Here is a 144,179-nt window from a genome sequence, read left to right as displayed (position 1 = left end):
TTTTCTGATGTAGTCAAGGAGTTAAGTGCTTATGGATAAAAGGACACTCTAGTACAAAGTATTTAAGTATGTTTAAGCCCCACTAAAGTTCATTTGACAGGAATATTTGTTTGAATTCATTGTTTTCAGGGGCTTAATTTGAAAGCTGACTTTGTGCTTAGTCAAACTCTGAATAATCCCAGCACTTCAGTACAGCAGCTTCTAACAGCTACCATAAAAAAATTTAAAAACCTATCAATCAATTAATAATATTTACCATCCTTTTTCACGTCCTTCTCCCTACCTGGAGCAACAATTTAAATTTCACAGTGGTCTAAGACTAGGATTTATTATATTTAGTTTAGAACAAATGATAATTTGATTAGATATCCCTCCAAAAGAATACTTTTACTTCTGAGAACAAATGATTCATCTATTTCTATCCATATCTGGTGGCTCTGAACTAATCTAAAAATGTGATCTTCCTTACAAAATTCCTCTTTCCACCAAAGAAATTTAACTTTTGCCAGGAAAATCATCTCCTAGTATTATGCACAGCATTTACATTCCTTCAACTTTACTCACCTTGGTGAAGGGATTTAAATTCTTTTATTCATTTATTTATTGTAAATTTATGGTTTCTCTGAGAGAAACCCCAAGTCTGTTAAAGAACTTCTGTAACATAATTCTTAACAGCTGAGAAAGAGAAAAAAGTATTACATGGAGCAGTTGCTTTGCTGTAAGTTTTGCTCTAAAGTTGCCAGATGAAAAACATACTTGGCAAGCTGTTCAAGAGATGTAGGTATTCAGATGAGGTAGAACCACAGAATGGTCAGGGTTGGAAGGGACCTGAAGGACCATCTAGTTCCAGCCCTCCTGCCAAAGGCAGGGACACCTCACAGTAGATGAGGTGAGGTGTTTGCATTACTGACAGGTGGCATAACTGTACATGAGGCAGACTGCCAGGCAAAGAGCAGTAGTAACTGCTGGACTGTGTGGTGTATACAATAGATCACCAGGATGGATGTCAGTTTAAGAGAGAGAATCCATTGCACTTCATTTCCATTCCAAAACACCTGACCTGAGGTTTGGCATGCCATGCTCCAAGTCAAGAGAAGGCTGCTTTAATAACCTGACAAATGCTTTATAACAGGAGCTAACAATGAAAGCAGAATTCACTGTGAGCTACTACACAACTCTGCAAACGCTCTGGACACAGAGTTGTTACTAGCTGAAGTAATTCCTCTGTTTATATTGCCCTTTGCACTGCTCTCCAGCAGGTTTGAGCATTCCCCATCTATGGCTTAACTGCAGCACTTCTGCACAGACAGAGCTTCCCTCAGCCAGTAAAGGCACAACACTGACAACAGCAGAAGAGTATTCTTCCATCACAGCTCTGTTGTGCAAATGCTTCTTCATCTTTCCTGGGATGATAGCTTGGTTTGTGTGGGGACATTATTAAGATAGAAAACTTTTTTTTTTTTTTTTTTTTTAGGGACTTCAGGGAATAAATCATTTGCAGTCTCCTTCATCCTCTTAAAACATCTGAAAATAATTAATTTGAATAATGAAATGTGTTCCCAGGAATTCTCTGAAACCAGTCCCTAGCATCTAGAATGGAATATTTTAGAGTTGCAAAATCAAAAGGACACAATGCCACTTTTTCAGGAAATTCCAATGTAGCAGACAAAATTAGAGCAAGGATTCAGGTCGAAGACATTTCCCATTACATTTTCTCTTCTGCCATATATGTTCTACATATAACATTGGTGTGCTACTTACAGTGAATTCTGAGGGCAGGGGTTTGAAAGAACTCAAACTATTTAAAAATACTGAATAAACTCTTCTCTACTTAAAGCTTTAGTATATTGATAGATATACTTTGCTTATTGATAGATATACTTTGCTTATTGATAGATATACTTTGCTTATTGATAGATATACTTTGCTTATTGATAGATATACTTTGCTTATTGATAGATAACATTATTTCCCAAAGTATATCTATGTCATACTGAATTCAGTGCATAAGTATTTTTAAGTCTTCCATCACAAAAACATTTCAGAAGATTTCAGTGACTCAAGGCCTCCCTTTTGCCACAGCTGCAAATGTTTAGCAATGCAAAGCTGCTAATCTTTGAGACTCAGAACTGAGGACAAGAATGGTTCCCTCACTTTCCTTTTCAAAACAGAAGTTCTGCTTTTGGCTCCTGAGCAAACAAGCCACACAAATGCCTTTTCAAAACCAGAAGCCTTCACCACTGAAATAAATACTTACAAGTGGCATGAAAATCCAAAGACTTCTCAGATACACACAGAAAGGAGCAACCACGCTTCCCACACGGCACATCATGCTTCCACTTCCAACAGCAAGGGATCTACACATGAAACAAGGACTTTGGTAAGAATTCTGGCAGCTAAAGGAAACAATTAGGGATGCACAGACACTTCAACATCAGCAGGTTATGTGTCTTTAACCAATTATACTAGGAAGCTATTGTGACACCAGTGTGAATTTATACTGTGGTGAAATTCAGTCGCTTCTGTTATTAAGATTAAAAGTATAATCCTCATTCAGCACAGGATCAGCAACCAGGACTTTTAAGAAAGGCATAAATAATGTTTAAGAAAATATTCTAGTCCCTCAATGAAACCAATCAATAAGCATGGAATGAAAAAGAAATAATTTATGACACAGCCAAACATCAGACAAACCCTGAAGCAGCTGAGGAACTCATTTCATCCCAAGCCTTTCAGACCACCAAAAGCGATGCCAAAAGCTGCTGGGTCTGGCACAGGAGGATAACAAAGGAAAAGAAACACCAGCAAAGCAACAACAACAAAAGAAAACCATCACTGGTGTAAGTTCTTACCTTACAATTGTTGGGTACAGCTCTGCTGTGTAGAGATATATAAGGCCAAATGCCACACCTATTGAAAATTTTCCGGCCATATTTGCTAAGATAATTAATATATTGAAGTCCTATTGAAAGAGAGCATAAATAAATGAATCACCAGACAGTAACACCCTTGCAAAGCTGATTTAGATCTGCAAAAGTTATGCTGCTTCTTAAAAAAAATCACTCTCAGTAAGTAACTGGTGTCCATAGCACTTTTTCTACCAGCCCTGATTCACTGAAGCCCTGGGAACATTTTACATCTGATTCCAGCAAGGACAATGAAACCTGTCCTGAAAATACAGAAATCTCCTTTAGACTGGCAGTTGCACTTTTAAAACAGCTGTATGATTTAGCTAGAGCAGCTGCATCTACTGACTTCAGAGCCTTTAAAATTGTTTGTTTGTTTGTTTTTTAACTATAGGAATGCTTCCAACAATATGTGACTAACCTGAGGTATGAACATAATTAAAACACAGATCAGTGCACTTAAAATAAGGAACGGAATGAGTGTGTTTCTCCTTCCCAGTTTGTCCATTGCAATGCAAGCAATGATGTAGCAAGGCAACTCCACAGCACCTGTCAGAATGAAATTATTTAAGTCATGATGACACATAGATTCATAGAATGGGGCTTAGGTTGGAAGGGACCTTAAAGATCATCCTAGTTCCAACCCCCCCTGCCATAGGCATACTCAGGTTATGACTCCCTCTTTATGTGGGTTAAGTTAATTCTAGGGGGTAGTGAATAAGTGAAAACTAGAGACAGAGTGTTGGGCTAGTTCACTTGCTAACAGAAATGATGACAGCAGGCAGAAAACATGACCTAAAACGTGGTAATGGAGGATGTAAAAGGACAAGAGTTTCACAGAGCAGCTCCAGTTCTCTGTGGGGGTGGAAAATTACAGAGGACAGCAAGGCCATGGTTCTGCTTTTATGACACTGGCACTGGCGAGTGGAAGCTCCCTGTTTGCTGCTCTTCTGCTTCAAGCTTTTCCACATCAGCAGCTTAAGCGTGCCCACAAGGAATATTGCCAAGTGTTGCCCTGACATGCCTCTGAGGATTTGCCAATTTCCACCTGGACACGGAACTGAAGCCACAGGCACCTTCCCCCAGCTGCAGCCCCAAATCACCCCTGTGTAAAAGGCAAGCAGGCTCTCTCCAGGTCCAGTTTTCTGAGTCAGCTCCACAAACACAGAGAGTGAGGGGCCAGTTTTCTCTCCTCTCCATTAAAAAGAGCTGTTCCCAATATCCCACTCTCAGACCATCTCTTCCTAATGTCTCTTCCCAGAGGAAAACTTCTGCAGCCCTAAAGGAACTGGCATTTGGCTAGGACTAGTTCACAAACCTTGCATAAACATGATCTGCCCCTAGACAAATTACACTGAGCCTAAGCCAGTTCAGACATGTTTTAAACCAACTTGCTTATGAAGAATGCTACTATGTCCAACATGAAATAACAGAAGATACAGCCCTGAACAAACATGCTGCATTCCTTTACTAAGCATTTATAAGTCCATCACTCTCTCTATATCATCAGGAAACAGTCTTTTGGGATTGGGCTGTTAAAAGCAGGTTGCAATTGCTGTGTTTGCTAAACATTATTTTTTTTTTTTGCAGAGGTGGCTGAGTTGATTCATGCACTCTAACTCCATCTGTGCAATGCTAGCAACCACTCTTCAACACCACTATGCTGGAGGTGACAACACAAAGAGTTGTGAGTGTCCTGCTCCTTCCATGTGCTTATGTACATGAACAGTCACATTCACTTTACTGAGAGTACTCAGCTGCATAAAGCAGAGAGCATGATTTAATTCTTTGCTGGCTCAGAGCTGCATGCCTGATCTAGAGTCTTCTGAAGGCAATGGAATATTCCCACTGATCTTAATAAGCTTTGGATCAAGCCTTGAATGCACTGAGCTGCCCTCACAAACAACTTACATACCAGAGGAAGATTACAGGCAGATCAACAGCATTAAAAGAACACAACTCAATTAAAGCTATACTTTTGAGACATCTAAAATTACTCTTGCTTCTGAGAATTCTGAATCTATTTCCTACACAGACCAAACATATCATGACTCTAAGTGATTAAAGTAACATTTTTTTTTCCTCTCATTTTCCTAGTTTGTGCCTGTAACAGAGCTGTGTGAATTTTGTGTTGCTGGTCTGCTTCCTTTGGTGTTTGTATGGATCTGCTGTTTGTTTGCAAGGCAAAGGAGGAGAGAAGCAGAATATGGTTTTACAATCACAGAGACAACCTTTACACACCCATAAGCTTTAAATTATTATGATTATTATTTTTTTCTTTAGCAGCTTGAGATTTGGACTTGTATTAGTCAACTTTATGAACAGTTAGCAAGAAACTTTCAAGCAGGGTTCCAAGCTGAACAGACAAAGTTTAAAAATTGGCTGTCAAACCTATAGACATTTCTAAATGTTATGTTCTACTTCTGTTACAAACAGAATAAGGTACTAAAATATTTACCTATGAGAAAGAGATTTAAATATTCATTGCCTCCTAGACTGACAGAACTGAGGGAGAAGACGTAGTACCCCAAGCTCCCAGTGAACCAGATCAGCCAGACTGTGATGGTCCTTCTTGCAATGTGCCAGTTACAGAAGAGGTCTAAGATGTTGTGCTTCTTTGCTGAGGATGTGTCATTGTCACCCCTTCCACCACTGGCTAGATCTTCTTGTTGGACTGAGCACAGTTCAGAGACTTTGCAGGGAGTACTTGCTTTATTCCATCTTGCCATTACATTAATCACTTTTTGTGCATCTTCATATCTTTCCTCTGACAGGAGCCAAAAAGGTGTTTCTGGGAGCATCCAGCAGCACAAGACAAAGGGAAGAGTTGCTAGAGAGAGAAATATCTGATAGACCCACCAGGTCCGAACCAAAAATCCCACGAGTGCCACAACCATAATTCCCACAGCAAAAAAAGCATGGACATGCATAGAAGCCCAGGTTCGTGCCTTAATGCCAACAAATTCAGTCACATAAACAAAAGCCACAACCAGATAGCCACTGGAAACCTGGGGGAGGGGGGGTAGGGTGGGAGAGAGAAAAAGAAAAAGAGTGAGGTTTGTATCAGCCATCCTGGCACAACAGCAGTAAAAACAAACAGCTTTGTTCCACACTTGTGTAAGGTTAATTGCCACAGCACTGGCATGGCCCACACTGACAGGGGAAAAAGGAGGCAACCTTGAAAACAAACTAGCTAGAGACAAAGTTCACTCAAAGCTTCAGACTGCCTGGACACTGTCTTTAAAAATGTAAAGTGATTTTTGGATGCTTCTCTGTAATGGGAGCAAGGCAGCAAGAGACATCTGAAAAGAGCCTCATTTGCTGATGTCACTAAGCCCTGCAGCTCCAAAAATCAGGTCCCTTAACGACATTACAAAGTGGACACCCATTAAAATTAGGTCCTCTGAAGTAACTGCCACTTCTGAAGATCTTAACCTTGGCTTTTAAGGAGGCTATTAATAATCTGCATGTCAGGGAATTGCAAATGTATTGAGAATTACCTTCCACAGCCTTCTAAATTATCTCATTAAATCAAATTTTAAGACTGTTGGAAGAAAATTGCATAGCTGTGGTTATAGATCCTCAGACATTATCTAGCAAATGTAATTCCTGGTATGTTCTGCATTACAGTATTTCTTCACTGAGTGTAGATATTCAATAATACACATATTTCAATTTCTCCAGCAACAATTAAACTCTTGGTATCTCAAAACATTTCAAAACACAGCTAAAAAAAAAGAAAATCCAGATCAGAAAATATTCCAGAATATTGTTTCAATTAATCAATTTTCTGATCGAAACATTCCAGCTAACAGTCTCTGATTTGGAAGCCACTGACCTCAATGGCATGGGGCTAGAGCTAGATGAAGGAGTCTTCATCTCACAAATGAGTTCTGGTGGGCAGTGAAAACCTGCAGCATTGGTCTGGTCAGAGCTCTTTGCTTTTCTCAACTACCACAGCCCTGAGCATTGACAACCAAGGGAGTCAGCAGAGGGGCTCCTGTTGATCTCACTGTCCAAGGCTGAAATGCCCATGCAGTTTTTCCTGCTAGGAAACCCTTCTGAGCTCTGATCAGGCAAAAGGAGCCCTAGGAGCAAAAGCCTGTCTGGATTAATGCACTTTCAGCAAGAATAAAATAAATAATCTCATCATTTTCAAATTTCTAACCTAATGTTTCTCATGATAGGATTCTAATTCCTTTACTACTTCTTATTATATAGTGAAATACTACAAATATTACACTTTTGAATGTAAAATAGTCATTTAAAATTGGTTTCTATGTAGAAATATTGAATGTATGGCAGATATGGGATATATATCATACATACATAAATCATACAGATAAACAAATGTGTCTAGAGATGCATAAACACATATGCTGGAATACCCTTAAATACAGTACAAACACCTAGATGTGCAACAGGTCTGCTTAGGTATTCCAGACATAGCTTAAAAGACCAAAGGGATGCATGGAAGAGAAAATGTGCATCTCTCCTTCATCACTCAAAATGGAAGAGCTAAAAATCATACATGTTATAGATTTGTTATCTGAAGAAAACTATACTCCATTTCTAACAGTGAGGAGAAATGCAATGGTGGCTGCAGTGCAGGATCCAAGTTTGCTGTTCACACTTGGTATTTAATTACCAGTCCAGCAGAGGTTGGGATGGAGGAAGTACCAAACATTGCTTCACACAGATGGCTTTCTATTAATTCAAAGAGGAAAAGTGCTGTGGTCCAAGAACATTCAGACTCTCCCTGCTCTGCTGAAATAAGTGCAACAGAGGGGGCTTTAGAATAATGAATTGGGGGAGGAAATAATAACAAAAAAGGGAGATTTTCCTGAGTAGGGGTAGGAAATGACAGAAAAAGAGCCAAGGTGAAGATCCTTTCTTACCATAGCGAGGAGGAAGCGCACAATCACAAAACTGTAGTAGTCAAAAGTGAAGGCCACTGCGATGCCAAACACAAACTGCCCGGTGCTCGTGAACCAAATGACACGCTGCCTTCCCAGCCTGCAAGGCACAGCAGTGTAAGGTGATCAATAACCACAAACATTCTCTCTGTAACTCCAGAGAGTCTCTCTGGAAGGGAGTCTGAAAGTCCTCTGCTGTGATACCCTAATGGTTTGATCACCTGTGTTAATTTTTCAGCAATTTCAACTTCCAAGAAAAAGAAGGCTCCTGTAGACAAAAAGCTTTCACACTTCACAGTTGTTGGCTGCAAGCAACCCGTAGCATCACCTAAGCTCCTCTCCAGTTTTGAGTTTACCACCTACATAAATAATCTGCAAAATTTACTCTGGCCTATTTATGAGGACAGGAGGCAAGGCTCTCTCCCCCAGATCTGTCCTCCCCCAGATCTGTCCTCTGAAGTGGTGTCTAGTTCATTTCTACCAAAAGTTAGCTGTGATAAGACATGCCATCTCTTGCCAAAGTACCAACCAGTTTGGATAGCAATGACAGGCTTCTCTAACATATCCTTGTCCTGGTCTCCTTTTTCTGCTTCTACTGCTAGCTGTGGGGCAAAGCATCACCCTCCACCCAACAGAGCTGTAAGTCAAGAAGCTCCTTTATAGAAAAAGGTAAACAGCACTAAACCAGCCTTCAGAGCAAAACACAGGGACACAGACTACCTGGTATAAACCCAAGGACAATGTAGCTTGGGCATTTGATTCCAAACCTGTCAATGGAAGGGCATGGCTGGGTGTTCTTCACATGTGTTTGTCTTGAGAGAGAAAACCAAAGAGGCAGGAGGATACAGATCCTGGATGTCCTTCTTGCTTCTGAGTCCAGCTCTGGTTCTCAGTGTGTGGATTCTGTATCTCAGTGTGAGGTCACATCCAGAGAGCAGAGGGGAGCAGGCTGAAGGACAGCCTTGGCACCATGAGCAAGGAGCTGCTCGAGTTGAGTCTCTCCACAGAGCATCTCTCCTCATACTCAAACATAACTTTGTACATGCTGGCAAACAGGTGAAGCCACAGCACAGCTAACTGACAACTCTTTTTTCCTCCTGTTAGGACTAACCTTCAAAAGACTGAAGTTTAAACTAACCATTCAGGGGAAAACTGCAATTGGACAGCAAGGAAAAATAACATGTAAGAGAGCATGAGGCCTGATCAAACACTCAAAGCTTCTGCATCAGTTCCCACCTCATTGCCTCCCAAATTTTCCACCTTTTATTTTTTTTTTTCTGACAAAGGTTATGAAATTTGTGGTTTTAAACCACCTGATTTTTAGTAGCCCTTCAACTGTTTATCATATATGAGATTAGAAATCTGTGTTTCCATGAGGATCTCTCCTCATGGAAAATGAGATGAAAACCTGCTCCCAATTTACTGTTGCTATTAACTATTATTGTTCCTGTGGAAAAAAAAATAAATTGAAATCTAAGGGTAAACTATCTGCACAGGGCAATCTGTTTAAGGCCCTAGAGAAAAATGGATGATCTAAAACAGGAGGGGAGAAATTTTAGAAGCAAATGATTTGTCAATACATTTTAAAATTAGTACTTGATCTGTGAATAAAACAACATTCAAAGTGAACACACCCTTAGGAACACACACTGAATGGAAACAACAAAACAGGCAGAGACACAGGGAGTTACTGCAGTCTGAAAGCTACATTTTTCCACTTTACCTGTCAGCAATGTCACCAAAAATCACAGCTCCAACCAAGACTCCAAGCATGAAGGTTGGCTGGATTAATTTTGCAAGCCACTCTCGCTCACAGACCAGATCCCACTGCGTAACAACAGTGCTCTTCCACTTTGTATCATCGTAGAGAAACCCATCAGAACAGGAAAAGATGGACTTGTTGCCTTTGTATTCATATGTCAGATCCAAACTGATTTCTCGTTTGGCCCTGCTGCATTGGTTGAGTTCCCAAATGTCTCCATTTTCCAGCTGCACTACAATGTAATTTTCTGCTGATGACCATAGTGTCCAGATGTCCTCTATGCTTGATTCAGAGGAGTTGGAGAAAAGAGCACTGCTCACATTTCCAGGGATACCACACACAAAGTTAGGAGTAACAGCCATGAACACAGATGATAAGTAATGGATACCACAGGACATAGCTTGAAAGACAGAGGCAAAATAAACACATGCTTGAAATCTGTAAAGGGAAAGAAAAAACATCTAGTGAAGAAAAGTCTTCTGTACACAAACAAAACCCAACATAAGTATTATGCTAGGATCAGTAAATCATGGAATCAGAATCACAGAATGGTCTGGTTTGGAAGGAACCTCCAAAGGTCATCCAGTCCAACCCCCTCTGCAGTAAGCAAGGGCATCCTCAACTAGATCAGGCTGCCCTGTTGAGCCCCACTTGGAATATCTCCAGGGATGGGGTTGCAACCACCTCCCTGGGCAACCTGTTCCAGTGTTCCACCACCCTCACACAGGAAGGCTGGAGAGGTCCTTTTCACAAAATCACAGAATCAATAAGGTTAGAAAAGACCTCAAGGATCATCAAAGTCCAACCTGTCACCCAAGACCTCATGACAATTAAACCATGTCACTAAGTGCCATGCCCAATTCCCTCTTGAACACCTCCAGGGATGGTGACTCCACCACCTCCCTGAGCAGCATATTCCAACGTCTTACAACTCCATGAAGAACTTCCTCCTCACCTCCAGCCTAAACCTCCCCTGGCGCAGCTTGAGACTGTGTCCTCTTGTTCTGGTGCTGTTGCCTGGGAGAAGAGACCAACCCCCTCCTGGCTACAACCTCCCTTCAGGTAGTTGTAGACAGCAATGAGGTCTGCCCTGAGCCTCCTCTTCTCCAGGCTAAACACCCCCAGCTCCCTCAGCCTCTCCTTGTAGGGCTTTTCATACGGGTGTCTAGAGACAGGGCAAGGGGGAATGGTTTGAAGCTGAGGGAGAGCAGGGTTAGACTGGATCCTGGGAAGTTCTTCAGTAGTTAGGGTGGTGAGACTCTGGAATAAGTTGCCCAGGGAGGCTGTGGATGCCTCATCCCTGGGGGTGTTGAAGGCCATGTTGAATGAGTCCTTGAGTAGCCAAGTCTAGTGGGGAGGTTGCAGTAGATGACCTCTGAGGTCCCTTCCAACCTGAGCCATTCTAGGATTCTATGAAAAACCAAAATGCTGCAGCCTCAGGTTCTCAGGGATAAATATGCACATCAAATAAAACAACCCAAACACACTAGGCCCTTCATTTGACCTAATTGTACCTATAAAAGTGAATTCCATCTATCTCCCATTTCTCCTTCTTGCTTCCAAAAGACAAACAGAATACATGTGGACACTTGCAGAGAAAGATAGAATCTAAAGAGTATGAAGTGTTTTGTACCAAAAAATAGCTGTAAACAGGGTTGGGTTTTGGCTTAGGGTGTGCAGTTATCCATTAAAGATTGTATCATGAAGTAAACATTAAAAGAATGTTTTATGCATAGCCTGAATTTTGGCATTTTAATAGCTTTTTAAAACATGCTTGAGATGGAACTAAATCTTAGTGTGTAAATTCCACTCTTATTCTGGAATGTTGAAAGACTTGCTGCGAATTTGAAAGACTGGCTGCAAATTCTAGGCAGTTTCTGATAACTTGAGCATAAGAAGTCTTTTCCTCAATTAAAGGTCAAAATTATGCATGTGATTGGTACAACATCTGCTCAGAAAACAAATAGCATAGGGTTGGTTTCTCCTCTGCTTTTTATTTCCTAAAGGAAAATCGATTGCACCAATTTGAAGCAGCATTCAATGATCTTCTCTATACACATCCTTACTGCAGTATGCAGCAGGCCTTGACAGTATGAAACAAAAAGCATTTTTTCAAGCGAGCAGAGGCTATCGCTGCTGGAGCTGCAGGAAATGATGCTTAAAAACCATTGCCTTGAAATAACTTGTGGGAAAAGTCAGAACAATTCCAATCCTTGTAACAAATGCAACCTCTAGATCACTCCTCTCCAAAATGCATCTAATTTAACCTTGAATTCCTGTAGTAAAGATTGCAACAGTACCTAGCCTAGGACTTCTAAATCATCATGACAACTTTTAATGAATTTCTAAACAAGCTATAACCAAAGTATACTGCATACTTTGTCTTTACATCCAATTAACCTTCTCAGCTGAACAGCTCTCTGATACAACCTAACTCCATTCACCATCCTCAATCTCCTCTACCTTTTACCTTGTGATTCTTATTTCTCTCCTTGTTAAATGTAAACTCAGTTGCCCATCCTGTCTTCTCCAGTGGCATTGCTGCTGTTCAGAAGCAGCACTTTTGATCCCCCTTTCTCTTGACAACAGCTCTGTTGACTTGTCCATAGACATCTGAGGAGAGTGCTGAATTGGTAAACCCACTATGGCAGCTCAGAGGTTGGCTCCACTTCCCTCTTGGAGATGCTTCAAGGTAACCTTCACATAGGTGCTGTGCTCCTCCTTCTCAACAAATCTTATGGTTGAGAGAAACTAGACACAACCACAGCATCCCTTAAGCACATCAGTTCCCTCTGCAGACAAGAGTTTCCTGAGGACTAAGCCATGAAGTGAAGCAAGGCTAAGCTGGCTCTGAAAAGCTTTTGGGCTACCTTGGACAAAAAAAAAAAGAGGCAAAGATTATCCTGAAATGTAACCTTTGCCCTCCCATGAATGCTGATCAACAATATTTTTCAGTTCCTGTCCTCTACTTTCATTTTAACTGTTCCCATCACAAGACACGATTCATTTTTAAAAGAGCAGAGCAAGACCAAATTCAACACCCTGAGCTGTGTGGAATGACTGAGATCAGTTCCAGAAGACCTCTAGCAAATTGAGAAATGGAATCCCTAGAAGCTGTGCACTTACATCTTCTACTAGCTAAAAGCAAGTGGCATACCTGGAAGCAGGAGCCTCAGTGTTTGCAGCATTCCTGTCATTATGCAGGAACCTGCAGGGTCAGATGGCCCAGTTGGTGTTTCCCAGGCAAAGGAAGAACAAAACCATTTCAAACTCCCATAGATCCTTCTTGAGTTTCCTAATTAGCTCTCCCAGTAATAAAAATATCCTGTTCATCATTTATCTTCCACCCAGTAGGGGGAACAGGAAAAATGTATTTATACTCTTAATTGTTGGAGGGGTTTGAAAGAGGATAACAGCTTGGGAGAATGCAGCCTCAGAAGATGGCATGAACCAACACACTACATTATTCCTTAAAATCCCCAGTCCCAAGAGCATCACCAGGGCTATGATTTAGCTCAGATCAAGAAAAATCTCTCTACTAACTGCTCCCTTGAGAGTTTTCCCTTCTCTCTTCCTGAAGACTTTTTGTGATCATACTCCAATAACCATTGTGACAGACTCTTCTGCTGTCAAATCTTGCTGTTGGAAAGTTTCTCATTAAATCTGATCTCCTTGTCCCCTTTTCCAGGGTAAGACTATTAGCAGCCTATAAAACATCCTTGGGCAACCTTGAATAAATCTTCCTTGTCTTTTATCACTTTGCTGGGCAGAATTATCAGTTATCCTCCTCCAATTACTTCGTAAAACTATATAAATTACACTCCCTTACCCTTTCCCCATTTTTCCTGTGTCCTACAGAGCAGTTTCCACCTCTATAAAAAGCAATAAAAGATACATTTTAAAGAATTATCTGTCTCATGCCATATTTCACCCCTCTTTCAAGGGTTTCACTTAGAACTAGGTAGAACTGATTCTTGTAAAAGTGTTCCCCTGTTGTCATTATTATGAAAATCTTGTTCAGTTCCAGCAAAGAAATCCACTCTCTAGCATCATTATTTTTCCTGCCTAATTTGAAGCACCTATGCTAAGCAAACACAAAAAGTCAACCCAGAATGCCAGGCATGTTAACAGCCATCATTTATGCTGTTCGTAACTCCATTGAAGAACAGGAAAAAAAATGTGGTTTTCACACCAACATGGCCATGTTGTTGCAGAACCCTGCAGGATGGATTGCACTGCAGTTTTTAACCTCTAACTGCTCAATGGAAGGCCAAGGAACAGGCAGGGATTAAGGCTTGATGTGGAGTTTGAAAAGTGTTGAACAGCAACCAGCTGCTGAAGGCAACCCATTCCACAGTCATGGGCTGTAAAAAATATCTACTGCTCTGTCCAGTAAAATTCCACAATCAGCTGGCTCAGCCTCTCTCTCCATATAGATACATACTATGGGATATTAAATATATATGTAATTTTTTTTAAGCTTTAACTACTAATTTAATTTACAAAATAGATATCCATATGTATATTAAGCCCTTTTCCCCCTCCCCTCTCTCTAGCTGTATACATACAAAACCCACAAATATCCTGAAAACCTTCTTTTGCTGTGAAGGCAAAATTCATTGCCAGCTACAGTAGTAACAGCATCCCCACTGAGGGTAAATTGAGATGCCCAAGCTCAGGAGCTGCTGAGAATCTCCTACAAGTAGGAAGAGCTTTTCTTCTAGAAAGACCAGTTGCATAGGGGTCAGGAAATGTGTTAACTTCCAAGGTCACCAAAAAGGAATTCATTAGGCCAGTAGTGACAACATATAGAAAGCATGAGAAATATGCAGGGAGGATGAGACGTGGGATGGGAGAATACTATGGATGCATTGAACTTTGCTTCCCAGAACAGCTGGAGATTGAAAAGGGGCAAAGACACAAGCCTAGCCTCATGGTAGACAGATTTGCTGGAATAGAGGTTGGGGCAGCAGACAGCTCTGAGTGAGGAGGAATATGAAGCTCTTGCCTGCTCTCTCACTAGCCTGGGATCCCCCTCCTTGGGACTTTTGGATATATGAGTGTAATCTCAGCCCTCTTGCTGTGGCTCTTCCCGACTCATGGAATGCTGAGACCCATGGTCAAACACAGCTGAGCAGCTTCTCTCCTGCAGGAGGCCCTGGTGCTGGAGAAGCACAACAGCTCCTGCCTGGGGAACCTGGAGCTGCCCCTGGGGCAGGTGGCGACAGCAGAATGTGTGCAGCTCATACTTCCCTGACCCTGAGGCACAGGTTAAAGTCTGTGCTGTCCTTGCTACCTGCTATCAATTATTAACTTTTTCCCCCCAAATTCTTCATTTATGCACACAGTACTGATAAGAAACTCCTTTATTACCCAGCTTTAATCTCTCTATTGCAGGCAAACATGTAACATAACCATGTCAGTAATCTCCCCAAACTCCATTTTAAAAGTGACATTTCACAGAACCAACCAGGTTGGAGAAGTCCTCAGAAATCATCAGGTCTAACCTATTACCTAATACCTAACACCACCTGACAACTAAACCATGGCTCCAAGTGCCACATCCAAGCTTTTTTTGAACACCTCTAGGGATGGTGACTCCACCACCTCCTTGGGCAGCACATTCCAATGGCCAATTACTGCATAAAGAAGCCACTGCTGCTGATGCCTGGAAGTAGTAAGAAAATATCACTGTAGTAGCAATAAAGACTCTTGAAATTCACCAAAAGAAAGCCAATTCTGTGATCCATTTTCCTGGGGTGATCTCCAAAAGGGCAGTTTTTGGCAAGGGGATTTTCTGTGCCAGTTACCCTCACATTTACACATCAGATCACATAAAATATTATTGCAAATAGCAGTTTTCAAAAACCTACTTCACAGATTTTTTTTTTTCCTTTTTAAAACCCACTCTTTTTGCATTTTTTTTTAAGAGGTATGAAGATGACTGTCCTAAAAGGTATGATAATCTCTCCCAGTGTTTTTCCATCTCTTCAGTGACTTGCCATGGAAGATAATGATTTGGCAAGCACGTTTTGTCACTCTTGCCAGGAGTGTCAAATATAGAAATCAAGAAGACTTTATAGGTTACTGCTCCAGTGTGGAGACACCTAAAGAATGCCAGAAGTCAAATGAGCATAAAACTCTCTTCACAAAAGCTTAGCAAGACACAACATGAAAATGTTCCAGTCTTTCTTAAAATATTTCTGTGAAATTTCTCCCCAGTTAATTTTTTTCTTTTATTCAGTTTTTTCTTTTTTTTCCAATTTTTTCTTTTCCAGTTTTTTCTTTTTTCCCATTTTTTTCTTTTTCAGTTTTTTTGTATTCAGTTTTTTCTTTTGATTTTTTCTTTTTTCCAGTTTTTTCTTTTATTCAGTTTTTCTTTTTTCAGGTTTTTTTCAGTTTTTTTCTTTTTTCATTTTTTTGTCTTTTTTTTTCTTTTTTTTTTTTCAATTTTTTTTCTTTTTCAGTTTACAACTTATAGTAAGAAAGACCTCAAAAATTTCTACCTCTTCTGTACAGGTTTTAAGATCTCACCAGTAAGAACAGCAACTGGTAATATCAGTGTCAGTAGCTGAATTGAAGAAATATTCTTCCATAGAGACAGTGAATTAGATCTCAGACCACTGCAGTCTCATGATACATCTCTAAGGCACTGTCCCTATAAGATATTTCCTCCCTTCTCCTTTTCCACTGTTCATTCATCCCCTGAGACACAGTGCACTCTGCTCTCCTTCGTGGTGGTACTTTTTATGTGGACCAGCTCTGAATTTTACCTGCAAAATTGACCTAACTTGAAATAAAATTAAAAAAATAGAATGATGAAAAATAATAAACCATGCTGGATGAGTTGCTTGACTCAGTGTACATTGCATTCATGCACATAATCTGCAGCACCCTGCTTGAAAGGTGCTACATCTAGCATGCAAAAACACCTGAAGTGGACATGGCCACATCTATGTTAGAGAATAAAACCCCAAGCTCAGAATACTTTGACTGTTGTCAGTTGTTGCAGTGAAGAGCAGGGACAAAATTTGTTCTTAGACACTAAATTTCTGTTAAATAAAATGTTTCTCCTGACATTTGCTTCCTTGCCTGTCCACCAAAGAGAGGAGAGGGAGAATTATTAGACATGCATCAAAAGCTTACATTAAAATGTTAAAATATTTTCAAGTGTAGGATAGAGTCACAAGGCAGAAGATTAGCAAATGCAGCCCTCAATCTGGAAAGGACATGGACCAGATGGAGCAGGTCCAGAGGAGGGCCACAAAAATGATTGGGGTTTGGAAGACCTCTGCTATGAGGACAAGCTGAGAGGGTTGGGATTGCTCAGCCCGGAGAAGAGGAGGCTCTAGGGAGATGATCTAATAGAGACCTTCCAATACCAGAAGAGAGCTACAAGAAGGATGGAGAGCGACTGTTTGCAAAGGCCTGCAGTGACAGGACAAGGGGCAATGGCTTCAAACTAGAGAAGAGCAGATTTAGATTGGATGTTAGGCACAGGTTCTTTGCTATGAGGGTGGTGGAACACTGCAACAGGTTGCCCGGGGAGGTGGTTGTTGCCTCATCCCCAGACATATTCAAGGTGAGGCTTGACAGGGCTCTGGGCAACCTGATCTAGTGGAGGATGTCCCTGCTGACTGCAGAGGGGGTCAGACTGGGACCTTCGGAGGTCCCTCCCAGTCCAGACCATTCCATGATTCCAACACTATTTATAGTGTTTGTCTTTTCAACCACCTTGTTAGCACATTGCTTAGTCAGAAAACACAGCATGGTTGTGTTGTGCAGTGTACACTCAAGGGGATGCCTTCAGTGGGAAGACATTTCCAGTTATTTACTGTTTCTGAAAGAATTTGTGTCAGTAACCATTTTCACCTCTGTGTTCCACCCCGAATGTGAGAAAAGCCATTCAGCATTCTTTCCACTCTAAACCAAAAAGCTGTGTACCCTTACACACTTATTTTTTGAGAGGAAAGGAGCTGAATGAGGCTTGGGAGTACTATTTTTGCTGTGGTGCAGAGGTGCAGATTTAGAAGCAGCAGACACAGCTTTATTTGACTTGCAGTGTCAAGAGTAAACTTCCTTCCCTCCTAAGGGCAGTTTAAACCATGCTAAGATTTGGTTCTCAACCAACATCAGCAAGAAAGTTTTCTAGGATTTGTTTCCAGAGGCAGAGGATGCTGGGCTGGGTATCTGTTTTCAATGTACCAACAACACAGATGCAACAGGAATAAAAAAGCCTATAGGGATCAGGAAGGCCCCTGGAATGATGTATCATCACTGGTGACCACGTGTGCCACCAGACAGCAGACACTTACACTTGGTCAAAACTGATTCTCTAAAGAATTCATACAATCACAGAATGTTAGGGGCTGGAAGGGACCTCCAGAGATCCTGGAGTCCAACCCCCCTGCCAAAGCAGGGTCACCCAGGGCAAGCCACACAGGAACACATCCAGGTTGGCTTTGAAAGTCTCAAGAGAAGAGACTCCACAACCTCTCTGGGCAACCTGTTCCAATGATCCAGTATCCTTTCAGTAAAGGAGGTGGAACTCCCTGTGTTCTAGCTTATAGCCATCATTCCTTGTCCTGTTATCACATGCCACTTGAAAGAGTCTGTCCCCTTCCTCGTGAAACCCACCCCCCAGATATTTATAGACATTAATAAGATCCTCTCTCAGCCTTCTCTTCTCCAGACTAAACAGTCCCAATTCTCACAGTCTTTCTTCAGAGGGGAGATGTTCAAGTCCCTTGATCATCCTTGTAGCTCTTCATTGGACCCTCTCCAGCAGCCCCCTTTGACTTGTAGCACCTCTCTCCCATTGCACTTCTGCACACACAAGCCAGCATTTGTTCACCAGAGCCAAGAAGGCAAAGACAGCAGCTGCTTACTACTACATCTAAGCTGGTATGACAGCTTCGATGAAGAAAGTCATATCAGTGTTAAAAAAACCCCAAAACCCAAGCATTAGTGCCACAGAATTAAAGGCCACACTTCTACATTTCATTTTATACAGGTACCAGTCAAGCAGTCCCAGCTCCAAACAGGGCAGCAGTCACCATGAGAACTAAGCTGGCAAGCAAGAAGAGACTGCAATGGCAACAGAGGCTGACTATGAGAAAATGGTGTCACCAAAGAGACTGGGAGGGACTTTTCCCTGTGAGGAGCACTGTAGGTAATATATCTTGCAGACAGGGTCCAGGCTCTTTTTTTGAGCTGGGAGGTGTTTACAAAAATGTCATTTCTGGAATGGAAACATCCAAGCATAGAGCCTGAAGTGTTACTACTGCTCGAGTGCAACCACTCTGCTGTGTTTAGCACCACTCCAAATAGTTCCAAAACAAACCTAAATAACTTCCAAACTGCAGGGAGGTGTTCTTGGTAAATTCAATAAGCTGCTACATACTCTTGACCCAGCTAAAGCAGGAGGGACAAGTGGATATCTAGAATGAAAGAGCCTGACCCCAGCATTGCCGTTGAAGGTGTTGGAGTTGCTGTTGCAATTGCACCTGGATGGAATTCTGTGCTTGCAGTTCTACAACCCGAAGAAAGGGATTTGATTTAAGGCACAGTCGGGTATGGGCAGGTCACTATGACCAACAGGCTGTCTTCTCCAAGGCAAGACAGGTTCTCTCTAAACCCACATAAAGGTAGGTGACACAAGAGGGCCTTCAGCTTGTTTTGCAGGTTCATAGCTCACCTTCCCTCCAAACTGTTCCTCTTCACTGCAAATGCATAACCCATTCTTTGCCTACAAGTCCTCAGCTCCCTCTTCCCCAGTGATCATGGGACTCTGCCCCATAACAAGCCCTTATTAAATGATTCATTCCCACTGGTGAGCTTCTCAGCCTGGTCATGAACTTCTGTCTAATTTTTGTTTATTTATATCCCTTTCCAGTTTCAGCCCTAGATACCAGCTTGGCTAGCCTGTGTCTTCACTACACATGAAAAAAACTTTTCTGTAAATCTCTGAGAGATTTACACACTGTAGAGTACTTCAAATAGTATGAAATGCCAAAAGTAGATTGAACAGTTCCTGGGTATTTGACATTCTGCCTTTCATTTTAACCAAAGAGCTTTTCTGCAACCTCTCCAAAGAGGACAAGTCAAAACCTGAATAGCAGTATTGATCTTTCCAAAGAAAAGATATTTTCATTGATTTTATTGGTCATTTATCTCTTCCATGACTAACACACTGAGTTGTTCTATACTTTTCTTGTTTAATGCAATCTCCTGTCACTCAAGGCAGATGACTCTGCTGCCTTTCTCTTTAAGCTGTTAAAATTGGAAGCAGTTTAAATTAAAAACAAAAAAATGTAAATTAGAGATTTGACTGTTCCCAAGGCTGGAATTCACTTTGACCTCTTATTAAATGTATTCTCTAATGCTCTCTTACCTGCTTATATTTCCATAATACTGTCAGGTTCTTCCCTTCTGCCTTTCTTTCACAGTAGCTCATGCAAGGCAATGATCTGGAATAATGCTGTTTTCTAGCCATACATCAATATTTATAAGCAATATCTGAGTCTCATTCTCCACTAGAATTCAATAGAAGATGGATGCTGCTCAGACCTACCAAGATTCTTCTACATATATTTTTTTTAATGTGCCAACTGTCCGCTCTATTCTCAATGGATAAGTGAGACAGAACTGAGCTCAGCTCAGCACTGATTCACAAAGGATGAGAGTTCTCCAAAGAGCCTAAAATAAAGGTGTAAATGAGCTGAGGTCCCAGTTGCTCTGACCCTGGGACTGACACAAATTATGTCTCTGAAGGGTGGAGTTGTAGCAATTCATGGTATTTCCCAGCTCTGCTGACCTGCATCTGTTCCAAAGATGCAGGGAAAATAAAATCAAACCAATTATTTGTTCTGGATCATGAGGTATGAATATAAAGTATTTAAATGAAACGTGGTCTTATCACTATCATTTCACCATACATCCATGGCTGTGTGTCAGAGAACCTTTGGGTATTGCTTATCCATTATTGCTCAGGTTCACCTTTTGCATTTCCTTCCCAGCACTAGGGACAGACACCTACCAAATGAAATATTGCATCATCCATATGATAACATTTATCTGCAGAACAAGGCCTATATGATGATTCATAACATTTTCTGTTAATTTTTATCAAGCAGACAGAGATCAAAGCCTGCAATTTAAAGGGCAAAAGAAAAAATAAATGTACTTTTGCTCATAAGTTCTCAATGATTGTACCTAATCTTCCTTTTTTTCCATCTCAGAAAGCCAGTTGCAGGCTTTTTTCCCTTCACTTTCCATACCTTTGGGATTTCCATGCTTTCAGAACAGGCTTGATCTCTCGTTTCTCTGCTCTTAATGTTCTGTGTTCAACAGGTCACGCAACCCAATCTTTCCTGGCTTTACCCATATTCAAGGAACTGAGGGGTAAGGATGCCTGATGGAAAGCCAAAGGCATAGCAAGCACTGTGACAGTAACATTTTTGCACACCTGAGTGTCTTTCTGATGTTCCTGCCTCAGCACTACTGCTGAGACTGCAGATCTGATGCTGCTCACATAGCAATGCTTTCAAGCAATAGGGAGAGGAAACCCAACTTCAGCTCTTAGTGGAAATATTCTCTTCAGGAAAGAGCTCAGTCTATGATCCCATGGACAGTGCTTCTAGAACCCTCAGACCACATTCTCCTTGCATGTGATTTTCACAGAACACTTGCTCTGAATGAGTTGAGGGTTAGAGTTTGGCTGTCAGTGTATGACATTAAGATACACATTAGCTCCCTGGGTAATGACATCAAGGTACATTTGATCTCCCTGGATGATTTCAGTATTTTTCAAGAACAGCTGAGATTTCTTTCCAAGTATAAGGACAATCTGACAGATTTATTAGCACTTGTAAATCTCTGTCTTGTTTTTATCATCACACTTTTCCCAGTCCTTGCAACCAAGGCATCATAGCTACCTCAACTGATATTTTCTGTCTTCTTATTTATCCCTATTTCTGAGAAGTTGAGAATCTCCTTTTCCTGCTCAGCTGCTATAGCTTCACACCTCAGGCTACCTTGAGTAAAATGTTAGCTGAATCCCAGCAGCTAGTTTACAACCATAACTGATTTACTAGCTTTGAGTGCTGCTTTATTGCAGATTTTAGCCTTAGAGTAGCAAAGGACAGTACAAGTGCAGTTTCATCTTACTCGTATTTTGGTTTTCTTTTTTTCTGTTATTTTAATCTACTTTTAAATCTAATTCTATTATAATCTACTTTTTCAATCCAGAAACAGGCAGGATGAGGTTGCCAGCACATTCTGGTGCAGCACAGTTAAGTCTATGCAGATCCTATGCTAGACTGCTTCTGGATCCCAGCAAATGTGATTAGTGCAGACCACCCTGCCAGTGTACTGCCACCATTATCCAGGAGCATTTGGCAGTACCCAGCTTTGATTCTGAGTTCTGAAAGTATTTCTACTTTTACCTAGTGAGGCACAGATCACAAGATCTGTCTTTAAGCTGCTAGAGTCTGCTCTGTGAGAAATCAGGGTTTGTCTTGCTTCTCCAAGGCTATGATGATGCCATGCAAACACCTGGATTAAAAACTCTTAGGTCCCTCCCCTAAAATAAGGAGGGGGTGAGGGAGAAATGAAATCCAGCCAAGTCCACTTATTTTATCCCATGAACATCTGAGAAGAGCACAGACAGCTTCAGATGTTATAATATAACACAGATATAAAGCTGAAGAACACTAACCAGGCATTGCTGTCAAACACCACCCCTGATTAGGGGTCAAGGGAGGATTTAGATTTGAGATTCTTCTGCCTGGCATATTCTGGTAAACACAAACAGCTGTTCACTGATACATTTTGAAAACTGACTGACAGATAAGTTGTGATAAACTTTCCCACTTTATAAAGGTAGCCACTATGTGAACCTGATTGCCTCTTTCTCCACACTGACTTGGAACAGGAAAACCAATTTCTTTGCAAGTCCACTTCTCCACTTGAAAAATGTTGGAGAAGAACTTTTCAAGACACCCATAAAGAGTCTTGAAAAAAATATTTTCTTGAAAGCATTCTTTTTTAAGAAAAGAAATGGTGAGCATGATCTTTGAGATACTTTGAGGCTCTTTGTTACCTGATACAAACCCAAGAATCCCTGGAAGCAACATGTACACACCCCCCCCCCCAATTTGCAGAAGATGTAATCTGATCACAGGAGCTGTGAAACAAGAGAGAGGATAAGGGCATGAGCAGGAAAATAGAAGCCTGGGAAAAAAGGTGTGAAAAGAACATAGACCATTTGGTGAAGGACTTCAGAAGTGAACCAAGAGCTCTACAAAGCAGAGAGAAATGTGTTAGCACTGAGTGTTCAAATATTGCTACTATGGCACAGCCCAGCAGGGTCTGCATTTTAGAAGCCTATTGTGAGAATCTCTAGAAAATTCAGGCCTTTGTTTTTAAGAGCTAAGCAAAGTTTCTGGTCTGTTTATAAACACCAGAAAAGTTCCAGAGAAATTAACAGAAAATGCTGGGGGCCTACAAGAAAGCTGGTGAGAGACTTTTTAGGATGTCAGGGAGTGATAGGACTGGGGGGAATGGAGCAAAACTGGAAATAGGGAGATTCAGATTAGATGTTCAGAAAAAGTTCTTCACCATGAGGGTGAACACTGGCACAGGTTGCCCAGGGAGGTGGTGGAAGCCTCATCCCTGGAGGTTTTTAAGGTCAGGCTGGATGTGACTCTGAGCAATCTGCTCTAGTGTGAGGTGTCCCTGCCCATAGCAGGGGGGTTGGAACTGGATGATCCTTGAGGTCCCTTCCAACCCTAACAATTCTATGATTCTAAGTGTGTTAATTTCTACTAAATGCCATGTTTGACTGCAACAGGTGAGCATCCCATCCAAACTGGCAGCCTGCCCTGCTTCTTTCCACCTCTCAGCAGCCATTGCTAAGCCTTGTATTTGTTGCTTATAAATTCCAGGCAACAAGTTTGTGTAAGACAGCAATATAAAGACATTAGAAACTGTCTCAACACACCAACATTTCAGTAAAGAGCAATCACTGTTAATTTATTAGCTAGTCTAACTGCTAGCAAAAGAAATTATTTGTGAAATCACTGTTTGAAAATCTGGATGACTTACTCAACCTTGTAGAGGACAAAATACTTCAAAAGAAAATGCTACATTTTAAGAGACTCTGGAAACACTTTGAAAACAGTGTCAGTGACACCCAATCTTCCCTGCTCTCCATGACAATTTTCAGCCACCTGCTTTTAGCTCAGCTATAAGCCAGGGCTTGAAAACTGTAAATCACAGGGAAAACTCTGCATCCCATGTGAGCTGCATCTCATAGCTACCAGACATGCCAGCCGGGAAATCAAATCCTTACTCTCATCCGCAGTTACTGTAGTAAGTACCTTGCCAGATTTCTCTCTAGACAGCTATTCCTGATTAGCTCATGCCTCTGTTCAGCACTCTGCCATGGCATAGATCAGAGCTGAAAAGGATGCAGCCTGTTCTCAGCAGCAGCCAGGTAAGCAAGTCCTGTGTCCTGCTGGCCCATTAAACTTACTGAAGGTATTAGAAGTCCTTACCTGGGAAGTGGCTACCAGCCAGGTCCTGAGGTACCCCTCCCCACGCTGTGCTACCAACTCTATGCCCATCAGTTGTGTCTCCCCTCTCCCAGTGACACCAAGTGGCTGACTACTCTTCACCTGCTGAGCCCCTGAGTGGGGTTGTGCAGTTGGAGTGGGTGGGCAGAAAGGGGCTGAGGGTGAAAGTCCATAGACAGTCTGTCAGAAACTGCTGCATGGGAGAAGGCTGCAGCTCAGTGCAGGTAAATTGGGAGCTTCAAGACCTGGTAGCTCATTAGAGATAAAGCCAGCATTTTCAGTGATCTCATGTTCCAGAACCAGTCTCAAGAACAATGTTTCAAGGAACCTTCTGGGATTTATAGGCCACAGATGCTATCCATGCTCAAATCCAGCCAGTTATAAAGCCTTGCCTTAATGGCAAAGCATACAGGAGCTGTTACATTTTGATGGTTTATCACACATCTCAAGACCCCAGTAAGAACTACAGCATCACTGAGACTTCTGAAGGAGAGTCCAAATGGAAAGCAAATGATTGTCAGCATCCACGTGAAATGTCAATTCTGAAAATTCATGATCTTAACCAAAGTGAAAAGTCTATTTATTATCTGTACAATTGTTATATAGCTCTATATATGTTATAAATAATGAATACATAATCTGCCCATATATATTTTTATACACATAAACAGCTGCTTCATTCTTTACTGCATCTGTCAGATTTCAGGAAAATCCAAAGACTCTCAAAATACTAACAGTCATGCTTGGATTGCTCAGAATCTGACTGTGGCAAACCTACAGAATCTCTATCTAGTGCATAGGCTGCATGTGCCTCAAGCAAGAATTGCTTGAACTGAATAAATCATTGATTCTCTGTCAGTGTCACCATGATGCATAAATCTAATCAGAATTAACTCCATTGTTACAGTTAAGAATAACTTTTCATGCAAAGTATGATAACTTATCTTGGAATATCAAGGGATTAAAAAGGTTTTCACAACAGTTTTTAAACAGATGCATCAACCCTAGGCTACAATTACCCTTACTTTTAGTGTGTGGTCTTAGGAACCAAGAGTCTAGCATGCCTGTGCAAATTTGGGTAGTCTGCAGTCCATGGCAAAGGTCCTAAACCTGATGCAACCCCAACTGAACTGCATCTCAAATAATCTGCCCCCTGGATAGTGAGGTTACCACTGTAAAATTGCTCTCCCTTGAACTGAAAGCAGTAGTTGTGAAAACTTTAAAGTATTGGAAAATGTTTTCAAGTAGGAAAACTACTTCAGTAATTCAGAATAAGAACTTCTAGGTTATTTTAGTATTCAAGTGCCTGCTTTCCACATAGAGCATGCAAGGCAGAAGAGCAACAGCAGAATAAACTATGGTTTCTCTCTTAGTTTGCACAGAAGGAGGTATTTAGGTTACTGACCCAGAAGTGAACATGAATGAGATACTGTTCAGATAGATATGCCTGTAAGTCACAACTCAGCCAAACATGTTATTTAAGCATAGGTCCTTGTTAAGCCAAGAAAAGGTCTTTCCATCCTAGCCACCTGCAGAGGTTATTGATACCCACCACTACTTGCACATGATATTCAAAGCCTGTTCTGCTGAAGTGTGCACTTCTACCATTGAAAGGAGCTCCCAGGCTTTGTTCAAAACACCTCTCCTGCCTGCTCCTGATAGAGAGGTGGGTTAGGCTAGCCCACTGGTGACCAAGCCACAAGGTACAACAGGGAAATTCAACAGCTTGATTTTGTAGCCACACTGTGACACATGGGTCTGCTCCAGACATCTGCTCAGAGCAGTACTTGCCTGCAAAATCCACGCTGATCAGCACCTTGGGAAAGCCCTGGACAGAACCCAGCCTCAAGGCTGTGCACCTCTTAGTCACATCCTCTAAACTTTCATTGCCATGCCAAATGTTTCTTCTCCATCACCTGCCATAAGCAGTCTCACATACCAGCCCTGCATCCACAGCTACACACACTCCCCACATTTTGTAACCCACAGAACAAACCCAGGCTTGTATACACACAACACAGCCACAAACCACACCAAAGACAACTCACCATGGCACGTCACCCCATTTTCCAGATAACTCCTTGCCAGTAAATATATTAATATATACACCTCCATATCACATACATACACCTCCATATCTACCCATCACATGCAACAAGCCTGACCTCAAATAAAAACACATAATCTACCCCACACAAGCCTGTGGCTGTGTGCCACACAACTACTCCTATACGTACTGCCCTGTACCCATGTATCACCCCTCAAGTGCCCAGGCTGTTCTGGGGGCTGGGGCTCAGCATGTGTGGGGTGCATGTATGTGTGCGTGTGTTGGGGGGTGTACATCCAGCTGTACAGGAAACGTGTGGACTTTGAGTGTCTACACATCGGTGTGACTGCATGCATGGTGTGTCTGAACACAGGCGGAGCTGGCAGGGGCGTGAATGGGCAGCGTGAGGGTGCGTGGATGAAGGTGGCACATTACAGCTGCGTTGAGCACAAGGGTCACGGCATGGGTAGCTAGAGGGGGGTGGAGAGTGTCTGTAACGTGTGAGTTGATACACTAGGCTGCAGCATGTGTGTAACTGCGCGTCCGTCTGCCAGTGGCTGCGTGTCCGTCAGTGTGTGCCTGCCCCCACCCCCACCCCGCAGCACAGCCAAGCCGCCAGCCCCCGCGATACGCGGCGATGCCACCCGGTGCCACCGCCGGGTGAGTCCCCGCGGGCGCAGCTCTGCCACCCGCCCCAGGCGGCCGTCTGCCAGTCCCTTCGAGGGGATGTGCGAGTGTGACAGTGCCGCCTCTCGGGAGGGGACGGGGCTGTTCCAGTACCTGCCGAAGTGTCCCAGGGAGTCGAAGAGCCGCTCGGAGTTGAGAGCCATGGCGGGGCGGCAGCAAGCCGGCAGCCTGGCTGTCGCTGTCCCGGCGGGGCGAGGAAGAGGCACCGTCCCGTCCCATCCCGTACCCCCTCCGCCCCCCAGCGGGCGGGCCAGAGGCGGGGCGCAGCCTAACGGTCACCGCCCCAACAGCAGCGGCGCTGCCCTGTGCGGAGCCGCTGCCCGGCGGGAGCGGGTGGCACGGTCTCTGCCGTCCTGCCGCGGCTCCGAGGGACGATTTAGCCTCTCACGCCTCCAGCTCTCCCTCTGACAGATGACCCTCTGCCTGCCCCGTCAGGCAGCATCTGCAGCGCGATCTTTTTCCCCCCACCATTAAAATTAAATTAAGCGAGGCAATTATGTGCTTAAACCCTACTGTGGCAGTCACTAATCTGATATTCCAGGCTCTGGTGTATTTCATGTGGACGTTTTCAATTAAAGGAGGGTATAAACAATTCCTCCCCCCCCCCCCCCCCGAACATTATCTGAATGCTAATAAAAGTCTATTTCAGTCTCCTTAGAATCTGCTCTGTTATTTGGGCACATTGCTTGGCAGTTTTGTGGGGTTTTCTTCCCCCCAAAGTTTTGGCACACAGTGTAAAATAGTATTATCATTTAAGGTAAAATAGGCAGTGTTTCCCCTGTCTGCATGACAGTCACAAGTACTCCAATTTATATTGAAGCCTCAATTATTTGACTTATTTTTCCATCCTATGCAGAATAGGCCAAGATAATCCCTTTGCTAATCCTCAGTTTCAAAGCGATTTCACAGAATCACAGAATTATTGAGGCTAGAAAAGACCCTTGGGATCAAGTCCAGCCTTTGTAATTAACTAAAGAGTAGATTTTGTTGGAACAGATAGATTCTAGCAGCTCAGGTCTGAGAATCCCAGAAGGTAATCTCTCATATTGAAGTTTTTCCTCCACAACACACTTCATTTCCATTCTTGGATAGATTGGCAAAATTGCCCTTGCTCTGAGTGAGAAGATGGACCAGATGCCCTCCAAAGACTCCTTCCAACCTCAATTATATTATGTGCTGAAAGACATTTTCAGCAGACTGTGTGAGCCCTTTTCTGGGCTGCTGTGCTGAAAAACACCAGGGAGAAAAAATAAAATTAAAAAAAAAGAAAAAAACAACACACATATCAATTCAATCTTACTATGTACACAAATGCTTAGGAAGAAGCTGAGAAGTAAAGCTCTGAAGTCATTGGAAGTTAACCTTCCCTTCCCAAAACCAGACCCAAAGAACCCTGCTGCAATGCAGGCTGTCAGACTCCACTGCTTTGCAGGGAAATGTGCCTTTAAGAGGTTCTGGCACCAAGCAGGCACCACAACTGTTCCTCTGTGCAGAGCAGATGTTGAGGCTTTGGGGTGACAATCTGTTCCAGCATAGACCTGGAAATAGCAGATGTTTGTCAGGCTCCTTGGCTCTGAGTGACTCCAGGTCGGACCAGCAAAATGAGCAAATACCACATTACACAACTGGGAATCTGAACAGCACATTCAGCAGAGGATTGCTCCTCATGGCTAGTGTGCTGCCAGGCACTTCACCTCACCTGAAGGCACTGCTACTTTTGACAAAGCTCCCCCTGTGTCTCTGTGCATCTGCAAAGGACGTTTTTAACCCTGAGTTTAGGGCTTGCTGCAGCTGCTTTCTTAGGACAGCTCAGCTAGTAAGTCTTGTTTGCTTTCAGCAAGCATTTTTCAACTGCCTGCATTTTACCTTGTAAATATCAGCACTACATTTAACCCTCCTGGGCATTCTCTGGAGAATATTTCTCAGGTTTGAAGTGGTACATGCTGAAATGCAGCACTGGTGCTTTAAAAAAGCATTTCTTCCTCCAAAGGGCCACACTAGTTAAATAGCTGTTTGCAAAAACAAACACCAGTGAATAGTAAACATTCCAGCTAAATATTACCTCACTGCTCATGTGCCTGTTTGCAGTGTCTTGCCTCCTACAAGGAGTAAATTCACGTTTTCAACAGCATTAGGGTACAGAGAATACCTATTTTTGGTGTAAAAGTCAAGCAGGAAAGAAATGTAGTCTCTTTCAGCACCACTTTTAAAACCTAAGAAAATCCATAAATAATTTTCTCTCATAGGCATTCTTGCACACATTCCTTTCTATATTTGCCTCTCTGATAAGCAGGACTTTGTGGCCCACACCAGAGTGAGGAAAGGAAAAGTTGCACTCATTCTTGTTGAAGTTAATGAACTCCTGTGTCTTCACTTCCAAAGTTTATCAATGCAATGCCTGCTCTCTTAATCATGTGGTGGTCACACATTTGCCTTGTTCCTTTCAAGCCTGAGAAGATGCACAACATGCTTTAAGTTTGCCTTCCTCCTGTCCTGTTACACCAGGGCTGCTGTGCTTTTAGTCACTGTTGGTAGAGTTGTTTTTCACCAGAGTCACCTAGAAACAGTTGTGGTGCTGTTCACATACAGTGCATGGCTGCTTTCCAGAGGGTTGTACCATGTGCACCTTCTGCTCCAGAAGGTGCAGGGGGTATTTCAAGAAGAAATGAAAGATACCTATGAAAGTGTCAATATGACACCATCCACATGCAAGCTCCACACACTTCAGAATTTTAGGGGGTTTAGTCACAGAAGGAACTGAAGAAGGATTATAATCCCTTTCCTATAATGTCCTTGGAAATCTCTGGAGTGGGAAGACTGAAGGCATTCACAACAGGTTTGAGGTCTAAAAAGCTGGAGAATATACAACATCTCATCACAAAAAGGTTCAGTTATGCTTTCAGTTAAGCTCACTTCTGGCACTTACAAGCAGGCTGCTGTTCAGAGACATTCAATATTGCACAATCCTTGAGGAAGAAGTCATCTTAGCAACTTGTAATGGGAGAAGAGATGGCTTACAAAACAATCTCCTTCAGTTTGCCATTCCCACGAGGAAAAAAAATGGTTTCCACTAGCAAGAGCTGTTCCTGGTCCCCTCTTCTGTAGGTCAAATGACAGCGTCACCAAAATATGAGGGGTGTGTGAGGAACATGCTTGTGATGCAAATTTCTGTGTTCTCATCATTTATCCAAGCACACTGAGGTTCAGATCACAGCTGAACCCTAAATGCTGAAGTGGTGAGGACAGCAGATAACTGGTAGCAGTGCCAACACCTTTCCATGAACACAGGTAATGACTTCTTAAGCAGACCAAATTTCTCACCCATGTGTTTCCCCACTCCTTTTGACAAGGCTTGTAACCCACAGATGAGGAGCAATGCCACAGGGAGCGCAGGGACTGCAACTGTGTCAAGCAAGAAATAAATTCAACTGCTGCTACCAGCACTCAAGTCAAGCCTGTGGATCAAGTCCCTCTGTGAATGGTACCTGATGAATGCTTTCGGCACACTAGGGAAGAAACCTCCCTTTAAATGAGCCACAACACTGCTCAAACTTAACCTCCTGCCACCTCTTGTTTTGAGCTTGTCAGTTTCTGTTCCCCTTCAGGACCATTGCCAATGTGTTTATCAATGAAAACACAATGGAATCTTCTAGAGAACAAGCCAAAAATGGGTCTCATTTGCATGAATGTCTGTTAGCTATTGATTTGCTGGCCTTGGAAAAAAAAAAAAAAAAGGCTTGCAGGAAACTCATCTTTACAGATGCTGCTTTTGTCTGCTGGAAAGTAAAATGAGGCATTGTATGTTTCACTTGGGTGGTTTGGGGCTGGTGGAGGTTTGCGATAGGTTCTGCATCATTATACATTTAACAGACATGGTCAGTAGTGTAGCAAGCAAGTGGATCTGCATGGGCACCCAACTGTGCAGATACTTCTGGGGATTCTTCTGAACTAGGAAGGAACTCTGCAATTCCCCAGGTTTTTTTTACAACAGTCCAAGCATTTTTCTCATCAACCTTAAAAAACCAGAGCCACAGCAAGGAAGATGAGAGAGTGGTTTATCAGCCTGAAGTCATTAGCTATGGCTTTGGTTATACTTTTTCTTCCACTTCCTCCTGGATGAGACTCTGGAATAATGACAAAAGTCCTGTAGAGAACCCACTCAGGATTTATACTCAGTGCAATAAAGGCCCAGACAGGATTTTGGAAGCCTAGCAAGTGTCTCCTAGTTGTACTGTGGACATCTGCAAGGACACATCTAATGATACTTCAATGTAGACTACTAGAGTTTCACTTCCAAGAGCTCTTCCTCCATGGCATCCTTCTGTCTGGAGTTCTTCCAACCATACAGATGATGAATGCATATGAACAGAGTACTTCATCATGGAAACTTCCTTGACATTTTCTAAACATCATCAAATTAGTTGGTTTTCTCATTTATGCCTAACAGATAGAGGGGTGTTCCCTTTATATAAGACACAGTCATCAAATCAGTTGGATAATAAAAGAAGCTGAAAGCCTCCATCATGGCAAGTGGTCAGGTATGGAAGTGGTGACTTCTAGCTTAGAGAGAAAATTTATGAGACTAATTTTTTTTGCTGCAGTTGATTAGTGAAATCATGCTGGCAATTACTGAATTCCTTCCACTGCTGCCATGCTGATATTTGAAGCTCCCTCTGAAAAAATGAAATTTCTTTGGAACCTCACACACAGCATTGTGGCTTCTTAACAGTGCAGAAAAAAGCCCTGCAGCATATCATATTAGCTTAAGCTATTTAGCATGAATAACCAAGGACACAGTCAAGAGACATCTGTCAGACTTTGATGAAGTGACTGAAGATGATACCAATACCAGCTGTCTGCTCCATGGCTCTCTGCTTGATGCCTCAGCAAATATATGATCTGTGAAACAGGCTGGCAGAGGTACAGGTTTCATATGTTGGCAGAAAGGTGGGTTGGACCTGAGTGCCAGCAGCATCTTAAACCTCTGCATTTTGGACTCCTAGAGCCTGCCTGTTGGTGGTCTCAGCAGTGCAGAAGTGGCAGCACAGATTGCAGAGCAGGAAGGAGGCCAAGCACCAGCACCTTGGGGCTCTGGCATACGCACTGCCTGCTCTGTATGCTGCAGAGCAGCACCCTGGCTCATCAAGCAGAAATTATGGTCCATACAGTAGTAGGAGCTACTTATTTCCTATTGTAGGATGACTTTAACACAGGGTGAAGAGTAACTGAAATTCTGTATGTGCTTGGTAAAAATTGGTCAGAGACTATGCACTGATAGGCAGCTAGGTAAGTCAGATATTCCCATCAAAAAGTCTCATTTGAAGGCAAAAATTTCAGACAGCTTTGCCAACAGATTCCAAAGCTATTACTACACACAGTTATAGAACCACTCCTGTTCTGCATACAGTTAGGGATACAAAACACCACATCTGAGTTTGCATTCATTAGACCAATTGCATTTAGGCTATGAAGCACCAAGGAGAAAAATGAGACTGATTTATCTGAACCTCCAAAGAAACATGCAAGCGTCCCTCACTCAAAGTCCAACCTCAGGTTAATATTTGCTCCATGAACACTTTAATTTTTTAAGGATTACTGCAAAGATGAGCCAGGTGAAATCTACAAATGACTAGAAAGCAAATCCAAATTTGAATTCTACAACCTTGCCCAAGCACAACCCCAAAGAAAATCGTAATTCAACTCTTGTTGACATATCCATCACTTCTTAAGAGATATGAAGCATTCACTCTCATCAAGCAATACTCCAGAGGGGTTTTCTCCACACAGAAGAAGTGCAAGGGAAGCAGGAATAGATGAAGACAATGACAAAGTCAAGCAGATAGCAAACACTACAGTAAGGACCTTCCAGAAGGCTTACCAAGCAACTCTGTTTGCAGCCTCTGCCTAGGGCTAAACTCTAGCAATTGCTCTATCACCACATGACCCCTCCCCAGCAGAAAAGGTGAATCAGGAGAAGGGGAGAAGACCCACAGGTTGAAATGAAAAGGAGTTTAACAAAACAGCCACATTAACCCCAAAGTTAATACAAGATACATAAAGTTATACTCAGCCCAGCCACAGTGCAGCAGTCACACCAAACAGGAAGGCAGTTTCCTGAGCAGGAAGAGGAGAATGTGGAGGAACCCAAGGAGGAAGCCCACCCAAGCTTCCTCCTTTGTACTGTGTGATGCTGATGGTCTGGGACACACCTGTAGCCACCTCCAGTCAGCTGTCCTGGCTGACTCAGAGCTGCTGATGGCCTGCAGCCCATGGCTAGCCTGGGATTCTGTCCCAGCAAAACCAGGGTTGTTCTTTGGATAAATGTTGCTGTGCAAGTATCACATGAACTTTGGTGACATGACAGCAAAGCCAATGTGCTCACAGCATTTCTGCTTCTTTCCTTTTCCCTTTGACACACTTGGCTCTCAAATCTTGCAGGGAAAATGGCCTGGATTACACCAACACTCATTTGCAGTTGCTTTTCTCCCAGCTGACCCAGTTTATCTTTCACTGGGGGTGCTGAAGCCTGCTGCATGCTAGGAGACCAGAGTGAGGCAGGTATTCTCAGGCAGTTCTTGCCAAGGGCTTGGGATTAGCAGTTTATTTAGTATTCCTCCCCCAGCCTGTCACACTGGCCCATGTGAGATCTCCAGCAGAAAGCAGTGGTTACTCAGAATGCTGCTCCTGTTACTTTGCATTTGCTTGGCTGCCTCCAGAGGGACTGAACTAAATCTGCACATGCTGAAGGACTTCCAGTCCTCTCAAGACCATTATTTTAAGGTACCGAATGTTGTTCCTGTTCAGAACAAATAACACATGATACACTGAATTTTCCAAAGGCCATCATTAAAACCTGCAGGGCTTAACATAAGCACTCCATTGCAAAACCAAACCAAACCAATCAGTATTTTGAAAACTATAACACCAGCAGCTCAGGAAACTGAAGGAGTGGGGTTGTACACTTTAGCACTCATGCTTCTCTGGGATTCCCCAACATACAAACACAAATCATCCCAGAAAAGTTACTCCACACAAATCATCCCAGAAAAGTTACTCCTGACATAAACTTGGTGACAGGGAATAACTGGGTCCCTCATCTGCTGATTCAGTCCAGATGGAGAACACGAGCAAAGTGTTGTGAAATGGAAGAAGCAAAATAATGAGGAGCTGGACTTTCTTCCTTTTATTTGGGAGAGAGAAACTCTGATTGATTTCAAGCACACATGAAAAAGACAGAGGGGGCAAAAAGAGCCAATTTGTGGCTTTGGGTGTGCTCCCAAAGTGGCTGTTCCAGCAAGCTGTGTCCTTTCCCTGGCGAAGTACCCTCTTCTTTCCTTCTCTGTGTCCACATAATTTCCTGGTTATGCAAATGCACAGCAAACCCAGCTCCACTCAAGATGGAAATGAAGACAAAACCAGGCTTAACTGGTGCAGGAGGGGTTTGAGCCACTCCACAAGGGAGAGTTTGCTCTTCTGAGTGGAGGAGGCCAATGCTTGAGCATGAGGGTGAGCAAAAGCTTGGACAGTGGATGAAGGGGAAGTTCAAGCTTTCTCCTGCAACCTTTCCCAGCCAGCCATGCTCTTGCTGCACAGCTGATGTTCCTGTGGGATTCACCAGGGGTTCCCCACGTTGTACCAGGGGTTTGTTATTCTAAAATTCTGGCTTAAGCTATAAACCATGTCAGATTTTTTTTTCCCAGAAAGAGTTAGACTTCCCTATAAATCATTGGGAAAGATGGCAACTGGCTGGCTAAGGGAAAGCTTCCAGATGGCAGCACCACTTTCAGAGAGATGCTCCTCCTTCCCCATATGCTTCTGAGTGGCATCCTCCATACAGAGCTGTGCTGAGCCAAAGTGCCTGATCAGAGACTTTGTGATTGGTTTGGAACAAACCAAATAAAAAGTCTTCCTATTCCTGTGCCAGTCCACCAGGCACACCTGTGCTGCACATGCACAGTTTTTGCCCTCCTCTCCCAAAACAGACATGCTAGAACTAGAGGGAAAGTGAAAACCAAGAGGGAGAAAGTCATTTCCATGCAATGGGAAACCACATCAACTCCTGTGTCCTGGGCTTTTACCCCACTGAAGAGCTGCCAAAAGCCAGGCTTTCCCTGGAGTCTCTTTCATGCATTGGGTGAGGTGGCTCCAGGGCTCCAAAACACCCTAAATGTTCTTGAGGATTAAAAGCTCTCCCAGGTCTTGCAAGTGTCCTTGTGTTGGGGACATTGCTTCACAGTCAAAAGGATACTTTGGCTAAACATACTAAGTCACAGCAACACCAGCCATAGCTCAGGGGATGAAGCCCTTGTCAGGAGGACACTCATGAAGCTGACAAGCTCAGTGTCAGGATCTCAGGTGAGACAGTCCCAGCACTGCTCTCCAGAGCATTCTTTTGAATATCGAAATATAAAATTTTGGGGAAACACAAATTTTCAAATCAGATCAAATTAGTAAACACAGCAAGGAAAGCTTTCTCCCCAGTGAGAGAGAGGACTTGGGTCCAACAGGTGTCAGAGACAAAATTACAGAGTCAAAAATGTCAAGGGGAGACCCAGGACTGCTGGCACCCTGATTCCAGCAAGCAGCTCTCTGAAAACAATGCCCTCAACAAGCAGAATTGTCTGTGTGGCAGTGACAATGAACTAACCAAACAACTGGCTTTTGGTTGTGGCTGGAGAGTGTGGAATATCTTTTTGAGTGTCTCTGCCCATAAATAGGTCTGGTGTTTTGCTTTTGCAAACAAGCAGAAGGAAGTTTTATTAGTAAGGTGTTTTGAATGTAGATCTGCTTGGCACAATCAAATGGGCAATCAAGATCCAAAACAGTCACTGCAAAATATATTTTGAAACATATTTTCCCTCTGATCCAACAGCAGTGGTTGCCAACAAAACAGTGGGGAAAAAAAAAAAGGGCTGAGGCACAAGTTTTTATATTAAAACCACATTTAATTTATTTTATTATTTTATTCTATTATTTTTTTTAATTTATTTTATTTTATTTTTCAGTTTCAGGGTATTTTCACAATGCCCTTTTTAAGAAGTGTACTGATTTTTGTAGGACTCCTAAGAGCAGCAGAGGATAACCAGAGTGCACAAAATAATGCCTGAGGTGCTGATATGCTTTAAAGATTCCTTTTCTTTGGTTGGTTTTGTTTGATTGATTGCTTTGTGTTTTGTTTGGTTGTTTTGTGTTTTGTTTGGTTGTTTTGTGTTTTGTTTGGTTGTTTTGATGTTTGGTTGTTTTGATATTTGGTTGTTTGTTTGCTTTGTGGTTTGTTTGTTTTGATGTTTGGTTGTTTTGTGGTTTGGTTGTTTGTTTTGAGGGTTGTTTGGTTGTTTTGTGGTTTGTTTGGTTGTTTTGATGTTAGTTTTGATGTTTGGTGGTTTTGTGGTTTGTTGGTTTTGTGGTTTGGTTGTTTTGTGGTTTGGTTGTTTTGTGGTTTGGTTGTTTTGTGGTTTGGTTGTTTTGTGGTTTGGTTGTTTTGTGGTTTGGTTGTTTTGTGGTTTGGTTGTTTTGTGGTTTGGTTGTTTTGTGGTTTGGTTGTTTTGTGGTTTGGTTGTTTTGTGGTTTGGTTGTTTTGTGGTTTGGTTGTTTTGTGGTTTGGTTGTTTTGTGGTTTGGTTGTTTTGTGGTTTGGTTGTTTTGTGGTTTGGTTGTTTTGTGGTTTGGTTGTTTTGAGGGTTGGTTGTTTTGAGGGTTGTTTGTTTTGGGGTTTGTTTGTTGTTGTTTCTTTAAAGAGATAGCCAAAATAAATTGCAAAACCAGTAGTAGTGGGGAAAAAAAATAACAAAGGAAATGATCCCTGGACTTATCTCAGAAGTCACACAACTATTCCCTGTGCAGCCATTGGCATATTGAAGACATTTTCAATAAATAAGGACCACAAAGCTGAACCTAATTCTTTCTTCTGTCTCACAGTGGTACAGGGAGGGGGGGAAATAGTAGAGACATTTAGCTCAGACATTAGTCATGTGCAGTTCTCAGTGTCTTCATTTGGCTCCAACGAAAATAAGTCGAAGGAAAATAATCTGGGAGCAACCAGAATCTTAATGGTTATAGCAGCAGTGACCTAGGAAAACGAGCCTCTGTCCTCCTCTCCTTTCTGGCTGAGGCAGGCAGCTGCTGCAGCTGCATTTGCCATGGGGCAAAAAAATGTTGTGTTTTCCATCCTGGGGCACAACCCTGTTGCCTGACAGTTTCTTCCCTGCTGTTTCATACAGATGATTGCTTCTCATGCTGGACTCTCGTCCTCTTGCACTGGCTCCAGGCCACACTGCTTATGTGTTGCTGCATACACTGGCATGAAAAGACATGGGAGTTTTTCTTCCTTTTGAAAAAGTGAGAGTCAGAAAATGATAAGAAACTGGATTTACAGCAGCCTCTGCACCCTCAATCCTAATCCTTTATATGTTTGCCCTGCAAAGTGATTGCATAGCTAAATGCTGTGTCACAATGCACAGCCTGTGCTTGCAAGGGTTGCCTCTTGAAAATGAAAAATACATTTCTCTCTCAATCCAAACCCCCTCTTCTCTTTGTTTCATATGTCACCCATAAGAAAAAGTCAGACAAAACCCAGCTGAAATATTTCTTTCATTAAGAACCTGCCAATGGGGTGATGTTGAAACGTTTTGTGGAAAGGTTGTGACTGGCAAAGTTCCAGCAGAGCCCACACATGGCCCACACTGTTCCCTGGTTGCTTGAGAAGGAATCATGCACCCAGCCATGTAAGTTTCAGCTCCTCAGGAGCCCACAGTCCCTTGATTTCCATGGTCTGAGCCTTGCTGCAGCTGCTCCCATAGAAAATCTGATGATTTGGAGTTTCGCAGCTAGGTGGGACAAATCCAAATTGTTAAACAGCAGTGATGGGTGGGCAGAGAGGCTCACCATCAACAGTGTTTTCTTGACATCCAGAAGTGTTTCTCTTTGATTTCTGCTGGCCTTCTGCAAACAGGAGGAAGATGATGTTTCTTAGAGAGAAGTAATAATGTCCTCAGAGTAAGGAACAGCATAAACCACCTAAAGATGGGGTGACTGAGTCCCTCTTCCCTGGGATTGCCTTGTCACTTTGATTGCCAACCCTTAATAGAGCCTGGTGATATCTAACCTAGAAGTCCACATGACTCATCTGCTGAGTGCCCTCCCTGGCACCAGGAGATGAATCCACCTCCTCTCTGTCCTCCAGGTGACCACAGCTTGTCATGTACCTGCCTGATGTCAACAATCCTTCATCACCTGTGATTCAGAGCAGCAAATGACATCTTCCTATCTCCACACACCCCTGCCCTGGGTTCATTGGCCACTTCCCTGCCAAAGGCATAGCAGAAACAGGATCTTTTCTGCATTTGACCCCGGGCTGTGCCAGCCTGGAAGCTGCCCAGCTGGTCAGAGCCCTGAGCCCAGCTCCTGCAAGGAAGGACAGGTTGCTTCCTGGGGTAGGGTGGTTCATGGGCACAGCTTTTGCTTCCCATTTCCAGGAAACCAAGGCACAAATTCTCCAGCCCATCAGGGCACCATCCAGTTTGTCACACAGACCCTGGGCAGTGCCAGGAGTGCCACCCTTTCCTGCACATGAGACCAAAGGGCAGGTGCAACCCCAGTGAGGGTGAATCAGAAATATCCTACCAGGCTTCAGCTGCTCTCAGGCAGGGAAGGAGGTTTTGGGGAGGGGACCCGCAGGATAAGGCAGTGCAAAGTGTCACGGTGAGCCACCTTGCCCTTCCTTCCTTGGAGCAGGGCACTCTGCAGCATCTCCCATGGCTACCTGGCAAAAGCACAGCCAACGCTTTTGTTTCCTCACCTTCTGAAACGTTCTGCCGTTATCCTCCCAGCCGCCAGTAGATGGTGATGCTTTATCTCCATCCAGGTTGCGTGTGTGCGCTGGAGAGCCAAGGCACGCAGCACCGCAGGCTGCTTGAGAAGAAACTGAGAAATGAACCACCTTTGGAGTCCCCAACCCTGGATGTGTTTAAAGGTGGTTTGGATGTGGTGCTTGGGGATATAGTTTAGGGGTGACCCTTGCAGAGTAGAGTTATTGGTTGGACTTGGTGACCCTGAGGGTCTTTTCCAACCTGAATGTTTCTGTGATTCTGTGATTTGTCCAGCTCATGGCCAACAGCAGATGCCAAACCTGCAGACATGAGGTGGTAGTGAGAGCAAGGTGCAACTCCAAACACAAGAAGCTGAGCTCAATTCAATAGTTTGCACAGGGCACTGAGATGCTACCAGTAGAGTCTGTAAGACACCTGTGAAAACAGGGATTTAAACTCAGTTCACCCTCTTACAAGACAGCAAAAGAGGCACTTGAGAGGACCAGTTAAACCTCCCCCAGCAAGAGGACACAGCTGTTGCTTGGGGTTTAGCCTTACCTACAGCACAGTTAGCAGTGGTTTGCAGTAGTTTTTTTTTCCTTCAAAGTACAATTTCCAGACAACTAATTTGGGCTCAAAATATCTCTCTCCTCAGAAGACAACACAAACCCTAATTAGAGAGGACACATTGGACTTCAGCAAGAGGCTGTAACCATTGCACTCAATGAAGAGAATAAGCATCAGCTGTGATAATTTTAGAATCCCAGAGAAGAGGCAAAAGCCACCCAGGCAGAGCTCAGAGAAAGGCCTCCAAAATACACACACAGAAATAGGAGATGAGCAGTGAAGTGCAATCAGTCCTCAGAAACCCCTGTCCAGGCTGGTGAGGCTGAGATTATCCTGGCCTAAGACAGAGAGAAAATGTAGTCAGGGCTCTGAAAACACCAGGGTGAAGGAGTGGTGCCAGGCAGCAGCCCCAGCCTGGGAGTTTCTCACCTTCTGTGAAATGAAATCCTGCTCTGAGCCTCTCTTGCATGTGCAGGGAATAGCTGATGGCAGCAGCTGGCAAATGGCTCTGGTGAGAGCAGTAAAAGGCATCATTAAAACATGAAAAAAAAAAAGTAAAAGCAAGTAGAGCAACAGATACATCTGACAGCAAAATGACATCAGAGCCGGGTTATGGGGAAATGCCTGTGGTGAAATTGCAGCCTGGGGCTAAAGAGGCACCTGCTGTGCCCACTGTTAATTAATTGCCACAGCCACAGATGCTGCCAGGAACGCGTCACCATGGCTATGTGACATGCTGGGATGGTACAAGATGTGCCTTGCCTGGGAAAAACTTTCATTTGGTGCATCCCTCCAGGTGATGCTGGGGAATAAAACCCCTCAAGCTGTCTGGCAGGATAAAGACTCCCAGTTAGCCCAGATCCCGCAGCCTGGGACAGGGCTGGGGCAGGTGGAAGTTCAATAGCTTATGCCAGGAAGGCTTCAGATCTTCATCATCTCAAACTGGTGGTCTCCACTTGGGCACAAGAGGTGGGAGAGGTTCCCCATGCAAACTGCACCACACTGTGTTGATGACTTCTGCAGCCCTTCTTCACAAGAAGCTGTGCCGGGTGGCAGAGGTGGGGCAGCTGGGAACTGCAGCAGCATCTCCTCCCCGCTCTGTGCAAGGCTGTGGAAGAGAAACGTGAGCCCCCAGACCAGGAGCTCAGACCCACACCAGCAGCCTCCTCTTCCCTGCAAGCACATGGGGGATCGCCCCTGCCAACTACTCTCCTGCTTCTCATTCATGCTGCTTCCCAGCCTGTCCTTCTGCTGGGAGGAGCCTCAGAGCTGTCCCCTGGGGAAGGCTCTATTCCCCCCTGCCTTCCCCCAGTGCCACTGAGTCACTCACCGCCTGTGAGCTGCCCAACGCCCCCTGCCTCCACCCTTGCTCATCCTGCTCCCCACGCCAGAGCCCTGCAGTCTCTGCCCAGAGGGACCAGCTGGTTGCAAGGGGTGACAAACCTGGGCCGGTGCACAGCACATCAGGAGCATCATCAGGTCTGCAACACCTTCATCCTCACTTGTCTCAGCACCAAAGTTTTTTCATGACTCCCACCCCACTCAGCTCTCTTACCTCTTATCCCTTCATTTCAGCCACTGCTCTCCTACCTCTGTTCCTGAAACACTCGGGGAGGTACCTGCCGTGCCAGCAGCCCTCACCCCAAGCCCCCACCTGCCGCCAGGCAGCTCTGACTGCGTGGCGTTTCAGCGTCAGATTTATTATTCATTATCGGTGTCATGATTACAAAGCACCTCGGAGCCCTGGCCGCCCAGCAAAGCCCCGTGCAGAATATTAAAATGCTAATTTCCCTCCGAGCTGAGGGCTCGCCGGTGTCTCTCCGCTCATTTGTTTGCGAATGCTGTTTTCCTGCCGAGGCTCTGTTCCCAGCAGGCAGGGCAAGGAAACGCTTGCAGGAGCAGCTCCTGTTTCAGAAGTCCTGCGTCTCACACACTGCTGCACCACAGCCCAAAGGGGGGCGGTGGGGACACCACAAGGAAGTGCTTGCATTTTGTCCGATGGCGTTTTGAGGACCTTCTTCTGCCTTCAGGATACCTCGATGCATCGACAGCTTTCAGACAGACGGTGGAGGATGTCATCTTCTGCAAAGCCTGGCTTAGCTGGCTGCAATAAGTTATATTAAGGCACAGCTCAGTTTTGTGCCCCTGTGTAGGTCTCCAAATGGCACACTGGGGTGTGACTGCTGCAGCTGTCCTGGGTTGTGCCCTGGGATCAGGTTCTCGCTTGCAGAGCAGGCAGCAGCCCAGCTCTTGGAGCAATGCCTGTCCTGGGCCAGGAGCCAGGAGCCACCAGAGACAATGGCAGCCCTCACATCACCACCAAAGAGCTCAGGGGTCGTGCTCTTGGGCAGAGACACCCTCTGTTGGCACAGGACAGAAAGCCCTCTCTTTTTAATGACACAGATGAATAGGGTACGCTGGGTAGGTAGAGAGGTGGCTCAGGGAAAGTAGGGTAAAAGGCTGCAGCTCTGCAAGTGAAGCAGAGCAGTGCTGTTCCTCCTTTCCCCCTTCCCTTGGAGAGCTGCAGGTGAGGTGCCAACCCCCTGAGCATCACTTGCACTTTACACTGCCAAAGTACCTCCTGAAAACACCTGAATTCTCTTCTCAGCTGCATGACTGACACCAGTTGATGAAGCATGGGGATTATTTCAGGCAGAAGGAGCAAAAGAATTTGGCACAACAAATGCAAACAGAGCAATTCAGCTTAAAACAAACAAACAAATGAAAACAGGATCTCTCCTTGCAGGTATTTTTTTTTCCCCTAAGATCCTGCCAATATTATCCCTCTGCCAATATTATCCCTCTGCCATTGACCAAGCCTGGCAGTGTTATCTCAAGTTTTGCAACACCCCTATGGCTTAGAACGATTTCAACAGCTCCAAATTGGAGGGGTGGGGGCAGGGGGTGGGGGGATAGAGAAACACAGCCAGAAAGCTGTGGCTTGGAGAGGAAGACAGAGAGTTTTCACAGCTTTACAGCAAATGGTGCACACATATGTAGCACAAAGCCACCTCAGGCAGCAGGGTCTTCTTTCTTTTTACAGTCGCAGTACCCATCCCACTTTACATTAAGCCCAAGTGTCTGCCTCCAGGTGCTGCTATGAACCCATTGCAGAGGAGTTGCCTGCTCCAGAGGAGAACTCTAGCAATGAGGAATAATCTCCTCCCCAGGTAAGGGATGCAGGCCTGTTTGCAAGAAATTGAAAGCTGGTTGCAAAAGAGGCATACTGAGCACACCTGAGTGAGACAAGAGAGTTAATTAGAGTGGGACAGGCTGTGGATGAAAAAAAAAAAATCAAAGTTAAGGTGCAGCAAAAGCCTCACAGGTACTGGCTCTGGTGACCCTCATGACATAAGTGTGGCTGCAGGCAGGGTTGGTACCCCAGGATGTCTGTCTCCCTGCACCAGAACTACCCCCAGCTTCATTTCTGAACAGCTTTAATTCAGATATGGTTCAAAATGTACAGAAGGGGCAGAGCAGACAGACTGTCTGGGTTTGCACAGACAGATATGCTGGCATGCCACAGAATTCCAGAAAAGCTCACCAAAATCTCTGTCCCACACAACTGCCAGTGCTCACAACCAGGGGCTGGCACTGCTCCAGACTGCCCTGCCACAAAACTCAGGGAAAAAAAAAAAAAAAAAAGGAAAGGAGCAGAGAAAGAAAAACCAGACCATGGCCATGGTAGGCAGTGCTGAGCAGTTTCTTCCAGCCTGGCTTTTCACAGAGAGGGAAGAAATCCTGAGCAGAGAGAAACAGATGGAGCCAGCAGTGAGACCACAAGTGCCTGGTGGGGCAGATGCTGGTTCTTAGTCCTTTGCTGAAGCCTCCCTGTGCTGGATGGGGCTGCCCAGCGTCCCCACTGCTGGCAGCCTCCACCACAGAGGAGAAGAGTACTGCAGTTGAGGTGGGAAGGAGCATGGAGCATCCCAGCTCAGCTACAGCAGCCCTGCAGCATGTGGGCAAAACTGCTGTGCCTGCTGATGGTGCTTGACCTGGCAGGCTGGGCTCTTGGGGTGCCTCTGCTCTGTGCATTAACTGAAGTTTCCAGCAACAACTCAGATGTGAAGAAGCCAGAACATGTGCTCAGCAATCTGGAAAACAGGCTCCTTGTGCAAGCAGCAAGGCTCAGGCCAAACACAGCTTATCTCCACGGCAGAGAGACGAGGGAGGGAGGCACTTGCTGCAAATCACAGCCTTGTTCTTCCTGCTCTGGGAGCACATACAGATCCTCTTTGCCTGGTTGCTCAGGCTCCAGACCAGGAGAGCACTCTGATATGTAAATAGACTCAGGCACTGCTGCCCAGAGGCACAGACTCCAGCTGTCCAGTCTGAACTCACTGACATTTGCCCACTGCACCACCAGAGTGCCCAGCTGCCTGCAACCCCCTCCCCCAGACAGACATAGCTGCTCAGCCTGCCCAGGAGATCAGCCTCAGCTTCAGCATGACCTCCAGCACAGGCAGGTGAAGGGCTCCTGCCCTTTGTGGCCTTGCCCCATTGGCCCTGCAACCAACACTGCTGTGGGATCATCCTCCTCCAGCCCCAGAGAGGCACTGGTGATGGCTGCCCTGACAAGAAGGTGCCCTAGCCTTGGATCCAACAGGGTTCCAAGCCATGGAACGTGACAGAGAACAGTCCTGCTCTGTGGGCACTGCAGGCCCTGTCAGAGGTGGGCAAACGTTGGACACTGGGGCGAGATGTCAGCACCAGGAGGCATGTGGATTCAGGGCAATGGCAGATCAGGCATTTCAGGGCTTTGCTTTGCAGGGCTGCATGCCTCTGCAGCCCGGCCAGAGCAATGGGATTGCAGAAACAGGCTGGGTGGTAAGGCAGCCTTCAGCCTCACCAGCTGGAAGCATCTCTCTCTGAGGGTTCCCTGGTCCTGCCAGCAAAACATGTTATTGTATCTGGCCAGAGTGCTACGACCAAACCACAACAGCTTTTCCTATTCCAGCTCCCTCCTGGGCTCCAACCATCCCACGAGATTTGCCAGCAGATGGCAGGCAACGCCTGGCAGAGGTCCTCGCCAACCACAGAGGTCCTGGCCAGCTGCACTTGGCTGCTGAGCTCTTTAGTCCCCTACGAACAGCATAAAGGTCTCCTCCCTGCTCTCCTGCCCCTTGCTTCGCCGTCTCCAGCCCTGTGCCTGCAGCAGGCGCAGCACCGAGCCAGCCCCCCCGGGTTGTGTGGGTGCAGTGAAGCTCTGGGGGGGTTGCTGCACCGTGAGGAGGTGGATGAATAGGAGCCAGTGTTCAGCAAAGAGTGCATGGAGGTGTTTGGTTCCAGCACCAGCAGTGCAGAGAGCTGCACTCAGCTGCCTGCTGGCCATTTAGCCCAGAGAAACACTTCTGCATTGCAATGCAGGAGACAGAGCAGGCCTCTGACTCCTTGCAGGGCTGTCTGTGCAGATCAGCCTCTGATACTAACCCTTTTTTCTGCATGCAAGAAAAAGAGGCTTGTTATCAAAGACACAGGAGACACCAAGGAGGAAACAGACACTGCACTGCAGGCTCCAGATATGGGGCCCCTGTACCTTCTCCCCCTGCCTGGGCATTGCCCGGGACACAAGCAAACAAACCCTGCATTGACAAACCCTCCTGTAGCACCTCGGAGGCTGCTGGCAGAGACTTGCCAAGCAGCAAATGGCAAGAGCTAGGGACAGACATTTCATTTTCAAGCCTCAAGAAGCTCTTTGCAAAAGAAAGACAGCAACAGCTTTGCTATGAAGCCTCCCAGTGAAACCAGTGACAAGGCTCTAGAAGAGCAACTGGCTCAGACCTGTGCTCAAACTTCTCACAGTTTATGTGATGGAGCATTTAGCCAAACTCCCATGCAGAAATGGGAATTTCAGCATTTCTGTGTAGCTGTCTATCAAAAGAGGAACCCCCACAAAGCAAACCCCTAGCTCCTACATATTTGGGCCAGCTCAGAGTGATTTCAGGCCCTTTGCTCTCAGACTCAGGTTGCTTCTGGAGCTTTCAACAGCCTTCTCAAGAGAGGGGCTTGCACTTTGTGACAAGCAGCTTCACAGAGAAGCTTCTAGTGAACACTGTCACATGGCTGCTGTGAGCCACACCTTGAACACCTCTCCTGACTTGTGTTGCCCCAACTGAAGTTGCTGCCTTGGAGCTGAGCTGCCCTAAATGCAGTGGCAGTAGGTGATAATCCCATCCTCTGACACTAGGTCCTCCTCCTGAGATGCTGCTGCCTGGCACAGCCCTGCTCACATGTAGCTAGATTTAAACTCTTTAAACAAGTCAGAACTGACTTATCCTTTTACACTTTGTCATACAACAGGCAAGAAAATTTTATTCTCCAAGGCTCTGGACAGGGTGTGGGAACTGCAGGTCTGTGATGACTCTACCACCACTGAGGTCCAACAGCAGTGACTGCTGCAGGCCCACACTACCCAGCTACATAGCAAGCAGAACAAGCAGACTGGTGTCCAAGAACCTAGTGGAGCAGTCAAAAGGGGGCTCCTGACTACTCATTGGAGAACCTCGTGCTTGCTTCACAGTTCTATCATAGCATCATGGAACCCTACAGGTTGCAAAAGAGCTTTAGGATCATTGAGTCCAACCATAAAGCTAACACTGCTGAGACAGTCAGTCTAGCCTGTTCCCAGACACAGAGGCATAGCTGGCTGTTAAAGCTTGTTCTGGTGACAGAGCAATGGGAGGTGATTCAAAAGAAAATAATGGAGCCGCTCCCACCTGCCCGTGTGAACGTGAATCATGTGGGCTCAAACCCCAGCCAGATGCAAATCAGCAGATCATAAATGAAATATAAAAGAGCATCCCCTGAGGCCTGGCAGCCTCCCCCAAGCTCTCCCCTCCTCCCAGGACGTCAGTCACTCTAATGGGCTCTGGCAGGGGTTCTTCGCATCCTCCCTAAATAACTCCGTGCTTGCTGCCTGCCAGCACCTGCAAAGGGGAGCAGAAGTGTTCACTGGTGAGGGCTTTCCCAGAAAGGTTCTGCTCTTGCTGCCTTCCTTCAGAGTAGGGAAGTCATTGGAGCCAGTGTAGGTCTTTTGCTGGTAGTATTCCCCCAAAGCTGGTACCACCTGGGACTTCAGGGCAGGCAGGCAGGCAGGGCTGCGGAGGGACATCAAGAGGGTGATGCTGATGGGGTGCTAAGGGTCCCTTCTACAGAGCACAAGGGGCAGCCAGGCCCCTCCTCACCATCTGAGGCAGCAAATCATTCTGCAGCCCTGCAAGGTGCTGCTGGTGGCTCCCTTCTTGCTTCAGCCACTCTGCTGCCTGTTCTCCCTCCCATGGTGGGAAGAGGTTGCTGGCCCAGAAGATAGCTTACAGAGGCAGCAGTTCCTGCTGGCAGAGGGCCTGCATGAACCCATGCATCACCTAACCTGGAGGGGCCAGCAGGAGCCCTGCATGTGGCATTTGCAGGCTTTCTTTTGCCTGTCATGGCCAAGGAATCCAAGTTTCCATCAACCCTTTCTTTGACTTACAGGTCACCAGGATGCATGTTCTCAAGCAGTAGCTCCATCTTCATGGCAGATGCTGGCTGCCAACCTGCTGAACTGGTTGGCTCTCTCCCATGCAGGATTCTTGCATTTCCTTCTAGTTTCCTGAGCAATCTTCCACAAGATGCATGATGCTTTCATCCATGTGTAAGGAAATTCGAGGACAACAATCCCAAGATGGCTCAGGCTGTGCTGGAATGTCAGATGTCCTGATGGACAAACACCAGAACTGCCAGCTCCCAGGACAGCTAAGACCCAGGCAGTACTGGCAGCAGAATGTTCTCCCTGGCAGTAAAAGCAAGAGGAAACAAACCACCAAGGGCTCTCTAAACACCTACCCCTAGCTATAAAAGGACATCTTCAGGTGCAGGCTGCCAGGTATCTGAGCAGAGTTTGTGTAGAGCTGGGCAAGGCTGGGTCATGGTATGAAGAGGAGCATTTTTAGCCAAAGCTTACAGCAGCCCCAGCAGCTAAAAACAGAGTGGGAGAAAAAAAGATCAGAGGGGACCAGACCTCCCTTAAATCCACCCAAATGCAGTGAACTGCCAGTTGCTGTGTGACCTTAAACACAGCAAAACAAAGTCAGGATCTGGGGCACAGCAGAGGAGCAGAACACCACACTTCAAAACACACAAAATCTCCCCAAACTCCTGCCCTCACCCCTGGGTAGCACCTATCAGACCCCTCAGGAAACGCCATGGCCTAAACCGTGTTGCAAGATGGGTACTGCAGACCTGTTCCTCAGAGGCATGAAAGCACGGAGCTGCAGCAGCTGGGTGCATCACCTCTTCACAATCAGGAGTGAGCTGGTCCTCACGTGGCACCTTCCAGCCCTGCCTCTCCTGCCCCAAGGCCCTGGGGAGTGGTGTGCGTGGGGAGCAGAGGCAGCGTGCAACATGCCCATCGCTGTGCTGGCTGGCACCTCGCTCCTGCCTCCGCTCTTTGTCATGCTTTCAGCTGCTTGAGCTCTGATGAGCAAAGGGCAAGAAGTGCAGCTGGGTTTCAGGGAGTTCTTCTGAAGCACATCAGTGTTTGTAAAGCCTCTGAGAAAGCAGATCTCTGTCTGAGACAGCAGAGCAGCACAGCAGCCATGCTACCCTGACCCCAGGGGCTTCTGGCACCTTCCCATGACACCCACTGCCTGCAACATGTGCTGACATCTTCTGTAAGGTGGACCCGCTGCTCCTGGTGGCTGGAGAGTCCCTATTCTCATCTCTGCACATGGGCCTTGCTGTTGCAGCCACCCTGCAACAGCACATTGCATTCACCACCCCCTGCATTCACCCTCCCCTGCATTCACCACTCGTTGCATTCACCACCCTCTGCATCCACCACTGCAGCTGGAACCCAAGAGCAGACTTCTGTGCTCACCCCACTTCGAGACCCCCTCAGAGGACTCGCTCATCCAGATGCCAACATCCACAGCTGCTAAACCTCCACATCAGATGGGTCAGTGTAGAGGCTGCAAACCAGCCCATGGCACAGATGACTTCCTCTTGCAGGAAGGATGGCTTGGGTTGGCAGGAGGTGGGTCTAGGCTCAGGTAACTTCATTCCCCTGCACCCAGCTGAAGAAGTGTTTGTGTTATGCAGTGGGGAGCATCTGGCCCTGACCATCCTAAGCTGTGGTACATGGTGTGAACCTGACACCTGCTGTGGGGATGCTCAGCAGTTATATTTAGCACACAGGACTACTCTGGCTCCACAGGGGGATCCTGTTTTCTCACTGCATTTTTGGGAAATGACTTATTCCTTAGCTCCACATTCAGATCTGTGCATGAGGGAAACAAGACATAGGAAACTTGGCTAGGCTTTATTTTTTTTATATATATATATATATACACACACACACACCTATATCTATTTAAGAGGTGACAGGTGGTTATCAATGTCAACATGGCTTTCTCAGCCATGCTAGCCTAAAGAGAATTAGCATATATCCTAATAATTTAATTATTATGCTGCTGGAGTACACCTGTCTGCAAAGGACTTGACATCCAAAAGCTAAAGTTTGTTTTGACATCCACATGTGGTGTATCCTGAGACCACCCCTGACCCCACACAAATCATAGAATCAGAACTGTCAGGGTTGGAAGGGACCTCAAGGATCATCAAGTTCCAACCTCACTGCCACAGGCAGAGACACCTCACACTACATCAGGTTGCCCAGAGCCACGTCCAGCCTGGCCTTAAAAACTTCCAGGGATGAGGCTTCCACCACCTCTTTGGGCAACCCATTCCAGTGTCTCACCACCCTTATGGTGAAGGACTTCTTCCTAAGGTCTGATCCAAATCTCCCCTTCTCTAGCTTGGATCCATTCCCCCCCAGTCCTATCACTGCTCCACATCCTAAAGAAGCAGAGATCTTTCCCCTCTCCTCCTTCACCCCCTCCCCAAGTATTCTGTGCCATGAGCACTGCAACCGCAGGCCATAGAGGATGAGACCAAACGCTTCTGTGGTGCTCTTTTGATTTAGTTTTCCAGGCAGCACAGAGAGCCCCAGAGCAGTCCCCATGGTCACACAGACAACAAACACCACGGAGGGGCTGGGTAGAAGAGAAATGGCTGAGCTCAGCTCTGACCCACGAGAAGCCACACCAACAGCATGGTCCTGGAATAGCAGAGCCACTGCGTGCTAATAAAAGCCTGACACACTCCTGCCAAGAGAGAGGCTGGGGGGAAGAACAGGCCTGCTTCTGATCTAGCTGGCAGGTTGCTCCTTACATCCTCCAGCACACACAATCCACTGACCCACAAGGATGTTCTCAGCTTTACATGAACCAGCCCTAGCTGAGCATTTCTCCAAAGGCAATCGGTGTAAAGGTTACGGCGTGTGACTGAGCTCCTGGAGATGAAGCACAGAGCCATGGCGCAAACACAGCACATGTCATCAGCACAGATGACTCAAGGCCACTTCAACAGCTCTAGCACTGCTCTGCCTGATAACAGAAGTTACCTCATTGCTGCTTCCCAGAACCAGCTGTCTCAAAGTCACAGGGGACTTCCAGCTTTCATCCAGCAGCAGCACAATGTAGAAGCAACTCCTGGTAATCCCCATCGGGACAGCCCCACCAGGGCATGGTAGTAGCTGTCCCCATTGTTTCCTAAGCGGGCAGGGATTTCTTTCTGTGCTTGTGGGATACTGCAAGCTACAAGAAACTTTTAGACAAAAGCTCCATCATCACCAGGGGAGGATTTTGAAACCATAAACTATGCAGATTTTCACACAGCTCTGAGGAGTGGGTACAACCAAAGTCCATAAAATTCTTGAGGTGACTGAGTCAGGCTGCTGGCTGAGTGCAGCAAACTTTGCCAAGCTGACTCCTTCCTGTCAGCTTTGCTAGGGGTAGCTGCTACAGGTGTGATGCTGAGCTTAGAACACAGACATTTCTCTTTCACACTCCAGTGCTCCCCAAGCACTGCAATTACTACACAGCACCACGATGTGATCTGTCTGCTTCAGCCTCCTCTCCTGCTATGAAAGGAGGACACCACCAAGGGGGAAGCCTGACTTCCTTTGGCTCCTCTGTGACAGCAAGCCAACGTTCTGGGTTTTACTGCCAAAACCAAATGACTGGAAACTGTCCCTCTTTCTTCAGTACCACTGCAAGAATGAGTCCATACAATTAAAACAAGACTGAAAGCAGAAATTCAGAATGTCACAAACAACTCATTTGATGTCATAGCAGATAATGGCAAGACCTAGAACAGATGTGTTTGAACTGTGCAGCCCAGCAACAACAATGCAATCTGACAACTGACAACCATCTCACAGCACACTGTCATGCTGAAGGACTACAGGAACCTTCTGTAGCAAGCTTGAATTTTGCAATTCTCCAGCTAAGTCTTTCCAAGCTGACTGCTTTTCCCCACCCCTGTGTGACCTAAGCTTACAGGTTTAAAGTTCAGTGTCCGCTGTGTCAATCGTCTGCAAGGCTCCAGACTGACAACCGTGCCCCTGACCAGGTCAAGCATGCAGAGTTAAGAGGTTGCCTTTCCAGAGCAGGGCTGTGGGACATTGCCCAGATAAGGGCAGAAACTATTTTTAACAAGGTGTTAAAAATACACATTTGAGTGTAAGTTCATCGTAATCTGGAGAACTTCAGCCACCTAAACTTGATAGCATTAAAACCTTGTTGCAAAATCAAAAGGCTCTACAGCTCCACTCTTTTTTAATACCTTTTTTGTCATTCCAAGTATTCCTATTTATGGATGGGGGGAAGAATCTTACCATTGTAGGCTCAAATGCAGGCCATGGAAAGGACAACTGAGCCATACATCATTCAGCAGGACCTGGTTCATAATTAAAACTTCATCTGCTGATGACAGGTATGAAGGATTCCTTTCTTCAGTGCCTCACATGCTGGGCTTTTTATTACTTAAGACACATGATTAGCCTTATGGGATGGAGCCTGCATACAACGCATATTGCTGGTACCATGCTGCATTCAAGGCTCAGTAACAAATCCCTGATGTTTTTTTTAGTTTCTTATTTTAGTATTTTAAAAGTAATGCAGATACACATGCACACACGAAGGCTACATGCTCTCAAGACCTCTGTCCTCTGCCAGACACTTTGAAAAGCACACTACAAACCAGCCACAGAAATGGCTTTTTGTAGTCCATGCAATCCGTTTACCAGTAGACAAAGCTGGAAAAAGGAATTCTGTAGCAGTATTCCAGGGCACACACACCGTATAAAAATTATTAGGTAGGTTGGCATTGCTTTCAGACTTCAAGTAATAATAATAAAACCAACAACCACCATTAATTTTTTAAAACACCTACTCTGGATTATCTCGGATAACTGTTACATAACAACTGTGGTCCTCCCACAGCAATTCCAGCAGCTCAGCTCTAACTGCACACACATCTTTCACAACCTCTTTGGTGGTTTTAATCTACCTCCAACAATTATTGTTCTAATAAATACTTCTTGCCAATGGGGGAAAAAAGTCATTACAATAATCATACAGTAACATTTTTCTACATTACTACAAAAAATACCCCAAAACCTCCCAAAGATTCTGATTTTTATTTCAATGGTCTTAAATGAAGGCATGAAGTTCTCTGGAAACCAAAAAAGCAGCAGCAGCAACACCTACCTGCTAAGAAAACATTACAGGTAAACCACCTTTGCTGGACATTGGAAGCCAGGGCTATGCTTAATGGCCATGTGCAAGTTCCATGCCCAGCCAGATCAAACAGATACTTGGTACCAGTATCATAGAATGGGTTAGGTCGCAAAGGAACTCGAGATCACCCACTCCAACCTCACTATCAAAGGCTGAGATGCCTCTCAACTAGACTCAGCTGCTCAAGGCTTCACCCAATCCGGCCTTGAACACCCCCAAGGAGGAGGCATCACAACCTCTAGCTCCTGCTTTTTATGTTTTCACCTGAAACACTTGAAATCCTCCAAGGTCCAGCAGGAGGAAAAAGTAAGAGAGCATTTCAAGCTGCACTATGGGAGGTTCAGGCTGGAAGCTAGGAAATATTTCTTCACAGAGATGGTTCTCAAACACTGGAATGGTCTGCTCAGGGCAGTGGTGGAGTCACCACTCCTGAAAGTGTTCATGCAGTGTGTGGACCTGGCGTTTGGGGACATGGTTTAAGACTGACCCTAAACTGGGTCCAAGGTTGGACTGGATGATTTTTGAGGTCTTTTCCAATTAGATGTTTTCTGTGATTTATCTTTAGAATGCAGTGACCTAGCTTTGTTTTCGAAGACATTTGTAGGATTGTCATGCAACAACTGGCATCAGTGTGGCAAGCCTGAATCCTTGTAAGCAGAGAGCGAAACCTAAGAGAACCACTGCATCCATTCTGTTTTCCATGAGGCTTCATTCTATTTTAATAGACACACAGCCCTGAAGATCCTCCTGGGCATTCTACAAGGCTGCAATTTCAACTCTTGAGGTTTTTTGCAAGCTCTGTTTTGTGTGGTGTATGATATCATAAACATCCTGAATGTAATTACAACAACTGTGAATGTTAATTACAACTGCAATTTTGTGGGCTCTATTTTCCCCTCTTGGTAGCCCAAAGCCAATGGTTTACAAGAACTTTTCAGCACCCCTGATTTGATTTGAACTTTTTATTATTATTATTACAAATGTATATTATTTCATTAAAAAAATTCACACAGAAGCAAAGTCAATCCCATTTCATTACAACCAAGAATATAAAATAAATGCAACAAACTCATAAGTTTAGGGGTTTTCTTAACAGTCATTTCAAGAGTGACATCAGGGCAACTTAAAAGCAGTAAACTCTCAACTCCAGAATGAGGAACAAGTTATTTTGCTTTGTGGTTCTGCTGGCCCATCGGCACAGGCACTGCCAAACGTGGCCACCACAGATCTAGAGCGGCAAAGTTTTGTGGCAGCAGGAGGAGCATACACAGTAATTTCTAATGAAAACAGGAAATTATCAGGGAAAAAAACCACCCAGACAAACAAAAAAAGAACCCCAAAAAAACTGGATAGAGACAGGCACACTTCCACAAATAGTAAACATGGGAAAATACAACTAGAACCATTTGAAAAGTTCCTACCTTACATATATAAAAAGTTCTTTAAACTGCTGTTAAAAAGGACATGTTCTGTCCAGATTTTGTGTAATACCTTTTTTTTTTTTAGTGTCTACACCAGACAAATTTTTAAAAAAATTAAATAGTATTAATTTACTACTAAATATTTAGGAGATAACAGTGCATTAAGGACTTTTTTTTTTTTTTCTTTTTCATATAGCAACACACATCGCTTCTGCCCGGCGACAGTTTGAGATTAAGTATGGCCTTATGTACAATACATTTATTTAATCCTAAAACAATTCTTTGCTTAATGGTGTTAAAAGTACCATTCCTGAAGATTATGAAGGGCAACTAAGTTGACTATGTTTATAAAATATTATACACATTGGAACACTTCTAGCTTTCTGCCACCCTCTCCCCAGATACAGTGTCGCAGATCAGTGCAGGACTTGCAGCTTTCCTGCTACTCTTCCTTCATTGTGCAGTTTGTGCTACAGAAGCTTCACCAGTGTGGCCCAGGCTGCTCACCCCATTCTTTCCCCATCTGTCTGCTTCCTTTGAGCCACGATGGGAAAAGCTGTACCTGCTCTCCCACCAGCTGACCAGGATGGAGAAGACAGCTCTGCCGGTGTCACCTGCCCCTCTTGGTACCCACGTGGAATGTTTTGATGAGGGTGTTGAATGTTGTAGGCAGAGACAGAGCTACAAGAACTAATAAAACTGCACAAGTAAGAAATCACATAAAATTGACATGGTCCTGGCTTCCCATGACACACTGCATGATTTGTTTTTACCTCTCAGAATGACCCCAGGACAGCAAGGCTTCTTCCACTACAACTGCCCCCCATGCCAGCAATGCACACTTTGCTCCCAGGAAGGGGTAAGCTACTTCACCATCAGAAGGAACTACAGGAGTGTGCACAGCCCACATTTGGCAGCAGATGCTTTTATTTGCTCTCCTCCTAGTTGAGAGTTTGAGGGCAGCACAGGAAAAACAGCTCAGCTTGGCATATGCACACACAAGGAGAGCTAGGCAGGAGCGGTGTGTGGTCACCCATCAAACCTAACCAGCGCCAGTTCAGCTTAGAGAGAGGGCATGGCAGTCGCTCTAGAAGCTGGAAGCTCACTCAATTAAAGCACCTTACATTGCTGTGAAGTCTCACACTACTCACACAGATTAGCCTACACCTTGATTTTGCCTTTTGGCACACAAGAGCCCACTTTGATTCAGCATCTCCCTGTCACCTCCTGACGCTGTATGAATTCTGATGATCAGCTGCAAGTGACAGGAGAAGAAGAAATGTTAGATAAATAGAATGGAAAAGACAAAGGGATTTTGAGAGAGCAAGAGGGTGAAAATAGCAGGAGGGGACAAAAAAAAAAAAAATTACTCTGCCAAAGGTTAATTTCCAGCAATGTGACATTCAAGTCACAAAAGTATAAAATAAATATTACCTTGTGGGCATTGGCCCAATATCCATTAGCCCTGCCAGCATCAGTAAGAGGTGAGGCATTCCACTTACAGAAGGAATGAAACCCCAGACTCACTGAAATAAAGGAATAATAACAATCTGTTCTTTCACACATTTCGAGGGCTACCCACTGAAGGTATCCTTTGGGAGATGATTTTTCCCCAGAGATAATTTTTTTCCTTGAAATCATTTCATTTTCACCATTTCTTTAGCTATTTGATGGTACAAATTGCTTTCCCAGAGAAGCTGGGTGTTGTCAAAACCACACCAGGGTGGACACAGCTGAAGCAAGCCAACTGTTCACTAAAGGTATGAAAACAGCATGTTTGAGATGGAAGGGGGCACTAAGGGTGATTGGGAGCTCCAGTCCAGTAGAAACAGGTGTGTGTCTAGCTGTGATGAAAAGCATTCTCTCCAGAGCAAACAGATTCACTCCTCCTCATAGGTCTGAGCACCCCTGCCCTGAGCATACTCCCTTTGGTATGGACACAGGCCAGAAGAGAACACAGGGTGGTACAAAGGCCTGGAACATGAGCCATTTGCATATCAACTCTTCAGCTCTTCTCTGGAGCATGAACCATTTGCATATCAACTCTTCAGCTCTTCTCTGGACACCACCTGTACAAGCTCACTGATGTTCCATCGCTAGCAGCTTTCTAAATGCGTGTTTGCAGGTTGTCTGCAACAAGAGCCTGCCTGATTTCTGAAGGCTAAAGGAAAGATGAAGCTGTCCCAAATTACATGTTGTGTCTCTCCAAATAACTGTGCTTGCAGAAGTTGGACAATAATCCTCTGATTATCCCTTCCGAACTCTTGCTTATTTACTGGGGATTTTCTACCAGCTACCCATCCACTTCAAGTCCTTAGGGACATGTTTGCTCCAGGGAAAAAGAAGTATTTCAGTGCAATCAGGAGCATCTGGTGTAACTAATCAGGGTTAATCACAGCAATGTGAGGGACACAGAAAATGCATCATCAGAAGCATGGGGGAAAAAAAAAAAGGAAGTTTTCAACATGCTTTGCAAATCGCACAGTAATTCCTCTTCATTATTAATCCTAACAGAAAATTATTTCAATGCATTTGCTTTCACAAGTCTTAGTGTTTCTGTCACCTTTCTATTTAGAAAACTGACCCAGGAATGTGAAAGAAAGCTAAATGTATAGAACTCTCACACACATCAATCAGCTGCTTAAGAGAAAAAACAAAGCCCATCGTCCACATTCCTACTGAGACTCGAGGGCAGTAAATACATTTTCCTGACTATTTTGGTGTCCAGCCTGGGAAGACATTCCATTCTTCTGTTCCAACAGATCCTGAAAGCATCTCCTTTCTTTTTTTTTTTTTTTTTTAATGTGACTGTCCTGGTTTCATTTCAAATAATGCTTCATTTAAAACTAGTCAGAGCATGATCACTGTGATTTCCAGAATTCAATGTGAATGAGTTAAGAAATATCAGCAATCTTCTGCTTGGTGTTCAGTCCAGTAGCATGAAGCATATTTGCTGTTGCAGAGACTTGGGTGGGTGGTGGTTTGTGTTGTTCTTTTTTTTTTTCTCTCTCTCTTTCTCTTTTACTTTTTTAAAATTTTATTTTATTTTATTTTTTTTTCCTTTTAATTTTTAAGACCTCGCCTGAAAACTAGACTAATAAAAACAGAATAGTAAAATACTCTGGAACAGTAAAATTTTGCTGTTCTTGACATCCATGAGCAAAACAGTAATATCCTGTGAAAATAACATAGTGCTTTAAAAAGGTGCAATATACCTGTATAGCTAAACTGGTTTGCCTAGTATAAAACTAACTATATACAAGCTTGAAAGCCTGGGAGTTCAAGATCTGAAAACTTTAAAATCCCATCAAAGAGACTCAAAAAGACAGATTTATGGCAATCACTACAGCATAAGGAAGGTGCACCAGGAATCCTTCAAAATTCCAAAGGTTAAAGAAGTTAAGTGCTGGGTTCAGATCAGAAGGGTTCATTAGAGTAACCACAATGGAACACATGCAAGGGCAGGGTGGAAGGAAAACTTCACGAGAATCTCCTTTATGGCAATAAAGGGACAGGGGATGGGTGGAGGGAAGTCTTCAGTGAGTGAAGTTTTCCTTTTGTCATCACAAATTTTAATTCTGCATCATAGTTTGTTATTTTTGGTTCTTCTCATCGTTATGAACTTCATATTGCTGGAGTCTTCTGGCTTTTAGTCCATTCCTTTCTGAGTGCAGCCTGTTAGCCCTCTCAGTACCTGTGAGACTGATGAGATTGGTGATACTGGGAGCTCTGCTGAGACGACGTGGAATAGCCCATTGTACTCTGGGACTGAGAAGATCCCTGAATGTTGCTTTGGTAACTCAGGCGTGAGCTGGAGTGCTGCAGGAAGAGAGAGTAGGATCAGAGGAATGAAAACCTGCCTGTTCAGGGAGCTTTTAACCTCTCTGAATCTCATTCAAATGGGACTCTTGGAGAAGCTGACTAAACAGTGTTACTGTTTTAAGGTCCCATAAACCAAGCAATCAATCTGATCTGCAATCAGCCTTGACACAGCACACAAAACACACAATGTCACTGGCAGACATCTAGAAATACAGCATGTCCACACCCATTTCTGCAGGAAAAATACACAAGAGAGAGCAGACTCCACTTCAAAATGCAGCTGTTTCTTCAATGTATGTCTGTGTGATAAATGTTAGGACATTACAGGAACTCATTCTGGATGAAAAGCATCAGCTCACCGTGCTAAGCAAAACACCCAAGGTCACATAAGGAATGCTCAGTAAAACCTAGCAAGAAATTTGCACTGTCATTTGTGGAAGCAACAGAGATTGAAGTTGGTGAACTACCAAAAGCAAAAAAAAGTCAGAGACTTTAGATCACAAACTAAACAAAACTCAAGGTAAAGGGAATCTTCTTCCTTCTTCAGAATAAGATACAACAGAGCAAAATTAATGCCATAAGACTACAAGAATGCATTGACTTGCCCATGCTTATTTTTGTTTCACAGAAGAGAATTTAATAGTCAGACTTGGACAAATTGCAGGCATTCCTTTCTGGAACAGAAGACAGTCAGCTAGAATTTAAGGGCAGATAGCCAAATCTGAATGTAAAAATGGATAATCAGACCATACAGTTTAGTGAGTGATGTAAAGGAAACATACAGATCATCATTTTGATGCTTGTGTTGTTACAGTTCAGGATGGGGGGGAACAGAAAATTCTTAACCATATGAGGAAAAAAAAAAAAAATCAATATTTAGACTGCTAGCAACTTGTAAGGGGGAAATTTGCCAACAATTCAGGGAGCTATATAAGGATTCTATAATGGATATCATCAAGTGCATCACACTAAGTCCTCAAAATACAGACCAAAACAGGCCAGCCATAAACACTGTGCAATCAGACAGCTGCAGGGATCTGTCCAGACCTCAAGTCTATTTGGAACTTTTCGAAAAAGAAACCTATCTGTCTTTACCTTTAAAATACCCTCAATGATTCATGATCATTTGTAATTAAAAGAGTAAAACAGAAATAAGAGAAAAGTGTCTGGCACTGAGAAATCAATTGTCTGTGAACAAGGGCAGCTGGGTTTTTCAAAAGCCACTTCTTTGAAGCTTAAAGCAGCCTGAAAAGATCATTCTCTCTTCATTCTCTAGGTGATTCTGCTCTAACAGAGTGGGTGGACTAGATCTTCAGAGGTCTCTTCCAAACCCTACCATTCTATGATTCTGTGTAATTCTCCAAGGTGTTCTGCTTTCAACTCACTGCTGTCCCAGGAAACACAAACTCACAAGTACTGAAGATCCTGGCAAGTTCAATGCTTTCCATAATTAGTGTAAGTCATATTTTCAGTGGAAAATATAATTCTAGCAAGCACACACAAGTATGCAAACCTCAAAACCAATGCAGTGATATCACTTTTACTTATGAATGCTACTATACTGGAAAACATGAAATCTCTTCCACTTTGATCACTTAGAAGCAATGCCTGTCTTTGTGCCTTACTTCAGCATGAATCACACTGATGAACCAAAACATCATTCTTGTGCTAACATGCATTTTCCTTTAAGTTTAGAAGCAGCCTTGGAAAGGTGCTAGAACAAACTACAGACCCACTCCATACATGTGATGATAGGAGGTAAAACAAAGCAGGAATCCAAGGAGGGAGCCTGGTTTCAGCTTTGCTTCTGCTTCTCAGGATTTTCTCAGATCTGCTTCTCACACAGGATTAAATATTGCCAAGAGCAGAGTATCCTGAACTTCATCTAAATCAGCACTTAAGTGCACAAAATAGTTTCACTAGCTCCACTAATATTACTCTCAAACATGAAGTTCAGTATATATTTAAGTGCTCTCCTGGAGTGGACTAGTTCTCAACACTTTACAAGGTGCAGCAGAGATGACTCATGCTGCTATTCTATTGAAAATTCCTAACCACAGAACAAAATCTTTTTACTTTAAACCTTTAAACCCACATTTTAATCCAATACATCACAGCACGCTCGTTCAGGTTACCTGAAAGATTTATTAAAGGTGGTGAAGGAGGGGAGGAGGAACAACAACATTTTGGCCAGTGGTAGTTTTAGGCTGTGCATTGAAAATTTTCCACAGATCTTGATCAGGAAGCGACAGAATGTAAATAAATCACCAACAAGAAAAATAATGATAAATTCTAAATAATCCCATTGGAGAGGTATCTATAAAGTTAGTTTGTATAAATTAACTTTCTCTCTTTTCAGCTTCCTCGCTCTGGCAGATACTAACTTGTGCTTCTGCTGGCCTTGTGTGACCTTGAATGCGTTCTTGTTGTGGTTAAGTAACTAACAGCCACTCTCTGCTCTTTCTCTTATCCCCTGTACAGAGGGGCAGGGAAGGGAGCAGGGAAGGGGAAGCTATTAGTAGCCCCCTGGTTTGTCCAGGGGTGTTCTTGTGCTGTTTATAAATTGTAAATATGTGTAAATATTGCATATTTTGTACATATTCATTGCATTCCATATTTTAGATTGTAGTTCTGCTTGTAAACACAGCTTCATTTGCTTTCTAACTGAGCTGGTCTGGCAATTTTATGTTGGGGGTAGAATTTTCAACCCATCACATTATAATGACTTGGCGGTCAAGGTGGGGCTCGAACCCACGACCCTCAGATTCAGAGTCCCACGCTCTACCGACTGAGTCTGCCTGCCTAAAGCTACCACACAGCCCTAGGGCGCCAGAAGCAGCAAGAGTTCCAGAGGTACCTGATAATCCGAAGGCATGACAGGCCCGCCTGAGTTAGTGCCTGAAGGCCCTATGCGTGGTTTCTTGTTGGGAGGCACCTGGTTGAGGCTGGAGTCCTGGCTGTGCTGCAGCCCCGTGCCCGTGCCCGTGCCCCCCGTGCCCGCGCCGCCGGCCGTCCCGTTGGTCTGGGCACTGTTCTGCTGCTGCGGCTGCGCCTGCTGCGCCCCGGCCTGCGCCTGCTGCTGAGGTGCTGTTTGCTGCTGATGTTGATTCTGCTGCTGTTGATTCTAGGAGCGGAAGCAATGCAACATGATCACTTGCTCTCAACTCACCTCTCAGCTCCGTGAGTTGCCAACCCCAGCACCACCATGCCTGAAGAGGAGGAGGAAGAGGAGGCAGCTCGGCTGCTCCATGGGAACACACAGCAAGGCTGTGCCTTGGGAGGAAGGCGTCCTCGGAGCACTCCTGCACACCTTGTGCTGTGCTTTGGAACAAAGCAGGCCAGACTGACACTGGAAGGACAGCCCCATGCCTCCTCTAGCCAGCAAGCACTCATTGAGGAGGCTAAAAGGGACAACTGATCAAGCAGTAATTAATCAACAAACTGAACCTAACCCCTTAAAAATTCTACCAGCACTTTGTGGCAGATGTGCTGAACCACTGCAAATTATTTTAAGGGATTCAATGGCCTTGCTCAGGCAGAATCAAACCCACTTTTGGAACTTTCACAAATGACAGATTACATTAAGACAAAGAAGGTTGGCATCACTGCCAGAAAGCTACACAAACTGAGAGCACAGGAATGGTATCATTTCTCCCAGGTTGTGAAGAAATTCTGTGGCAGAACCAGAACCAGGTTTCATTACTGTTTTACTCTCCTGTGCTTTTAAGTACCTTGTAAGGAGTCGTATCCTGGGGATACAGTCCAGCATGGTACTGGATATAGGGTCAGAAAAGTCATACTGAAATAGCAGAAAAGTGAAAATTGGCCAGAGAGTAATAACTGAAGACAAAAGAAGAGGAAACAGCTGAAGGAAGAATCTGGCAAGGGAAGGAGAAGACTAGCAAAGGAAGAGAAGCCAGGTTATTAATATGACACTGGGACCTAGCAGGAAGAGAGACAAAGTGTCACAAAAGGGAGAAAAAAATTCAGAACTGGAACATGAGAGCAAAATACATTGTACATTTCTGGCTTCAGATGGCTACAGACTGAAAAGAGCCTTAGGGAACTGAAGGGAAGGTTATAAAACCAGCAGAGTGCAACTCTGCCCTCCACGGTTAGGGAGTTAGAAAGTCCATCCATTTGTCTGCTTTGAACACCAGGGATGGGTCCTCCACCAGAGCTCTAAAACACAGAAGAGAATTGCAAAGAAAAGCAATTTCGCTCCAAATGTGAGATAGGGCATCATGGAAAACCCCTACAATTATCATGGCTTGAACTAAAAAGCCTCCCCTCCAACACACTGCATGGAATATTTCAGCATAGTCTGTTATATAAGCATCAAAGCTTCAGCAGGACAGCCTTTTAGAAAAGCCTCCCTTTATTAGTTTCTCAGAAATCATGGCAATCAGTTGCCACTAGCAGAAATTTCTTCATGCCCCAATCACCAAAAGTCATTTAGTTTTATACCACAGGTAAAGGACATAAATGATCTGTATCTAAGCCATCCCAAGACACATTCAGATGAAATTTACAATGATGTGCTCATTTAAGATCACAAAGATGCCTGATGCCTTCAAGGTCTGAAGAGGCAGCTTGCATTTCCTTCCCACATTTAGCAAAACCAATAATGCACCCTCCTGCTTCTAGCCCTCAAGTCCTTTCTCAGTTAGATTTGGTTTCCCAGGAGATTGAAATGTCAGTAATTTTAAAAATTAATCCAGCTGTTTTGTTTAAAAAAAAAATTATCTTTTCAGAATGTTTTGACCTTCAGTAACACAAACAAACACCAATAACTGAGGCAGAGTTTGTGCTAGAATTCCACAATGTGTGTTCTTCATAGGGGTGCTGGGATGTAAGTGAGGTGGTTGCTACTGTGAGAGCTGAAAACCATCAGAACAACAAGAACTGCAGGACCTCACACCATTACAGACAACAGGTCCCATGTTTTGTGCTTCGGATATTAGCACAGAATTTACCTGACTAGTCTGAGCTTGCTCCTCTGTGTATCTACTACTGCTATCACCTGGGTAGAGATCTGGCTGAGGTCTAGCTGCACACCACCACAGAACACAAAACCAGTTTACACCTGCAAAAAACACTGTCCTAAGGTCACCTTAGTTCATGGTGGCTCCTAAATGAAGAAACTTGTATAAGCTCTACAGGTAGCAACAGATTGCCACATGGCACCTCTTGGGCATGAATTACCAAAAGGAAATTCCAGTCCTACCTAGAAACAAACCCAGCAGAAACTTCCCTAACAGAACCTGAATGAGAAATAATCTTTTCACTCACTGTAGCTTTGCTGACTACCCCATTAAGCATTTTGAAGAACCAGATGCTTATATGTTAAAGGTTCTTCAAACTCAAAGGCAAGTTCCAAATAAACAAACATGGACAACTCCTGTAGGTTTCCAAAGGACTATGCAGATATTTATGGTTTTAAAAACAAACCAGAAAAATAAACAAACAAATCCTTTCACTTGCAACAACATCATAAAGAAACAAAACATGGCACACACTCAATGCTGGAAATATCCTTTACCTTCACATTCCTACGCTGTGGGAACACAGTCAGTGGGTCAATGCCTGACAGATTACCTAAATGGTCTGAAACAAGTTCAGTTTGGAGTGTGCATAAATACCTGACTGTCCACAATGACCTCAAAGGCCACTTCTGTAATGGCTGTTTTGAATATAAACAGGTCATTGTTTTCCCCCAGCACTCCCAGGAAAACGACAGATATTTACTTTTAAACACACTGACATAAAAAAAGGCAGAGACATTTTAAATCACAAGGTGTGTTCTTGGTTTGGAAGCTCTGAGAGTTGAAGCAAAGTTAATAACTAAATTACAACTAAATCAGTTTCATGACTTTCATTGAATTTTTGCTTAGGTATCTGTTTCTTCTTGCAAAAACTACCTCGATCCAAAAATCCAGGTTCATAGTACAGAAGAATATACAATATCTGCTCCAAACCTACAAAGTGCTGCCTGAAATGTACTGTGATAGGCACACTTGCAAACTCAGACAGTTTCTCATATTGCACAAAAAATCTGCAGACACAAGAGCATGTTGCCAAGTGCCTTCTCCAAAGGACTGAGTCCTTCTCATGTAGTCCTCAGACCATCACAGTTTGAGGCTGTTTCTTTCACATTTTTCTAGCCATGCATTACTGCTGGTGTCTCATGTTACACTATGAAAACAACAAGCTGTTTCCCAATACTACAGCACCATTGTCCAGCCTTCACAGCATGATGGGACAAGCAGCAGGGTCACTGAGCACAGCTGAGCTACCTGTACAGAGCAGGTCACATTATGCTGCACACACCAACATTTACAAATAAGTTCTTGCCTGTGTCTATGGAGCTAGGGGAAAGAGTATTCAGAGCACACTGTCACTACCAGAACAGTTCATGCTCCCTATTACTCCTTTGTCTGAGAGCCCTTAAAACATCATCAGGAAACTCTGTACAGATGGATGAAATGCTCTGACGCAGTGCCAGAAGCAGGCTGCCACTATTTATTTGAGACCCTGACAGCCATCTATTTTCAAATGGCTGGATGTATGCCACTCATACAATGGAAATGCCATTCTTGTCTTGTGATCACAATGTATTTTCCTCATGCAGTGCAGGAGGAGGTAGCAAGGTCCTCCTGGAATGACAGCAGCTGAAAGCAGGCTACTGCTATAGAACAACCCATCCAGCTCATGCCCCATAGGTCAGGGCAAACCATGATGGTGATACTGCCTGAGACATCCCAAAGCCATCTCATACTTTTCATCTCTCTGGGAAGCAGTTTTATGAGAGCCTTGCCTGAAAAACACATTTTTTATTAACTCTTCACCTTTCATACATTTTTGTATGGTAGCACCACGACTCTTTCTTATGGCACGCTTAAAAGAAAGAAAGAAAGAAAAAAAAAAAGAGTTTATTATACCTTATCCCCTTTCTCTTCAGGTTCATCTTCATTGAGGAATTCTCTTTTAGGATATGGAATCTGACAGCCAGCAAATACACTGAAACACAGCAAACAGCAAACACTCCACAGACAGCTACATATGACATATATTTGCTTAATGTTGTATTAGAACCAAGTGACTGTAACACAACTTCTTGTACTTCACAAGTCCTGACTCTGTAAGTGAATGGCACTGTGCTGATTGTAATGTCAGATCCCTGTGCTGTTGGCATGAGGCCATCATTTAGAAATCATGGCATGGCTGAGCATGCCTGGGTGCCAGAAGGACCACTTGTTGATCCAGATGGCAAAATGCACAGAGAGTCAGAGGTTCTACAACACCTAGTTGCAACATGCACTGAATAGAGGACCTGATCCAAAAGGGTATTAATGTCTTAGGAGCCTGCCTTGGCTTACAGTGGCCTTAAACATACCTGCCAACCGCAACTGCAGAGCTTCTCAGGTCTTATTTAGAGAAAAAAAAAAAAGCTTTTCAATTCAGCTGGCTAATGGGATTTGGAACATTATTATTTCATGCTTATGGGAGCCACAGCTCTCCATGGATTGATGATACCATAATAATGAAAAATTACCAATGGATCTTGACCAGAATAGAACAGAGAACAGATTTATTCTCTAAATACTGCAATAATGTCACACTAGCTTTAGTAGTACACTCAGAATTACAACATTAGTGTGGTACTGGGTTATTGTCCATGACTGGCACCAGTAGATACACACCCTTCAGTACCACACTAAGAGTTTCTACTGAGCATCCCTGTGCTACTGCTTCCTGTGGATATAGGTAGGTATTTGTGAATTTTTCAGCTGATGTCTCATTTCAGGGATTAGCATTTAGCAGAAAGAAGACACCCCTGAAGAGCATGGGAAAGGGAATACATACTCTGATGTAGGCAGAGGATCCTCTTGAAAGTAGGGGTCCTGCAAAGCCTGCTCTGAGGTAATTCTCTTTGTAGGGTCCATAGTAAGAAGCTTCTGGAGCTGCAAAGCAGAACATTAAAAACAACAAAAAGCTTATCAAACTATCATTTTTCAATCTATGACTTACATGTCTTGGATTGTGGACTGTTAAATTATTTGTGGCTTGCTCAGACAAGCCTAAATTGGCATTGCTTATTCAGTGAAGATCCCAAGAACCAGAATGCATATCCATCAAAGCACTAGGGCTGTGAAGCACTTCTCTAAGAAATACAGTGTCAGGCAGTATGACTTATGCTAAGGTTGAACCACTGTGCTGTAGCAACACTGAATTCAGCTATTACAGGTTCATAAAGCCTGATTTCTAAATAATGATGGTTGGCTGTGGACTGTGTATAGCTTTTATACTGTTCTGTACCGATGACACAACAGAAAAAATGTGTCAGGAAAGACTGAACATGACCAGGACTCTGTTTCACTTTAGGGATGGGAACAATAAATCTTCATTTCTCAAACTTCAACATGGGTGTTCGTTAGAATGAGAATGAAGAACAGCTATGCATTCCATTCCTAGCATCACACTGACTTCCAAGTACCTACCAAAAGAAAAACTTTGCTGTCAGGCTTGACTTTGTGTTTCTCCATGTATTTTATGAGGCTACTATTGGCATATCTGAAAAATACAGTTGAACAAAGACATTTCTGAAATCATGCAGCATTAAGAACATGGCATTGTACCAAGTGAATAGGAAAAAAAACATTGCCCAACCCTTAAGTAAACTGTAAAAAGAACTGCTATCAGAAAATAGATCAGCTATTTATCTAGCAGCTGCAGACAAAACGTGGTTTGCACTAACAGGACTATTAACAACTGTGCACAGAGTATTTCCATGGATAAGCCTTTGACATGAGTGTATGGCAGAGAAACTCAGCTTGAAGTTTACACTCTAGTTCGCCCCAGCAACTCTGCCACAGAAAGCATACAGCAGCCCCTAACAGCACAACAGCTGAGGTGCAATTTGGTAGAGTGGTTAATTTACCATTCTGTCTCCCTGACCCCACCCAACCTGCAGCAAACCATACAGTCCTTAATAGATCCCAAACTCAAAAATGCCCCTGATATGTATGACATGTGCCTTGCCTTTAATCTACAAATCCAGTGGTTATCTATAGCCATTTTCAAAAGAAAGAAGCTCCATCCACAGATAAGCCTCCTATCTCGTTGAAAGCCAGCATACTGAATCTATGGCAGAGCTGGAAACAGAATCCAAACCCAATCCTTTGCCTTACAAGAGGCTGTGTTGCTCCTTACACCCTCTGATCTATCAGAGCACCAGGAAGCTAAAAGTGGAAAATCCTCAGATAGGCTTTGAATGGCAACATGTCATCTTCTATGGAAATTTCTGTCCAATGTCACTGTTTTCACCTATCTGCTGGTCAAAAGGACCAGGAAGGTGCTTCCTTATTCTTTCTCACCCAAAATGAATGAAGTCACCTCGAACAGCTAACACAAGCGGTCTAAGCAAGCTCATTTGTCTGCACCTGCTGTAGATTAAATCACACTTATTGCAACCCCTGCTAGAGAAGTGAGGTGATGCTTTTAATAAGCAGCTGAGGGAGAGAATGTCAACCAAAACAGCTATCAAAAAAAGGGCATTAAACCCAAACACTCCAACATCTCCTCCCCAAAAAGTGAGAGGGTAGGAGCCAATTTCCGCTTATTTGCCATATTCACTGAACTGTTGTTGTGTTATCATCACTTACGTTGTTCTCCTAAAGTCCTTCTGAAGAGTTGGATATTCTGGCATCTTCCTTATGTCTTCCCAGTCTTTATCTTTGGGATGGGGGGGGGAAAAGGAGAAGCATTTACAATTCCAAAAGTTTAGGTTAAGTAACACACAAGAAGAAATAACAACAGCAGTTGTTTGACTTTGTGGACCAGTGCTATTGTTCTGTAACTGTCAGCATGTCCAAATCCATCAAGCTGGCAGCTCCCTCTATCTATACAAACAGCTAGTCATTTCCTTTAGAAAAGGCATCAGCTCAGGAGCATTGTGTCTGCTGCTTTAACAAAACTAAATTACCTGCAGGGAATCCCATTACGCTGAAAATGCGATCTAGCTGATCGTGATGAAAGGGATTACTTGTTTTGATGTCCTCCTGACGACAGTGAAATATAGGTTCTGAAGTCAATAGTTCAGCAAATATGCAGCCAATTGCCCAAATATCTAAGGAAGAAGGGGGATAATTCATGTAAATTTACTGTGCTTCATCACTCTGGCTCTTGTTTCGGCACAATTTCTCACCAATCTGTATGATCACAGTAAGGAAAGCGCCTCACAGTATAATTACATACAGGACTTTAAAAAATAATGCATCAACAGAAAACATTAAAAAAGGTAAAACGTGCAGATATTTTTTTTCCCCCCAACCAAAATTAAGAGTCTCCAAATTGTGTTTCCAGTTGTACCCTGGCAGTCCAGCATTTAACATATTCACAGTTATGACAGGAGTCTACATAATATTTGCTGACAACATAACTTAAAGGGCACTCAGCTGACCATTAAACCCAAAACCATAAATCCACCATAAAAATACAGGGAAATTAAAGTTCTAGCAGTTTTCAGGATAATTCCAAATGGATGACTGGTAACTAAATAAATCCTAAGAAGAAAAAGACTAATGGCTGATATGTGTAGCCAAACAGTGCAAGTTAAAATGGAAAAACAAGATCTTTTAATCAAAAGAGGGATTAGCATACCCAAAAAAATTTAAATAATAAAAATCCTACTTGACAACTGACTCCCACTGGAACAACACTGAAACTGTCTCATCTACATCTCGTGCATACAGAAGGAAAAAAAAAAAAAGGCAGCACAGTAAGGTAATGCTTTAATGAAAGAAAATAGCAATCTTTATTTCATGTTTTCAAAATTAACTCTACTGTGGACAAGAATATGGGTTTCATTTACAGGAGAAGAAATGTCTAGATTACAAAAAATTTGTTCTAGTTACTATCACCACCACCCAGCTTAGTGTTTTGTAGTACCCAAATGCTTTATTATGCATTTTGACATGGAAGTGTCAATTTGTCAGTGAGCAGAAGGTTGCTAGCAGAAAAGAAATGGATTTGCTCCTTTGACAAATACATGTCTGGGATAGAACTGTGGAAAAAGATGTTGAGATCAGATGAATAATGAGCACAGACTGCTGAAGAAGAAGAGGAGTGTGGAGACTTACTTGGTAGTTGATGTTAAACTAGATGACCCTAGCAAGCCTTTGGGATTTTATCAAATTTAGTAACATAACTATAGAAAACTATTTACCCTGAATTTATACATCCAGGAGATAAAATAAACCAAAAGCAACAACAACAAAACACACACACACAAACCAAAAACCAACAAAACCACAAAACTAACTAAAGCTTGGTTTTTTATATTCAGATCAATGAGGACACCAAGAGAAGTCCCTTCTTTGTTGCAACTAATCTGAGACTCACACCCTGACCTGCTGTCACTGTGACACATGGTCTCCTGAATAAAGACAAAAGCACTGCTCTCTCTGCAGGGAATCAAAAAGGAGCCATCACACTCTCTTTGCCAAAATGGGTCAGTTCCATCTCCACCATGTTGCAGGTGTGGAGCTTGGGATGTCTCAATCTGTAAGTCTTTCACCCTTTAGAGGAAAACTTGGTAACACTTCGTTCAGACTTCACAGCTTTGACAGGGCATAATTTGCTCTGTGTATTGCATTACTTTCTCAAGGTTTTATCTCCCTTTGATTTTCTTATTAGTCTTATCTGCATGAAAACAAGATCTTTAGCTCTTGAGATTTTATCTGCTGAGGCAGCTAATGCAGCTTATTAATCACAATTCCTGCCTGGGTAGTAGGCATAAATTATCTACTTCAGAAAGGAAATTACTTATTACTTCAAGAACAGCATTTTCATTTACCAGTATTTATTAACTCATTTTCATGGTAGATAGCCAAATCCTTTTGGAGATGGTTTATCTAGAGGTCAAAGGAGTTGCAGTCCTCTTGGTTTTCATGGCTTTCTTCAGTGCTCACTGTCCATCACGTATTGAGGGAGAGGCTGGGCAAAATACTCATTAGTCTATTAGTCCCTGCTCTATCCAGACTCACCTTTTCCTCTTAAAGAACAAAAAAATATCTAGTATTCTTGTTAACAGCAAAGCTGAACTGGGAAACCTCCCTGATGTGACACAGCACACTTCAAAACTCCGTTCCTCCATGAGGTGAACTCTGTGAGTGCAGAACTACCAGGGCAGCGAGTTCCCACTTCTTGACTCTGTGGTTAATACAAAGAGTGCATTTGAAGCCCTCTACCAACTGCAAGCTACATCTGAATGAACACTGCCAACTCCCATACTGGCATCGTATTTTTTACAGGATGGCACTGCTGGAATAGGCAAGCATGAGAATAGTTTAGCTCTGATCAGTCATTGTAAGCCTTTAGTAATTCACAGCACTGGGATTCAACCCTTTAGGTCACTTGGCAGATACTCTTCAGCATCAAAGAGCTAATATAAAGTAACCCAGCACACTTAATACAGAAAAACTGAAGCTTTAATTTCCGTAAGTGAAGATTAAACAGCTGGAAAAGGCCTTACAGCCATGCAGCTCGAGCAGGTCAGGGTCTTCCCTCTGTGAATCTAACTCCTGTGTAACCTGATCTCAAACACATCCTTGGCACATATTGAAACCATTCTCACAGTTAATGATTTTCAGCCAAGTTGGCTAGTCCTTTTTTTTTTTTTCCTTTTATTTTTCTTTTACATCAACACTCATAATTTACAGCAATTATTTACCACATGTGGCACTTTTCTACCAAGAACACCTTACTAAATTCTAGTTAAAAGTATCATCAATTGACACAGTCCTAAGAGGTATTTATCTCCTCCACCATTTGTATATTTTTTAGTCAACCAAATACAAACTTCAGCTCTATGGATAAATGTGTCAGCAATTAGCCATTTCCCTACCAAGTGCCATTTCATCTGTGTTCAGTTGGTGGTCCTTATAAAAAAACTATTGATTATTGTATCTCTTCCAAATCTCTTCCAAGTAAAACTCCTTAAATCTATCTCTACCCAGAGGGTTCTTTGGTGTGTGACTTTCCCTCCTGTCTGTGTGGGGGGCTTGTGAGAGCAGGCTGTGTTAACCCAGGCCATTGGTAACCAACCTTTCCATACACACACACACACCTTGGCAGAGTATGAGAACATCTGCATGGCTCTCCAAGGCCCAGTTTGAAACCCCACCACCCTGATACCTTTGTAGGTCAGCTACTACAGCTGAGAAAATCTTGCATGTCCTGTTCTCCTTCAGTGCTGCAGTAACAAAAGGACAGAGCTGTTTTAATGATAGGCCTGATCAAGCATACAAATGCTCATGTATTTTTTCCTTTGTATTGCACAATAATCTCATTTCTGTGTTTTTTTTTTCCAATATTTCAAAACCATTCTTTAATAATATTATGACCATTTCAGACAATAAGACCATTTATTGAACCTTGACTCTCAAAATGAAATTACTTTTCCCATGCATATTAACTAAAATACTTCACTGAAGAGGGGACAGAGTCCAAGATTAAATACTTTATGATTCTTAACTACATTCAAGAACAGAAATAAATAAACAAGCTCTTTCTCTCCTAATTCTTTAATAAAATTCCACTGAAGAAAGTCAGTCAAGGATTGGACAACATCTATTTAGCTGTAATCAATCTGAGGAATTCATTGTTAGCAAGGTTTGGTTTAGTAGCTTCAGAACTTGAGTCAACTGGTTCGGTTTCCCTCTTTTGAACACAAAGTCCAGACTCTAGGGTATGTCTGAATGCTGGTAAAGGAAAAAAAAGAGCAGAGGGACACCAGAATACAGCTCCTCTACATCCACCAAGGGCTAATGCAGCCATGAAGGTAACCAAAAGCTACTTAGCAAAAGCCAAACAAGGCAATCCAGGTCACCTCTAAGAGCTACAACGTTTACATAAGATTCACCAAAACTTCCGAATCAAGGCAAGAACAGTAAATATGATGAGAGAAAATGGCCTCGTGTTGCACCTGGGGAGGTTTAGGAGGTCAAACATTTACATGTGACAGGTTTTGCAAGGGGAAGCAAAAAAATGTTGTCAATGGGCTAAGGGTCACAAATTTGCTATCACTCATTGATAAGTTAGGCAATGTTTACCAGCCTTTAAAAAACAGCATCTCAACAGAACTTGAGTGAAGAACAGAACCTGATGTTGTGAAGCCACAAAGATGACTGTTCTGCAGGCAGAAAGGATGCTCACAGCCAGCCAAATGTGTATCCAAGAGCAGTATTTTATTTCAAGATGGTGTCATCTCCTGTGCTGTAGAGTCAAGATGATTCAATTTTAAAGACAAAACTGTATTAATTTAAATTAGTCATGAAACTATTCTACTCACTTCTTACCTGTATGCCTCCAGCCTTTTAAACTAAGCTGCCCTCTTCTCATGCTTGTACTGAGAATTTAATTAATTTCAATTAATACACCTTCACATGTTTTGAAGCATCTCAACTGAAATTCTGCCTGCACTGAAATCAGTTGGAATTTGTTGCAGGATGTTAGCAGGTCACGATTTCTTCTGTCTCTCTAAACACAGTTGTTTTAGCTTGTCAATATATTTTCCCACTTAAAATGAAGATCCTGGATCATATGATTTTAGACTTCTGCTGTGCAGTAGGCACATTCTCTAGCTTGTAACATTATACTAAAACTACTGTGGTAAGGTTGACAACAGAGGTACAATAGATTGAATACAGGGAGTGGCAACAGCAGCAGGAGCCCTGTGTAGCCCTCTCACGCAGCACAAATACAATTGCAAGCAAAGAGACCCTATTAAAGGACTTAAACCTTTAACTTACAGAACTTGGAAATTCCAGCTTTATGGTTCTATATGCAACCTTACTTGAATTTGTGCAGCCAGTGTACTGACAAGGGCAGGAATCCTCAAGGCATCCTACCAGTTGTACCACAGAGCACAAGAATTCAACTTTTACCAACATTATACTGCTTTTCTAAGGACTTCAGTGCCTGTCCTCCCAAACACTCCTCCCTTGACCTCCCCAAATCCTATATACCACATTCTCATCAGGAATTCTTTCACTCTTCATATGTGTCTCCAAGACTGCTACTGCATGAGGTACAGGTTAACTACATTAGCTAGCAGTAGAGCAGGTTAACCTCGAGAGACAGAATAGACTGATGGTTCCATCTTCCTTCAGTTCATCTTCCAGAATGCCACTCCATGGCAGGGAACTGGGTCAGTTGGACAAGTGCTGAGTTCTGGCAAGGATAAGTGTGTTACAGCCTCATTTTCTTCCCAGTCCTAAGCCTTCACATGCGTCAGAGATGGCAGAGAACTGTTATTTTTATGCCAGCTCCAGTATCTTCAAGATGCAAAGAACGTACTGCTGCTTTTGTTCCAGCACTGCTTATACCTCAGAAGGTCCAAGAGGTACTCTGGCAGGCTGCCAAAGCTTTTCACAGAAACAAAAGTTAAAAAAAAAAAACAACTTCTTTCAGTAGCAACTCATCAAAACCACAAGGAATGTAATGGGTGATGCAAAAGGCAGCTTTGTAGCTTCAGGGCTACTTCCCCTTCCCAACTATCAAGCAACTGCAGCAAGAAGTATAGAAGGTACACTGCAAAGGTCACTGCAAAGTATTAGGCAGGCCTAATACTGAAATGGTTGCCATCCTGTAACGATGAAAGAATTAAGAACAGGCAAGATAAGCTGCTGCTTGGTAAAACAGTATGCACAGAGCTCTTCAGGGAACACCCACAGCTTGGCATTAGAATTGATCTTATGAAAAAAATGATTGATAATATCATCTGATCTGCAAGGTCTAGAACTCATAACCGTGCTGCTTTAGCACTAATTTACCCTCTCCTCTTCCATTTTTTTCCCATCTTATTCCACCACTGCAGGTGTCCAATATCATATCATCTATATTATACACACAGCACAGCACATTACCAAATTGTCAGCATTTTCTGTGCTCTTCTGAACTGTAGCGATTGAGAAGAGAGCAGTGCATATTCTTTGGAAAGGAAATATATTTTTCCTAATTAAATGCAGAACAAACCAGTTTCTCTGTACCCAGTGAAGCTCTCTACAGGTGACCTCTCCATGCTAAATGAAGAGGGACAGTGAGTGCATAATCTCGTTGCGTGCTCCCGGTTGGCTTGTGTCGTTAAGTGTTACTACTTTTTACTAGGTCCAGCATGTCAACACCTCCAGAGCTCACATCAGGTGGGCAAGAGGCCTGCTGTCTGGTAGACTGAAGTTATAACAAGGAACATGTGTGAAGAGTAATCTCCTGGCCTGTTCCAATTCACAAGCCATGACAGTCTTTTCTGGGAGTTATTAAAGCTTTTGATGCATACCTTACTTCAGTCCACAGAGAGGAATGCACATGAAGAAATCTTACATCTTAGCACAGAGAGGCTTATTTGTCCTTCCAAATAGAGTGCTTTACAACAGCTTAACTTTTCTTTTACTAAGGGCTCCAGCCTTACAACTATTTCTAATAAGGCACTTGCATATAATTATAAGCAAATCTATTGACTGGATAGGCAACAAAATAAACTGCTGTGAAATGAATTCTGCTGTCAGTCACAGCTATTGCCAAGAAGCCTACATGGGAAGCAATCCCACCTGTCTTGAGAACAAGTCATGATACTGAAACAGTGCTATAGTGCTGAAAGCTTCAGCTGATGCTGCTGAAATTACCATGCCTGAAGGTCAAACTGATTGGATTAGCTAAAAGAATTCCTCTGCACCAGCAGTAATGCACCTTGTTATGATAGTAGCTACTTGGTTTTCAACCAAAAGCAACTCTTGCAAGTGAGCATTTTAGATACACTAGTAAACAGAGCATTCCATAAACCTTCATTAATCCACTAATTAACTAGTGTAAACTGCGTATGGAATCAGGTTTTATAACACATCATCTTTTGGATCTTTCAAAGGCAACCTGATGTTTCATTTAAGAAAATGAAATCAGCCTTCAGCCCATTGCTTTGTAAAGGAAGCCTTAAAAAATAAGTGCAGATGAAGCACCTGTAAGATGGAAGTTATCTCTGCACCAAACCCTTCACCTGTTCCTATATAATAGGAACAGGTGTTTGCAGTGCACCCCAAAGAACCACAATATGTCCCAACTGACATGTATGGAACGGAATACGAAGAGAAAGTGGGTAAAATGCATCTCCCAACACTCTGCAGATTCTGAGTCTTGCTTTTTCATGTCATCATCCATGTTCTACTTCCACACTAGAAGAAGATTTGGTAGCTCTCTTCTCTTTTTCACTGTCCAGAACATGCAAATTCTAAGTGACACCCCAGGTTCTCAAATTCATCCATTCACTGAGTTAACAAGAACAAATCCTCACACACTTCTGCTGAAGCTCCCTATTATCATTACCTGATTTTGTTTTCAGGATAATACCACCAAGTAGCACTCCTACTTTATAGATAATGAAACACCATATAGGCTGGATTAAATGACATGCTGCAAGCTACATGAAACACTTGGGACTGGACCAGTATTTAAATCCAAGTCTCCTGAGACCCAGATTACTGTTCTAAGAGAGAAAACTGTACTGTCTGCTCCATATTAGAGTACCTCCACTGGTTTTACAACAGCAGAAAAAGGTCTCACACACTGCACTGTTCTCATTTTCTTGACTTAATTAAGCTAGTTCACACTCAAACACACCTCTCAAAACTTTTCAGAGTTGACAATGACCATGAGTTTCCTAGATGATTTCTAGACATCAACACATTTGAGAAGCAAGAGCAACAAAGCAGTTAGCAGAATGCAGGAATTAGTATGCTAGACCTCAAAGCTGTGAACGATTTAAAGCGCATAACAGTTCTGGAGATGATATTCCTCAAGCTGCTGTCAGCAGCTCAAGTTTCCCAAAATACTAATTAATGTATTTTTAAAATACTCTGTTTAAGTGATCTAATAATCTTTTGTAAAACTTTAAATTTTTAGGTGACTGCAGTTATGAGATTGTAGAAATAGATTGTATCATAGAAAATGTTTAAAAGAAAGGAGGGGAAAAAAATAAAGGCATGTACAGTATTTTAGAGATCACTGTCAAGCAAGAGGGAAAAGCAGCAGTAAATCATCCAGTACCTGCAATAACTAGATAAGAGAGCAACAATTAATCTTTGGTATTAAAATATTTTGCCCCTCAGAAAAAGCATGAGAACATCTGTGATAATCAAAATGAAGAAAGTTTACCACGTGCCAAAACAAGTTTACCACAAAATATTATCTGAATCCAATTACTTCCCATGTCGTATAACATTGCCCAAGGCAGGAACAAGGCTCCCTTCCCAGTGTAGCCAGAGTTTGTCTTTTCAGAATGCATAAATGAGTTTTTCCCAAGCTTCTCTACTGTTCTAGTTTTGCCACAGCCCCTTTTCCCCCAAATCACAACTTCTCACAAACAGGAATCTGGATCCCTGTGCAGCCCACAGAAGGCTGAAGGTTTGCTCTTTTTATCTGTCATGGATGTTTCAAAGCAGTCCTCAATCTGCCATGGCTCCACAGACCACAGGCAGGAACCTCCCCTGTACATCTGTCCTGAAAACTTTCCAAAGTCTGGTTGGCCCAGTCTGTAATTCCTGGTTGACCAGCCTTTCCAGATAGATCCTATTCTTTCCTGCCTTCCTCCCAACCCTCCCAGAACAAGAGACCAAAAGAGCTTTAGGCATCAGTCCAAGATTTCCAGAGGCCCCACAGCCTGGCCAGCGTGCCAACAATCTGTGCACACAGAGCAAGGACATCTGATGCACTCGGAATGTCTGGGGCTCACTGCACAGGCAGTATGGAATGCAGATGCACAGATTTCCATCCTAAATCCCACATAATACACCCCAGATAGTTCCCTCTCTTTTTTTCCTGCATGAAGTCAAATGGAGTTGCTGAAACTGATGGATCCAAGCGTTCCTTATAAACTCATTCCCTCTGATACACCTAATACTTTCCTGTCACATTTGCTTCCAGAGGCATTTTGGTATCTGCTTATACCTTCCACACATTTCCAGCCTCCACTGCCATATGTCAGTCTGGAAACAGGATGAGGTGACAGTGCACTGCCCAAGCTTTGGATTACAGTTTCTCTGTGCTTAACTCTTGCTCAGGCTGGTAAATGCATTTGTCACACAGCCAGTTCTGACATTCCTGCTGACCTATCATCCAGACAAGGGAGGAGAGGTAACTAAGCAATAGAGATTTCTCAAGTTCTCAGATTGATTGTTGTCACAATAAACAGTAACATCCCTTTTAGTGCAGGACAGCCTTTTAGTCTTGTTTAACATGTGGTTGAACGATCACTCTAAAGAACTCTTTTGCCAAGAAACTCCACAGCATCTAAAATACTCTAAGTCATCTGATACCATTTATCAAACACTTCTGCTTTCAGTAAGGCAAGTGGTAAAGAGAGGTAAGACAGCATGTTCCTGTTTGATAACACTGCTAACTATACAAGCTGCGACTTGATAAACTCAAGTCTTAATCATACTATTTCCTTGTTACCATGCTACAAGATGCCCCAGAATGAATCATAATAGAGGCTGACACATGCTTTATTAAAAACCTATGATGAAAAGACTTCTTACTACTTACTCTATTTACTAAAACACTCTTTCCTATTTTGATGTTTCCAGAGTGAAAAATAATCTGATTAATGTCTCCTTTCAAACTGAAAACCAGCTCACCTTTTCCTTTGTTTTGCCACAATTGTTTCCTTTACTTTCCTTCAAATTATAGTGCAGCAGTCTTTGCCCATTAATGCAAAGAGCACTGTACTTTGACTCTTACTTCAGCCTTGTTCCTTTAGTACTTTGAGTATAAAGGCATTTTCTGTTGTGCTGGAGACTTTCTAAAAGCTCAGTAATTGGATTAACATTTCCATGTTCATTTTACATTTTCGGTCACTTTATTTCACCTGAAGCTTGCTGAAGTTTCTTTTTTTTTACATATTTTGCTTCTTTGCTACAGTATTAGGATCAGATGAAGATGTGGGAACAGATTCTGCTTTTAAATTGTGGTGCTGAGAATGCAGAGCAACTTCCACAGCCTACAATAAATTTAGTACAGATTTATATTGTGGCAACAGAACAGCAAGCGACCTTTGGCTTCTACACCACTGTTTACCCAATTTGTATTCATCTGGTAAGTTAGCTGCTTGTAACTATGGCAGCAGATTATATAAGTCATTTTATTAAGAAGTAGGGCTTAGATTATAAATGTTCACAGCTCAGGAAACTAAATATTATTCCCCATGAAACCCTAACATGGGCTTTTTACTATCCTTTTAACGTGCAGAAAGCAGAAGCTGTTTCTGTTTTTCAGCTGCAGTATTTTTCTGACTCCTGTACCTCCTTAAAACGTGAGGTTACAAATGTGCTGAGCAACTAATTGATCTGCAACTAAATAAATGAAAAGTAGAAAATGAAGGAGAAAAACATCACTGAAAAACTAGCTCTAAACAATGAAACATACTTATATATTGGCTTGTAATACAAAGGAATTTTTTAAACAGTATTCAGTCCATTTTTTCCCCCAGTTTTCCCCAAAGCAACTAAGATTATGTCCAGAAAACAAAGACAAAAATCCTGAGTGAGACGGAAGTAAAATTCTAATTTAATTCTTCGATCATATAGGAGAATTCCTTATGTGCAAGACTAAAGGCTTTATCCCAAGAAGTGGTGGCTAGAGTAGACAATATCCAGGATAATAAGAATATATTTCTAATAGTTAACATTATATGGGAAGTTAAGATAAGAAAGAGAGTATGAGACACAGAAAATACTTTTAAAGTAAAATAAAATCAAGATTAAACCAGTAAAATCCTAAGCAAACATCTGAATTATGTAGCAACTATTGGACAATGTTCAGTGTGTTGCAGCAGGGAACTGATGAAACTGCATTCCTAGTAAATTCAAACAAAAATACTTCTCACAATGACAAAATTGGAAGAGAACAGACTAAAACCAGCATGGCATTGCTTTTAGCCTGATTTTATTGGTATTTAGTAATTATACAAAATTGTAGAATATATAATAGGCATAGGAAAATAGCTATGGAAAATAAGCAGCTACACCAACTAGGCTGTCATTTCCTTGGTCATAAATTGCCATATTTAATCACCTTTCTTCTAAGTTATTATTTCCAACTGAAGAGCAGTTAAATGAAACTCTTACATAATTTGTGAGTTATTACTAAAAGCAATACATCAGACCTCCTGAGAATTACAGGACAAAATGATAATTATGTAATATTAAGAGATGTAAAAATCGCATTTCTTGCACAGAGATTTAAGAGAGAGCTTTAAGAGTTATGCCCTTTGCCAAAACCATTAGCACTGAAGCTAAACTCTCACTAGAGTGCTTAGCTCATTAAGATTACCTTCTATTTAAGTGCACATAATGCTAGAAGCAAAACACAAGTCTGGACTCAAACTGCATGAACATCATCCCTGTCATTTTGTTATCCACTTCTTCCCCTTGCCTTAAAGCTGCACACAGATCACCTCCAGGTGCCTTTATTCTTTTCAGTCATGTGCTCCTCTAAATTCTTCAGTCAGCTGTCAAATCTCACCTTGCAACTTTCCTGTTTTTTTTTTTTTTTTTTCATTTCCATCTTTTTTATTTTGCTGCCCAAATCACTCTAACTGCTCACACTGCACATCAGGTATGAGATGACCCATTCACACTCCTTCTGGAGATTCACTGGTGTGAGTGTGATACAAGAAATATAAGCCTAAGTAATGAATCACTACCCAGATCTCTCTGAAGCAGCAGCAGCATCCTTGGAAGTTTCATAGGGACTCCCTGTCTGTGTTTCAGTATAGACTACAGATCCCTCAGGGCTAAAGCCAAGTAATTTATGACATAATTAAAAAACCCAACAGCACTACACTCATTCATTCTTAAACAGATATCCTGAGATAATGGTACCTATCTCTCACCTCAATCTGCAAACAGAATAATATCTATCAAAACCAGGTAACTGTCAGCTAAGGTTAACTTCCCAGTGCCATGCAGGCAGGTCACTCAGTAATCTGGTCCTCTTGCAGCCACGTTTCACAAACTCACCACAGTCAGGGCAGTTTAAGCATCTAATTTACAGGTGTTCAAGGTAATCCTGTTGGCATTGTCTTTAATCATTTCTTCTAACTGTTTTCACCCACTACAGGGTGAAGCAAACAGAGGCTTCAGATGTCAGCATCCCAGTTTGCACAGTACCAGATGCCAAGCAGGCCCTAAGAGTTTGCTTTGAACTACCCCAGACTGTGCCACAACCATGGGGAAAGCACTGCAAGGCTCCATCCCAGCACCCACTGGAAAAGATACCCTGAGAAATCAGAGGCCTCAACTGAGGGACAGCTCCAGAGGGAGGGTGCTGCCACCCAGCACTCAGTCTGCAGTGTGACACTGGCCTCAGAGTGGAAGATACACTCTGGTTGGGGCACCAGGTCACCAGTGGAAGGAGCTGTGGGAGGAGGCAAACAGACTCCACAGTGTCATGGAGAATAAGCAGGACACAAATAGGGTCCCCTGAGAGCCACTGCAAAGGTTTCTGGAAGATGTTTGGGTAAGTTTCTTCAGATACTCATGTGTCACCTTTCAGATCTGCAACTCAGGAAGGAAGAACTGGTTGGTGACAGGAAGATCAATGACAGCCTTAGCTCTAACAACCATCCTTATATCTTCTGCAAGGCAACTCTCCTTCACAAAAGGTAAAAGTGAAACTTTTTCTTACACAGAACTTACCAATGGCCTTTGTGTAATGCCTGGCTCCAAGTAACAGCTCTGGAGCTCTGTACCAGAATGTAACCACAACTGGATCCAAGTCTGCCAATGGCTTCAAAGGTGAGTTGAACAATCTTGCAAAACCCATATCAGCTGGAGGGAAGAAAAAAAAATACAATAAACCAGAATTTAAATGTATTGCGAAAAACATTAAGACTTAAAAATCAAAGTTTTTAAGTAAGGAACCAGATACTGACTGTAGCTAAATTCCAGTTACTTCATTTATAAGACAAAGTTATACTAACTAATCACAGCAGAAGTCAGAAGAACCCTGGCCACAGCAACTGTCCAGCAGTGCTCTCATGCAGCCCAGAAGGCAAATTGTACCCTGGGCTGCATCAAGAGGAGTGTGGCCAGCAAGGCAAAAGAGAGGATTCTGCCCCTTTACTCTGCATCCAGTTCTAGTTTCCCCAGTATAAGGAGGACACAGAAACGTTGGAGTGAGTCCTAAGGAGGGCCACAGAGATGATCCAAGGACTGGAGCAGCTCTGCTATGAGGCTGAGGGAGCTGGGGGTGTTCAGCCTAGAGAAGACTCCAAGGGGACCTTACAGCTGCCTTCCAATACCTGAAGGGATCCTACAGGAAGGCTGCAGAGGGACTTTTCCTAAGGATGTCTAGCAGTAGGACAAGGGGAATGGTTTGAAGCTGAGGGAGAGTAGGTTTAGACTGGATCTGAGGAAGGAGTTCTTCAGTATGAGGGTGGTGAGACTCTGGAGCAGGTAGCCCAGGGAGGCTGTGGCTGCCTCCTCCCTGGGGGTGTTCAAGGCCAGGCTGGATGAGGCCTTGAGCAGCGGAGTCTAGTTGAGAGGTGTCCCTGGGCATGGTGGGGAGGTTGGAGGAGATGATCTCTGAGGTGCCTTCCAACCTAAGTCATTCTATGGTTCCATGATTTATATTTCTATATCATGCAATATTTAAATAATTTCTTAGCTGTGCGATGACATTTTTTCAAAACATTTACCTATTTTGACTCTTCCTCTTTCAGGACCTTCACCCATTACCAGAATGTTTGCTGGTTTCTGGAAAAAAAAAAGAAAAAAAAAAAAAGAAGAAACAGAATATTTAGTTGAGCAGCCTTGGATTATATTTTCTTCAGAAATATGTACATCTATGTTATAATGAAAACATTTCTATAACTAGTCTTACAAGGTGAGTATTCCCATACCTTTATTTTTTGCTGCATTGAGTTTTATATCCCAGTTACCAGTTTCACAATTAGAAAAACACTCTGGCATTTCCACAGTGAGAAATGCCATCTTGAATTAAGTTTGCATTTCCATTTTTACCAGACTGATCACGTTCGCTGGCAAGATTTTCTTCCACAGGGAAATTTTCTACCAGCCTAACATTCATGCTACACATCAACAGTCTGGCAAGAACTACTTTTGCTGCTGTTCAAAATTCCACCAAATCTTGGCATGCAAATGCAGCGATGAGAGCTGCTTTTGCTATCATCATCTAGAATCACATTGCTAGAGCTGCACTTGTCTTCAGTCTATGCATGATAAAAATCACATTGGCGAAGGCTTTTTTTTTCCACAACACAAACTGATTTCATCCTCTGAGTATACCCAGACAGCTACATCCACAAGTTTCTGACAGTGTAGACAACAGCTTTACAAGTAGAACAAAATCTTTATAGCCATTTTATACAATCTGCAGTTATTCATAACCAGCTGCTTCTGAACATCATATAAAATCTGCACATGACATCATGGCAATTGTTCTGCAATTAGAATCTAGGTTCCCCCAGCCATCAACAGTCATTCCTTGGAAGCTTTTCCCCTATTGTGTTAACAGCTGTAAAGAAGTAAACAGGATTGAAAACATGAAGGGATTTGAATGAAGAGATGCATAACAAAGTTTCAAAGCAGATTTTTTGGAAGATTCATCTGAAAATTAAATAGATTTAAAATCTCTAAGGCTTAAAGAGGTCAGCTGGGGCAGGATTTGTTCAAGCATCTAAAAGAGATCTCCAGAAAGTCAACATCAGAACTTCGCTTCATTTATCAGTTCCTAACTCTTGCCACTATTTAGTTAAAAACAGACACTCCAGCTAGGACTACTAATTTGGCTCAAAATTGCAAAAGAAAAGCAAAGCAAACCAAAAACGTGCACCTATTATTCTCTCTCTGTTCCCTAGGAAGCTGTTCTCCCTTCCCCACCTCGCTGCCCAAGTGTTAGACATTGCTTCTTCCTTGGCTGCATCCTGCTTTTCCAGGTGCCACTGCCTGTTTTACTCCTCCTTTTTAAATCTCAGGACAATTCACACCACCATCCCTGATTTCTCACTGCCCAACCTATTTCTGGAACCCTTCTAGAGGTTAATTCACATGCCCTTCTTGAGGAACACAATAGCTATTTTAATTGATCCTGAGTAAACACTCAACAGCAAATCTAGAGAAGATAAAAGATGATGCTTACTCTTAGGTAATATTTAATGATAATGAAACCATCATTTCAAGGTAACTGGTCTGGTTTTACATTTATGTATTACCTTGAAGTGAATGTTCTAGAGAACCGAACAATTCCATTTTGCATGCTCAGAAACAAGGCAAGCATGCGAATTCACACATTTTATCTGTTAAAAATCACAATGACAGCAAAATTCCAGTTTCCTTATTGGAATTCTTCCCTAAATCTCTGCCTAGCAACCTTGGTTGAGAGTTCAGTATGAATCAAAATCACCTTTACCTTTAGGACTGGATTTTTAGGCACTGTGAATGTGTCTGTCTTCTCAGAGATGTGATTTACTCCTAAGTATGTGTCAGGTGTTGGTCCCTTAGCTGCTCAGGCTTTCACGTTTGAGAAGACCTGCTTAAAATTATTAGCTTACTCCTTAATAAACAGTGAGGTTACTCAACAAGGACTACACTTCTGAGCCAGTTACACCCCAATTAATATCCTATTTTCCTCCTTGCTGAGAGCAGAAACCACCAGCTGGGAAGCGAAGCGAGGCTGCTGCATCTCCACCTATCTAGTTGCTATAGAAACAACTGAAACAGTAAGAGTTCAGAGTCTCACATTTAAGATCAGCTATAAAAATGATCAGATAAATCCCTGCTGAGAAATGCAGTTGAGGTTTGACTGTCTAAAGAACATATGCAAAAAGAGCAAGGTCAACAGCCACACACAACTGGAGCAAAAAAACCTGAAACACCAGCAGAAAAGGATGTAGGAGGGAATAATTTAATAGATTCCTTAAAATTAATAAGTATGGATAATGTATTTACTTTTCTACAGCAGTGGGAGAGTGGGAATAAAGCAATTAGCAGATCTTGGTGGGGGAGAAATGAAAATGCTGGGCTAACAAGTATGTTTTAATAAATAATAGAAGTATCATAGGGACATCCACATCATGTTAATCAATACCCTTCCTATCTAAATATTGAGACGCTACACCAGAATAAAAACTGAAAGAAAAGAAACCATCTATGGTTTTGAAAGAATATAATGGGTCAAAACAGGAACAACAGCCTAACAATAGATGGCCACAGTTTAGTTTTACTGGTTATTGTTGTTATCTCCTCAATTACAGCAGTGACACAATTCTTAGGAGATGTGGTGCAGAATTACATTCCTGTGAGAAAAGGTCCATAGGGACACAGCACTTTCCATACCCCATTCTTTATTGTTTATACCCAAACAAATGTGTTTCCCTTTTGGAATGTATCACTGGACAAAGACTAAACTGAAATTAAGAGGCTTCTATTGTAAAAGATACCGCAAGTCTTTTAGATGAAAGCTTTCCCTGCAATTAAAGAAGCTGGCTTGTGATGAGGTCTTTTCAAGTCCCAATTATTTAACAAAGCAATTGTAAACAGCAGAGTCTCGATACACAAATGTGCTTTCAATTCATGAGCCAAAAAACCAAGAGCAGCACTGATTCGGCCTTAGCTTTTAGCACACTGCCTTACAAAGGTCCTAAATGAGATGACATTGTTCCATGCTGGGGGCACTGCTCAAAAGACCTCTGAGCCCCTTTAAGTTCAAGATTCGGGAGGAGCTGCAGATGGTTCACAGAAATTTACAAACAAAGCTTTTGTTTTTCTCATCCACAAGGAAATGTAGGCAACTTTCCTGCTTCCAGTCCAGGCTATTCAAATCCAGACATTGTTTTCAGATCAATATAGTGGCATACTGGTATTAAGACAATTGATCTAATTAATGCAGGAGTTTAAAAAGAAATGGTTCTCTAAAGATTTTTATTATGCACCACAAGCTTCCAAATCATTATCACTTCCGTTCACATCAATTCCATAGATTGAAAACTGCAGAGAAAATTTATTATCACTTTTTTTTTCTTTTTTTTTTTTTTTTTTTTTAAGGAAACCATTGGAGCAACATATTTCTGGTACTGGAGCACTAGACAAAAGTTCTCCTTATAAAAGTAATTTTAATATGAAATATATATATTAAAAATAAAGATATGGAAGTGTGTGACACTGTTTTCAAGGAAAAATATCTTTTGTATAATTGAGAAGAACGGAATCTGGATATTCCACCATAACCCATGGTGTCAAATTATGTTGGGGATTTACACAGTTCATAGCTGCTGAGCTGATATGGCCAAAAAACAAAACAAAAGAAAACCCACATTAATTCCAGGTACCAGATACTCTAATAGCAACCAGAAGTGTAGAATTCACCTCAAGCTCTGGAACTGCTGCTAAGTAGCTAGAATTAGGAACAAACAGTACAGAAGAGATCTGAGATATTTATTTGGAATGCCTTAGATGAATATTTTGGTGAAACATTCCTTGCCTGTATCTGTTACATGTTGAGAGGGGAAATGCACTGTTTCCTTATTGAAGCTAGCCATCACTGTGAGCTTTTCATGCTCATATGTTCTTACAAAACTCCTCTGGACACAGAAAGCAAAAGAAAGAAGTACTAAAACTATGCCTACAGTGCAATCATACATTTGAACTTAATGAAAAAAAAAGTTTATTTTAAAAAAAGGTTATTTAAAAAAAAAGTTTATTAAAAAAAAGTTTATTTAAATAAAGTTCAGATTATCTAGCCTACTGCAACAGCAAAGATGTGACTATGTAGCCTTCATTACAGACTGATTAAAACCAGCCCATGACTCTGGATGCTCTTTGGTGAGCCAGTCTAAAGCATAGAATGCTTTGGGCTGAACTGGACCTCTAAAGGTCATGTGGTTGTCAACACTGAGAGGTCACCCTGTTCAAAACAGTGCCAACTTCAAAGACAGAACCGAGTCTGAAGCTTTATCAGGTTGCTGAGTGTCACAGCCAGGGGAGCTGCAGTTCTCCAAGGACAGTGCTTCTTCAGCTTTTCTCGTGGGCAACACCTTGCACTCTCACCATTCTCATGAGGAAAAATTGTTTCCCATCACCCAAACAAAACATCTCTTGGAGAAACGTGAGTTGTGCCCCTTCCTCAGTATACCTCTAAAAATAGCCTCATCTTCTCTACAGCCTCCCAGGAGGCAGTTAAGTCCACACTGCAAATGTTTGCAGTGGCAGCAAAGCTGAAGCAGGCACAGCTATTTCCATCACCCTGTAATACTTCTATTTCAGTTCTGGCTGAACAGTTATGTGTACATTTAACACTGGACACATCTCTGAGATGGAACACACTCACTACAAATATGTTTTACCATGGGAACAAAGAGCTTCTCCCCTCCTCTTCATTTTAAGCAAGTCACATGCAGACAAACTACCCAGCATGTTCTGTTAAAGTTGCTAAGCCTTCAGGTACTCTCAGATATAACTATACTTACGATCATGAAATCAGTGGGTAGGTGAAATATTCCTTGCTCTGTTTGACTTCATTTTTCACAGGCTGGATATTCTCTTGAGAGGTAAACAAACATGCATCTCAACATTAAATTCACTCTCCTCAGAGCTATCGTGGTGCTCCCTAGCAATGGCCAAAGCATTCACATTCCTCATAAGAATGCTCTGCTTCAAAATCAATTTGAAACAATGGTTTCTTAGGCAATTGCTAAATATTAAATTTAATTTATAAACTCAATGTGTGTGATCACTGTTGAAACAGAGACTATTCACCAAACTCTATTCCCTGGTTAATCAATGCATAATATAGTTGCAGTTATGTCAATGGAAAACAGGCTGCAAACACAAGGGGACTATGAAAGAAGAGTAATCACAAGAGGAGAATATAATTCTGAGCTACATAAAAGTTCAGAAATGAAACAATCTTCTTTTCACACATCATTTCTTCCAGGGTTCTTATGGCTGGCAGAGCATTAAATTACTGTGAGACAAAATGAAAACCTCAGACAACTTTGGATGCCAGGCATAGCTTCTATTAGAACAATCTCCACAGTGTACCAGTGGTGTCTTCCCCAATCAATGGCAATGTGGTTCAAGCGAAAAGGAAAAGGACGAAAAAAAAAAACCATTCAGATTAAGAGAATGCCAAACATTTGACAGAAATTAAATTTTACGTTGCTATGCTACATTATCCAAAGCATTCTGCTGGTGCTAGAGCTGCGATAGCAGACTTCAACTTACAGTGTCACATGCAACCTCGAGGAGGACTAAGAAGGAGGAAGACAGAAACAAAGGGAAAAATATGATCCTAAGTTATCAATGAAAAAATGTAGTGTCATAAAGCATGTTTAAATAATACACTGAAACCACATTGTCCATGAGATTCTCAACATGTTACAGTATACACTCCAGCAAAATGACCACAAAGCTGCTCAGCAATTATCTAGGACCTTGTCTGAGCTCTTTGGGAGTATGAAGTATAACACAGGACAAGAGAGATTGCTCAGCCTCTACCACCTCATTTCTGTGCAGTGCACATCATAGAACCATAACATGGTTTGGGTTGGAAAGGACCTTAAAGATCATCCAATGGGTAAGGACATCTACTAGACCAGGTTGCTCAAGGCCCCATCCAGCCTGGCTGTGGATGTGCAGGTCCATGCAGGTGCATGAGAACAGAAAGAAGACTCACCTCAAATCATTTGGAAGAATGTTCTGCTTTTGAATTTATTGCAAAGTGGAAACAGAGGAATAAATTTCATTCCTTAACAGCACAGTCAAACTCTTCATCTCTTGGGGCTTCTGGCAACATCCTGAGTGCCCCAAGATACTGCAGTCTCTGCTATCCAGGCCTTGTAAGTTATTCTTCACACAATTCTTTACTCAGAATTACCCAAAGGCAAATGAACTAAGAAGATTTTTCACATGTGAAACATTACAAAGGCTACGACTGCCTTCATTTTTCTAAAAGCAAAAGCTGTGACAGTAAGTCTGACTGAATTCCACCACTACCAACTCCTGGTTATTTGTTTTATACCATAGTGTGATTACTCTTGGTTTAGTAGGGTCACTAAGAACAGGAGGATGAAGCCTGTAACCAGACAAAGGACTGAAAGTGAGACTGCTGACACTGTCGTAAAACATTTTGTTAATTGCCTTTCACAAAGAATCTTTGGCAGTAAAACTCCCAATACCTCCATTCCCCTGAGAGTCTGGCAGAGTCAAAGAATTAATAAAGCTTTTCTGACTGCAATAAACAATATAGTACCAAACTAATAGAAATAAACATGACCCATTTTCATTACAAGCCAGCTTCTGCTTGGATAGCTGAATTAGGGTGAAATACTAGAAGTCCTTTAATGGAAATTTCAAAAGAGGAAAAGAAAAAAGGTAGCATGCTTATCTAGAGAGGTTACTTGCATGCTGAGCTGGTCTTAAGAGTCCCTTTTTGTCTGCACAAACATAAGAATATAGCTTAAGGGACTCAGAACAGAACTAGGGAATACATTTTTTGGTTATTATTTTAGGATATAAGCTTTTGGTAAGATTTAGAAAAGCAATAAATACATTCAGTTTTATAGGTTTTTAACAATCAAAGCTTTGTGTCTACAAATATTTCACGTTGTTTAAATAGCTCTTGTCAGTTTATTACATACGTTATTTTGTGGCATTAAGCCACACTATTATCTCCTTTTCATACAAAATCTTTTCCTGTTCTTATAATCTCAAGAGAGTAAGAAGAAAATAACAACAATAAAAGATGACCCAGCTCTCCTCCCCGTTTCTTTCATGCTGAATCTAAAGGATAGAAAATCTAATCTTTATAACCACTTTAAACGTCTGTTATAGTACAGCACCAACTTCTCTTTTGTGTGCAAATAATTTACAATATCACTCTAATACCTTTTTAGGCCATTTTCAAGTAGAAGTAGTAGTTAGGCAAAGGTATCAAAGGGTACATTTAGAGGCAGGCTCATGAGTTATAATATTTCTACTTATAATATTTCGACTTGCTTTGTGAAGGCTGAAAGATTTATTCATTGCCTGTCAGTTTTACTCCCACGCACAAATGAGATTAAGAGATATTAAGTAGCACATCTGCCTGTGTTTAAGTTAATCATGACTTGATAACATTTCTCAAGACCACGAATTTTTAATGTGCGCACCCTCTGTAAAATTCAGAAGAATACTTCATTCCCTTTCTGCTCATTTCACCAGTAAATATCATGGAAAGGAGCCTAATGTTCAGCTGGCATTCACCATTTCATGTTATTCCTTTACTGAAGCCTAAACCCAGCCTTACGATAAAGATCTCTATGGGCTAGATCTGACTGAGGAATTGAAGATGCAATGCTTCCATCAACAGTAATTCAGAATGATCAGCCTCTCAAAATAATTTGAAACCTTCTCAGCAAGACAACTTTTCAGATAAATTGAAGTCCCTGGATGTTTAAGCAGATTTTTCCATCAAATCTAAATAATTTTCTAACAGACCAGACAGGAACAGACATAAGCCATCTGAATCTACAGTATCTTTTCATTAACAATGATAAACAACTGAAAGTTATAGATCTCAAATAATGCTATTCCAAACACAAGAAGCAAGGGACAGAGACCAAGCAAAGCATCTGCAGCCACAGGCATAGCTGGTAGAGGCTGGGAAAGGCAATGGGAGAAGACTTGGCTCAGAATACAGAAACTGAAAACCTGCACTCGGTTCAAGAAAAGAAAAACTATTTTAAGTTAAGATTTAATATGGCAATTAAAAAGTTATGGAGACCACAAATTATCTTTTAAGAGTCTCAAGCATTTATCTCAGTTACTGAGCTCCTCGGTGTATAGTCCGAGATAGTTGCCTTGTCGTGGAAAACAGAAATGACTTTGGTTTCTCAGACCCCATAGTATTTAACACAGTTTGATAAATACTGATTTTCAGTAACTTTTATTTTTACATAAACCAGTTTCACTTTTGTAGAGTGACATCTGTAATTTGTGAATTACTATCAACAGTCACAGCCTAAGCCAAGCTGAAAGCAAAGGCTGCTGTCTTGGGCACAGGAAGTATTTTTCCCTACCCCTAAGTGCTTCTTAGATTTCCTGGTTTTCGCTCAGAAAACCTTTCCATCTATGAATCTTACTAGTGTTTGAGGGTAAAAATTTCACACGAATTTAGGCATCCATTCCTTGAACCTGAAGCCCCTGGCCACGAAGAGCTCACATGGCACTTTGATGCTATTGGGAAATGCCTGGTTCCCTCATACATTTTCTTGAGCAATCAAGAGCCATAGGCTTAGTACCTCTCCACAGTATAACTGAGGTGTGAGATCTCACTTGAGAAACAGTTTGTACCTACATCTGTTAAACAGTCCTGGTTACATCCTTAATATTTTCTACAGGCATTTGCATGTGCAGAGAGAAATTTGTGCAACGATTTAATTAGGCTAAGCAGAAGTGTGAGCTGTCAGCATCTCTGCTAACATCGTGGGTAACTGCCATGGGCACACTCTTATCCTGTGGGATCTGGCAGCAAGCACTAAGCAACTTGCTCCTTTTCATGAAGAAATAAAGATATCTCTTATTTACTGCAAGATACTGCTGGTAAAAGTGTTGCCCACAGGCAGGTAGAGCAGCCACAAGGTTTCAAGTTCATATTCACCCTTGCACTCAAAGTTGTTTCCACAAAGAAAATAGGCTTATACTGTAACTTACAAGGCTCAGATGAAGAGGTTCCTTAGTTTAGAGACTACATTTAGGGTATCAAATCATAGCAGAGCAGTGGAGAAATCTCTTTAGAGTGACAATGAGTTTATCTGTCCACCTTGAGTTCTTACAAAATCAACACAAGATTGAGGCAATGGCATTTTGGCACATTCAGGATTATTCCATTTAGGCTTGCCTAATATTTATGGCATTTTACCTGCCCTCAAATTTATAATAACCCAGGCAACATTAAAAAAAGTGTTTGCACTGAGCATATTTGAGAGAGTGACTTAAAGCTTCCATAGAAATTACTACAGTTTATTAAAAGCTGCCCAATGTGTATCTTCTGTCCTACAAATATTGGTGAATGCGAACAGAAGAAAAGAAAAACAAAATAAAACCCCCAAACAAACAACAACAACCAAAAGAAACATTGGAATAAGCAATGAAAGAAACCAGGCCAAAATAATTTACAGAGGAAGCAAATAATTTCTTCCTTTCCTAAATTCAAAAGTGTGCAAGATTTTTTTTCTTGGGGGTAGGAAATAGGTACATTAAATATTTATTTTACAATATTTAGTATAATGTACAGCTACAAAATGACATTTCAGGTTCTGAGTTTGTTTCTTCAGTATACTGATGGTGTCATCGGTTTTATTTTGCTACCTAATACCAATGGCTCAAAAAACAATTTTGTTAACAGAGGCTTTCATGAACAAATACCTTAGGCATTAGTATTACTTGTCCTCATTAATGCAAAATGAAAAGAGTTTTTGGCAGGATATAAACAGCTGGTGCTTACACATTTTAAGTAGCCAACTTAAGACAAGGTGTGGGAGTCTGATTGTTAACTGCTTTTTGAAGATGAGGCTTTTTCCACATGACACACACAGCACAAAAACAAAGAATCATTAAGTCATGTTAGAAAAATTAAACCTAACACTTCATCTAATACTTATTAACTTGTTCATGTCTCTGGAGTTAACTGCTACACTTTTAGAGTATTTTTATAGAAGACCTCTCTTACACGTTGAAGTTGCTGTATTCTATCTAAATGTGGAAGAGCTAATTAGTTATTGACTTAGAATGCCTACAGTCAGTTTTCAGCAGCAACTTTCAAAAGGTTTTTCAATCAATCACCAACCAAGGCCAATCCTGCAGGGAAGTCTGCAGTTCAAGACTTTCAAACATGTTTACAAACCTGCTGTGCAAAATAACTGCAAGTTATCTAATCATGATATGGGATCAGCTTGACCTCTCAAAAAACCCTGTAGTCAGTGATAGATATACTTCCAATAAGAAAAGTAACACAAACATTTCTTGAAAGATTTTTTTTTTTTTGCTTGTTTGTTGGTTGGGTTTGTTTCTTAATTTTTAACGTTTCAGGAGAAAAAATCTGATGTGTTGTTAGAAAAAGAAGCCTGCCCAACTTCAAATTGATAACCCCTCCTTTTTATTTCATAAAGGATTTTCCCAGTGCTGCACAAAAATTAAATATAAACTAAGACATGGGAGAAAAAGAGACTTTAGTAGCTTAAACATATGTGACCATCACCACACTATTTATTCTTAAAGCTACTAACAGAAGTTAAAAGCTAGAAATCATAGGGAAAGATATAATCTTGAGTTGAGAAACACAGAAAAGCTCTTTTGGGGGAGGCAAAAGCCTTAAGCAAGCCAGTCTCAGTATTTTTTCTGAGGTAGAACTGTCACAGCAGAGACTGTCATCAACTTCAGAACCCACTGACCCACATGTTTTAATGAGTGCATGAAGTTTTTCAGTGAATTTTTAACTTTTAGCAAGATCCTGAAATAAAGGAGGGTCACTCTATCTGGAATGAGTGAGCTTTTGCCCTCTGTGTCAGTCAAGGTATGAAATGTGGCACTCTACTTGTACCAGGCACTGCAGAGCTCCAAGTTGCAAAGGCCAAATGGAAGAGCAATAATTAAAGTTGTAAAGATGAAGAAAAAGGAGTATTTCAGGAAAGCCAAAGCTGAGTCAAGGTTGTATGAGTAATGTTAAAGAGGTGGCAAAAGGCAGATCAAGAGATAGAGGAAAGTGGGCAGAGGAGCAGGAAGCTGGAAGCAAATGAAAGCTTTGCGTCAAGAAAGAAAACAGAGAGGAAGAGTTGTGAGGAAGGCTCTACGTGCTGAAAACAGAACCTGAAATCGTTCAGAAATAATTAGAATATTTTTCCATTCAACAATTATGCCCTTTTTAAAAAATGAAGGGCAACCTGCATAGACATGCCATGGTTGTGAGATACTGCCAATTCCTGAGAAAGGCTCTGTGATTCACGCCAAAAGACACGAGCATGTTAAAGCGTGGCAGGTCAAGCTGCCCTCCTTTTTACTTTATTTTTATTATTATTATTAATACTTAAAATTAAACAACTCCAAACACATCATCCACTTTTAAAGAAAGACATGGTTGTCCTTGCTACAGCAAACCTACCCCAATTTATATAGGAAAACGTCTCTGGTTTTAGTGCTCATGGTTTATGTCACTGTGGATGTCACCAATAAGTCCTTGGATTTTCTCACAAAACATGAAGTACTCAAAATGCAAATAAATTAAAAAATCCCACAGGGAGTTTTCTTTTTTCCAAACTGCATAGACAGGTTAGGTGCTTACCTCCTGCTCCTCAAATCCAGATTTGAAAAAACCTATTATGCAATGAAATGCCTCCAAGAAAAGCCTTTGCTCTCACAACGTGCCACCAGAGCACGTTCTACTCCCTGTTACTCCACCCTATGTCTCACATGTGCTCTGTCCATCAGCTGTCATTGTTCTCCATAGGTGCAAGATCCATTTTGAAAATATTCACAATACAATTCTGGGAGCAGGGTACAAGTGCAGGGAAGCTTTATTAGAGGCAGCAATAGCTTTAGTACAGATTTGAAGGCTGTAATGTCTCTACTATTAAAAGCAAAATAAAATAAAATCAACTGATTTGACAACTTGAAATCTGACTTTAGTAAGTTGAAAGGGATACTCTCACCCCATTCCCAGCTCCCCAGTTTTGAAAACAGCTTTTTCTAAGGCTGGAGTGGCTCTTGCATACTACAGACTAAACTGTACATCCAGTGTAGGAGGACTGTACCAAACAGGTTGAATTGTTCTACAAGCTCAAAATCTGGGTACCAGTCAGGAAAAAAAAAAACAAACACCATACAGTCATTATTATATCAACAGTTACCAGCATTTTAATGAAATCCTCCTCAGAAACAAGGCAAGAAAGGCACTTGGAAGTGGATGCAGTGGCTGTCCAGTTTTAACAATGGTATATCAGGCAATTTTATTTCACTCTCATTCAAGAATTAGCTATCAAAGGACTGTGCATTTTCCGCAGATGAGCAGTTACTACTGAGCAACTAACGCAGAGTAAATCCACACCCCAGACTTCCTTGCTGTAACTTGTTCATGTAGCCATACCCTCTGTTTAGTTTACGTTTTTCTACTAAATTAAAACTCCCTAAACACTAAAGAAGGGATCCAAGTGGTGAGCACCAAGAAAAACAGCTGGACAGTTTCAAGCGTTACTGCCTCCAGCAGTCCATGGCTGTCTCTCTGCTGGAGATAATCACCCAGACAGCAGACAGCTGAAGAAGCAGCTTCCAACCCACTCTGTCACCTTGGAAGGCATAAAAGTACCTTTGTCAAGGGCAAAAGTTAGCACCAGAAACACAGGCTGGGACAGCCACAGCAGAGACTCACAGCATGGTCCCCAGCATCACCTCCAGTGCAGCAGAGCTGGCAATCCAAGGCAGCACCAGTTTGTACTGGCAGAGCTGAAATGAGCACAACTCACCTTTCAGACCACTCAGAAGTTTAACATGATTTAGTTAATCTATTTCAACAGTTCATGCAGACTTTCCTGAGTGTTCTCCATGTACACCCCCTCCCAGAGAGGCAAAAGAGACAGAAATCAGCATCTAGGATTTTTCCAGTGAAACAAAAAGAAAAGTAGCTTGGAATAGTTTGAAAATGAGAGAAACCAGAAGACAGCTCCATGTGTTTAACATTTTTTCAAACTTAACACACCACTTGCAATATACAGACAGCTATTTTCATGTCACATAGCAAAGATGTCTTTTAGGTCCCCTAAAAGGTTCACTGCTACTGCAAGCCCTTTCCACCCCACTGTACAAGCTGACACCAAGGAACAGCAGCTCCCCAGCAGAGCATGAAGACACTTTCAGTGAAATAAGCTTCCAAGCCAGTTCTGTGCCCTAGCAAACAGGGGCAATCAGCCAGCTACAGCATATGTACTTGCTGTCAGCAAAATTAATAAGAAGCTACTGCAAAATTACTACACTATCCAGATACCCAGGATTTCAAGCTTCCACATCACCCAAACTCTAAATGGGTCTGCAATTCTCTCTTGGTTTCAACTATCAAGGATTCAAATTAATACTTATTTGATCAGCAACAGTATTAGGGCTGCAGAGACAGGAATTCTCATCCTCAATTTCAAGAAGCAAATCTACTTTAACATCCCATTGAAGAGACTTAATTCTAACAGAGCTGACAAACAGCTAATGACACAGAGTTCAACAGCCACAAAATACTTTTCACAGCATTGGATGTCAGCATCAGCACATTAAAATGTAACCTACTGGAGTTTGCATTTAATTCATCATTCTAACAAGCATCATCTACAACTTACATCCAAAGCAACTATATGAAAGGCAAATCAAAGTAAAAATGTACAAGCATGTTTCATGGATTAAAGAAAAACGAGGAAGAGACACTTGTGAAAAACCCACTCTTTGGCAACAATTACAGTGTAAGACAAAATGGCTCCAAAAGCTAAAATCCCCCATTCCAAGTAGAATTTCAAGAATGCAAAATATTTTCTACAGAATTATTTTCTTAGACATGAGTTACATTCAAGAACACCAGCAACGCAGAATACTAGCACATGAAGTTTGGGCTCCATATTTAAGCTAGCAGAATAAACAAATGTAACATCTTTGTATCACCTTACTTTGTTACTATTTTTTTTTTTTTAGGTGAGAGTTCAAAAACAGAGGAACAAACAAAACAAACAAACAAAAACCCAAAGAAAAAATTAAAATACAAGGAAAAAAAACCAAACCAAAACAAATTCCCAACCAAAATATAAAATGAAAAAAAAAACCCAAAACCAAAACAAACCCAGAAGTGGTTAAATAGAAACAATGCAAACTAACACAAAACCATCCAAAATTTATATTCAAAGCTTATTGTATCAATAGGAACCAGAAAGTCACTGAGGGGGGCTAGCTTGAAAGTGGGAAGAAGGGGTTGAGTAGGCAAAACCATCATCTCAGTATAAAAAAACCCACATTTTTCAGATGTCATCAGATTTACTCAAGGAGAATAAAAGAATTTCCACACTTTTATTACTTTACAAAGTAGCACAGGAAACTGCTGGGGAAGGGCAATGGAAAAGACAGATCAGAAGACAAAGAGTCTCTGAGATAAGCTACCAGTGAAACCCCAAGTGCTCAGACATTTTCTGGTGCTGAGCCAGTTTCTTTGATAAGATTCACGCATAAGAAAACTGAGGCATAAACTAACACCCTTTGCCAGTCACTGCATCCTCCTGGATCACTGATCAAAGATGCCCAACTTAAATGCAAGACAACCTGCAACGTTATTGCAACACCAGTAGAGCAGCAAGAACTACAGCAAGCTTGTAAATGAAGAGAGGAAGCTCCAGATGCAAGCAAGACGAAGAACAAATGCAGTGGTTTCGGTTTTATTCTTGATTATGTGCTACCATATTAGTTGTGTGCATTAATTTTACTATATTTCCTCAATAATTTCTGTTCTTGTAATAGAACATGTCAAGAATGAGGTGCCAGCTTTTGTAACCTCATGCAGAAGGGACAATGAGTCCATTATTCCAAGAGCACTTTCTCTAACAGAAAAAAAAAAAGTAGTAAGCCGTCTTTGAAAGAAAAGCTTATAAAATTTGCATTTTTTACTTCAAAGACAAACCCCAGTTTGCTCACTTCAGAGGGTCAGCTGCATCAGTAAGCTAAACACATCATGTAGTTACTAGAAACCTACATACTGCAGATGGCAACTGAATTGGGGCTATTAGAAATTATCCTCTCCTTCCAGTCTGTATCAGGGGAAAAAAAAAAAAAAGGAATAATTGTAGAATTACTTGAATATTTTTGCTTCCTTCTTGCCCTTTTTCCACCTCAGGAAAAGAGATATGAAGCTCACAGGAGCCATATGTCATCTGTTGACTTTAGCAGCAAAACACAGCCAAAAGAACATTAAATCAGTCCCTTTGTCTCTTCTGACTCATCTGAATTTATATCCAGTCAGGGTTTTATGGGCATAAGCTTGTTTCAGAACCTGAGGTAAAACATTTTTCTTCAACTGTAATTATTTTTATTAGCAAAAATTAATCTATAAACATCTTAATACTCTTGCCACAAACCAAAAGGTATGCATTAGTCAGTCTCAGAAAAACTGCTGTCTCCATGGGCTCATAAAGGTAGTGCTCTGTGCACGTTTCCATACACCTTTCTAAATCATCTGAAGATAAGCTTTTACAACTGAAGGAGAAAAGTAAAGCTCTGAGTAAAGAGAAAAGCACCATTTTTGAGTAGGTGCCTCTCAATATACACTGCATATTTAAACAGAAAGAAAAAAAGAGAGAAAAGCAGAGGCTGATAAAATGCAGGTACAATTTCTGTCTCATCTATCTAGGAGCATGGATTCCTACAGATACATCTGTAAGCACCATAAATATAACATAGACACATAGAATGGTTTGGGTTGGAAGGGACCTTGAAGATCACCTAGTTCCAACCCCCCCTGCCATGGGGAAGGACACCTTCCACTAGCCCAGGTTGCTCAAGGCCTCATCCAACCTGGCCTTGAACACCTCCAGAGAGGGAGCATCCACAACCTCCCTGGGCAACCTGTTGCAGTGTGTCATCACCCTCACTCTAAGGAATTTCTTTCTAATAATTAGTCTATATCTGCCCTCCTTGAGCTTCAAGCCATCCCCTCTCGTCCTGTCACTACAAGCCCTTGTAAAAAGTCCCTCCCCAGCTTTCTTGTGGCCCCCTTAAAGTACTGGAAGGCCACTATAAGGTCTCCCCAGAGCCTTCTTTTCTCCAGGCTGAACAGCCCCAACTCTCTCAACCTGACCCCATAGGGGACATACATACTGTTGTTTCCCAGCAATGCATAAAACCAGCGTATCCTCTCTCTAACCAGACATTAAAAAGGAAAAATGTGTTTAACATTTCAGCTAATTAACTGAAGTAACTTCTGAAGTCATCAGGGAGCCTAACCCCTCAAAACGCGTAGGTTGAGCTTGCATTTTCTTTCTTCGGGGAAACTCACAAGCTGAATATGGTCATAATGTTCTCTGGCAGCACAGATCGTTCCCTTCACCTCAAAGAGATCATGCAGATGGGATAATAAAGGATTAGGAGGGTCAAACCCACACCCAGCTAGGGCAGGAGGTGAGTCGGGAGTGCGCGTCGGTAGGCAGCCGCGCACCCTGCTCTAGCACACCCAGAGGATGGCAGGGGATGGTGGGGGTTACAATTAGAGCACTTCTACAAAGTCTGAAGAAGCTGGCAGACAGGTTGACTCGTTATTTATTTATAGGAGCTGTGTGCATGCCCAAAGGGGGAAGATGGCCAAGAAGCTTTTCAAGCCAGTGCCAAATGACAGGCAGAAGGCAGGACCCAACAGTTCTGCATTCCCCTGCAGCAGCTGCCTGTCAGGAGAGGGATGCACGAACCTACGACTAAATTTACTTTTGATATCAGCACATAAAAATCCTTTTATAGAAATGCTGCTGAAAGGGGAGTTTTCCCACACTCTTCATTTACAGTTTTATCGTTCAAACCCACAGTTTGCTTGCTTAGCAAAACGCAAGTGGAACAGTTGAAAACCAAGTCAGTTCTGATGCTTTTTAGGTAACTTTCCTAATTATTTATTGGCCTGGAAAACCTTCTTGGGAGAGCACAGGGAGAAAGAGGTGGAAATAGTTAAAAACTAGAAATTAGCAGTAAGCAGTGAGAGATTTTTCTCATTTCTCAAAGGATTTGACATGAAAGCAGAAGTAAAAAGTCAGTATCCACTTACAATTAAGACATTTTCTAATGCTTCCATACAACATACAACCTATTTTAATTCTTGCTTGTTAGAAGAAGTGTCAAACAACAAAAAATACTTTATTGCATAATCTGCACAGATTACGCTGCTCTCACTCAAAGATTTCATAGCACATAAAGCAGCAAGCTACAAAGGAGACCCATAAATAGGTAACAGATGGGGAAGCAGAGGCAGAGACAGGTTGAGGAAGCTGTGCAATGTGGCAGCAAAGTTTTAGAGCAGAATCCAGGTACAGGTCCATGGTGAGAGACTGCAGATTTACATATTGGCTACAGGAGGATTACTATGACAAAATGACTGGGGTTTTAATTAATTCCTAAACTAAAAGTAAATCAATCAACTGAAAATCTGAAAACTGTTGGAGCTTTATTGAATTCCTATAACTGAATTACTGAAAATTTACTAAACTGTTGGTGTTCCAGACAAACATCATGATGGTTCACTTAAAATACTCTAAATAAATTTTAAATAGACTGGGTATTTCAAATCATAAATTATCAGAGTTAGAACATGAAACACTAATTAGTTTACTCATTTCTGAATAAGCTGTGCCTTTGAGGAAGTCAGAAGTTGCTATTTCCCACAGGAAGACATCTGTCTGGCCCTTTCAGTTCGGGCTTTCCCTTTCTGCTTTACCTCTGACAGGGGAAAATCCACACTCTCCAGATGTTTCCAGACAACCCTGAGAAAGAACTACTGCACTGTCTACTACACATCACTCCACAAGAGGTGTGGAGCTGAGGCTCCAGAGAAGACCACTTGCTTGGAGTGCAATCAATGCCAAAGGAAGCCATAAAGAAAGTTACTGCTGAATATTTTTCAACTGGCAGAAATAAACAGCTTAGCAAACAAATATCTCTAAAAAAAAAATCACTTTGTACCTTTAGGAGAACAAAGTCAGAAACAAAATAAATCCAAATATCACAAGAAATTGAAAGATACACTACACTGAATTACTTACTAGAACTATGAGTGTATTTGGCCTTCTAATTTACCTTGGTTTGAAAACTTCCCTAAATTTGGACTTGTTTTGGGAGAGTTTAAGCTGACATAATTCTTAGATCAAAAGAGGCTCAAGGTAAACATACAAGTTATCCTAATTTATAACCATAACTGAATTAGATCTGTTTGAAACACTTCCAATTTCATCTCTGAATTAAAAAGGTGCATTTTGACAATAAAATAATCAGATTTAATGACAGATGATGCTGGAATGACCTGTTGAGCTTTCTGTCACCACCTCCAGCCTCACTCTTCTGCACCAGCTCCCACACACACATTTCAGCTCCCACTGAGATCTCTCATAGCCAGTCCTGCAGAAACCAAGCTCTGCAGGAGAAGAGTGAACACTATCTGTGGGTTTAATCCCTTGAAGGAGCTCACCCTGAGCCAGGCGACTGTCACCTGGCAGGCCACTGAAATGGGTGGCAGTGAAGAGGGGAACGAGACTGTCTCCTTGTGGCAGAAGCTATCCATGAGCTCAGCCCTGGGCCAGGACATGTATTGCAGGTCTGCAACCTCACACTGCTCCCCAGTTTTGTTTACTCTGTCAGACTACTGCTGGCTACTGCTGATCTTAAAAATAACCTAAGAGTAACAGTGTTAAGGTATCTAAAAATAAGGATCCATTGACAACCAGAGGTTTTTAACAGCACATTTGGTAGCCCTGCTTCTCTAAAAATTTTTTAATCTAAAAGGACCAAATTAATATCTAAATAACATTCTTCAAATACTTCCACATCTAAGCAAGTCCTCTTGCCAATACCTAACCTCCCATGTTTCTGCTATTTCCTTTTCACATTTGGTAAATAAATTCTAAAGGTCACTTCCAAGACTCAGGAGAGTTTGACTAATATTATGATAAATATTCTTGGAGAATCTTTTTTTTTTTTTAATTAAAAAAAAAGGCAATGAAATAAGCAAAACAAGACTTTTATGGATGTCACCATCTTTGGTCTACATCCAAATTCATGCTAAAAATAGTAAGAACAGAGTTATATTAAACCAGGAAAGTACAAGGTGTCTTGATAGAAAAGTTGGTTTACATAAAACAGAAATATTTTTCTAGTCAATGTAAATTAAAACAGATAAGAGGGAAACACCAAACTGCTCCCCATCTTAAGAGAGTTTTTATTTATATATTATGCAGGAAATTGAAATCCTGCCTGAGGTAACACACTTACAACGTCACAAGTATAAGCACACGAAGAAAAATTGGAGATACATAAAATTGTTACCTGAGAATTTAAAGTGGTTACAAAATGACTACATGAAGTGCTAGTACCAAGGGCAAACCAGATACATCCAGAATAATATCAGGTTGTTCTTTGTTCAGGATACAAAAGACCTTTTGGAAATACCTGAACTCTTCAGAAATCTGCAATCACTTTATGAAAGGCAAAAGATTCTGAATGCACCTTTAAATGACCAGCATACCAAAGGAACAATTTTAATGGTTTCCTTTCACTTACTAAGGTATCCCACAATCCATTAGCTTAGATTTATTTGCTTATCAAGAACACATTCAAACTCAGTAATTTCTGTTCTCCCTTCTCAATTCTGACAACATTAGTCAAGAACAATCATTCCAAAGCCATGGAAACAGCCATGTTTTTCATGCCAACAACCATCACCTCCCAAAGATCCAAGAGAAAAAGACACATGAGCCACCAGCTTTGCTGCAACTCATCAACACCACCACCTGTGAATTAGCTGCTCTAGTCACACAAAATACCTGGTGCTGCAGGCTGGAAATAGCAACACCAGCAAGAAAATTCTCCAGGGTATTTGCTATTATTATCTTAGATACGTCTTATACTTCCCATCAAGATACCAAGTTCAGGTATGGCATGAGTGTGTAAGTATTTAATAGTTACAGGAATACATAATGCTTCCCTTAAACATAGCTGAATATAAACTCTTCAGGTATTGCTTCTCAAACTCTAACTGGATCTCAGCTCTCTGCCAAAGCAACAGCTGTCTCCTTAGGAAAGTAATAATTGTATACATGAACATCAGGGTTGTACTTGCTTCCTGCTTTTGCTCATGGCTACAAACATACTAACATTTGAAAGTTAACAGAAAAACGGATGATAAAGGAATGAAGTAAAAACAAACATACACACAGAGATAAAACTAAAACCAAAAAACACCCAATCAATCAAACAAGAAAAGCCCAGAACCACCATTCCTGGTCACTGTTATTAGGTACTATGAAAAAAATTCAATAGATGTCTGTAGCTCCTATTCCAGTCCTGCCTTAGTTTGTTCATGTATTTTTAAAACCCATTTGCTACATCCAAATCTCAATCCAAGCTCCTATTTATTATTAAAGACTCAAGAAGAATCTATGACTCACAAAACTTAATTAGGGATTCTAAGTTTCTGGACATGCATCCACATTTTGATGTAGTGGGGTAACTATGAAATATATCCAAGTAAAAGCAGTGGCTCTATAAGCAGATTATATTGAAGCAGATGTATTTCCTACCATGCCTACTACTGATGTCACAATGGCATAACTATTAGAACAAATCTTGCTTATTAGCCATCAGGTTGTTTGTTTCATGCCAAAAATTCCAGTTAGGACTGAAGTGACAGCAAGCACTACACCTTTACTACTATTCTTTTTTGCAAACCTTGGTAGCACTTCAGTAAAGTATGAGGAGCAGATGGAACTTTTAAGGGGAAAAGGGTAAAACTAAGACAAGGCAACTGGCTGCCCTTGAGATCTGCAGTCAACATAAAAGAGCCACTTCAGGTCATGAGAAATTTCAAGATGACAACTCTTCCACAGTTCTCTTCCCACGGTCATAAAAAAAAATACCACATGGAAAAGAAATATTCCATGAAAAAAAACCTACCTCTTTCACCAGCTTTTCTGGTAACTTGCACGTAAGCCAAACAATGTAGAGTATCAATCACTTTCCTACCTCAATGCCTTTTCAGAGCCATGCACAGGCTTGTCAGAACGTTCAACCAACATATGTCAGCTGGCCCATGTACTCTTTGCAGATATTGATATCTGCGCTCCTTTAACCGGATCTAGCATCATTGTCTGAGCTCTGATGACTCAGATAAAAACAATGTGAAAAGAGAGTTTGTTTTCATGCTTTAAGTCTCCATCAGCCTCCTGCAACAATAACAGGAAGAGCTGTAGGGATCGAGATGCAGATTACCAACGGGGACTTTTCTACTACCCAACCAGACATGCGTGAAGCTCGCGCCAAGCAGCACGTGCGACGCTTACCAGATCTCTGTGAAGCACCCAGTTTGCATGGAGGTAATGGATTCCATCGAGGATCTGGTAGAGTAGGGATTTAACCATAGATCTTGGCAACTGCATGGGCTTTTTATTTGCTTTTGAGGCACGGTGAAACTTGATAATATGCTAGAAACAAAACAAGTAGAAACAGGTCACACGTTAGACAAGCAGTAAGGTCTTCTGTTGTGTTCCTTTTGTTTGAACTACTAACACTAAATAATGAAATGAAATACAAAATCTGTTGAACTTTGCAATCAGAAGTAGTAGTGAGGTGCTCACCATTTTCTTAAGTTATATTCCTCTTTGAGTTGTTTTTAAAAAAAAAATAAACAGCTGTCAAGCTTTTGTTAATATCTAAAAGCTGAATACTTACCTCCAGTAGAAGGGTCTTACACATTCTCCTCCCTTCCACTTCCCCATTTGAGATCCTCTTATCCCCAGCTGATGGAGCAAAAGCTTCCAGACCAGCAGTATCTACCAGATAGAGGACCACACACTTTGACATCTTCCCTCCTCCTCTCAAAAAACACTCAGGACAGTGTACTAGCAACTACTTTAGGCAGGTATTATGATCAGGGTCAATAAGGCTCTGAGCAGCCAAATCTAGTGGAGGATGCCCCTGCTAACTGCAGGGGGATTGGACTAGATGACCTTTGGAGGTCCCTTCCAACCCAAACCATTCTATGATTCTATGACTTCCATAAGCCAACCAAGCCAGGGGGGGCATATTTGTAGCAAGACAATCAGGCAGTGGGTGAAACAGCTTCAGTATTCTCCACATCCTTTTTTCACTGCCATTCTCTAAAGATAACTTATTTCCTGTATTCTTATAGACCACCTGGCCACAAGAGCTGGAAAATACCCACATAGGTTCAGTAAATGTTTAGGAGAGCCTTAACTGTCAGTGTGCCCTACACCAGTCACATGCTACAGAGCAGAAACCCACCCATAATGTTATCCAGACATAATTTCACTTGAATTAGTCCATTAGAACACTGCAGACACAAGCTCCCCTGCTGGCATATTTGAAGTGCTTCACAACAAAGGAAGAACGTGTCATATAAGGTAAATGAAACCCCAAATCTACTCAGCAAAAGCAGCCAAGTCACTCTCCCTTTCTGTGCATCTGTTCTCAGCTCCCTGAAGTTTAAAGACATGCTGTCACTGATTGGATTCCAAAGACGCTGTGAGACAATCAGGTAATCACTTTTGAAAATTAACATAAAAAGAAGAAATATTTCTATTGCTTTTACATATTTTGGGTTGAATTTAAACAAGGCATCAACTTTGTGGCAGTGGCTTTAAGTCTACATTCTCAACTGAATTAATACTTCACTGACCAACATTAAAGTACACATTTATAAACATTCTAGAAAGGTAATAGCAAGCCTCTGAAAGCTTCATCATTTGCTGTTTGCAATCTCAAGAACTGTTAGTTTTATTTACTACCTGCTTACTCCAAATTTTCAACATCAGAAAAATGTGCTAAAATGGATAGGGAAAAAAAAATAGGGATCACCCTGTTTTAGTAAGACCATTTTAGCTCTTGCAAAAGGCAAGACCGTATAAACTGTAAATGATGAAGAAGTGAAACACAGCTAAGCACTGGAAGGAAAATACAGTGGTGACTCATGACACAATATTCAATCTATTTAGTTCATCTGCCTCCTGTGTTACCTAGTGTGTTGAAATTGGTTTGAAAATTGGCTGGTGATGAACTATGTGCATGTTCTAAATCCCCCACCACAAACAAAGCAAACATCAGGCATGACAATACAAAGCAAACTCATTTAGTTTGTTTCATGAAAACCCCTAGCAGATAGCCAGAAGACAAATGAGCACTACAAAGGATTCTAATTTTAGCCTGCTTCCATGGAAGTCTGATTTAAACATTCTGTATCTGTGTCATTCCATCCTCAATTCTAAGAACTGCTCTTCAAGTATTACAGAGGTTAAAACAAACAAGTCAGACCTGGAATGTTTTCATGTAAGTAAGAAGCTAGAAAGGAGAGATTTGATGCATGTCTGACTGCAGGAAGGGAGTGTGAGCTCCACACATGCTGTATGAGTGTGAGTTACAGCCTCTCCAATGGCTAAAATTAACTACACTGACAAAAAAAAAATAGCATTCACATTTCATCTATATCAAATTTTTCTTAAAGTCCAATTGTTTAATCAGCATGCATTTATAATATAAATTTGAATAATGTCTTGAAGCACAAGCTCTACACAAGTTCTGGACAGCAGTATACAACTTTTACTGAGGTAAAATAAGAACATACATGAAAGCTGAATAGGAAATTAAGTTACTCCTTAGTGATTAAATAGCAGAAACTCACATATTTAAAACACTTTTTTTAAAGGTCGAAAGTTAACATAGCAGAGAAATACACACATTGGCTGAAGGAATTATATCTTCTCTTGGAAAGATTCCAACCATGCAGTTTTGTAAGACTATGAAGCTCTAAGTGTGTCCTGGAAAAAGTAACTTAAAAATAGCATCAATTCCTTTCATGCACTTAAGCTCTGTGTTAACTGAATTACATTCTTTTCCATTAATCAAGGTAGATAACCTGGATACAATTTGAATCAAAAGCATCCAAGACCTTATGAGTAGATATTGAAAAAACAATGTCCCTCCAAAGAGAAGGAACAGCAGCTTGGTTCTGTGGCTATAAACATCTGAATCTGAAAGTTTCAAGCAACTGAAATATAAAGTTCTGATACTGAAGTAAGTTACCAGGAATTAAGAAAGGATGTGGCCTATAATGAATGAGATGCTCAATAGCATTCACAGATTTTTAACCTTGCATCAGATGACTCTGACACTAAGGTCCAAGAAAAGGAATCTCACATTTACCTCACAGCATGATCATATATAAGTAGTGATGATAGCATAGACAATACACTATAAACTAACATATGTGGCACAGCTAGCAGCCTAAGAGCTTCACCAATTGACAGAGACTAGAAATATCATTGGGAAAGTATTTGTGAATTATAGTAAGAATTTTGGTAATGAAAGCAAACAAGAGTTATTAATCAATTGGTCAAAAGAATCCCTGTACCTTAAATATTCTTTATTACAGTGTGATGAATGGTTTTGCATTGTTTTGTGTAACGTGACTTGAGAAGTGATGAAGGAAAATCCTTTGATAGGCTAAATTATTATCAGTGAATATGTTTTCAGGCAAGGACAATACAATAAATCTTCATCAAAACCTGTCAACAGGAGTTCACATTAGCATAGTTTTCTTCCTCTCTTGGCAATGATATCAACAGTATCAGCAAATTATAAAGTATGCTGCTATCTATACTTCAATTTCAGATTTGAGCAGTCTAATCTTCCAGAATTAAAGGCAAAGTGGAAAAAAAAGAAATTCTTGCTCACCATAAAAGAACTTTTTAATAAGCTTAATTGGCACCATTACTTCTCTTCATTAGAACAGGACAATTTTTTTCAGTATTACAAAATGAACAGAATAAGATAGCATCTTATATAGCTTATTCATCTCTTGCCAAGTATTTCCAGTAGAGAAGCTGAAAAACGTAATGATTTTAATTAATCTGATGTTTGTAAGTGATGAGCATTTACTCTTCTGATTGAAGCCAATAGGAGTTACTAAAGCTGAGCAGCTTTGAACAGAAGGATGATTCCCATATGTACAGACAAATTTTTCTAAGTAGCTCTAAGCTACCTACATCTGAAACTGTCCTCTGTGAATCTACATCTCTCTAGTGACAGCACATCTATAATTCCACAACTTACATCCTTCTCAACTGACACCCACAATAAACAGATTTATTTTGGGTTTATGTCGTGCTTGGGGAGCTCATGGTGCTAAGCAATAACAAAAATGTACCAATCCCCTACTACAGTTTCTACCCCAAAGAGCTGGAAGGGCACAAGCTGTAAAGCACAGGAAATGCAAAACACGACACAACACAGACAGAATGACAAGTGGTTGTTATTACTGAAATGCAGTACAAAAAAAAAAAAAGTGGATTTTCAGGAGTTCTTTGAAGGAGGATAGTGAAGGATCTTTACGTACGTTAATTGGGAGGCTGTTCCATGTGTAGGAGGCAGCGTGGAAAAAGACACAAAGTTGGGAGTGAGCAAAAGAGACAAAAGGGGAATCAAGAGCGATGCTTGGGAAGTGCTGACAGTAAAGGAAATGAGGACCAAGGTTAAGCCAGAACCAAGAGTGCCTTGAACATGGCTAACTGTATGCAAGGGAGGAAAAAGAATTCCTGGCAAAGGCTTAAGAAGCAAGGAAACATGGGCAATTATACAGGAAAGGAGAAATGATTTGTGCAGCATGTCCCATAGAAAAAGGAGAGTTAGGGAGTGGGAGACCAGTTCACATAAAATAACTAAAGCAACAAACATTTCAGGCTCAGATACTAGGAAAAAAAATTAACTTGACTGAAATTTTGACCAGTACCCAGCCAGATGTGGGGAGTGGGAAGAACATTAGATTGCACTGATGCTTCACCTAAAGCTATTAGATCATGTAAAAAAAAAAAAATTCAAAAAAATCACCATCTAGTGTAAAATCCACATGCCCAAAATAAATTCAAATGGAAAAGGCTAGAAAAAAAGCTAGTTTAAATATGCCATTCAATATAGCAGTAAAATGTGGTTGTTGTGGTTGTTCTACAAAATGAGCGAACTCATTTGATGCACAAATAAATTCTGCCTACACAGGGGTTTAGCTGCTGCATTCCTACTCATCATCACTGTCACCAGTTGTGACAAACACACAAACTCAGTGTACAGGAACTCTGACAAAGGAAACTTCTAAAACACAAAGCTGCTATCCTAGAAGAGAAATCAAATTAAATATTTTGAAGCATATGAGGGGGAATGAAGTACCATGTTCTGAGCCAGAAGTATCTTTTTGCATGGTCTAAGTTTATTTTCCTTCCAAATAATAATTTTGTGTCATTTCATAAGTACATATTCATCAGCTTGAGAGCTAAGTACTAAAAAACAGAACAATATGACATTAACATCAGTAACAGCCATTCTGTGTTTCTGAAGCTTTAAAAAGTAATCTTGGGATTAATATTCCCACTTCTTCTCCTTGCTGGTATTTTCAAAGGAATTATGAACATACTGATGAGGTCCAAGGAATTCACATCTTATCAATAGGTGTGGCACTTGAATATTTGCATCTGAGTCCAACTTATGATGGCATTGATGTTCACCTCTACAACAGATTAAATCATATCTTGCTGTAAACTTACAGCCAGATTTCCAAATCTCTATTCTTCTAAGCAGAGATAGTCCATCCTTATTTTCTTTTCACTCATACTGTCACAATTTCACTATGAATTAGGTGATCAGTGAGAAGTCTCAGTAAAACAGTCCCTCTCCTTTTTGGTGTGTGTATGTGTGTGTGTAAAATTGCAAGAAAAAGAAGATATTAAATACATTTCCAAACTCTATTTTAGAAGGTCTCAAACTTAGGAATGTTATCTTTATCTCAAATTAAAGCTTGTGGGAAAATTATTTTAGCTTCAGAATGAAATCTGACTTCAAAATAAACTTCTACACATCCTCTTGCAGGTTCTCCAGTGTACAAAAAACAGGTTGTCAGTTAGACCCTTAAATACAGAGCAAGGAATTTATGCATGTCTGCTCTAGATGAAAGTATACCACACAGATGTTGGTTTGAACAAGCTCGTATTAGACTAAAACACTCAGGAAAACCTGTACTTACCCACAAATCATGTTCAGCATAATCAAACAGCAGCCAAACCTTCCTGTCACTGTGAGAAAGGAAAACCTTCTGCAATGCAATCACGTTGGGGTGCTTCAGCTCTCGTAAAAGCTGCAGAGAAACAGAGAAGCTTTTGTCACTTCTGTGCTTGTTAAGGAAAGCAAACACAACAGCAAAAAAAACCCACCAAAACAACAAAAAACTAAAACAGGTCTTAGCACAAATAGCAAATAAGTCATCTTAAAGCAGGGTCTAGAAGAAAAGATGCTACTGATTCAGCACATTGTCTTTAAGCTGTCAAAATCAGGAAACGCACAGCCCCTGTGGCATGGGTTGCTCTTGGGACAGCACAGTTGACCATCCCCACCTGCAGCTGCCTTCCTCTGTCCCACACTCAGTACATAGCTGCCCATCCCACCTATTCATCTCACTCACCCTCAGCTTCTAGCTTAAAATAAAGGAAGTTATTTCACATAAACATAGGAGTTCTCTTATGAGAAGTGAACATCAGGATTTAAGGAGGCCAGAACGAAGGTTGTGCAGCTGGTCCAGTTCTTTATATGAACAACACAGTTCTTGACCACCACATGATTACTGTATTATCAACAATTTTCTTTTGCATTGGATTCCTGTCTCAAAGGCCACAGGGCAGCTGTCTCAGAATGTGAGGTTGTTTTCAAAGAAGTTGACCCAAACCATTTTTCTAATGGTTGCTGCAACTACTATCCTGTAATCCAGAAATAAACCAAAGCTTATTTACTGCTTGCCAGAAAGAAAACTAGGTCCCATGACTAATTATACAGCACATTAAAGCTGTCTGAAGTCATCCTTCTGCCAGATTAAATCAGACTCAGGTGGTGCTGGGAAGTGGTACTCCCAAAAATACCATTTCCATGGAATCACTTTTTTCCCCCCTCCAACTGCAGTCACAAGAATGATTGATCATTACTGTTTTATCTGAAAATTGCTTGCATCTGTAGCACTAGTATATAAATTGCCAAGAATCAATGCATTGGTGAAACAGTAAATGAAGTAGGATGCAATGCACACTTTAGAGAAATGAACCTTCCCTTTTTTTCACCCTAGAGAAAAAGACTTGAGACAATTATTTTAGGGGAGAAAAAAATAAGGAAAATAATTTAAAATTACAATTTACAGATATCTGTCAAGATACGATATCTTCTAAACAATAATACAACTGCTTAAATCTATTCCAGTTTTCCAGCAAATGAAGTAATTGTGATTTCATTTTCTACCATGCAAGAAGCGTTTTCTTTTTTGTTTCTTCCTCTCTCCCTAACAGTTCAGCATTTCTAGCTCCCTCATGAACAAGTTCATGCCCAGGTATCACTGAGGAGATAAAGTCACTTAAATAGTAGGTCACTCCCAACCCCTACCCTTCTGGGATTCTGAGGATATTGTAACAAGCTAAAAATGTGTTAAAACCTAAGTCCAAGCAGACTCTCTTCTTCCCTCCAATTCTCCTGTACAAGCACTGAATTTTCATCAGTTTTATCTCAAGCAGTCCTTCACACTGAAACACACCTCCAAGCCTGCACTACACATCCTTCAACCCTCCCCTGTCTTCACACTTCCACCTCTTTTAATGCACACAGCCCTCAAACTGTGAGGGCTCCACACTCCCACACGAGAAAGATAAATTAAGTTTTAAAACCTAAATAAATAAAAGACATTGAACAGAATCTAGCCAGTAAACTGCCAAATGTCAGGAAAGGAAGAGGACAAAAACCTGCCCCACCCTTCTCCTAAAACAAGGATTAAGAAACTATTTATTCTACAAATATTTTCATTTCAGGAGCTGAAAATGGTCTGGCATTTCTAAATAACATTATTCTGAAACAAAAGCTTGGCAAAAGAGTTTTCATAAGTACTGCATTTTAAGTAATATAAAGGAATAGAAACTAGGGAAACTGCATTTTTCATTCTTGAGGTTCTCAGCAAAAGAAAATTCAAGTAACTCTAGCATTTTTCTTGACAAATACAGGCAGAAATATGATTATTATGATTTTTCCTCCTCATTTCTTAGTTTCCCAACATGGTATACACTATGGGACAGATGTTTAAATAGAAAGAAAAACACAGTGTAAAATTACTTCCAAAACAAGACAGTTGTTGATTTTTAATACAACTACATAAAGAAACTCCAATGTTAAGATCACAGAGTATCAACTTAACTCCAGTGCACGTATTAAATATGTATTTTATTTCCATATCTTTTCTATAAAATATATCTGAATTATTGTTGAATTCCAGTATCTTCCTACATGAAACCTTACTTCCTCTTCGATGATACAATCCTATGCTCTCAACTTCTTTACTCTGCTCTTCTGAGACCCCAACTCAAATAATGCATCCAGTTCGGGGGTCTCCAGCATAAGGACACAGAAACGTTGGAGCGAGGCCAGAGGAGGCCACAGAGATGATCCAAGGACTGGAGCAGCTCTGCTATGAGGCTGAGGGAGCTGGGGGTGTTCAGCCTAGAGAAGACTCCAAGAGGACCTTACAGCTGCCTTCCAATACCTGAAAGGATCCTACAGGATGGGTGCAGAGGGACTTTTCATAAGGGTCTCTAGCAGTAGGACAAGGGGAATGGTTTTAAGCTGAGGGAGAGTAGGTTTAGACTGGATCTTAGGAAGAAGTTCTTCAGTACAAGCGTGGTGAGACTCTGGAATAGGCTGCCCAGGGAGGTGTTCAAGGCCAGGCTGGATGAGGCCTTGAGCAGCTGAGTCTAGTTGAGAGGTGTCCCTGGGCATGGTGGGGAGGTTGGAAGAGATATCTCTGAGGTCCCTTCCAACCTAAGCCATTCTGTGATTCTGCTAAACACAGCTCTGTCAGTTTGGGCAGTCTGACAGAGATTTAACAAAAACCATTTTCATTCCAATGGAAAGTTAGAGAGAAGTTTAAGCTCAGTCTCTCCCAGAGATTTTTCTCCTTTTTGGCCTGCAATAAAACAGCATTCATCCACTCAGAGAACACCAACAACTAAACTGTAGGCATCTACAGAAAGCAATCTGCTAAAAAGCAATATGGAATGTTTATCATTTCTGAAGACTTTAAGATACCTTGAATTCACTTTTTGGGTAACAAGAAAGGAAGCTTTTTTCTGTTACTGACAATAGAAAGAAATTCCCCATCAAACTAACAAACACTTGTGCATTTTTCAAAGTAGGTTTTCCTCTCAAAAAGAATTCAGAAAGATAAATATTGTATCAACTAGAGTAAGAGGAAGATTGTTTTAGCAAAAGATTGGCCAAAAATTATGCCTTTCCAGCCTCAACATAATTAATTATGGCACCACAGAGATGCATCTCTCAAGAGGCAATAAATTTCCAACTTATGCAAGGGACTGGGCAGTGACTGCAAAGCTATTCTGAAAAGAATCCCCATAGAAAAGATATTTACAACCTGTTTCTCCCTCGTTGTTCATAAACTTTACTTATTATCTCCTCTAATTAACTTTTTGATTAATGTTTTAAGTCACATTCTCATTTTTGTGCCTCTCTTGCATTTTCTATAGTCTGTACATTACAAACTACACAACACAAATTTTAATACAAGGTATCTGACAGCTACCATAAAAATAAAATCTAGATCTTGAAAAAACTTCTATCCAGCAACTTCTTGTACCCCATTAGGGCTCAGTTGTGGGACCAGTTCTCTCTAATATAATGTACCAGCGATCTGGATGAGGGGGTGAAGGGCACCCTCAGTAAGTCTGCAGATGACACTAAGCTAGGAAGGAGTGCTGATCTGACAGCTCAATAATTAAAGCACTCCCACCAAGTGGCAAACCTGGCTTCAGCCTTCTCCCACTGCTCCGACCTGCTGAATGGAATGGGCATAGTGCCTGAAAGGACTGAGCTCAAGCACATAAGACATCATGACAATATTCCGTGTGAATAGAGGCAATTCCCTGCAGCCTGAAGGAAGGTACCTAGTCCTGGAAAGAGCCAAGAAATGGCAAGCATCATGAAACTTAAATCCCACACAGCTTTTCAAGTGTGCATGTTGAATATTATGAATCCATCTCCAGAATTCAGCTCTACCTCTGCTTTCTAAAGGACTTAGTGTATTATTCAAGGGCAACGATTATACTGCTACTGAGTAGTGTCACATTCAAGGCCCTAACTTGCATATAATTATTTCTCCGATGCAAAAATACACAGGAAGATAAATCAAGTGTTATAATTAGGCAACAGTCTAACAATAATTTAGAATTTCCAATAGCATATTGAAAAGGCATTCTTCTCATAATACAAAGTATTAATCCAACACTCTCCTGTTATTCAAAATTGTTTGGGAAAACAACAATGATGGCAGTCAGGGGTTAGGGCTGGGCTGGCCACTAAATGAGTGACAGATGGTCTCTATTAAGCCCTCTCCCTGCCCAAAGGGATGAGAAATGGAATAAAGGAGAAACATCAACTGGAAAAGAAAATAAACTTTTCATGAAAACAATAACAATAAAATGAAATATATACAAATACATTCAAAACCAATATTGAACCCAACCCCCAGATGGCAATTACAGGATCAGCACTGGAGAGGTCCCAGACTGGACTCAACAGCACACAAGAATTGGATTCAGAGGTGGATTCTGGTACTAGATTCAGGAACTCAGGCAGAATGGACAGAGCCTTCCTTGGATGCTGGCCACTGAAGACAGTTTGACTCTCATGACTCCTCAGTGTCATACTGAATATGACATATATGGACTGGAATCCCTTCTTGGTCAGTTTAGAATCCACTCCTCCTTGCAGGTGTGACCTTTCAGTCTGCATCCCCACTGCAGCACACACAATCTAGCAGTGACCTTGGTCTGCACCCCAACCCTTGGTGCTAACTACAAACATCAGGATTATCACTGCTAGAAGCAGACCCCGTCTGCAGAAACGTGACATGAACTTCGGAAAGTTACTGAGAAGAGCCTGAGCTGAAAAGCAAAAGCACCAAACAGATCTTGTTCTGTTCTAACTCAAAGCAGGACAATGGATTTACTTTATATCCACTGGTTGTATGCTAGATCAGCCATCAGCTACCCCACAGTGAGCCTGAAGCCAGAAAGAAGTTCACACTCTGCAAAATCCAAAAGAAATGAAATCAAGTGCCTGTGCCTGACACCACTGTCTGACCCAGGAACACAACAGCCTAATATGACTCTCTTAGGTCCCATTTCCATGATGCTGAACCACAGAAACTGCAGATTTTCTCAGGAAGAATAATACAATCACACAGCAAGTCCTCAGTGACTTTACCATGTGACATAGATTGTATGTATATTAGCATTTCAAGGTTAAAAGAAAAAATAAATAAATACAGTTAGAGAGAGAAAAAGAAAAAGCAAAAACTAGTGATTGTCCTTCATATGTTCTCATTCTATTTAGTCCAGACTGGGAGACAGGAGCTTAGATACATAATTTATAGTTTAAGTCCTCTTTAAATGGAAAATTAAATCAAATCAGAGATACGAATTCAAAACATATTAAGCACATTAAAGCTCTGTTCCTTATGGGAATCAAGTTAAAGCTGCTTTAGTTCTGAACGACAGCATCCATTAAAGTTTGATGTACTTTACCCAATCTGCTTTAATGTCTTACCTCTAGTTAACAAGATAATAGACAAACCTATGGCTGCAAGTAAAAACTGATTCTAATACCTTGCTGGAAGTGAGAAATGTGCCTGCAGACTGGAGGAGAGGATGTGAGTCTCTTTGGGTTCTTCACATCCTTTCATTAACTTGGGTCTGTTTAAATAAACATTTTGCACATAGTTTTACAATTAGGTTTCTTGCATACTGCTTCCTTTAAGAATCGTCTTCTTTCAAAGCTTTTACACAAGAATCATAGAAGTAATTAGTCTGCTGACAGCTATTTACAACAAATTCAGCATTTCACTCTGGAAGCACAAGGATAGAATGTTCTTAGTGTTCATTAACAAAATAATCTCTTAAATTTGTCCTGTTTTTACTCAAAGGTTTTCACTTTTTACCCCAATTTTCTGCAATCCTTTTAGCCACACGTTAGACAAATCTAATGTGTGAAGCAAGCTAAAACAAGATGTTCATTGGCCATCTCCCAAGTCATTAAACGCCTACCACAAGATTCCTCTCATACTCTCAGGATCAGGCTGCAACTGGATTAGAAAAAAAAAAAAACAAAACAACAGTTGGTACTCTAAATGCTGCTGTTTCCTCGTTCTTCTATTAAATATGAAAAATTCTTCAACAAGGCAATGAATGCAGCAAAAGCAGCATTTCCCCCAATAAGGACTGATACAGTTCAGGAAGGCTCAAAAAAGTGGTTAGATGCAATTCATAAAATTTGGTGAGCAAAGAGAAACATAAACCAGGTACGGTAAATACGCACCAGTTTTGTAAGAGAGGTTTTCAAACAGTAAGTAACAAAATGAAGAAACCAGCAACTAGTAGAAACTAGTAAACCGTTAGCATTTACCACCACGAGAGACTAGGCGTAGAGTGCTCTGCATTTAATTCTCTACTGAATATAAATTTTACTGCAAGCAAATGGGTACTGAACTGACTTTCTGCCCAAGGCAGCAAAAGCCATGTGGTTCTAAATACACTCATGTTAGACTTTCTTTCTGAGAACTAAGTGCAGATATTGTCCCAGAAATTATGCAGAAATGAGTAATTTGAAGCCACTCTGCAACAGAACTCTTCCAGATTCAGTATACCTCAATAACCATGCAATTAGTGGTACCAAATAATATTTTTATAATCCCATCCAAAATGACAGAGTTCATTTATACGCATCTTCCTCATGGAATAACAACTGCCTAGAGAAAAAGAAATATATTAAGAAGCTAAGAAACTTACTTTCACTTTTATGCCATCACCCACCTTCAAGAAGCCCTGAGAATACAGCAAGCCTCCTGCATGTTTGTTGCTCCTAACTTTGCCAAACTAATTGTTTGGGCTGAGATTTTCCAGTCTGAACACTGATGACCATCTGGTTGTTCACACAAAGCAAAAGGCAAATACAGAAAACGTGAAGGAGGAAGAGATGCAGAGAAGTGTCCAACACAGCAAACACCCCTCCTAACCTTCGCATGAAGTCCAGAGGCCTGTCAGATTCCTGGCAAAAGTGCCCTCCTCTTCTCCTTTAAGCTTTAGTTGACATGAAAGTGAGGTTAGTTAAGACAGCAGGGTAATGTCTGTGTCATGAGCAGAAGGTCAGAAAGCAGAAAACAAGGCATAAGGGAATGGAACCATCACAGAGAGAAGGAGCATAAAACAGGAGCTTCTGTTTCTGAGCACAAAAAATGGAAAAGCAGAGTACCTGTCAAATTCTGTTATCCTCTGAGCATGACCTTCAGCTTTGTATCAAAAGGGAAGGGAGAAAAAGAGGAGGGCTCAAAGAGTATGTCAAGGGTGGTGAAAAGAACCTGGGACTGGAGATGTGATACAATTAAACTGCAACACCAGAAAACTCTCCTGAAAGCAGGTGAAAAATCTGCAGAAGATGATGGTCAGATTTTACCATAAGCATCCTGGCATACAAAGAAGCAGCCAAAGTAGGAAACATTGCTGCTGACAGACTGTGGTAAATTAGGGAAGCACCAAGAGAATCAAAAAGTGTATCAAGGAAAGAAAAGCAAGGAGGAACAAGACAGTATGAGAAGTCATGAATACTTACACACCAGTCATCAGAAGGAAGTCTAAGTAATAGAATATGAAGAATGTTACACAATGAAGAAACTACACAACAAAAAAATAGGTTTAGAATAGGAATTAGAGACTACAGCATTTAAGGACAACAAAAGAGCAGCTCTGTTAGTGAATACAAACACTGAAGTGGTGTTGTCCCTGGATGAAGGGGCAAAGAGAAGCTAATACCGACAGCTAAGTGACCAGATGCATCATCTGTGTTAAATTACAAATGATGAACGGGAGGAGTTCACAGAAAAAGAGCCAGGAGCCAGTCAGATGAAGAAAACGGCCAAAAGATTAGAAGTTATATGCAAAGTAGCCTTGTAAAAAAGGATTTAAAAAAAAAAAAACAACCACAAATAATATTTTTTCCTACTCGAAGAGCAAATGCATTACAATGGTTATTGAAATAACTGAATGTAATAAGACATTTTGTCCCAATCAACATGTCCCTACTATACAATAGGATAACTCAGCCAAATAATCCAAGAAGTGCAACATGCACTTTGTTTCCACTCATTATGACATTTTCCACAGTTAGATAAAAATCAAAACAGCATGTCCTTTATCAGAGTCAATAAAAAGAGAGTAGGTCAACAGCTCTTCCTTTATCCTATTATAGCCCAGACAGAAAAACATGTTTTTGCAGTGCCCTACCTAAAAAACATAGAATAGATCTTTTGTATTTGGCAAGAAGCATGGAAAGTTCAGGGAAGGGGCTAGATGTTTTGTTAAATGCATAATGGTATGGCTTAGCTTTGCTAAGGACCCACAAACAGTGGCCTGAGAATCTAGTCCCAATGTCCTCTCTTCTTACTTAATACTCAATGTCAGATTTTCTCCTGAATTTATAAAACCACTTCCCTCAACATCTCTTACCACAGTATCACAGTACCTCAGGAGATCATCAGGTCCAACCCCCCCTGCCAGAGGGCATGCCAGAGTTACAGAATGGCTTAAGTGGGAAGGCACTTGAAAAGATCATCTACTCCAACCTCCCCACATTGTGCAGGGACACCTCTCACCTAAACTCAGCTGCTCAAGGCCTCATTGAACCCAGCCTTAAACACTCCCAGGGAGGCAGCGTCCATAACCTCCCTACAGCAACCTATTCCTGTCCTACCACCTTGTCCTGTGCTGTAAAGGCTGCAACAATATCCCAGGAAGACAAAGCCGTATCCATAAGCAAAAAAAAAAACAAAACAAAACAAAAAACAAACACAACTTCAATTCATATATGAAGGTACTTCAGCATAACCCTTCAAAAAAGCATGGCACACTGCTGAGTGCTGCAGAGAGAAAGCTCTCAGGCACTCCTTGTTCCACCACGCTGTCCCCTTCAGCTCTCTTCTTTTTCTAGGCACTGTCACCACCTGCTATCCCACTACACATAAGCTATGTCCCCACCTAAGTGGCACATGGTGGGGTTTCACGTATAGATGTATCCATACGGCTTCCTTTTGCCCCAGCTTTTTATAGCATTGTCCCCCATCTGAGTAGCTGTGTCTGGATTTTGCCACCCTAAATCAATCGATCAATCAAATCCTAGAACAGATATTATTCAGAGAAAGCCCTCAGAGTCTTTTATCCTGCTATGAGCATCCTTTTATCCCATTGCCTTCAGATTTTTAGGTATTTTAAATGAACATGGTATGACACAGATCTGACAGAGCAATGGGCATGATGGAGCATGAAAGAGACATTACAAATCCCAAATAAAAAGACTAAATGCTACTGAACAAAATCCAATGATAAATGGAAGTGTGAAAAGGCACACTGATGAGGGCTATTTTATAACACACACCCCCCCCCCATATTTTTTAAGAACCTCATTCAGGAAAAGCCATGCAAGGAAGACTCCCTCATTTACATTTTCTTTACTATTCATAGCATCTGAATTGGACTGCATGCAACAACAGAGCAATTAGTTTAAATACTGCCAATATTCTCACTGGTGATAATTGGTTGCTCCTTGCAAGAACATCTGTTCCATCTTTCCTAAGAAATGAAGTACAGACCCTGTTACCTAGACAACAGAATCCTTCTGAGCATCATACACTATAAAGGGGCAATATCAACCCAAGTCACACTTCGTTTTTCTTCTCCCCACCACTCCCTTAGCATTAATGCAGCTCAGTGCCTTGACTTTGTAAGGCCACATAAACTCAACCCACTTTTACATGCATTAAAAGTAACAGCTACTGTCCTTTGGCCAAAAAACAGCCACTTTGAGCCTTTGTGGCCAGCCAGTTTCCACCACTGTGACTGCCAAGATGCCAAGCACAGAATACTGCAGTTTATCAGTACTCTGAGACCAATGTTTTATCAGATCTTGAAATCTCAGTTCAGTCCCCCTGAATGTGCTGCAGAAATGATAACCTTCACCACCAAGGCCCTGGATTAGCAGAGATACTCGAGTGCTAAAGGGACTCACCCCATACCAGCCCTCACTAGTGCTCCCCACCCAAATTAAGGAGAATAGCAGAAGATTTAACCTTCAGAAGATGCCCTTTGTTGCTTTACCAAATTGGCCACATTTTTATAAATAATGCTAAAATAAACTCAAATGAAGTGCATTAGATGAAAACTTCCTTTGTGTGCTTTTAGTTGCATGGATTTCTTTTTTCCTGTGTGCATGGGATGGAGGACCAACAAACAAGGAAGCTCAAATGATGTGTAAAATGTAGATTAAGCATTCAGAAAGGAAAACAGAGCTCAGTGGGGCAGAATAAACAATCACCACCACTCAGCTATCACTCTAAATTCACCTCACTTCATCTCCTTTCTGACAACACCCTAAAACAACTTTAGCTTCTTCACTTTCTTCCCTTTTTCTTGGCTGGAAGAAGAGTAGCAGCCCTGTCTGTCCTCAAATGCATATGCTCCAGCTGTCCCTGCTAGGGGGGAAGCCTCTGTAGGAAAATCCCTGTAGCTTTTATGCATTTGGCTTTGCACAAGCCATTGCAACCATGCCCTGGGTGTGCGCTCCCAGTCAGTCAGTATGAGTCAATAGCACCAGAATATGCCAGCAAGAAAAGGAGAAAAGGCTATTAAACCAAAATATAAGCAATCAGTTCACCACAGACCACACAAGAGAAGTGAACACTTGAGGCCTTTACTAATGCAAACATGACTGCTACTTCTCTGGGAATGCTCTGACAAGTTCTATTTCCACTAGCATGCAGAACAACACAGAAATAATTAGATGAACAACAGATAAGTGAGTAGATGGCATTCTGAGCACTAACTGGAGTAACCAGGGTTATTAAGTTTAACCACAGAAGATAAGTGTGGGGTTTTTTTGTTTTGTAGAGCCTGCATTTTCAGAGGGGACTTCAAGACCACTTAATTTGGTAAGATAGAAATGGAATGGTTTAAAGGAAGGCTTCTATAGCAGCACCTTTAAAGCAGCACCTTTACAGCAGTGTGACCCAGGAAAAAGATAACATTTAAAATAATCCCAGTGGGACAGGGATATAGATCTGTTTTTCAGGCCCATCTGTGTTGGAAAAAAATCCATGAGTCCTCCAAATAATGAAGAGAGAAAATAAGAGCTTGAAAATGGTCTGGATTTGAGATGCCTAGAAGAAGGAAATATGAAATAATCCATCTGGCCCCAGAAAAAATCTGAACAATGGAAATAGCTGAAAATTATTAGAACTTAAAATCACAGTCCAATTCCTTATTTAGACTACAAGGTTCAGTGAATTTCAGATGTGGAACAGTACAACAGACAATTTAGTAGCAGTAAAATATTTATATAGGCCACAAATAACAAATACTTAGAGATAGAATGTAAAGCTAGAGGATCACCCACCCTCAGAACAATAAATAGATAAACCTGGGCAAGAATAAAGTCATTCATACAAAACAAAAATCACATGTCAAAAAAAGAAAGAACAATTATTAGTCTGAAGAGCAAAGACACTAAGGCAGATGAGGATACCAAACAAATACTGGAGCTTGGTCAGAGACAGATCATTCATCAGAGTAATAAGCTTTTTTGGAGTAGAAACTGAGAGAAGTCAAATCAAAATGGATCTGAGACAGAGCTGGTGGCAAGGAGACCACTGTACTGCTTGTAAATATTAAAAGCATCTGGAGATAAAAGGAGAAGAAAGCAAGGAAAAAAATACAAAAAGCAACTGAGGTAAAAAAGAAACTAAATCTAATGAACAAGTGAAAACATAGCAAGACAATGAGAGCTGAGAAAAACTCCACAGGGGCTGTGGGGTGGGATAAATTCATTAGCACAGCAAGAACCAGCAGAGGCTTCCTCAAATGTCTTCAAGAACTGGCAGCAGATCTCATATTTCCTAACTGTCTATAACCAGAATTATTCTACTGATAGCTCTTTTGGCTATGCTGCTCACATATTGAAAACACTGACTTTTCCCCACAGAACAGTCTGTCAGGACTACTCTAACTTCAGTGTCCTTGGGTGGCTGCATGTGAAACAGCTCAAGGCCAAGGACACTGAGCATATGCATTTACACACAGTTTAGTGCATGTGCTCTCTGTGAAAAATAATAAAGTTTCAAATTCTGCATCTAGAAAGGACTGGTGTGGTAAAAGCAGTGTTCCCCTTTCCCTTTCTCCTCTGCATGCTCTTTGATGCTGTTGTCAAATTTCTGAAGGAGGTAGCTGCAGCCAGACAATAGAACTGATTCGCTGCTTCAGATGATGCTCTACTTTCCTTACAATTACTTGACAAAAAAATTATACTTCAAGATGTGAAACTTATTTTCAGAAACACTTCAGTGCATTTATAGGCTGGTAAGAAAAAAAGTCAATTGATCAAAACAAAAATTGCTTTTTATTCCACTGATTTACAACTTGTGTACATTTTATTTTATGAAGTTAATTGTTCTTTCAGATGCTATAAAATACAAAAAAGGCAAAAGAAAAAAATGTCCACAAAACTCTTTTGAAGAATAACCAAAGTAGGCATTTAAGTACTCCCTTAAACAAAAAGGATTTAAATTACACAGATTATACAAGATTAGGCCATGTAACAGAGAGCTCTTATTCTTCCTATGGCATGCAAAACATGAGTTGTCATGTAGCTGAATCAAAAAACCTCCTTCCAGCTGATTCATACTTAAAAAATCATACTGCACATGCTTCCAGCCAACACACGCCTTAACTCTCTAATAAAAATCCCTTCAAAAAATGTATTTTTTTCAACTTGTTTCACTACCTCCAGCTATTGAAAGAGGGAGTGGAGTTTCAAAGTTTCCAAAAACAAATCTAACAATCTTTTCTAATTAGGTAGTAGAGAATTTATGGGCAGATTTTATACTGCCAAATACTCTACACATTTATATTATCTTGGCAAGGGGAAAGAAATTCAGACATTCAAAAAGAATCTCCTACAGCAAATGCACTCAGGGACATGGATTTTTTTTAAGCCTTGTTTTACCTAACCTGGCCTTAAGCAAAGCCAGGGACCAAGGTTAGAAACCTCTTTTTCTACATAGCAGTAAATACTGCAAGTTGCTGTGACAGTCACGGTCACATATCAATAGATCCAAAGCAGAGGATTTGTACCTATGAAATTCTGTGTAACTGTACTTGAAGTGAGCCAATGGCATTACAAACCTGGAAAGTTATCGTTACTCCTGTAGAGATGCTCTTTCCTGCACTCCTAGGAGATGCAGACAGGTCAAACAACTTCTAAGGCCAGCCTGGTCCACAGGCTCAAATCAAGTAGCTTCACACTGAGTTGATTTGACTAAGCAGTTGTCGACCAGAGAGGTGACATTGGAAGTGACATGCAACACCTGACTGAGGGAAAGGCAAGTAAGCTGCACCAGCTCCACCAGCAAGGCACATCACAACCCCTTAGGTGTGCCCGTGCCAGGCTGCCAGCAGCACGGCTGAGCAGCACACTGCAAAGGCACAAAGTGTTTCAAGGCAGTGACAATAAGTCTAGCTGGACCTCCCTGGCTCAGCTTCAACACCACACCACCACAGACCCCCAAAGCCAGGAGGAGGGAGACGCAGCTCCAGAAGAGCTGCCTGTGCACAAAGGAAGGGAGAGAACATTATAAATAGAGTGAGCCTTGCTCAAGCCAGCTGACAAATGCCATAAGGTTACACAAACCTATGATTTAACCTGGGAGGCTTCTAAAACCTTGCCCACCATCAGAAACTGAGGATGCCAAAATATTTGTACCCTCTAGCACTTTGTAACACACATTACATTAATAGGCAAAAGGCCTGAGAATAATTTGTGCACGCTACATTGATTCAAAAGAGCTTTCAGTAACTCATTTAACATTACCGTCTGAACTATTTTAGCCTGTACCCATAAATGTAACTATCAACACAAAGGCCAACTAATGCTCCCACCAGCGTCCCACAGTGTGCTGGCATTGTTTCAAGGTCTCCCAGAAGGAGCAGCCTTTAGCAGCTTCACTAAGGACTAGCACACACAGGCACAGGATGTGGCAACTGAAATGGTTGTGTCCCAGACCCAAAATTCACCTAGGGCACTGCTTAAGCAAGGCTAGGAGAGAAATAGTCCTGGTTTGTGGCTCTACTACTCCAGTTTAAATCATTTCTAACAGCTTAGGCTAATTATTTTTTTCTAACAGAAAAAAGACTATTGAGCTGTAAAATGAAACAAAACAAACCCTGATATAGAAAATAAAATGAAATTTAGAGTTGAAAAGTTGAAAGAAAGTAATCGTCACTTGCCCCAGGAATTGCTGCCTACATGATGTTTTCACTGACATAAGCCTCCTTCCAGGAAAAGCTCACATTAATAATGGTAAAAGAGACTTTATGTTTTTCAAAGTCCTAAGCAAAGACAGACCAATTTGGTCTGTAATGATAGAAGAGTTGTTTGGGTTTTTCCCCACTTAGGGAAAGTTAGCCATTAGATCTTATTCTGAGCGTCTAGGCAGTGTGACACACAAAATGGTCTTCGACTGCAAAACCAAATAGTTTTCAGTTCAGCAATAAATTTCTTGAGCATATTGTCAAGTGTCTTCAGGATACTGAATTATTAAAATATTCTGATCACTCACACAACCAGGACATTGCTGCTTCTTGAATGTTCCCAGCTTCCATAAGATATGAGTAGGATTTGGGGGGTTTGTGGTGTTGGGGGGGAGTTTAGGCAGGAGGTTTAAATGTCAAAAGAACTGCTTCTGACATTTTAATGTGGCCTCATTCTGGTTGATAATCTTTACTTAATCAGTAAACATTACCCTCTTGGTTACCTATCTAAGCCTTTAAATACAAGATTAGCTATTAATACATCCATTGTAAGTCTGGTTCTCTTACTGGATAATGTACTTGATTCTGCTTATTTCTGTGAGACAAAAAGTTCTTGTTTCTCTTTCAACTATTGCACCTTTACATTTTTCACAGATCAATTTCAAATTTCACTGAGGCAAACAGTGATTTGCTACATCACCTCAGGTTATAGAGTTTACAATGAAGTCTCAAGAAGAGTAAAATATAATTTGAGGAACAATTAAGAAGAAGAACCATTGAGAGGATTCAACCAAATTACACAGCAATTGTGGAATTTCCCAGGCTGTACTAAGCTTTGCACAAAGCTTCACCAATAATAAAGATGTTTAATAAATAAAGAAATAGACTCAAGACTGAAACGGTGACATATCATCAGAGAAAAAAAAATACAATTTGACACTCTGTTTCCTTGTGATGTTGTGTCCACCTATGACAGAATCAGCTCCATATCACAGTGTGGTCATGACAAGAGGAAAGCCCCCTTCAGACTATTCCACACATCATCCCCATAGTAGTACAATTTAAAACAGACAAAGGACAAGAATCAGAGAGGTTTAAAAAAAAAAAAATCCAATGCTGTCAAAACCAGCTTTGTAGTAACAGGAAGATAATCTAGTACTGGTGACAAAAGAGGATTTCTTATTTCCTCCAAAAGCAGAAATGCTAGCACTGGGTAGATTTTGTGTAAAGTGACTGCCAGCAATGCAGCCACCTCTCAAATCCAAGAGTGACCTTGACCTTACAGTGCAAGCACTTTAAAAGGATAGGAGTTTTATCTGCTAAGTCTCTTCATACAGAATTAGTGGGCACTACTCTGAACACAATACACTGGATTATTCAGTCCATGAACACCATCAGTTTCTCCTGCCTCACGCTGGACTGCACACCTGAAAGCTGTGTATTTCAGTGCACCACTATTGGATTATATCAAGAGCTTTCAGGCACAATCCTAACATACATTTCAACAGCTCTCAGCAGTGACAGCATTAAAACAAGGTAAATATTTAATCACCAAGTGCACTTCCTTTGCAATGCAAGAAATTGTTGGGTTACAAAATTTAAGTCGCTACCCAGCACTTTGACAGTAATGCACATTTTCAGTCACAAAATTAACATATAAAGATTAAATTCTACTTTCCTATACAAACAACTGCATTCAAGCAACACTGAAGGAATGATAGAGTGCTCAAAAGTGTGCAATTCCTAAATCATTTTTTTCTCCAAAGACACTTGTAATAAAAATGCAATTAAAGCTGTTTTTTATTTTGCTTTGCAATTTCTCTGTACTTAGCAAAACAAGGAATGAGAAGAACAAACTGTTTCCAGGTACTAAAGAAGAGTAAGCTACCATTAGTCTGAAGTAAAATACATTACTAGCAAGCAGATGTGTAATGGCACTTGTAATCTTTCAAAACCATTTTCCTTGAAGTCATTTTAAAAACATCCTTTTGTGAAATAAATCATCATTAAAAGGTTCACACGTATTTCCCTCTCAGCACATAAAAGCAAATAAAACAAAATTATACCCAGGAAGAAGCATTACTATTATGGAGCAAGAACATCTCTCTCCACTAAAAAAATACTGTATTATTCAGAAAACATTTCAAGAGAAGCTCAGGTTTGAATAATTTTCATGTTTGCATACATTAAAGAAAACATTTAGATAATCTTTGTTACTTAATTCAGAGAAAATAAAAGACCTGGTAAACAATAATGTCAGTAAAAATGCTTTCATTTATGTACACTTACTGCAATCTCTCTACAGGCCGACATGGATATCCCTGTACCTTCAATTTGCTTCAGTGCATACTCCTTTTCATCTTTTCTGCACACAGAAAAAGAAAACAGAGAGGAATATTTTGAGCTCTGAGTTTCTATTACATGGATCAATACAAGCATAATGATTTATTTTCATTTGGTATGGATCAAGAAGCTGAAAAGCCAATCTGTTTTCATGCATAAACGACACTTCAATATTAAAAGCAAATTTCCTTTCAACAGACTCCAAAAATTCCAAGCAAAAGCTCCTAAGAGCTGTTCACAATCTCCATTTTCAGGAGCAACTTCAGAAGTGGACATGTCTGCTTCCTAAGCAGAAGGATTCAACAGCATCTGAAGACACCATAATGCAGGTTTTCTTCTCTGCTCCCCACTAAGCAGCCCTTTATTTTCACAAATTAGTCATTTGCAAGAACTTTGCCCGAGATATAGATGCAGAACCAGGAAATGTGTAACTTTACAGGCAATAAGCTCAGACCTATCTCACAGAAGTGGCTTTTCATTAATTAGTAATAAACATCCATCTCCTCTCATACACAGTTCTGCTATGTCAAAGACTCACACAAACTGCAAAGTAATAACTCCCTCACTCAGATTGCTTAGTGAGATTGTGAAGACGAAATGCTATTGTCTGCAGAACCAAGACCAACTCTGGACATTTAGAATTGGTCATGGCTTTTAAACTCTGGTCGTGTTTAAACTACAGGCTACAGAACAATCCGGTGCACACATTATCAGTTTGAACCCCAAAACAGTGCAGCCACTACAGCACTGCAGTGCACTCTTCTTTTGGCACATCTACTTGAGCAGGCACACCACCTCACTACCCTTGAACTAGTTCTACAGATGCAAGCTCTGCAATCAGCTCCTCAGACCTCCACTGAGTCTGAAGGTCACTGCAGAGACCAGGGATTCCGTCTGGCACATGCTGCCTTCAGCAGCATTGCTTCACATGACTGCAAGCCTGTCAGCACTTAGCCAGCAACTCTGAGCAGGATTTTAAGATGCAAACAAGAAATCAGGAAAGCTGGTTTTAAAAAAAAAAAAAAAAAAAAAGAACAACTTCAGGTCCTACAGCATGTAGGAAAAGAAGGCAATCTTACTGAGCTGCAAACAGGGTGCCTCTAGGACACTGGGTTTTGTGAGCATCAAGCAAGAAAGGAGATCATGAAATAGTATCTAAAATTAATGAGTATCAAGAACCAAGATACCATATTCTAGACCTCCCAAAATGTTTTTTTACCAACAGCATGGGAATCAAATGTAACCTCCCTGAAACACATGAATACCATTTACTTGCTTTAGCAGAAATGCAGGTCTGTATGACTACTTTTCCAAAGTTAACTGTTCTTATTATGCAAACATAATAGCCAGAGTGGTATTTGAACTAATATTTCGTATTTAATAGTGAAGAAACAAAGAAATACATTTAAAACTCCAATACTGAGTCAGTCAACACAATCTAATGAAATCTACAATTCCAGATACTCAACAAAACAGTATTAAGTAGCCAAAGGGGAAAAAAAAGAAAAAAAAACCAACAACCAAATGGTGCTTTATTAGCTATTTCCCCACTTTTAAGAACTCAATAAATAACATCAAATGATGTGTGTAATAGGCAAGTATACTGCACAACTCCCTCAAGACCTATGCTCTTATGAAACACTTGAGGCAGGACAAAGTATTTTTACTTTGTGTTGAATACACAGAAAAACTCTAGTGAACTCTGCACACATTTCAAGAGCTTGTGCAGAATTAAATAGCAGGAAAAGTTTCATAAATCCTTTTCTGACAGATCCTATGTAAGTACATTTTTCACTAGAGAGTGGAGCAAGCGTGATTAAGATTAAACCCCAGTCCTTTACAACAACAAACTGCACAGCTCTGGTATGAGGCAGAAGGCACCCATGCCAGGGATAGCCAAGCAGAAGCAAGGTCTTTGTCCGTAATCATTTTCATCTGGTCCACAGAAACAGTGGCTTGGGAGCAGGCCAACTAACTTCAAGGTCCTGCTGCGTGGGGGTTTGCCGGAGGGCAAGGAGCAAGCAGCGCAGACCAAGGTTTAATCAAGTGGATTCTATTGAACAGCCACCCCAGGCTAAGAACGCCAATGTGCTCACTGAGTCCAAGTGAAAAGCATAGCAAAACAGAACTGAAAGGGAATCTGCTTCCTAAGAGGGTGTGAGCTAGCCATTTTTATTAAAGCTGTTCAAAACCAGCGTAGAAGGATTTGCCTGCTAAAACAAGTACCATATCACGCCACTACCAGGCTTCTCTCCAGGCTTCAAGTTCCCTCATTCCAAACTAGGGGTTAAAGGCTAAAATCAACATTGTTTCCAGTTCCAGCAGAACTCCCATTCATGCTAATTTACAAGTTATTAGCTTTGTACAAAAAATGAAACTTCTGATATGAGATACCCTCATCCTGAGAGCTTCTTGTCTCTCCATTTCAGACTGCCACAGGCAGCATAGCATCCAAATGCAAGGGACCTCACACCTATCAGCAGTAACTGAGAAGACCCCTCCATTACAAATATCCATACTAGCATAAGGCTGTAATTTGGTCTCTGAGGTTAACCTTTTCTCCCTCAGCAATAACTATGCCATTCTGTAATCTTTAAGGTTAATGTTAACATTTTCATTTGTACAGTTCAAAGGAAAATTCTGCCCTCTTGCCCCCAAAAATTTTACTCAGCTGGCTTACATCCAACTGCAATATTCAATGCAGAAAAGGGAAACATGATTACTGCTTCTTCTAAGTAACACTTTCCATTTTACAAAAGCTTTGAAAAGAACAAAGCACTGAATTCACTTCAGGAGGGTGCAGTTCAGAAGATAATTAAAACATTTCAAAGGAGTTCAACAGTCTCAGCTATTTCAATTGTACTTCATGGTGTTCCCATCATAAGAGAAACTACCTTACAAACAAGCCAATGGAAAACTAGAAACAACTTGCCCAAGACCATAAGAAGAATAGGAGAATTTAAAAGTAGTGCACGGTTCAAACTATTGTTTTACCTCTATTATTCAAATGTTTAAACTTTTAATGATGATCTCTCTTGAATTCACAGTTATCTAATTTAAAATACATCCCAATTTCAGAATATTCACATCAAGGAACTGGCTTGAAAGACTGCAGACACACTGAAGCTACAACTGTTTGTATCAGTAAATACTGATATTAACATTGCAGTATATATCAATAATAACTTCCTTATGTGCGCAGTATCATGAATAAAAATAAAGAAAGTGCACATTTTCTTAAATTAAGTGCACCATAAAAGCATTCCAAGATACAGCTAGAAAAACCTAATAGAAAACAACAATTCCTTCTTGAAAGCACCATTGATGGAATTCAAACATTTGTGACCCTGTAGGGCAAAACCTGGGAACAGTGTGGAGCTCAGTGTCCTTCAGACAGGGTGCTGCCCTGAACACAACATTCACACAGATACCTTGCCATGCTCTAATCATTTTGGTTTATTGCTGCCATACAGCATAAATTTAATCACTCAGCAGGAGTGATTAACACCACTGAGTTACAAACTTCCCTTCCCCTGCAAGATAAGGCAAAACTGTGGCAATGAAGTGCACCTGAAGTTAACCAAAAAACCCTCCATGCTATCAGGAACCTGACAGCAAAGTCATGAAACTGATCACATTCAGCACTATGAACAAACTGCTCACAGAGTTCATAGAATCACAGAATGGTCTGGGTTGGAAGGGACCTCTGAAGGTCATCCAGTCCAACCCCCTCTGCAATCAGCAGGGGCATCCTCAACTAGATTAGGTTGCCCAGAGCCCTGTCAAGCCTCACCCTGAATATGTCCAGGAATGGGGCCCTGACCACCTCCCTGGCCAACCTGTTCCAGTGTTCCACTACCCTCATGGTAACACTACACATAGCACACAGCCACAGCCCCTTACAAAGGCAACAGGACCAGTAAAAGTCTCTATGACTGACTGGGAAAAGAACTTAATCATAGAATCATTAAGGTTGGAAAAAATCATCAAATCCAACCATCACCCCAACACCACCATGCCAACTAAACCACGATGGATTCCTACCCTTCAGTGTTTTTCATGCATATAGAAAGAGACACCAGCCGAAACCAATCACAAATCCAGCAAAATCTACACATGCTGTCCATGTCTTCAACAACTAACCAGGTAAGTACAGCTACCTTCTATTAACAACAGCCTCAGACTATTTCACAGTCACAACCGTGGACAGATTTTTTAAGATCTCTGTAATAACAGACCCCTGGAAATCTTACTAACTCCAATCTTATTAGAATTTAGCCTTTACAGTACAACAATAACATTTTCTCATTGTAAGAAAGAGAGCACAGCTTCAGTCAGTATCACACTTCCTCTGAAATTATTGATGAAGATTCACAGATATCTCAAGCAGCTACAGGGTTGTTGCCATTGCTAAAATTAGACTGGCTCCAAAGTATTTTGAGTGATTGAGAACTGTGAATTTCCTGTGAGCAGGCTTCTTTCATAACAGATTGGCATAAGCAGACTTAACAGCCTGTTTATAAAGGTGAAAAATTGGAATGTTCATATCAAACCATGAAAGGTGTAAAATTATTCTGCTGCTCCAGGTAATTTCTTCCAGCATTTGCAGGAGATAGAGCTCAAACTAATCTTATTTCTTTATAGGCAGATTAGAGATAATGAATAGATCTAGGAAATACCTCCCTTCCAGAACGGATATTCCATGTGAAGATTTGCTACATTAAAGTAAGGCAAAAAATTCCTCTGAAATAAAGAGGAAATGAACTTTTATTTATCAGTGAATTATGTACCCAGGCCACAGACACAAAGTTGTTTAGACTATGACAAAAAAAGAATCTGTGGCTTGCTTCATAAAATCACTCATATTAAGAGTGTTTGTGACTAACTATAAATGTCAATAACATTAGCTGTCTGGGTTTGGCAATTTTATAATTAGAGATCCTAAAGAGATAGTGTAAAAGCATGCTGTAACTACACAGTCCAGCTTCGCTGGGCATCACATCTCTTTCTCTGCAGTGCTAAATATTGCAACTTTGATTAAGTGGGCAATTACTATTAACTTACCAAGTATTGGGAAGTCTACATTTCTTTTGAGCCTCCTTGGTGAGAGCCAGTTTCAAACACCAAGTGTGGATTTAGTTATTTTTTCTAAATCATTACAATGCATGAGGTTCACCTATGGGGGGGGGGGGGGGGGGGAAAGGGGGAGAGAAAGGGGGAGAAGGGGAGAAAGGAACAGAAAAGAAACCTCAGTGTAGGACCCATCAGAAGGACAATGGCCTAAAGCCTGCAGTTATTCAGTGCTCCTTTTCCAGCTCATAACAAATGCTTCCTCTACAGCATATAAAAAGCCCAGATTTACCAGAGACCTGCCACACAATTTCTGTTCTTTTCCTTCAGACTTGCTAACTCAAATGATCTAATGTGAGATCTCCAATTCTCAAAGCCAGACCTACATGAAAGCTCACTAACACAAAGTGGATGTAATTCTCTGTAAAATAGCCCTTAGGTACAAAAGCTGCCATCCAAATCATGAGTAAAAAGCAAGACCCAATGTTTTGTATGGGCAGAGTGAGACACTGCACACGGTTGTTACAGGAGGAAAAGTGGCGAAGTTGAAAAAACACCCCCAGGAGAAGGTGTAAGGGCTGCAACTAAATTCCACAAAGTCACCAAGAGGCAAGCTTTTCTTTAGCACAAGTTCTCCATCTCCTACAACACATCCAACTTCTTACACTGCTGATACCCCCTGATGGATTCTGCTTGGGGCATCAGGATACTGAAAGGACGGTGCCAGTTTGGAGCATGGTCTAGTTGGTAAAATTGTTGTGAGGTATGGGTGTACGAAAGGTGTTCTGCTTGCAGCTGAGCTCCTGTGGTCTCACTGAGGTTGTGGGCTGAATAATGGGGGGTTTGGGCATGTTCCCCAGACCACAGAATCATGGAATGCTTTGGGTTGGTAGGAACCTTTAAAGCATGGTTCACTTTCATCGAATCAGTCAGGGTTGGAAGTGACCACAAGAATCATCTAATTCCAACCCCCCTGCCATGGGCAGGGACACCACACACTAGATCAGGCTGGCCAGAGCCAGCTCAGCTGGTGCTGAGGGACATGGTTTAGCAACAGACTTGGTAGAGTTAGATGATGGTTGGACTTGATGATCTTAAAAGTCTTTTCCAACCAAAATGATTCTATGATAATTTAATTCAGACCAAAACAGTAATAGAGCATCTCCATTTTTTCCTCACTCCGATGTCAGGCAGTTAGGATCCCACGAAGTTACAGATGTTTTTGTTTCAACCACTGAGACAGCCTTGCTACTTTCCCAGCAACAAACAAGGTCTTTAGTCAGCAATGACCATATCTGCTCCTGGGGAACGTGACCCATGTCCCGCTTCCTTTGAAGTTTAAAAAGCCATGTCCCACAGTCAGAACTTCTCTCATGTTCTTCCTGTAGCTTAAGATCATCACTTGGATAAAGTTTTGCACTAACATTGTTTCCCACCATTGAAATCATACTAAAAGTAGAATAAATGGCATACGATTCATAATGGTCTTTTTGGTTGTTCTGAACTGAAGGTCAAATTAAATTTGGTAATTTGTCTACCTCTGTTTCTTATTTGGAGCATGACAGAACTGGGCAAAGGAACAACTGGCTGTCCAGCGCAATGACTGGTTTTAATCAAAAGGTACAAAGGTTCTTTACCATGAGGGTAGTGGAACACTGGAACAGGTTACCCAGAGAGGTGGTTGAGGCCCCATCCCTGGAGATATTCAAAATGGAGCTCAACAGGGCTCTGGGCAGCCTGATCTAGCTGAAGATGCCCCTGCTGACTGCAGAGGGGGTTGGACTGGATGACCTTCAGTGGTCCCTTCCAACCCAGACCATTCTATGATTCTATGATACAGATAACTTTTGAAGCCTACAACACCCTTGAGAGCACAGCAAACACTCATACAGGAACTCTGTTCCAGGAATAGATGTTCAAAGACACAGGCTGAAACCCAGTGCCAGCTGTGTCAACGGTAACGAAACAAAGCACCAAACATGGCATTTTTGAGTGAGAAAATGTTAAAGCTGAGCAGGAATCTGTGATAATCCATGGAGGTATTAAAACAGTGACAATTTTCTTCAAACACCTTTGAATTAGCAGGTTTCATAAGATAAGAAGTGTCTCAAAACACTCTGCTTAGGAGTCAAACAGTAAATCTCATGACTGAATGGCCTTTGTAAGCTGAGGAAGAGTAAGTTCAGGCTACATTTTAGGAAGAATTTCTTCAGTTCAAGGGTGGTCAGACTCTGAAGTTGGTTGCCCAGAAAACCTGGCTGCTTGTGCAAGCATATCTGTAGCATTCTGAATCACTGCAGTTTGTGGGGATTGGGGGTTTTTGCTTGTTTTTTTTTCTGGTCTGATTTTACATCATGCATGATGTGAAAATACTCATCTTGAAAGTAAGTTTATGAAAGACACTGCAACACTTCTATCTACAATACAACAGATTAGACTGGATGACCCAGAATACATCAACATATTAAATTTCTATGTGCAGTAGTTCACATGAGAAGTATTTAGCTTCTAACCTAACCCCTGTTCTGCCTTGCTTTGCATCCTCTTGGGGGCAGAAAGGAATCTCTTTCTTCCCCTTCACGCTCTTACTGCATCACTGTTGGAAAATTCTTAACCCCCTCACTCTGCAACATGAAAACTTCTTATCCTTTTCATCTCTTTAATAAAAGTACCACTAAATCTTGAGAGGTCTTCCTTCCCAGCTTCTTGTGGGCTAATTTACGCACAGGACTTCCTCTACACACTAGGCAAATATCTTCTCTCTCAAACACAACCTCTTCTACATGTCATCATCACCTCCTTTCTTTCTCAAGCTCCTATCACCACCACAATACTTGAGTGCTTGCCACAGCAGCACACTAAATACCAAGCTGAATGCCACTGGCTTTCTGAAAGGCTACACGCTGTACAGCTCATTTCTGCACTTGGTTCCAGGGAGAGGAACAGAAGAAAGGCCAAAACAGCCATGGAAGAGATCATATGCAAGAAGCACTAACAGTGACTCCTCACCACTTGCACTATGCTCTTGGGCAAGAAGCAAAGCCACCGTGTAGCTGCACTGGCAGCTCACCATAAGGCAGTTATGAAATACTAACAATCTCTGCCTAGATTAGGGGGGTTATTAGAATGCTTTGCAGGCAACTAGCTAAACAGGTTTGGGTTAGTTCTGCTGCTCCTTCTCACACATTAAGAGCACTCAGCAGTAAGAGGTATTTTCAGGATTTGCAGGTAAATCCAGTATTTAAGTTTACTTAGCTATTGAGAGATTACAGTGAGGCATGAACACCTTGAGCCTTCCTCAAGGTAATAAGTTTCATCAAGAACAAAAAAATATTCAAGTGAGGAGCAAGATACAGCTTTTCAGACACCATCAGTGGCAGAAATTTTGCTGCATTCAGGATCAAATACATTGCCTTCTTACATGGGTCAGTATTTCTGTGATTTAGCCTGCCACAGGATTACATTAGTAATCAACAACTACAGCTGAAAAATCAAATTGCTTACATTCAAGACAATGTCAAATAGAGGAAATATGCAAATACATAAATTGCTACAGAGTCTCAAACACCTTACAAGTACAAATTTGCATTGGTACCTAACACTGCAGTTCCCAACACACTCCTGCTATTCTGCTTCAGTAATTCAAATGCTGCAGAACAATAATATGGAGAGAACAGCACACAAATTATTGCTGTACAAATACTGATTTAAGCAAATAAGCAGATTACCTTTGCCTCCTCTACACTGACAGTTCTCTACCACCACAGTAATCTCAGTCATAAGCATGGCCAGCTGCAACCTCTGAACAATATAACGATATTAGCAGAAAGCCCAACCACAGCAAGTGGCCCCAGGAGAAGGCTTATTTTTCCAACAGAGCATGCTACTTTTTCCTCTCTTTAATCAGCATTTTTTTTCTACATCTGCTTCAAACAAATATGATGCATGAAAAAAACTAAAAACAAAAGGTTACATGGTCAGGACCACAGCCAGCATTCCCATGTTTACATTATACACTTGCCCTGCCTATGTATTTCATCTTCCTTCCTCTTCCCATGCCCCAACTTTCACCTGACTCCTGCGTGGGCTTGGATGCTCTAAGCACTTCAGATCCGTGTTAAGAACTTTACATTAATGCTTCTGCACATCAGTATCAGCCCAAGAAAGAAAACAGACTGCCCTCTTTAGTAACAAGCTTCCAGTACTCAAAAATGGAGAGGATGGGGGTGAGAAGATTATGTTAGTCTCCCCCATTCTATGCCTGTACTTTACAGTGATCTTTTTGGACTTGCACGACTGTTGCCCCTTTTCCAAAAGAGAATTCCATATTTGGTAGCTGAGGTGAAGCCTGGTTTATACCAGTTCTCTTGTTCAGCTCTCTTGTTTGAAAGTTAGGAATAAATTAACAACTTATTAATCTGACAAGTTACAAATAGTGATTTTTTTTTTTAAGTGCATCCCTGCAGTAGCATACAAATCTACACATTTCACTCAGCTGATAGATTGTACAGTACAGGGCAGTGCCACACATTTTATACTTGTCAAAGGCTAACATGGCAGGAGGGTCTGCCAGGCCAGTGTCATCTATTGAGCAGGCAGTAAGCCTGGGAGCTGCCCAAGGTATAGCCCCTGGTCCTTCTGCTGCCATCATCTTGCTCGCTCTGCTTTGCTGTCATTCCCTCCCTCCATCACAAGAGTTAAAAGCACATATCTGCTTTTTAAAATGTATTTTGAAACATGGAGATTAAAAATACTACCTACATAGTTACCCAGAAAGAAAAGAAAAAAAACCACAAAATCTGTTGTTTTATTTTAATAACTCAAAATCAAATTAAAATTAACATAGCTATGCCTTGAGAGAAAGCAGCCAGCTCAATTGTTTGTGTAAAGGTAAGCAGAATCAGCAACAACTAGAAAGGTTTTGTTCACACAAAGATTTCAGCTTTTGCAAGTGTTAATCTGCTGTGTCTGCTACAGAATGAAGAACAGAGTGGCCTATTTTCTACTTGACTCCTGCATCCCATTACTCCTTGCAGGCTCCTGACTAATGAACAGAGGTTATCTTTTCAGCTTGTTGACTTGTCCAAAGATCCTCTTGCAGGTGAGCTGACATCTTGGTGAAAGCACAGAAACACTTTGCAGTGGCTTGGACTGACAGGAGGAATTTTACTGAAGTGAAATAATTGAGGCAAACAACAAATCAGCAGAATTTCCAGCCCTTGCTTCATCCTAAAAAATTGCCACCCATAGGATAAGGAAATACAGGAAGTAGAACAACTAAGCACAACTGTGACCAAAGCAGAAGCAAGAAACGTAACAAGGAGAGGTAAGAAATGAAACAAAATCACACTTCCCTAACCATGACTGAAGAAATTGCATAAATGTGAACAAGAGTCCAAAAGAAGTTAGCAAAAGATCACATTCTGAGGTACTACATACACACCAAAAAAAAAAAATCGTAACAGATTTTCCAGCTACACAAAGAGCTAAAAACTTAACATTGACAACTGAACTGCAATCACGAGGCTTACATCACTTTCCTCCTCTCAGACACTCCTCCTGGTTTTGTGCACACTGAAATAAACCACTAGATTGCCTACCTAGAGACCCCTATTCTCTAGCCCTTCAGGACTACAAAGATTAACTAATAAGTTTTGTAAACTCAGAGGCCTGATTTGGGTACATGCCTAATGCAGGTGATACCACCAGAGCTTAGAGCACACAAACACGACTAAAGCAAATGCAAGCTGCAGGTGCTCAACGTCTTTAAATAAATGCTCAGGCAGTGCATGCAAATGTCACACCAACACTGTGCTCAAACATGAATGGCTACTGAAAATAAATAAATTCATTCATTCATTAATAATAATCATCTTTTAGCTTTCACAGAAATCAATCAGATCACTACAAACATGCCCAAATGGCTGGAAAAAGCCCAACTAAGCTGCTACTTTGCTCAAAAACTGCTTTTATGCCCAAGCTATTCAGAGATGTAAGCAATGCAACCACTTTTTTTACAAGCATTTTATCCACCAGCTTGCCAGGCTCCATATAAACACATTTTACTATTTCATAAAGTTTATATGCCAAGTTTTTGAAACATGAAGTGACAGGCTCTCAGTGGAATTTCTGCAGAGCTACAAGGTTCTTACTGCCTGCAGCCTCCTGAGACTGTAAATTGTCTATAAGAAGTAAGTAGCCAGATTTCTTTTCTTTTAGACAGGAATGCCTTCCAAATCTGAAGTACTGAAGCAGTCTCTATGATCAGCCAAAGAAAAATTCCTTAACATGAAGCTCAAAATCCCCATGTGATCAGCATATTGTAAATACAAATCACTGCTGGATTTCTGTTGCCAACACTGGGAAATGTTTCTCTCCATCCTCATGGACACCTTAAAGCTAAGAACTAATGCTAAATATCCTCCACCCCATGAAGATATGTTAGCTATTATCATAAGGAACTCACCTTATCTTCATGATTTAGATTGTTTTCTAAATTTGTTTTCTAACTTGTTCACACCTTATAATTCACCCAAGGTCCTGAAGTCATATAAAAGCAGCTGAGACTGAACTCTCCAATGCCATGAGAAGGAAAACCACAACCCAGCTTCCAAGCTTCAAGAAGTAACTGTACTATGTACCCACAAGTTTTATATTTGTGCCATATTACATTGCATTTCTACCTACCTACTGAATCTTTGCATGTATTTTATCAGTTAGTTTTCTTAAGGCTCAAGGTCTCCCTTTGATGATTCCCAGCTCAGACATTATCTTGTTATGTTTACATTTCCTTTGCCACTCATTTGCCTTTATATCACATTGACAACGATGATCATTAAGCAGATAAGTTAGAAACAGACATCAAATCTCTTTTTTTTTTTCATAAAACTGAGAACTCCAAAGGTCTGCCTCTTTTATGCTACTCTTACAATCAATAATTTTAGGATTACCATATTAAAAAAAAAAAACATTTAGCCAGCATTTTGGGTGGATTTATTACCCCTTCCTCTTATGGATATACAGTATAAATAAGTAAATAAATAATATATTTTTTAAAACCCAAGCACATGACCACTAAACCCACAAATACTAGAAGGGCTCGGTGGCAGCTACAATACACCAAAAGGCTTTAAAATTTCTTTTTCAAAGTTGGCCATGCTCTAATATTCTAAGGTTGCAGAACAAACCACTCAGACTCAGAGCTCCATTCCCAGCATCTGATCTACCACCTAAATTATTGTGCTACCTTCGCTGTTATCAATCACTTTGATACTACATCCTTTTAAATCTGAGTTTAAATTTTCAAGACACACATGAATGCAATTCACCCCTACATCAAAATCCCTGGACTTCTCTATTAATCCACCACAGCAGCCTTCCATAAACCACTTTCAAAACTTTATTTTGAAAATTGCCATTTATCCCTATTTATCCCTATTCAGGTTTTTTTTTTTTTCTTTTTCAAAGTTTCAGTTGCCTAGGATGGAGCCTATTACTCTTCGGCTTTGTAATAGAAAGATAGCACCTCTGATCTGCAAGTACATTTTAATCTAACTACCAAGACAGTTTTACAAATGCAGTCTGTGTTTGTGCACTATTCACATACCCCTGTGAAAATGCAATTGATGGTTCTTCTAGAAGAAAAGGGTTGTATTTGGAACCTGAACCATCATGGGAGCCTTACCCAGGCCTCAGGACTGCTCCTCTCCAACAGCTGCATCCCAGCTAAGCAATTCCAAATTGTTTGCCATCACTTTCTCCACCACAGTACAGTGACAATCCCATCTACAGGACACTTACCCCATGGTGCCAGCTGTATTTTCACCAGGGAAAAGAAAGAAGGCCTGCTTAAGCAACATACATCGGTTTCACGGCTGAATGGCCTCTCTGAATGTAGCCAGCAGCCAGGTACTAGGAGGCAGGGACAGGCATGGAGCTCTCGCATGGGAAACGAGGCCCGATGCAGACACACCTCCCGCACACCCTTGCGTTGGCACTGACAGAAGCTGCCAGCCCTGCCTGCAACGAGCCTGCCGGACACGCCGCCGAGCCAAGCCTGCCCGGCTCTGTGTTCAGCTGCGCACCGGGGCTGGGTCCAGACCAGGGACCACCACACTCCCCGGGGGCTTCCTGGCCCCGTCCGGTGCATCGGCCTGAACGGCAGAGCTCTGGAGAGGCGGTCGGTAGCCAGGTGCTGCTCGCATCAAACTCGCTCCTTCTCCAATCCCCTGGAAGTTCTCGGACCAGCATGTCAAAGCACGACCGCAGTCACACAAAGGGTGAAAGCGATCACCTGAAACCCGGTATGGAAACCAAAGGCGATCCGAACGACACAGCCTGCTGACACAGCACCCCTCGCCCGCTGCGCCGGTGGAGGGGGCAGTGCGGGACGCGCCACCCGGGCCTCGGCCACGATCCTCACCGCCTGCGGCGGAGCGCTGCCGCGTCCCACGGCCGCCAGGACGGCGGGCACACGCGGGAGACCGCCACAGCAGGGCGGCTGGCGCTGCCACCGGGCAGAGACGGGCGGTCGGGCTCGTCTGCCCCTCACGCCACGCCGGGGCTCGCCGAGCACCGACCCGCGCTCACACAGGCATCGCACCGCAGGGCCGCGGACCGCCCCCGCCGCAGGGCCGAGGCACCGGGGCCCGCTCCCGGCGCGGGCTGAGGGCTGCCTAGGCGGACTCCACGCTGTGGCCCCCGCCGGCTGCCAGAAACTTTCCGGAGAGAGGAGGGCGGGGGGAGGGGGGCAGAAGGGGGGCCCAGCCGGCCGTTGGCGGCGGGGCCCGGCGGCGCGGCGCGGCCCTTACCCGTCCTTGCGGCGGGCCTTGTAGACGTGCCCGTAGGTGCCTCTGCCCACTTTGCAGCCCTCATACTCGAACAGGTCCTCCACCCGCTCGCGCTCGGCCGCCAGCTTCGACTTGAACTCGTAGTCCATGTCTCGCCCATGGGCGGGGAGGGACGGGCAAGGGACGCGACGGCCGGATCAGCACCCCCGGCTGGCGGAGCCCCCTCCCGGCGCCGCCATTTCCGGGGCTCGGCGGGGGGCGGCGGGCGGGCGGGCAAAGCGGGCTGAGGGGGGCGGTTTGTTTTTGTTTTGGTTTGGGGCTTTTTGGCGGGGGAGGGGGTACGCTCCGCCGCCACCCGCTTCAACTCGGCTCCTCGCGGCGCGGCGCGGGGGATACCGGGAGTCGTAGTGCGGCTGCGGGCGCCAGCCCTGGCGCCACGGGCGGGACATGGTGGGGGCAGAACTACAACTCCCGGTACGCCCCAGACCACGCCGGCCAGGCGGCGTCGGCGCACTTGGCTCCCTGGAGACACCGAGCGTTTCAGCGGCCGCTGGGAACTTGCTGACTCTCCACATTGCGGGCAGCGACGGGAGCGCCGAGCGCAGCCAGGCTTGGCGTCTCTCGCTGGGCCGAAGGGAGGGAGGCCGCACGCCTCACCGCAGCCACAACCACACCGCACCTAACCCCGAACCGCGGGGCACCGAATAGTACGGCAACTTGTTTATCTCGCAAGCTGCCACTCAAGGCTCAGCCCCACCCAGTGCTGGATGCTGCTCTCTGATTGGTCGGACTCGCCCCGCCCTGCCGTGGCTGGGTCGCGGGGCGCCGCCGGCGGCTGCGGGCGGGATCCCGTAGTCGTCCCGCCCGACGCCGGCCGGGGTGAGGGCAGAGCCGGGGCCGGCGGCTGTTTCGAGACAGCGGCTCGAACCCGGAGTTTTGCCGCGTTAGGGAAGAGCTGCTGCTCGCCTGAGGGGCGGGGGCTCGGCTCCGGGAGTGGCGGCTGCCGCGTCCGGTGCTGTCAGCGCTAGGGCCCTGGCCCGCCCAGAGCAAACAGTTCGGCAGTAGAGCCGAGCCGAGACCCAGTTCCGGGCGCGCCGCTTCGGAGACGCCGAACGAGGAGCAGGCGGAGGAGCGAGAAGCTGGAGCAGGTGGCGACCAACCGGACGTCACCTTTGTGTGGCTGCAGGTCCATGTTGGAACGGGAATGCTCAGAAAGGGGCTGAGTGGAGCCAGGCGCTGCTAAATAAAATTGATTTTTCACAGGTTCACAGCGTCCGATTACAGCGCTTGCATTCAGATACCAACCCAGGCTTATCGCTGAGGCTTTCTGCTTCCATATGGCAGCAAAGCTCTCTCTGTTTAGCTCCAAGCGAAGAGAGCTTTAGGCAAACACGATGTTACTTTCGGAGTTCAAGCTAAATATTTTGAGATCATAGAATTATATGTCGTTCTCTCTCATTCAGAGCTTTCTTTATAAAGAGCATCACTTGAAGAGTATTTGCATTACGTAAGGACCCCACAGAGCTAACCAAACACTAAGGCCATACCTTGTCATACAAACAAGCAAGTAATAATCCCCACTTTCATGCTGAGTGTTCATCCTGAGTTTTTAAGTCAGCCGCAAGTGAAAAAACAAAATTAGAGAAGGGAAAAGTTAAAACCACACATCTCTGTTCATCACCTGCCTTGCCAGCTTTGGTTACCTAAATGGAAAAGTTTTTCCACTGCCTAACACACTGGGTGGGAGGGGTAGATGAGCTGATGAGAAGCTGTCATTGCTGACAGAGCAAAGGGAGGGGACCACTGCACTACAAGGTAAGGTACCTTATGTGATTACTAGTGCATAGTTAAGTAATGAGGTCCTAACCAGAAGTTTGTTTCCCAAGTAATGGCAGAAGGAGTGTAACCATTTTGAAGTGATTATTTCTTCCAGAAGGCAATAGATGATTCAGAATTTCCCTCCTGCTAGGTAGCTAACAACCAAAATTCTCAGAAAACTTCATCACTCCTTTACCAAAGTAATATTTTCCAGTGGACTACAAGTGCTTTTCTCTGCAGTTGCAGATACAGCTCTTTCTGAACAAGGCTCGATCATGAGCTGGCAAATTTCCTAAATACAGGAGAGAGAGAGGATCATTGATCTTTCAGAGTCAGCCTTAAAGATATTTGCTAAAATCAGAGCTATCAGTTCAGTTCTGCAAAGCTTCATATCTTTGGTCACCTAGTAATCAAAGACAACACCGAGAAGAAAGAGACACAGGCTTAAAAAGTTAAGCATCTAGCTACAGAAGGTTATGCTGCCCAGATGTAACCACCCAGTCCTAAAGTCATGCACAATAAGGACTACCTTGCTGTTGGCAATAATAAACTCTGCAACTGGTTGCCATTATCGTTTTTGACCAAAAATAAAAAAATAGCTGTTACTGCCCATTTTCATCACTAAGGCTTTTGTTTTATTTTCTTTCAGTTCCACCATAAAATACCAAGAATGCCTTCCAGCATAAACCATTGAGGTCCACAGCACAAGTGAGGGAGGGCTTACAGCACCCCTCATTATGGAAGCCCAGCTAGCCTGGCATTTGCAACCCATGGCAATTCTTTTCTACCCTGTACTCTACCCAGCTCCCCAGTGTTACAAGCAGCCATTTTAACTTTTCTTTGTAAACTGATTGTGCTTTGCCAGTGAATGTTTTGGCCCTCACGGCTGCTACTGGGAGGCTGTCCGAGAGAAACCTCTCTTAACAGCTGGAAGCCTTTTGAAAATTTCAAACTTACATTTCCCCCTGACCAGTCTGCGTCCATCTTTTCTTCCTGTGCAAATACTGCCCTGAAGTAGCCTCTCCTCTGTGTATCCCCTGCCAAAAGTATTTATAGAGAGCAATCTCATCCCCACACGGCTGTTACTTTGCTGAACTAAACCAGCCATGCTCTCCTTGTCCCCCTCGTGAGCCCCCACAGTGGAAACTGGACTGGTACAAAGCTGGTTATGGGAAATACAGAACGTGGTCTGTGCCCTGGTTTCTTCTCTTGTGACACAGCCCTGCTTCAAGTTTCTGAATCCTTACAGAAAAGCCATTGAAAGCATAGAAACAGCTAAGCAGCTACAAGTGTAGGCCAGCTCAGGGGCTGGTAAGAATAAGGATACTTTCTCATTTGATGAAAAAGTTTTATCGATCATAGAATCGTTTAGGTTGGAAAAGACTTTCAAGGTCATTGAGTCCAACCTTTAACCTTACTCTACAAGTATCCCCACTGAATCATATCCCCAGGTTCCACATCTGCACAGCTGTTAAACACATCCAGAGATGGTGACCCCACCACCTCCCTGCACAGCCTGTTCCACTGCCTGACAACCCTTTCACTCAAAAACTGATTTCAGCTTGTGGTTAAAAGATGGAAATGGGTTGTCTCTTCTTGGCTTTGGAGCACTTGGCAGGATTCCCTTTTCATAAAGGTGGAGAAAATTGTTTATGTGGGCACACAGTGTCAACCCTGCTGGAGAACAGCTGCCTGGAATCTCCTCTCCAGGTGGTTCCCAGGGGAGGAGAAGTTTCTGGCAGCCATTTAGAGAGCCAGGATGAATCTTCGAGTGGTGGTAAATGGGATGAGAGGAAAAAGGCACTACTATGGCATTTCCATTGCTCTTCCACATTAGCAGAATGGTTATGATACCAGTAATAAGTATTTAATAGCATTCACAGTTTTAAAAAGATGGTTTATTAATTGCATTCTTTTAAAATGTTTTATTCATTGTATTATTCCCTTCTTGTCAGAAGAGAAATGACTGGAGCATTTTTAATATGTCATGCCCTATCATTTGTTAATTGTGCTGATGCAGAAAGTCTGAGCAGCCCCACCAAAGAAAACAGAAAATGACAGGCTTGCAGATTGCAGGCAAGGCTCTTCCAGCCTGCCAGCCTAACTGAAGGTGCCAGGATGCTGCTGGTTAGAATCACCATTTCTTCCAAATCTCAAGTCACTGCAGTTCAGTAGTGCCCAGACTGTTGGAGAGGAAAGGTATTTCAGGCAAGCCTGAAAGAGAATACAACCAAAAGACAGGTAAGACTTGAATTTCTAAGGTAAAAGCGAAGAATTCGGTCTTTAACACTTCCAACATCAAGGAAGTGACACACAGAGACCATTTTTCTGCTTTACAGAGTGCTTTGCATGTAAACCATGCTGGTTTATTTTCTTTCCAGCTTGTCTTAACTTTGTTCCTTGGCTTGGAAAGCTCTGCCACAGACAGTCTCTTACAGGGCTCTATTTGTGTATTAGTGAGACCCCCAAAATGTTTGTTTTGTTTTTTTCTTTTTCTAATTTCTCTAGGCCACATCTGGAAGTAGTTGCACCTTTTTTAAAACTTCCTCTCTTTGTAAGCTTTTACTTGTTAATAGAGTGGGAAATTTTGGATTCTTAGGGATCAAGATGGCATTTTTCCAATCAATCTTGAGTGGAGTATTAATAAACACAAAGAGTGTTTACTTATGTCAGTTACATTTAAGCTGTTGTTGCTTCACTTCAGAGGAGAAGGATGCATCCCAGAAGTCTGAGGAATTAAAGCAGAGAAAATTCAGAATAAACAGAGGTCTCACGTGAACTGTAGTATCATCTCTACAGAAGTAGAGAAAAAAAAAACACAATAGTTTTATTCCAAAGAATCTAGAAACATATTTAGGAATTTCAAACATACCAGTGTGGGAGTGTGAAGAGCCTAATGAAAGTGGGACAGCACATCAGAGGAATTCTAATAGGGATTGGTTAGAAAGTCTTCCACTGGCTGTAAGTTCATGTGTTATCATTCCCAGTAAAACTGTGAATTTTTGGAATCTTTTAAGTCAGTTAACTTCTAAACACCTATAATAAAAGTATTAACATTATTTTACAGGTTTAGAAAATGAAGTGCATAACTAAGGGGATCTATCAACATTTTACAGTAAAATTAGCATGCTAGGAGTAGAAGATGGGAGTTCTGACTTCTGCTCTCATGATATAATTGTTTGGCTATCTCTGCGTTTGTGTTTTGGTTTGGGTTTGTTTTTTTTTTATAGTACTATAGTTCAAATAGTATTAAAATAGAAACCTTTTGCTGCTTTTTCTTGAGTATAATCCAGGAACCTGCTCTCAGAATAATCTATGCCACTTTTCACCATGTTTGGTTTTTTTCTGATAAAAAGAAAACCCTCACAGAAATCCCAAAAGCTCTTCCCTACCTTCTCTTTACAAACTGGCAAGATTGAAGAGTACCCTGACCAAAAAAAAACAAACAAACAAACAAAAAAAAATAAAAAAAAAACCACCCACACAAAACAAAGAAAAACAAACAAAAAAACCCCAACAAAACCCAAAAAACCCACAAGAGAATTGAGCATTCAGCAACTAAAAAACAATGGGATCTGGCAAAGTGAAAGTGAAATAATTTTGCATTGCGTGGTGTGTGCCTCAGTGCAGCACTGCACAGCTACGACTTAGCACTGATCCAGAAGGGTGGCCGTGGGTGTCTCTTTCTTAGTATATCCACTTACTCCCTGGGAACTGTGAAGCTTAT

General features: G+C 42.0%; 2 protein-coding genes across 3 annotated transcripts in view; both read right to left on the bottom strand.

Annotated features, from left to right (window-relative positions):
• The window catches only part of SLC22A16 (solute carrier family 22 member 16), an 11,699-nt gene extending 1,684 nt beyond the window's left edge, over window positions 1–10,015 (bottom strand). The window contains exons 1-6 of the mRNA XM_054393178.1: window positions 9,546–10,015; window positions 7,805–7,922; window positions 5,365–5,914; window positions 3,328–3,455; window positions 2,853–2,962; window positions 2,258–2,357 (exon numbers count right to left, since the gene is read on the bottom strand). Coding sequence (XP_054249153.1) covers window positions 2,258–2,357; window positions 2,853–2,962; window positions 3,328–3,455; window positions 5,365–5,914; window positions 7,805–7,922; window positions 9,546–9,982 — 1,443 coding nt within the window. The 5' untranslated portion in view covers window positions 9,983–10,015. The remainder of the gene's footprint in view (window positions 1–2,257; window positions 2,358–2,852; window positions 2,963–3,327; window positions 3,456–5,364; window positions 5,915–7,804; window positions 7,923–9,545) is intronic.
• A 46,418-nt stretch (window positions 10,016–56,433) lies between these two features.
• CDK19 (cyclin dependent kinase 19) lies at window positions 56,434–138,783 on the bottom strand. 2 transcript variants are annotated; one of them, XM_054393007.1, is made up of 13 exons: window positions 138,656–138,783; window positions 124,722–124,797; window positions 108,017–108,127; window positions 102,276–102,416; window positions 80,880–80,937; window positions 79,879–80,010; window positions 67,116–67,259; window positions 66,796–66,865; window positions 65,632–65,704; window positions 64,997–65,094; window positions 64,072–64,150; window positions 59,988–60,254; window positions 56,434–57,127 (listed from the first exon to the last, which is right to left on the bottom strand). In XM_054393007.1, the coding sequence occupies exons 1-13, from the start codon at window positions 138,781–138,783 to the stop codon at window positions 56,996–56,998; spliced, it is 1,509 nt and encodes a 502-aa protein (XP_054248982.1). In that variant the 3' UTR covers window positions 56,434–56,995. The 2 variants fall into 2 exon arrangements, with proteins under 2 accessions (XP_054248982.1, XP_054248983.1); XM_054393008.1 differs by lacking the exon at window positions 79,879–80,010.
• Window positions 138,784–144,179: the final 5,396 nt, after the last annotated feature.

The sequence above is a fragment of the Indicator indicator genome, chromosome 27 (genome assembly GCF_027791375.1).
Source record: "Indicator indicator isolate 239-I01 chromosome 27, UM_Iind_1.1, whole genome shotgun sequence".
Lineage (NCBI taxonomy): Eukaryota > Metazoa > Chordata > Aves > Piciformes > Indicatoridae > Indicator > Indicator indicator.
This window is presented reverse-complemented; position numbering and strand designations above follow the sequence as displayed.

Bases quoted from the DNA above. Each gene is read 5' to 3' on its own strand.
- CDK19 (XM_054393007.1), bottom strand. From the start codon at position 138,783: ATGGACTACGAGTTCAAGTCGAAGCTGGCGGCCGAGCGCGAGCGGGTG. The intron at 108,128-124,721 runs GTAAGTGTACAT...GTTTCTCTGCAG, and splicing joins CGGCCTGTAGAGAGATTGCA to CTTTTACGAGAGCTGAAGCA. The intron at 57,128-59,987 runs GTACCTCTGGAA...CTCTTCCTGCAG, and splicing joins TCATGCCTTCGGATTATCAG to CACTCCAGCTCACGCCTGAG.